The sequence below is a fragment of the Ambystoma mexicanum genome, chromosome 3p (genome assembly GCF_040938575.1).
Source record: "Ambystoma mexicanum isolate Mex_15411 chromosome 3p, UKY_AmexF1_1, whole genome shotgun sequence".
In the NCBI taxonomy this organism is placed as follows: domain Eukaryota; kingdom Metazoa; phylum Chordata; class Amphibia; order Caudata; family Ambystomatidae; genus Ambystoma; species Ambystoma mexicanum.
This window is the reverse complement of record NC_090925.1, coordinates 74,242,969-74,387,147: the sequence shown is the minus strand read 5'-3', so window position 1 is coordinate 74,387,147 and position 144,179 is coordinate 74,242,969.

Here is a 144,179-nt window from a genome sequence, read left to right as displayed (position 1 = left end):
ACGGACCAGTTTAACACAGACCCAGCCTTGGGTGAGTGGAAACGCTTGAAAATACAAATTAGTAGATCAAAATTGTGGTCAATTTAAAATGCCAGCTAGGCTCCATGGTAAGAGAGGGCAGAGGAGGGCTGTCTGCTCCGAGATGAGAATCTCCTCAGTCCATCAACTCTCAAAGAACAAAAGGCTAATGGCTTTTACCTGAAACTTAAACCAACATTCAGCCCAAGAGACTGCAGCTGTTCCTAACTGCGTGTTTTCAGAGAAATTAAACCTATATGGAGAAATGAGAGTTTGAATTTGCATACATGTTTGAACATTTCCATTAACTTAAATGGAATATCGTAGTTGTCCATAGGTCGCACCAAGCTAATTCCGGTGTCATTTTAAAGCTAATTTCAGGGCAATTGTGTTGCCACAGAATTCATTCACATGTGATTTTTGGGAATCTAAAAAAGGGTTACTACCTTCCCTGCAAATGTCCTGAATCTGAAAGTTGGGCAGCTGATAAATTATGAAATCAAATATCTGATTAGGAAGTTTCATGTTCCCAACTATGTTAGTTTTCAAATAAAGGGCAAAAAACCATAGCACACCCGTCTATGGCGTGCCTTAATAAAAATAACCTTTACTGATCCGTCATGAGGAGGGGAATTTTAATATCTATGTATTATGGCATTGATCAGTAAGTTACAAAAATGTGCCATTTAGGGACATTTTGAGGGAAAAAGATGTAATATTAAAAAAATGCAGTTGATAGAAGGTAGGTACCTCGTCACTTAACTTCAATCACAGGACTCCCCTAGCCTATCCGCAGGGAGGGTTTGGCTTTTGGGAGGAGGAACAGAGAATGATTTTCCAATGGGAGAGTTAGCACCATTAAACTGGCACCTCTAATTGTAATAATTGGAGGTGGGGCTTTTACATTAAAAAGTACTTGCTCTATGCAAGAGGGGATAATACAAGGAGAAAAGCTGCCTAAAGAAACAATCTTTGAGGGCGAGCTGCCAAACATCTTCCAGGACTTGCCCTTCATCCACCTGGGGTGACTGACATCTTGGGTGGAGAGCCCTTCATTTTGAGAGGCCTTAAACCTTGCCTGGGAGAGAGAAACTGGGGAAGTCAACAGCTGACGAGGCGCTGATCCTTAATGAGAGCCTAATCAGGGAGAAAAGCTGGTGACGATCTCTGACTGAAGTGACTCGAGCCTGAGCTGTCCAAAGAAGAGCCTGAATGTCTTCCCGAGTGCCCCAAAACAGAGGTCCCATGTAAATAGAACTGATCTATTTGAAACCAAGTGTGTGGGGAATTTGTCTTTCTTAATATATTCTCTTCATAGTGGCTGGGGCGGCAAATTGTGTAGACCCTAAGAATATTTAACTGTATATTAATGTAATTAACTCCCAAATAGATTGACGCAGGGGGGAGCTTGGAAGAGTTTGAAACGTCCACCCTCTCTCCTAGCGGGAATAATATTATAGTCATATAAAGTAATTGGGGTGTCCTGGCCACAAAAGCAAATGTGTAAATGTCTCCATTCCCAAGCCTTGCCTTTAAAACAAACAAGTGCTTTTCCCTAAAACGAAATACCCAACTGAAACCCCCTTCCCAAAACTTGCTTTTAAATAAAAGTTATACTTATCCTAAAATGATAATCCCAATTGTCACCATGCCTTAAATATTGTATTTAAACAGAGGGGTTCCTTTGGCCCCAAACAAATGTCCTAAACTGTCCCAACTCCCTAGACCTGGCCTTTAAACAAAGGTGTACTGCATATCACTGATGCATGTGTTTTTGGAGTTGTGGGGAGAGGCGCTTTGCGAAGTGAAACTAGTGTATTTTCAAACAAATGACCGCTTGCACAATGTGTAGAGTGTTCTCATGGTAAAACTGTGCTTTGTTTTCACTCTAAACTTTATCAAGTACTGTTTACCTGTATTGTAATTGAAGATTTGTTGGCTGCTGCCCTAAAGAAGGTGGTGTGTGTAATCAGTTAAAGTCATTATTCATTGAGCTTATAATTGAAATAAATATATATGTTTTCAATACCCAGACCTGGTTCTTGGCTGGCTGTTGGCACCGGGGGTGGGGGAGGGATGGATTTACATGGCTCTATATGAGACTTCAATAGGGCTAGATCTAAAAATTAAACACATTATTGTGGGGCTCCTTGATTGGGGGAACTCCTGGTATAGCAGTTGCGCTCAGTTGAAATCATTAACTCAACGCTCCAGCATGGGAGCTGGGTGCTTTCCATTGCAAAACAACATTGTAGCTACAGAAGCATGGGTCTACAAGGCTGCCCCATGCTGTTGTTCCACATCAACACAAATGTAGTGCCAGCCACCCTTGGGGGGCCACCAAATATCTCTTTTCCTCATTCGCTGCCAGGGCTAATGCTGGCACAGTGTGCAGGGGTAGGTGAGGAACTGTGCATGTATCTATGCACAGCAGTATGAATGTGCATGGGAGCACATGCAACTATGTGCAGCACCCATGTGTGCCGAGAAAGGCCAGGTGCCAAAGTGGACCCCCAGCACAACCATATGTACAGGCCATCTTGGCAGCACAAGAGGCAAAGAGCACATGCCAATGGGGTGTACACCCTATGCAGACACTACTTCCTGTGGCATATGCATTGGCGTGCAATCAACCATACCCTTACGACCACTTGTGTCGGAGGTCCATCCACCATAAAGCATGTGTGACTACAAGCCCACGTACAAGTATGCATGATTACTAACAGCATGTCATTGTTCACCAGCAGGTTCACCGGAGAAGGAGGATGCAGGCCCATCTACATCCCATGGTCGGGCTTCCAGGGCAACACCAACAGCCACTACCCATGGGAAGGAAAGGCGAATGGGCAGGATTGGGACACCAGGGCTCAGCAGCGCCACACATGCCAGCGACAGTACAGCACCCAATGGCAGTGATGAAGACACACCTTCCCTCAGAAGCTCACTGTCTCCCAAGCTCTGATTCTCTCTAGGTTGTACTACTGTAACAGCCTCTTTCTAAATCTACCTGCCTCCACCCTCCGTCCTTTACAACTAATCAAGAACAGGACTGCAAGACTTGTCCTTGGCCTCAAGCCCTGGGATCGTATCTCTCCAGCTCTGAAATCCCTACATTGGGACCCAGTGGATGCAAGGATTAAATTTAAAACCCTTTGCATTGTCCACAAGGCTTTCTGGGGCCTGGGTCCAAAATACCTTCAACTATCCCTCCGTAAATACCTCCCCTCTCGAGCCCTTCGCTCCTCTACCTCCAACTCCCTCAGGGTCAGTCGCTTCTCAAAGAAACCAGTGGGGGGCAGATCTCTGTCTTCTGCTGGGGCCTCCCTTTGGAACTGCCTCCCTGCCACCCTGAAATTTGAGGAGAACCATCTAGGGTTCCGGGAGCTCCTCAAGACCTTCTTTTTCGCCTCCGCCTATGCCCCTCTTCTCCCCTGTTGATATGTTTTCTCTCTCGGCACTGCGCTCCTGGCCACCACCTGTCCTCGGGCCCAGGTACCTGCTCACCATGCCACCCTCCCACACTGCCTCTTGGCCATCTCTTGCACTGGGGCCTGTATCAGTACCAATACATTTCCCCCCCATTTTTCCTCTGCACTTATCGGATACACCCTATCTGACTAACCTTGCACTTTGCCACTCATAATCTGCACTACCACTGTTCTTGATCACCTTATTTATTTATTTATTTTATTTACTAACTTATTATTTATTCTCACTTCTGCACTTTCCACTTTCTCCCCCCTTCTATGCACTATCCCCCTTTTTCCCTTCCCCATGCACTTGCACGTTCTCAATGTCACTGGGCCTAGTAAGATCGTTTGTTTTTGTTTTCTCCCCTGTTTCCCCTTCCCTTTGCCTGGTCACGCTCTGAAACACCTGTGTATGAGCGCAATATAAATAAAATATATCATATCATATCACAGCCGCAGGTACTGCACCCCTGGCACCTGCAACCGCCCCCAACAGCCACCCACGGTGGTTGCCACCTGCTGGCAGGCACACAGGAGTCACTGAGCATGCACCCACCCAAGTGTCCTTATATACCCCCTTGTCACCTGAGCGGGAAAGCCAGACACATGGTCTGCATGGGCAGGGTGGGATGGTGGTGTGAGGAGGGGTTCGGGGTGTGTGTTTTCACCTTTTAAGATACAATAATACACGTGTTTAATTCATGGCGTGACTGTATTTACAGAGGTGCACAGCATGCGGATATCAATGTGCTCAAAAACAATTGTCGATCAGGTCTTGCCAAACCAGACATCCATCCCTGCTCTCATCCCGCCCCCTGGAGTGATTCCTCCACTTCTGGGGGTGGCATGTCTACATCAGGGGAGAAAGGGAAGTTCCTCCTGAGGCAAATGTTGTGTAGCATAGCACAGGCAAGTACAATTTGTCCAACCTTGTCTGGCTTGTACATTAAGACCCCTTGAGTCTGATGTAGGCACCGGACACAAGCCTTCAACAGGCCAAAGGTCTGCTTGATGCAGAGCCTGATCCAGACGTGTACCTCACTGTAGGCTACCTCCTGTGGCACCTCTGGATTCCACGTGGGTGTCATGAGCCATGGTAGCTGGCGGTATCCAGAGTCACCTGAAAGGGTCAGAGGTGTCAGTCACAGAGCACTGTGGATGTATTGCCTTTTACAATGGATGTTCATTGACACTCTGTGCATGCATTTTACGAGTACTGTTGCACAACATGTCTTACAATCACAGAATTTGCATGTGGAGTCATTCAGTATTTGCTTTGTCGTCTAAGACCATGCACAAAGCTCATGGCCAGCACTTGTTGCTTTCAGGGTCTGTGATTGTCATGGCAGGATGCCATGGTGCCTGCGTTGCGTCTGTGCGATGCTCTAATGCATGTGCCTTGGAGGTTTTATTTATTGTGTATTCATAATGCGCCTATACAGCAGATGGTGTTTCAAGGCTCCACAAGACAACGGGGGGGGGGCAAGGATGAAGAAAAAACACAAAAATAACGTCCTACTAGGCCTTGTGACATTCAGATTTTGCAAGTGCAATAACAAGAAGTGCAGGGGAGAGGGAGGAGGGGTGAGGGAAAGAGGGTATATGCTAAGTGCCAGGAAGAGGCTGGATCGGGCTAAGTAGGGGTGTAGGCCCCACCAGACTAGTAGAGGGGGAGCGAGCCCAGTAGGGCAAGTGCAGGTTTTGGAGGGGGCCCAGGGGAGAATGAAGTGCTGGGGTTGGCTGGGTGAGGGGGGCCTGGTGCCCTGTAAGACTCAGAAAGGACCAGGCAGCCAGTCAAAATGCAAAGGGGGACATTTGCAGAGGAGGGGGAGAGGGAAGGAAGAAGAGACAAGGGTCTTGAGAAACCCCCAGAACTTAAGGAGATCCAGCTCAAGCCTGAGAGGGGCAAGTTGGCCATTCCAGAAGGAGAGTTCTGCAGCAGAGAGAGACCCCCCCCCACCACTCTCTGCTTAGAAAAGTTGTACTTCTGCAGGTTTGCGTCATCTGCATCTATTCCATGATGGCTTCAAATACATGGTTACATGAGTACATGGCATTACTATTGCCAGTGTTGCATTCCTTTGGAGCAGTGCTGACCTTTGTCGTTCCATGAATACGGATGTATTATGTTGCACTGTGATTCCTGTAGTCATGTGTCTGTGTTTCTAGCCTGTTAGGGCAATATGCATTGACGACTTACTACAGAATTGTCCATCATGGGGTTGGAGGATGTCATGTGTGCGGTGAGAGGACAGGTCCTGCATGTATAGGGCCTTGACAGGGCATGCATTGTTCAGTTATGGCAATGCCCCGACCCCGCCCCATTCGCATAGCGTTTCAGTTGTGCTGCAAGATCACTTTGTTTGATGGCACTTGTACTCAGCCAATATCACAGGTAACCTGGACATTGAAGGAGCGATACTGCTTCCGGTTGCAGTATACCACTTTACATACCTGGGGGCCACCAACACCACATGGGTGCATTTCACAGCAGCAATCACATTGGGCATGCGGCTACTGCATAAAACCATGCCTTCATTGCATTCTCCTGTGCCGGTGTGGTGGGCAGGGAGATGTGCCTCAAAGTTATGGCGCAATAGGGCTTCCAGCACCTGAACAAGCATGTTGGAAAATGTGGGCTGCGCCATACTATGCAGCATGCCCACAGAGTGCTGGAAGGTGCCATTTGCCAGGAATTGCAGGACAGACACACTTTTTAGCAGTGGGAATAAGGCTGTTCTTATGTTGACCCTGCTCTCTATGTCATCCTGGATCAGGATGAACAACTCAGCTATAGTCTCCCTGTTCGAAATATATTGGCATTCGAAAAAATGCCATTCGAAATACTCACTATAAACCATCTCTCCAATCATTCGCAGACAGTATTGCACTGAATGTGCTATTCAGAAGTCTTCCGCTATTGTGTGGTGTTCTAGGTATTTCATTGCTGTCCCTGACTCTTTTCAATGTCTATATCATCCCTGTGTTAAAATATATGACGCCATTTTGGATTACCGTATGTAATCATGCAGTGTTGCTATGATATGACCAATGGATCTGGGTGCTTTTCTGGTTGCCAACTGGCCACTCATATCTGGATGGAAAAATATTTTACAAAGCTGAGATTCCTGGGATAGGAAAGCCTGATGGTCTCTTACCTTTTAATCTCTGGACAGTCTCTGGGAGAACCTCTGCAGTCAACTGAACTGATGAAGAAGTTGGTTATCGCTTTCGACTCTAACCTTACTTTGGCCACTGAGGTTGGCAAAGTTGTGAAATGTATTTTTCTTTTACTCTCGGCCTTCTCAAATTGTTCTTCTTGGATTCAGAATTTGATGTCCTTTGGAATTTCCTTAATTTCTCCAATAGATTGCATTTGGGATGATCAGATTATCCAATGAGGAGACTACAACTCCTTCAAAACTCTGTTGCCCATCCTCTATTTGGGCTACATATTTCTGGTCACGTCCCTCCTGCTCTTACACAGCTCCACTTCTCACTGGTAGACTGTTGCTTTAAACTTGGGACACTTTGTATCATCCACAGTTATGTTCAGGGCAGAGATCTTCTGTTTAGAACATCTACGTTTAACACATTCTCTCCTTCATGCCTTTATGATGCACAACCTCACTTACCCTCGCAATTCCTATGTTCAGACTAAAATGAACAGGTGGAAGAGCATTCTCAGCTTCCATTAAGACTGATTAAAGCCAATCTTCATTTCAGAAGATCCATTAAAACCTTGGTTTTTCACCAGACAATGGACTGATACTGTTTTCAACACGGTGTGAGTTGACTAACCTGCCCTAGTGTTGTAACTCAAACTATGTCAAAATAACTCTGTAGTAGGCCATTTGAATATACATGCAGAGTGCCACACATGTAGTACACATCACAGAGATGTGTCTTTTGGAACTCAAGTATTGCCCAACTCAAAAGGAACACCATCTTCATTCTTGCAATGATGAAAGGCTGAAGCAATCAAAATGGTTACATTGAGGTCTCTGCAGCAGGCACACTAACCCAGGGAATTACTTTCCAAAGTTAAAAAAGTGAAACAGGTTTTAAATGAAATCTGGTGGATGGACGCTAATGGGTTCTCAAAGGCAGCATACAGCATTTCTGACATTCAAGCAGCCTGGGTTTGGAACAAGACAATTTAGATAGCATCATCTTTGGCTTAAGTGTCACAGTAGAAACTTGCAAATAAATACATATCCATATGTTATAGTATGCTGTTGTCTTTTGCTCAGTGTTCCATGATCCTCTACATGTCTCTTACCTTTAAAGTATGAAACACTGCTTTGTCTCAGGAGGATAGCTCAGGGGCAACATGCTCGCCTTGGAAGCAAGACGACACGGAGCAACACAGGTTCAATCCCTAGGTCCGCGCTTAGAATCCTCTGGGTATTAAGCGCATTATAATTACCCTATCATATCATATCCTATCACTGTGATAATTGTAGATGTGTTTTGCTATTTTAGAAGCACAAGGCCATACTGCTTACTGCCTTGTAACTTCTTCCTGGAAGAGGGCAGCATAGAAGAGGAAACCTTTCATTGTAAGCTTAGGCAATACATTTTAAATGCATGTGACGCTAAATATGTCCAGGGGCTGAGCCCAGGATAACACTGGCACGACGTAGCCACTGCTACCACCCAATGTATTGCTAGAACATCAGGATGTATTGGAATGGTTTCCCTCAACAATTATACCTTTATATATCACGTTAACAAAATAATTTGAGAACCCGAGTCAATTGCCCATGAAAAGGAAATGTGTGTATATACGTGATTCAAAAATATCATGTCTTTGACTGTGTGGCAATTCACCCGTCTACTTTTTCATTTTTTTCTTTTAGTTCATCATTAACCTCAAACAAAGAAACAGCTCTTGGCCAATGGGAGAAAGGAACGCAACTTCTGCGGAGGTCTTTATTCTTCTAGGCTTCGCTGATCTTCAGGACCTGCGGGCTCCCCTTCTTGTTGGATTTCTGATGATTTACTTGATGACTGTTGGAGGAAACCTGCTCGTCATGTTAGTTATTTACTGTGACCCACATCTGCACACACCCATGTATTTCTTCCTCACCATCCTGTCTTTCATTGACATAAGTTCCATATCTGTCACATTCCCAAAAATGCTAGCCAGCTTCTATTTACGAAGCACAAGTATCACCTTCAAGGAGTGCCTGCTGCAGGTATACTTTTTTATTTGTCTGCTTACAACGGAAATGTTTCTCCTGACCATTATGGCTTATGACCGCTATGTTGCCATCTGCAGTCCCTTGCGTTATACTATGATCATTAGTAAATCTGTGTGTTTTAGAATGGCCACTGGGGCCTGGATTGCTGGCTTCCTGGGACCAATATCTCACATTGTCTTAATAGCAACATTTGATTTTTGTAAGACTCATGAAATCAATCACTTCTTCTGTGACCTCACAATCCTGCTGGAACTCTCTTGCACCAGCACAAGAAATGCTGAGATAAATATTTTTATACTGAGTTTTATAGTTGGGGTTTTCTTATGGGCATTAATCATTGTATCGTATGTCAAAATCATATCGGCCATCTTGAAAATCCGCTCTGTGACAGGGCGACACAAGGCCTTTTCCACATGTGCCTCCCACCTCACTGTGGTGATTCTGTTCTACGGAACCATTATGTTTGTCTAGTGCGCCCGGCCTCAACATACTCAGATACTCAGAGTAAAATATCCTCTTTAGTCTCCATCGCTCTAATCTCAATGTGCAACCCCATTATTTACACCCTAAAAAACAAAGAATTTAAAGATGCCTTGAAAAGAAAGAGAGGAATAACATAATAGCATTGAGAACTAGACTGAACCCTTTAGCATTAATCTAAATTAATTGCAATGAATATCTTAATCTTATTCAGTAATGTTACATATTACAATGCTTTGAAACTCTCAGCTTTTACTGCAATAAGTCAATAAATGCACCACAGCATGCACACATCGATTCTTTGGAACCAAATTCTCGAAGATACAACAAAAGAAGACAGGAAGGGGTGGGTCTCACTTAGCAGGATCATTACATTTCCGTTTGTAGCACATTGATAACAGCCTTTATGTTACCAATTATATGGTTTAAACTGGGTATTGCCAGATTACTCACAGCTAATTTGAATTACACAAGTCCTACTTTTCCATGTTCCATTCTTCGCAGAAGAGGTGAAGCACGCCCTCAACCCAGGTATTCCCCTTGCTTTAAAACAAATATATATTTGGCTGCTCTTGTGGCTCCTTAAGAGAGATGAAAGGTCCCTAACTTCATCACCACCTGCACATGTCCCGGGAGATGTAACCAATCCAACCTCACGCATTCGTATTCAATCTTCCATTGCTTCCTGGCACTACAGAGTAAGGTGTAGATGTGCGAGCTCCAGCTGACTTAAGGAAAGAACCAGGTCTTTGCCAAGTAAAACATTGGATTAAGTTTCGAGGGTGGAAGAAGAGTAGATCTCAGTTTGAGGAAGATACTAGTTAAGGGATCTTGGCATTTCCACATTGTCCCACTTTATTGTCTGAGACCTCCCTGAAGAGGAAATAGCAAGCAAGGTTTATTGCAGCAGACCAACCAGAAAATGTCACTAGAATGGTATAACACAAACCGGTGCTCTTTGATTTATTTCAGATCAAGCCAACACGTTTTGGTCCAGCCTTCCTATCAACTCTGTCAAATTCAGATGCACCACTTGAAAACACAACAGTTGGTAGTTTTAAATGAATGTGTTGTTATGATGCAGATAAAGGCAGCACCATTTTTGGTCCTGCCCTGAGATGATCACAGAGGGGAACGAAGGTACAAATTGACAATTGACTTGTAAACAGCTAGTATCAACATCAGTGGTAATGCAATCGCCATATAGGGTACAAAAGGTTGCGCTACACAAGTAGGGTAAAAAGAGGTCGAGTGCAATTACCAGAGTTGGAGGTTGCAGAATACATAGATAGGGTTACACAAGCAGTATAGACATGAGCATGGTTAGAGGTAGAATACATGTGTAGGTTATAATGTAGAGCAGTATGCAATGCACTAGAGACGCAGAACACTGCACTAGACACGAAGAGCACTAACGTGGCGGAGAAAGAACCAGAGTGCCATCATCGTTTAGACAGAACACTGAACGGCCTTCATTCAGAAAAATGGAATCTTGACACTAAGACTGCCTAGCACATAATTTCATGCTTCATGATGTTTACACAGAAGCCCAGCCATCTAAGTCAATGCAGTTGAACATCACACTAGATAACATTCCCCGGCAGAGCACAAGATGCAACTATAAAATGAACAATGCACAGATAGCCTTGATCGCCAGGTGCCAACAGCTACCATGCCAAATGATCTCATAATAAATAAACGCATAGTGTTCTCAGTGGTTCCTGGACAATAGCACACACACAGTAGGATAACATGAAATTCAATAAATAGATGAAAATGAGTTCTGAACAGAGGTTGCCTAACGTGTGATTGGGACAGTGGGCGTTGATTTAGACATACCAAGGACACAAACAAATTGACAGATACGCTCTCGGACCTGGGAACTAGTAGGGAGTGACTTCTTCAAATTGGTTTACAGTAGCCTGTTCCTCTCTCCTTCATCACCATGCACCCTGGTACTACATTAAAGGGCCATGGTCAAATGAGCAATTGCTGACCAATCAGGACCCTGTCCGCTATGTTGGCTAGTGTATTATACTGCCACCAAATTACACGCTAGAACGAAATGCACATTTTTGAAGTAGGAGCCCTCAGTTGTGTAATACTCAACAGTAGTAACGTTTGCTTTTGGAATGTATAAGGATTATATCTCACTAATCAATAGGATGAGTTAATAAAAGTGTGTTTTTTATTACAAACCATGATGTCATTTGTGACACGTTTTTGCCATAAAAGCTGGTGTATTGAATTACATCATTGAGAGAATGCTAAATTGCATGCACTCCTGACTGTTTATGTTTGAATAAAGCTTGGTGTTCTCGTGAATGCGTAGTTACTCAATTTTCTTGAATTTGTCTTGTTATTGATTATTGATTGGGACCACCTTAACTGTGTCCAGAGAGGGCCATATGATGGCTCTGTGGTTATCGGACATGTTGCCAGGAAGAAGCCACCCCCGTATAGATGTATCCTGAAAGTCCTATGAAAGAGGTTCATTAGCCAACTTCATAGCCAAAGTGAAAGTCAGCTTGTTTCATCTTTACCAAATCGTGGAGGACAATTTAGTCACAACATGCTTTTGTCCAACTTTCACTAATAGAACCTCACACGACAGAATGATAGTCACCCAGATTAGGTACTTGAGGGTACTTACTCATTCACCCTCATTCACCCTCCAGCCAACCTGTTACATTGTGGTTGTAGGGTATCTGATCATTGCATCTAATCCCATTCCATCTAATGCCATTCCATTACTTTTTTTCCATCTAAAAAATGTGCATCGAATGCATGTTTTTGGGGGGTAAAGGGTTAATTTTTGTTCAGGAGGATTTTAAAGAATTCGATGCAATGACCATAAACCGTGGTGTAGGGAATTTATGCAAAGAAAAGTATGTAGAGAAAGAAAAGCACCAGTTTAGAAACAGAAATGCAAGCTGTGGCCTATGCACAGAATCTGAACATCTACACATTCAACGGAATGTACAATGTTTGCAGTCCATCTACAAGAGTATATGTTCAAAGCAACTGAGAAAGCCAAGAAAAAAAGCCCTTCCTTTTACCAGAATGTATCCATCAACCTTCATTAAAATGAAAAACAGTCAAATCTGATATAAAAATCACAGCATTTAAAATGACAGAAAAATATTGGTCCTGCATTTTCTGCTGATGTTTGTTTTTATTTCCTAACAAGATTAAGAATCAGCACTGTTAAACCAACAGATACTTACAAATAGTAGGTCTTTATACAATGTTATAATGTTGTTCTGTTGAAATCACAATTGCAATACAGAGAATAAAATGAATTTGCAAGGCTGCATTAGGGAAATAGCAGCTTTGGGACAAGAAATCAAATGGTATTTTCCAGACTTCCCCCAAAACCACAAGCAGCAAGATGCAGGTTGCTATGAAGCTCACCATGAACAAAAAAAAAACCAAAAAGAATGTATGACTCTCAGGAAGCCAGGCCCGGCAATAAAAAACAATGGTACCCATTTTCAACGTGCATCTGTATGTGTGCTTGGGCTTAAATCCTTAAATATACATTGAATTCATATTGACCAGTGGTCCCTTCTAAACTACACTGATATTTCAATTAGCCAGGCCTCACCTGGAGGAAATACCTGACACACGCCAAGACTAAAGGATGCCTTGAGTGATAGGATGTGGTTTGAATCACTGAAAGAGGTGGAACTATAGGCAATATAAAAACCTGCCATCTTAACTACAAAGAATATTTGGCGAGGACCAAGCATTCACAGGGGTCAGGAAAGGCCCAGCGCTGAACTAACAGGCTGTAACACCAGATGTTCTGTTGCTGGGCAGATTAACTGCCATATACTATATGTACATAGGAAAAGAAAATGCACCATTGAAATTGCATTTGATTCATATTTCTATTAATACCTTTCATACGAAAGGTCGTAGAGAATTACATTTTTATAAATCTTTGGCTTGAAAAGATATAAACTTCCAAAGTTAGCTTCATTATGCACACTAGGCAAATATACTATGTACTTAAGAGGGTGCCCACCTGTTCAAATATACCAGTACTTAAGAGGTTGCCCACCTGTTCAAATATACCAGTACTTAAGAGGGTGCCCACTTGTTGGTGTGATAGCCAAAAGAAACTCCTATGTAAGTGTAATACCAAGGGGAAAAATAATTCTGAGAGCGAAAATACTCTAAAGGGGAATATAATAAACACTGGCCCCTATGATTTGTAAGTACTGATGGGTGAAGTATATACATTTACTTTACTATTGTAGAATGTAAAGAATATTTCAGAAATCTATGTGCTTCTGGAATTATATATTTGATCGAATAGGTCCCATAGTGTATATACAATGAGATCTGCCTACTTCTTCTCTGTGTGAAGATGTCTAGCACAGAACTATTTTGGGAGTTAAAAGGACAATTAAAAAAATATATGAGATGGGTGTAGGGGTGGATCTGGTATCTGATGTCTCAATGCTGGCCCCGGTCACTTCGCATAAGCTGGGGAGACGTGTGAGAATGTCTTTGGATTTTAAATCGAACCAATGGGTAATCCCTGAATTGCCTGTGCCCTCCCATTCTCATACGGAAAAACTCCTACATCAACCCAAACATTTTCAATCAGGAGGCGCCGAAGTATCAAACTCGCCATGGGTAAATGGACCGCAAGTTCATCATGAACTACGGACACAGGGGTGTCAGACGGTGTGGGAGTCAATGGATGATGTCTTATCAAATGGGTCAGGGAAATTACTCTACCAATTTATGTTCAACAAGGATTGAAGGTGGAGAATTCCTGTGAACCCGGCATTGGTGGATGAGTCGTCATTTCCAGTACTGTCCAGGTTGCTGGATACAATGGATAGGGGTTATGAGTTCTTGAATTTTGAACTACGGAAGGTGAAACATGTTTTGAAGGACCTTTCAGGAAAGGTTAGCTTCCTTGAGGGGTTTGTTACTGCCTGCTTGGGCCCGCACTATGAGCAATTATCTTGTCCAAAACCTCATGTAGCACGAACTATCTCGGATCCTATAAGTGTGGGGCTGGTCAAGTATGGGAGATGGTGGGGCCCTGAGTAGACTCATGGCAGGAAGAGCCTCTACCATCAGTATCTGTTTTGGGTGATCTGGGTCTCGTGACACATACTATATTATCTATACATCTATATTACTATACATACACATACTATCTTAAGTAGTAGTCATATTGAAATGTCTTCTCAGCCCAGCAAGGGTTTGCTAGTAAAGAAACCTAAACATTCTAAAATGGCAGGTAAAAATACAAATTGTGGTTATAGGAAATTTTTAAGAAAATTGAAAGTACCACCCCAAATACGAAGAGCATTTTGTGGTGCTGGATAGTAAAGCTTGCCCAAATAAAAACAATAATAGGGGTGGGGCTAAAAACCAGCTCCAGGGTAATGACGTGGTAAAGCACACAAAGAAAGGTGGTGCAGAGGTGAAGCAGTCAAGCGGATTCGGGGGAGACACGAGTAGTGGTGAGAGTGCCGCTTTGGGTTTGAGTAATATTTCGGTGTATTCATGTGATGAGTTAATGGAGGTTAACATTCAGGAGGCCATAATTCAAAGGCCCAATGTGTCAAGGGGATTGAAAATAGGGCAGGGTAATGGAACATGTGCTATAATAAGGGACTCAAATGTAATAACTTTAAACGGAAACAAGGTGAGTGCCCTACCGTCTAGTGATGCGAAATTAGAAACAGCTCACTCTGCTACAAAACAACTTAAGGCTTTTCTTATATTTGCTAAAAGTAAGGGTATTATTAACTTGGTGAAGGCGCCGAAGCCTCAACAGATAATGATAGAGAAGGCTGTCCCCGTGGCTAGCACTATTGAAGAAATTGGTACTAGACCGGCTAAAAATACAAAACTACCAGAGGGACCCCTTTTGAAGTTGCCTCCCAAAGGAGGGATGAAAAAGTTGTCTCGAGTCATTTGGAATCAGTGGGAAAACCTGGAAGGAATATGACATTAACTGTACACTCTTGAGTCGCATGTTTGACGGTTCAAATACAGTCCCCTTGAATCCAAAATACATTTTGTCCTTTTTGTTTGAGATTCCCAGCCTTAGGTTTGTTACATCGGATGACATTGAAATTGTGCAGTTCTCGAGATTGTTTTGATATTGTGAAAGTGTACTTACGTTCTAGCATAATTTAAAATGCAATCTTAATGGAGGATGTTGGGTTTCTCTCATTAGGATTTGAAGTGGTGGAATGGGTGAGGGCAACCGCTTGAACCCAATTGCGCAAAGGGACATTCAGCCCTGTATGGGTGATTTAGGGAGAGAGGACCAGAGGGAGGTGCCAGGGCCCAGACATTTTAGGGACCAGCTGTTTGAATATGGTCCAGTACTAAGGGATTGGACTCAAGTTAACCCAGTTCTTGAGGCCGATAGAGGCGGGAAGGGCTTGGGAGAGTGAAGTACAGTGGGAAGAGTTGTATCATGGAATTCCAGGGGGTTCACAAGCATTCGAAATAGCCAGGTTGAGCTTGTGCGGTTCGACATTATGTGTATTCAGAAAACTTTAATAATGGTTATACCTGTGATGATTGCCTTTGAGTAGAATTTGGAAAGGCTCAACGTGGTGCCAAGGGGCGTCCTTTTTGAAGTCTCCTAACAGCTGTGAAGTGAAATTCTGGCCTTAAGATGTGTAAAGTAGAGCATACGAGGAAAGATATGCTTGTATCTCTCCTGGAATGTCCAGTCAATCGCTCGGATATAATGGTGAAATGTCTATTGATTAATGTATAGTTAAACCCAGATCTTGGCCGGTTGATGGAGGCTCTAGCTAATCTCTCTTTCCTACTTCTGGGGGAATACCCAGAGGAAGGGGCTTCAATTATCATATTGGCAGATTTAAACGCAGAGTGCTTAGAGGACATATGGTATCAGACTCCAATAAGAGGGAAGACCTCTATTGAAACACGTGAAAGGGGTGATTTGATTAAACAAGAACTACAGGCATGGGATCTGATAGCCCTAAATGGTAATTGTGCGTGGGATGCCCCGCCAGCTTTTACGTGGTGTAATGGTCGTTTGTTCTCAACATTGGATTTTGTTTTTGTATCCCCCGATTTATTTGTGGCTGAATCGGATTGGAGGTTACATACTCGGAGGTGAGCAACCACTCTATGGTCGTTTGCGATATCCCGGGTATAATTTGGAGATGTCTAGGTCCCCAGTTCTTAATATTGAGGTGGACCCAAGAAGCTCAGCGGTAAAATGGTCCCCTAAAATTACACATGTGTTTGAGGAACGCATTGCATCCCTATTTCCCAATAATGATATGGCCCTGGTGACGCCGGGGGGCTTTGGTAACAGAGTTGCTGCTATGCTGGGTGAGTTTATGCTGGCATATTTTCTAGAATGGGGGGTATATGCTTGGGTGAGCATAGTCATGCTTTTGATGCTATGTTTCAGGGCCACAAAAAACAAACGAGGGCCAGTATTAAAAGAATGTGTGCAGGGGACCATGGCACACAACTCTATTGTTAGTGTGAATAGGGATTATCAAAATTGGTTGAGGGGCATAGGGTATTAAGGAATCTGAGAAGATGCTGTATTGCATAAGTGGAAACTCCTCAAGTGCTGTCGGGCGAACCATTAAGCCCAGCGGCCTGGATCATTTCCTCCAGATACAAGCTATCCCAGAGAAAGTGTGGGTATGGCATTTTAATGATTTATATTTTCAAGGTGGTCTGCTGGAACAGCAGTTTCATTAATGTATGACCTGGGTAGGAGCACTGACATGGGAGGAGGAAGAGATGTGCATGTTGATTAAGGCTAGTAAGAAGTCCAATGCCCCAGGCCCAGGTGGGCTGTCAAATTCGTCATTGAATTCTAATCCTAAGGTCTGGCTAGTTTTTTTGTCTAGATTGTCTTGAAAATATGTTGGTGCCCCGGGGATTCCATGACTTATGGCATGAAGCCATGATTGTTTTAATTTTTAAAGGGGGAGACCATATGTCACCGTCTCAGTACCAACCAATATCTCTGCTGGACACATCGAATTACATTTTTGCCAAGTTAATTTTAAAGGAACTGGGCAGTGGGGTCTGACCTCCTTGACTGGTGCCAATCAGGGTTAAAAACAGGAGAGGGGGAGCATCTTCAAATAGCTTTGTGATGTCCCAGCTGGCTAAACAGGAAAAAGATTTGGGGGGGCTGGTGCTTGTGGCCTCCCTGGAGTTCACTAAGCCCTTTGATCATGTGAACAGGGCAGTTCTTTGGGAAAAGCTTAACATTGTCCACTGCCCGCATCCTTCAAGCTCTTCATTTGGGGTCAAAATAAAAAATAATTTTAGACTCTTATGGGTCGTCCTCAGTTTGGATCAATACTAATAATGGCTTACAGCAGGGGTGCGTTCTTGCTCCTTTTCTTTTTAACTACTATATAAGAGAAGGTGTGACATTTTGGGAAATGGCAAGGACTAATCCCAAGTGCTGGGGCACATAAAATTACAACATTTAAACTACAGAGAGGATATGGTTATTTGGAAATGACTCCAATTGGTCTACAGCGGGCACTCAACAGTATTCGCTCGTTTTTTGGGGGAATCTTGAACTCTCAATCAATGCAGGTAAATCAAACATATTGGTATTGAATGGAGGGAGTTTGAAATGGAAACAAATTCGGATGCTCCTTGAATGGACAGAATATTGAAATAGTCAATTGTTTTAAACATGTGGGGTCTGTGATTTATGACTCCAGAGGGAAGCTGGGACCTTTGGATTCTTTGAAACCAAAATGTGTGGCAGCAGCGGTGCGGCTGAGACAATTTGAATACAAATTTAGAGATATTCTGCATTTCGTATTGTCAGGTGTCTTGACCCACGTTTGAACCATTATGCTACAACATTTGGTGCTGTGGGCTTAGAAAATCCAAGATGGCCGAAAAGCCCACATTTTCACCCGAATCCAGAAAAACCGCACAGTTTTTGCGCACACCAAAATGGTCGCCACCCACCAGTGCGAGCGTGATGGGCCAGAAGCGCCATGAGTGAAACGTGGTGCCAAAGGAAAAACAGCAGTGCCTGTTAGCTCAAAAAGCGCTTTAAAATCACCTTTGTTCCTCTGAATGCAAGCTCAAAATGCCTATTTCAAAAATTGCAAGATATTCAAAAATCTTACTGAACACCAGCAGACGTCTGGTAGAATTAAGTCTTGTGTGCATACCAAATCTGGAAAGATGAAGAGCCTAAAATAATGTTCATAACAAAACTAGCTGAGCTGTGGATGTCAGCAGCTTAAGTGAAATTGGACTTAAAGCCACTAAAATTAGAATGTTTAAAATAAATGAGTGATTTACTTTGGAGTGTCACATAGGTTGCAACTGTTTAAATCTCATAGTTTTGAACTTAGAATCAGCGTTCTAGCTGCATGTGTCAAAATGCTAAGTTTGATTTGAATGAAGAAAAACTGGAACAAAAGTGACATTTGGCTGAAGCCTGGCTTAAAGAGATTGAATTCTGCCTGGCAACTACCCCCGACAGGAGTTGAAACTTGCCCAGCAACTGCATTCACAGGCCTGGCTGCCTTCTGCTGTTCCCACCAAAAGGAGATCACAACTCTTTGATTGAATTAGGGGAGGAGCACATGGGAGCAGGGAAACAGAACAATGAACTTCCCTTTGCTCCAAGCAAATGCTAAATCAGGGGGTCGTAAATGGCTTCCTCTTGGAAGGAAATGGGAGGGAATTGCCTCTGTGAGCCAGCTGAGCTTGGAGGCGGAGACAGACAGAAATCCCCCCATGTGCTTTGGAACCTAAACCACACCCATCTGGGCCAGAGCATAATTTTAAAAAGATGGATAATTCATAGTACGAAATTGTCAAAATTTTATATAATTAATATCATTATTCCTGTGATTTTTCTGTGCACATTTTAAGAGGTGTTAGGACTCTGTGGTATGCTCTGGGGGGGGGTAGTAGCGGAAAATTGGGTATTACTCCAAATGTCTGTATGTTAAAAATCTGACACTTCATCATCTGATGCCCATATTCCTTGCTCGCATTTGTGTAAATTTTGAGGAAAAACCAATATGGCGAACGTCACTAAAAAGCGAAAAATGTTGTCGTTTCTAAACCCAAGCTCGTAGAAACATGTGCCTTGAACCAAACGGTACCTTAAGCAATCTGTGATGTGTACATGTAATTTCAACGACGTGTGTATCTGGGAAACCTGTTAGTTATGAAAAATTCATTTTCTAAGTAAAAGCAAAGGGGCGTTTTTTTAATAGATTGTAAATTGGTAGCACTGGATGATTCACAACTCTGTTCCCCAGTCAGGCGATAAAGAATTTTCCAGCCTATCAGGATCCACAGAGGGTTGGGCATAGAAAGTTAGCCTTCCCACCCACTTTCACAAGACATAAAAAGAGCCACTGAGACCCAAGGAGAGACATTCACTTTCCACTTCAAACTGATTTCTTGCGAAGCGCTTTGCCAGAAGGCTCCAGAACCGGAACTTAGAATCCAGACTTCTGAACTTGCAGCAGAGAGGCCTAGTCCAAAAGCTGAATCCTTCAGAGGCCCCAGAATCCAGCAACCTTACCAAACTATTCAACAGCCGGGCTGTGCTGTTCGCTTCTGGCTAGAACTTTTGCCGGAACCAGAGACCCAGACCAGACCGCGGTGCCAGTGCCAGAACCCAGAAAGCAGAGCTGTATCCAGACCGCCGTGCAGTGCCGATAGAAGACCAGACCCAGACCAGACCGCTGTGCAGTGCCAAGAACTTTTGCCAGAACCAGAGATCCAGACCAGCAGAGCAGAGAGAACCGCAGCTAAACCTGACCAGATCTTGACGGACTAGTTCAAATTTATAGTGTGAGTATCCAGCCAGAACTGTGCGAAACCAATCTCTTAGTTTAAAATAATCAAATTCAAACCATTTCCACCTATTTAGAACTGCATAGAAATCGTGTGTCCATTCTGTGATTTCAAACCTGTGAAAGTGTCATTTGCCATTTGAATCTTACTTTATTTCTGAAAATCTACCTCCACAAAATCGTCCGAAACTTTTGAACCGCATGTGGGAACGAGATTTAACTTTCATTTTAAAGCTAAGAATCAAAGCTTTCCAATAAGCTCAAAACCAACTTTCTACTCCTTATAGTTTTTCTGTAATCGCGCTCGACGCATTCGGAAAAAGTGCCACGAATTGCAAACTAGCTCAATCTCACCACACGTTAAAAAAATAGCTGTCTCTTGCTTGCATTGCTGAAATTCGTTTTCAAACTGATAATCCCTCATGAATCATTGCTAGTGTTGACCTGAACTAATTCAAAGTAGCTGTCACCTACCCTGAATCTCCTATAGGCAATAAAATCATTTTTAGCATATTTTCACTTTTTTGCAAAGCACATTTTAAGTATTTTTGCCTGTGTTTTAAAATCATCCCTGTTGCTCTAAGCTTGCTAGGGGGGGCACTGAATTGGTATTGCATTTGATTGTATTCCTGAAAATGGTGTGCTCTCCTTCCATCTCCTGATATTGCATAGGGGGGGAGTGAATTGTCAAAAGAAAAAGTGATCATATTATCTCTTGTGGAAACCATATCAATTTATTTCTGTGCTGCATCCTTTTCCATCATTGCATTTCATTGAACCATAAAAGCATTCTCAGCTACTTGATCCTCTCTATACCAACTCCTAAGTAATTAAAAAAGTGTGCTAGTGTAATACTATCCATTGTTGATCACTGTCAAATATTAATTTATTTATAAAAGTGTGATATATATATATTGTTTAATTTTTCAATAAATCTTTTGATTTGCAAAACAAACCTACTTCTTGGCTCAGTGAGGTCAGGGGGATTCAAAGAGAGGGGCGTTATACAAGGGTTTATCATCCAGATATATGAACTTGTCATAAAAATATATAAATAAGGGCTTCCCTTGGGCATCGCAGACTAGGCATTGACTTAGTTGGAGTGCTGAATTGAAGTCACTTAACAGAGTGGGGGCTCCAGCCGGGACGTCTGGATTAGGTCTACCATTTGTGCAGCTTAATACAGTGTGCTAACTGACAGGATACATAAATCCTGTTGGATCACCACGCCGTGCTACACTGTAAAATCACCCCTCAAAAGAAGGACGCTCTAAGGAGACGGTCAGTTTTGCAAAATAAAATACAAACTTCTGTAAGTCAGGAAGGAAATCAATTTCCAGAATTACGACCTTGGTAGATATCAAAATAGCCAGAGAGCACCTCTTACATAAACTGTTTGTGAGAGGTGAATGGTCTGAACAGGACCAGAATGTGTGGCTGCAGGCGATCACACAACAGGTCAATGCGACTGGGTTAGACAGCTGGAAAGCTCAGGGTCCCTTGCATGTGGCCCTGAGCGAACTATACATGGCCCCTAAGGCCAAAGATGAACACAACAAGATTGTTAGGATAGCGGCATATTTATATTTGTATATGGGAGCCATACAGGACAAATGTGCTGAAGGCCAAGATCTGGCAAATAGGCAACAGATGGCATTAGAGAAAGCCCAATCTGACCTGGTCTCTTCTGAGCAGAGGCTGCACAGGAGCCATGAGTCAGAAAATGAGAGTAGACAGTATCTCATTAAAATCAAAGAGGATATGGGTATTCTGCAACAGGAAAAGTCTGACCAGGATACCAGATTTCTGGCCTTGCAGAAGGAGTACCAAGAAGGTTTGGACGCTCTACTGCAGAGCCAGCAAAAGCTGGAGCAACAACTGGACTTCAATAGGGCATGCGCAGAGCAGGTAGTCACCCTGCAAAGCCACCAAGATAGGGAGAAGGCAGAGAGCAACAAACTGATTCTGAAAGACCTGGATACCCAGACAGAATTTGAGGAAGAGCGCCAGATGCAGGCTCTTAGTCAGGAAAGGGACACCTTAGGCCAGGAAGTCTGCTAATTAAAAGGAAAAATTGAAGAAAATCACTTGGCCCTCCAGGGACTGGGTGACCTCCAAAAAGAGCATCAGAACTTGTTAGAGCACACCAGGAGGGTGGAAGATGCTCTGGCAAGAAAGGAACAGGCCAGTAGGGATGGGACCCAGGAGGTAACCCTCCTGCAGCAAAGACTTGCCCAGTACTCCAGAACCAACCAGGAGGCACAAAGAGAAAATGAGGCTCTCTGTCAGCACAATGATAGGCTCCAGCAACAGGTAGCCATGCAGGAGAGACTGATAGAGTCTAGTAAGGCCTTAACTGAGGAACTGAAAGCACAGGCTCTTGCATGGCAACAGGGAGCAGGGGCTGATAGAGATGAGGTTTGCTGGGAAAGGGAAACACCTGAGCATAACCTCAGGAGCCCTAGTACCAGAGGCCTTCATCTCTCCCAGTCCCTGGACTCTGCCACCCCCATGTCCCCTGGCGCACAGGAGCACAGGACCACAGGGATGGCAGATTACTATCCAACCAAAAGTATGGGGCTCATAGGCCAGTACCACCCAGGAATGGATGGGCGGGCATCCGGGTATGGGCACCTAAGTACAGTGCAATTTAGTGGGGAACCCCAGGAGAGTAGGCCCACTAAGGGCATCCTAAAAACCTCTGCCCAGTTAGGTCAGTGGGGGGGTGTACTCACAAATGCTGGCAGCAAGGAGGAATCTGAAGACTCCTCTGAGCGTCACAGGACACAGGAGACCAGATCCCCACATTCTGCCAGCCATTCCCAGGCTCTCAGAATCTGGGAAAACCTGGAAGATCAGACGGGCACCTCTGGGAGCAGTGCTTCTGAGTCAGAGGATAAATGGAACAGGGTTACCCGAACCAAAAAGGCCAATAAGGCAAAAAGGGCCTTGCTTAAGGACCCCTTAAAACAGATTAAGGCAATAAGGAATGTCATCACCCCTTATCACAAGAACGCCAAGTATTCTGTTTGGGAACACTTGGAGCTTTACGAGCAAATGATGGAGACTTTCCATTTGAAGGACAGCAGTAGCTGCATTCAGTATGTAAAATGGACATTCTCCCCAGAATACTCCAGTTTCTTTGCGGGGCTGGAGGACCAAAACCATTCAAGATGGTCCACATATAGGGCGGCCATCTTGAAACATTTTTCTGTTCACAGAAATCCCCAAGAGGCTCGCAAGGCAGCCTACAATTTGCAATGTGGGGAGGATCAGGCCCCACAAGAATTTGTGCAGGAATTGAAGCGTGCCTTTGCGCAGACTACCAGAAGGGTGCGCACGGACAGCAAAGAGTATGTAAATACGTTTTTCCATGCCTTACCCAAATACATAATGACCCAGCTAGTGAGAGATTTTCACGAGAAAAGGTCACTAGACTGGGTCATTGAACAGGCTACCCGGATCTATGAGGTGCAGAAGCCCATAGAAAATAAAAATAACGCCCAGAAAAGCCCCAAATCAACCAGCACCCCTGCTGCTGCTAAGGTGGCAGAGGTAAAGTTGCCGCCATTTTAGATTTGGAGAAGGGGGTGCCTAAAAACCTGCCTGCACTGAATAATTCTAAACCCAGAAGGCCCTCGGGCCAGTCACAGACAGGGAGTCAGGGAGGTAGTCCCACAAATGGGGTCACTGATTATGTAAGGCCCTGTTACAAGGGAAACCGACCCATCCTGGGTTATGTGTGGACTCCTCCAGCCCAAGGGGGGGATCCAGCCAAGCACCTAACCCAGGGAACTTCCCTCCTAACTTCCCACAGGAGGGCAGAAATTCACCAAACCCTGGGCAGAACTTTTTTCCCAGTTATCCACAAATTTCCCAGCCCCAAAATCATCCATCCTTCTTTACCCAATTCCCTGAGCCTGGACCACCTAATCCGGGAGAGGGGAGGCCAAGGGTGGAGGGGTACCCAAATCTTCCCAACCCGGGGTAGTACCAGAGAAGGGATAGCTACCCTTCCCGGGATCAGCCCAGGGGAGAAAATAGAACCCCGTATCAGCCAGAGCGGGTTTCACAGTTAGAGCGCCAGGTCCAAAACATGGCACGGGATCTGGGTCACATGCTGAGGGCTCAACAGAACCCTCAGATGAGCAAGCCGGCGCAGAATTCCCCAAACTCTGGGCCTGGTGCCCCAGAACAATGACGGGGGCAGCACCCCATAACCCACCGGTTCCCAGGGAGGGGGCACAAGGGGAAGGTGGGTGTAAAGCCTTCGAGGAAGCTTCCCCACTCGTAAACAGACCCTGGAAACCCAGGAACCGGAAACACAATCTCCTACCCCTGAAAGTCTGCCAACCAAGGAGCAGAGAGGAGGTAGGAGAAACAAAGGACCCAAACAGACCCAGTTTGTGGACTGGGGAGATGTGGGGACTGAGCTAGCGCCGCCCATCATCTCATCCCAGAACCAACCGCATCAAAATCCCCTGGTTCAAACCCATCCTGGTGACTGCCTCCAAAAGGGGGGGGGCGGCCCAGAAGCGGAACCAGGGGAACCCACAATGGCCCTGATTTCCAGTTGCCAACTTTTTCTTGCAGATTCCCATGACTCTCCACAGAATTCTGCCCAAATCTCTTCTCTCGCAATGTCCAAAACTAAAAAATTAGCCCACCAGTTGTCCAGAAATGTGCATTATCTGTGCCCCCTTGAGGAGAAGGAGGGAAGATACTATGCCCCGGTACAAGTGCAGGGGCAGGGTACAATTTTGACACTGGATCCCAAGCTACCCTTTTGTCCAAAAGGGCCTTTGATGAACTAAATGCAGGAAGGGGGGAGAATTACCGTATTCCTCTCACCTCTCTTCCTGGACAACTTCAGAACTTTGACGGGAAGGAAATTCCCGTCGAGGGGACTGCAGATCTGGACATTTGAATTGGGCGACACAAGGTGAAACACCCGGTCATAGTAGTGACTCCAGAGGGCACCCCTTGTTTACTAGGGAATGACCTCCTGAGAAGGTTGTCACCCCCAATAGATTGCGTAAACAAGGTCCTCTGGACCCAAACTAGCCGACCAATAAAATTAAAACAGAGTGTCAACTATGTTAGTTTAAACGCCACACGCCACATGGTTGAACAAAAATCTAACCAAGTAGAATTTCACTTCCAGAACAACCAAATTCCAGACGTGACAGTAATAGCAGTAGGACAACAGACTGGTGACAGGGGGTCCTCTCTATTTCTGAAAATCAACCTTCCTTCCAGTTTAAGGTGGTATTCCACACTGGAAGGAAACACTCTGAAATTCTTTACCAATCCACAATCAGAAATTCCCACTCCAATAGTCCAGAAAGATGTGAAATCAGCTCAGAGCCTGGCTGATATTCAGCAAATTGGAGAGCAGTTTTTCATCCCTGTTCAGTTAAATGATAGGAAGGACTCTGTTCTCGCCCGAGTGTGTGTGAACAACGGTAAGAGCTTGATCAGCGAAGCCATGTTCCGCCAACTCCCAAAAGATTCAGCCATTCCCACATTCCAACTGATAGACAAATGGGAAATGGATCTGGAAACACCCAATTCCAAACATCTCCTGCCAAGCAGGTGTATGCTCAAAATCTCCATTGGCAACAAGAGCATAGTCCATAATTGTTGGGTCGTGCGAGACATCACTGACGCCTTTTCCTTAGGCAGTGATATTCTCAATCATTTTGCCATTAGTTTGGACCTAATAAACTTCAAAGCTTGGTCCCGATTAGCGGATAATCCCATGGGCTTTGATGATCCAGAAAAAGCATTTAGGTCAGCTCAATTGCTGCCTTATGCAGTTGAAATTCAGATTGGAGAGGAAGTCACCATCCCAGAAAGGACCCTGCAATTCTCCCTGGAAGTGAAAGTTAAAAGAGGACAAACATTTTAAAACCCTGATGCTTATATTCATCTAAATGCTTCTCTCCAACAGCAAGGGTTGGGGGTAAACCCAAAACCATTAGTCAACATAGAACATGACACCCTTCCAATAGAGTTGGATAACAGTGACTTAAAGAGTATTACTCTAGCCGCAGGCACCATTATTGGAATGGCGGTTGATGACCGACATTTCTCCATTGATTTAGGAAATGAACTGTTAGGACCAATCCCCAAGGACTGTTTCGCCAGTGACAGTGATGACAATACAACACCAGACAGGATCTTTACCCGGCATGGGGGGAACTTCCTGGTGTACACTTCCTGCCCTTTTGGTAAGGAAGATGTGACTTGTGACATCAGAAGGGATGAGGTGATTTTCCAGGTCCATGAGGGCTGCCTTTCCCACCTGAAGCCTCCAGTCCAAATCAGCACCCTGACCAGGGACTTCTCCACCCAGCTGGAGGAGGCCGCTGAGATAGCAAAACCAGAAGTCTTTCCAGGCTTCAGGCAGATGGTGGAAGAGAGAGTCAACCTAGCTGATGCCTGTGTGACTCTGGAACAGAAGCAAAAGTTGAAACAAGTTTTCTTGGATTTCCAAGATCTCTTTGCGGTAGACTCATATGACTATGGTCGCACCGACATCCACACAACAACAATTCCCACGGACCCTGGCATGGCTCCAGTGTTTGTGAAGCAATATCGCTTCCATGGAGTCCCTTACTGAAATAATTAAGAACCTTGGGTCCAGGGGAATAATCCGTCCAGTCCACAGCACCTTCAATAATCCGGTGCTAGGAATATTGAAGCCAAACGGCCAGTGGAGACTCTGCGCCGACCTTAGGGAGCTCAACAAACGGGTCCATACTTCCTGATGGCCTCTTCCCTACATTGACCAAGGGCTGGCCCAGATCCAGGGGTCACAGTTATTCACTGCAATAGACCTGACCAATGGATACTGGACCGTGCCTGTCAGTAGGGAGGACCAATACAAACTTTCTTTTACCTTTGGGGGCCAGCAGTACACATGGACCCGGACTCCCTTCGGATACCTCAACTCCGGCAATTAATTCAACATTTTCCTACATAAGGCCATGCCCGACCTGGGTGCGAGGGGTAACCTGGCTTATGTAGATGTTGTCCTCATCAAAAGTTCATCTGTGGAGGAACACATAGCGGAGATCCGTTATGTTCTGATACAGTTGAGGGCCGCCGGAGCAATATTTTCCTTTCAGAAAGCACAGTGGTGTAGAACCCGTGTTAATTTCTTGTGGCATGAGATTACTCCTCAGGGTCTCTGTCCCCAGGAAAACAAAGTGGAAGCACTTCAGAAACTAAAAGACGCCACAACTCTGCCGGAACTAAGGAGCCTCCTTGGACTGACAAATTACAGCAGAAAGTTCATTGAGGGCTACTCAGAGATCACCAGACCCCTGATTCATCTCTTGAAGGGGGGGTCAAGTGTGAATGGGGTCCAGAACAATCCGAGGCAGTAAGACAGCTCAAAAGAAGCCTCTCACAAGCGCCTTGCCTAGCTTACCCTGTCAGAAACAAGGAGTTTTTCTTGGAGACAGGGTTCTCTAATACATGCTTGACTGCAGTATTATATCAAAATGCATGAAGAGGTCAATAAAGTAATCTCCTATGCGAGCAAAACTTTATCCTCTGTGGAGGAAACATTCAACGATTGTGAGAAGGCACTCCTGGCAACGGTGTGGGCATTGAAGAATTACCGCCCGTTTATCCAGGGGGAACACATCATAGTGGAGACTCCACACCAGCCTCTGCAATATCTCCAAAGTGACAGAATCCGGGCCGAAAATGTGAGTAATTCCCAAATTACTTCCTGGATTCTGTCAATGCAAGGCTTTCCTGTGGAGGTCAGATATGGCCAAAACAAGAAGAGTCCCCTTACGCAAGGTTTGGCTGACTTGCATGATTGTGCCAGAGAAAACTGTCTCGAGGACGAAAGTATAAAAATCAAGGACAACATGGAGGCATACCTTAATTCCCCACACAAAGTCTTTGAAGAAGACAAGTGTGAGGGAATGCCCACTGTCTATGTGGACGGATGCTCGTACCATGTTGACAACAACGGGGAGAAAGAACTGGTGGCCCGCGTAGGGAATGCATGGGTGAATGAGTCCCCAGAACCCTCTGCTGGATACAAGATAGGTCCCCGAAGTAGTCAGGTGGCAGAGTTGATGGCTGTGCATCAAGCCATCCTCACTGCTGCCCAAAATCAACTCCACGAACTGGTCATAATCCCAGATTCGGACTATGTACGGAACGGGTTTGTGGAGCACCTGGTTAATTGGAAAACCAGAGGCATGTTATGTGCTAATAACAAACCCTTGAAACATGGGAAGTTAATCCAAAACATTGATGATCTGGTCACCTCGAACGGGATGACCATCTACTGGAAAAAGATCAAGGGTCATTCCAAAGTAGAGGGACCAGACAAAACTGGAAATGACTTAGCTGATCAGCTGGCCAAAACCGGGGCCATCCAAGGGGATCTAATAGAGATTGAGTCCCTGTTGGGGGAAATCCGGGTCACTGCTATCACTAGGTCCCAGACAAATGCTCACAATGATCTTTCAACTGCACAATGGAGTAAGGAGACCCCAGATGCTGATTTGATTACGGCTCAGAAGGGGGATCCAATAATTGGTAAGTTTTACCAATACATTGAGGACCCTGAGAACTTTCCCCTGACGGATACCGATTACATTGGGAAAGAGGACCTTAGAGTGTTGATGAAATGTCCAAAAATGTTCCGAATCCAAGACGGTTTGTTGGTAAGGAAATCCCAAGCTGGCCATGATCAGTGGGTGGTTCCTACCTCATTCCGAAGCCTGATGTTAAGTCACGCCCATGATGCGGCCACAGCCGGTCATAGGGGGTTTCATACAAAACTTGAAATCTTAAGAGAGGTTGCATACTGGCCACACATGGGGCAGGACCTCGACCAATATGTTAAGACGGATTTCTGAACTCTGTCCTGGTGGCGCAGAAGTTCAGAAGGCCAACCTAATTACTTGGAACAGGGTAACCTCTGGACAAGCCAGACCAATCAGGGTAGCGATCGCGGCGGTCAAGACTAGGTCTCAAGAGGGGTGAGGGTGACTGAAAGCCCGCAATGAGCACACAAAGCAAGGACACTTGCAAACTACTCCAAACAGGTGTTATATTAAAAATATATACACATTTATTCCAAGGCCTTTAAAACAATGACCGTAGCGAGAAATCACAATACAACTCTAGTAAACCAACACATACCATACCAATACAATATATATACAAATACAAACAAGTCTCAAGCGTTAGATGCACGAAATGTGTAGTCCACCTAAAAGGGAAGGAAAACAGGCAGTGCGAAATAATGCTTAGACCCAGTCCGCCTTCAGAGGCACCTAACTAAAAGGAAGTCCGAGCCCTGCGAAGAGTGGAGCCTTGTGCTCAAAAGTACCTGCACATGCTGGTGCCAACGGGCAAAAGGGGAGTCTCTTCGAGGGAAATCAGGCAGTTCAGTTTAGTGCACAAATGAAGAAGAACAGAGTTCCGCGACTCAAGCGCAGCCTCCACTGTGGGCAGAAGCAGAGCGCGAGTACGGAAAGGCGTGCTGTTTTGACACAGCGGGGAAAAGCTATGGGCTCCTGCAGGAGGGCGACCAGTTCCTAGATATGCTACTCACCGGTCCCCGATGCAAGCAGACCCAGGCTTCTCCGCGTCAGTTTCAGTCGCTGGCAGGTTCAGAAGAGCAGGGGACGTCTCGTCGTCGTGTTGAGTCTGCAGCAGCAGAGTTGAGTAAAAGACGTCCCAAACGAAGGAACCAGCACAGTTTGTTACCACAGCAGGGCAACGGAGCAGCTGTGTGTATCTGAGCCAAATGTACACTACTCACTTCAGACCTGGGAACGCCAAGTGTACGAAGCGTGTGAGAGTGACAAGGACTCGAAATACTACACAACCTGGCGGCGGTTACAGAGCAAGACTCCTGTGTAGGCTGGTCAGTCTGCTGGATGGCCCAGAGACGCTTCCGAAGGCTTACGAGCAGGAGATGGTGAAGATGCCGAGAATAGCTGTTCCCTTATTCCAAGGGTCGAAGTACCAGTACAGGCCTTCTGGTTCGATCAAAGGTAAAAAGAGTTTCACAAGGCGACAGCAGTGCAGAGGAGCAGTCCTTCAGCGGGTCAACAGCGATTCCTCGGTTCAGCCTCTTGGTTGCAGGATACTTGGCTCCTGTATTCCTTCGTTCGTGAGAACTAAGGAGATCGACATGGTAGTGGTGTTTCCAGGCCCCCTCTTATCCACGGTTCCCTTCGCGCCAAAACGGAGGGGACCCAATGGGAGATCCGCTCATCAACACTCACACCATACGTGGACCTATCACGGACCACGGTGGTCCCAGGCATTCACACCACCCTAGACTCTCTGGCACCCAGGATGTGTATTGGGACCAGACATCCCAGCCCACATCTTGGAGGCACACACCAGGCATGTAGAAGCCCGCGAAAGCATCCGTGTTTTGCGGGAAAGTACATGCCCAAATAAGGAAGGCCCCGGGTCGGCTCGACCTGGGGAAGGTGAAGGGAGCAAGACGGTCAGCGGACAGGACAAAGGAGCCTCGTGGTCTGGCCATTTTTGGGAGCCAGGCCACCATTTTGGGTTAAGCGCGAGAAACGCGCTTAAAACGCCAAAAGGAGCTCAAAACACAAGAAACGATCGCTGCCACCATTCCCGTCCGTGAATCACTTGCACCGATCAGTTACAATCCAAAAAGAGTATCTAGGGCCCGTAGAAGGCTAGAGACCCAAGAGAGCAGTAACTTAGCTTACAGTACCCTCTTGTCTCATGTTGCACGAAAGCCGCAACACAATAAAAGAAACTCCGGAAAACAGCGTTTCCCGGTACTGACTGTCTTAAGGGAATGTCAGTTTCCCCATAAGAAAGGAGCGAAAGCCCAGAGGAGTGCGGCAGAAGGCTGCACTTCTCTGGCAAAGTCGAGAACAAGGTGAAAAACAACAGCAAAAAGTTTAGGGGTTGCCACATGGAAGGAAAATTACCTACAATTACGAAATCTTTCCTAACACTCGCCCCTCCCAGACTATGGACAGGGGGAACTAATCCACCCCTGGATGAGTCTCTTGTTCAGGTCGGTTAAACATTCTGGACAACCCATCAGCATTGCTATGTTGGACACCTGGCCTATGCTCAATAGTGAAGTCAAAGCCTTGTAGACTTATCGACCACCTAAGCAACTTTGGATTCTCCCCTTCATGTTCATTAGCCACTTTAAGGGCTTATGATCAGTTTGCACAGTGAAGTGGGTCCCATAGAGGTAGGGCCTCAGCTTCCTTAGGGCCCACACAACAGAGAAACATTCTTTCTCTACCGTGGACCATCTGAGCTCTCTGTCCTTAAGCTGGCGACTAATAAAACCAATAGGGTGTTCCTTACCCTTCTCATCTACTTGTGATAGTACAGCTCCTATCCCAGTGTCAGAGGCGTCCGTCTGCACGATAAAAGGTCTTTGATAATCAGGGGCCCTGAGGACAGGAGCCTGGCACAAGGAGTCTTTTAAGCCATTGAAGGCCTTCTCACACTCGTCGGTCCAAGTTACCTTCTTGGGTTTCTTCGGAGTTGTGAGGGCAGTCAGAGGGGCAGCTATGGTGCCATAGTCTGCCACAAAATTGCGGTAATACCCCGTGAGTCCTAAGAAGGCTCTCACTTGGGTTTGTGTAGTAGGGGTAGGCCAGTCTTGTACTGCTTGTACTTTACTGGGAAGAGGCTGTATCCTCCCTCCACCTACTTCATGTCCAAGGTAAACCACTGAGCCTTGTCCAATCTGGCATTTACTAGCCTTTATGGTCAGGTGTGCTTTCTGAAGAGCCTGGAGCACAATCACAAGGTGTTTCACATGGTCTTCCCAGGTGGCACTGAAAACTGCTCAATCGTCCAGATATGCAAGACAGAATTTGTCCAACCCATTCAAAACATGATTCACAAACCTCTGGAAAGTGGCAGGTGCATTCTTCAACCCGAACGGCATTACCCGGAATTGGTAAAGGCCGTCTGGAGTAGAAAACGCTGTCTTCTCCTTGGCATGTTCTGCTAAAGCTATTTGCCAATAGCCAGCAGTGAGGTCAAACGTGCTGAGGTACTTGGAGGCACCCAAAGTATCCACCAGCTCATCTGTTCGAGGCAAGGGGTGTGCATCTGTCTTGTTGACAGCATTCAGAGCCCTGTAGTCCACGCAGAACCTCAATTCAGAAGTGCCTGCCTTTGGAACCAAAACCACAGGGCTGGACCAAGGACTACTAGAGGGTTCAATCACCCCAAGGTCTAACATCTTGTTGACCTCGGTCTTAATATAAGACCGTACTTTGTCTGACATCCTGTATCCCCTACTTTTGGTAGGTACACTGTCTCCTGTGTCTATGTTATGTTTGCACCAAGGTGTCAAACCAGGCGACTGTGAAAACAGGGGGGAAAACTGCCTAAGCAAACTTTTCACCTCAGCCTGCTGATCAGAAGTCAGGTGAGGGGCCACTCGGACACCCTCAAAGGAGCTATCTGAAGGACCGCTTTGGAACAGGTCGAGGAGAGGTTCAGACTCCTCTTCCTCAACATCTGAAGCCAGTAGCAATGCTGCGATTTCAACTCTTGGGACGAAAGCCTTCAGCCTATTCACGTGAAACACTTTTGGAGCCTGTCCAGGCCATCCAAGGTCCACTAAATAGTTAACCTCACCCAGGGGCTCCACCACTGTGTAAGGGCCTGACCATTTGTCCTGTAAAGCTCGAGGCCTTATGGGATTCATGATCAGGACTTGCTGACCAGGTGTATAGTTGATAAGGGAAGCTTTCTGGTCGTACCATTGTTTCACCAGCACTTGTCCTGCCTTCAATTTATCACTAGCCAAGCCCATCAGAAGTACCATCCGTTTTCTGAGCCCTAGCACATAATCAACTACGTTGGTAATTACAGGGGGAGTGGGCATCTCCGATCCCTCTTTGACTATGGCTAAGGGTCCCCGTACAGGATGACCAAACAGAAGTTCGAAGGGGCTGAATCCAACACCCTCCTGTGATACCTCTCGGTAGGCAAACAGTAAGCATGGTAAAAGAAGATCCCATTTTCTTCTCTGAGGTTCTTCCAGAGCCCCAATCATGCTTTTTAACGTTCTGTTGAAACGTTCCACCAGACCATTGGTCTGGGGGTGGTATGCAGAAGAGAACTTGTAGGTGACCCCACATTCTTTCCACATAGCCTGCATATACTTCGACATAAAGTTGCTGCCACGATCCGACACAACTTCTTTAGGGAAGCCAACCCTAGTAAATATGCCAAGTAAAGCTTTTGCAACTGACTTGGCAGTTACAGTTTTCAATGGGATGGCCTCAGGATATCTGGTTGCATGGTCGACCAGCACCAGGATAAACCTATTGCCTGAGGATGTTTGCGGGTCAAGGGGACCAACGATGTCAATCCCTACCCTTTCGAATGGTACCCCCACAACTGGGAGTGGTACCAATGGAGCTTGGATTGTCGAGCCAACCTTACCAGATAACTGGCAGGAGGCACAACTCCTGCAGTGACTTTCTACTTGCACCCTCATCTTGGGCCAGTAGAAGTGCATGGATAACCTTTGCTTGGTCCTCTTAATACCAAGGTGACCAGCAAGGGGCACTTCATGCGCCAACTGCAGGAGGAAGGGTCTTACAGCAAGGGGAACCACCAACCTCCTATGGTCTCCTTCTGTAGACTCTGTGGGCTCACTATACAGGAGTCCACCTTCCAAATAAATCCTATGCGTCCCAGGAGGTTCACCCTCAAGCTGGGAGCAGGCCTGTCTCCTTAGGCCTTTCAGAGATGGGAACTCACGTTGGCCTTTACTGAATTCGTCCCTATCAGGACCTCCTTCAACTAACAACTCTTTTAGTTCAGGATGGTTGTTGGGGTCAAATACTTCAGGCATCGCCACCTCCTCGTCAGGCCCGGGCGATTGACCAACTTCCTCCACCGCAGTGGTAGGCGAGCTCGGGGGAATATTCTCTTTCCCTCGTCTTGACTTGTTTACTCCTTTCGCCTTGGGTTTCCCCTTCGGCTGGGGCGGCGTATTGGTCTTGGCCAATGCTGCCCGTGCTTGAGGCCATGTGTAGGGTCTTTCGGCAGTGTCTCCTACGAGCCCTAAAGCTCTGAGATCATTACCTAACAAGACCTTTCCTGGGACGTTTCTCTGAATGCTCACTGGAATCCTGACTGCTGTACCATTTAAAGTAAGATTTACAGGTATTACTGGGAACATACAGAGTGGGCCGTCAGCCAACTTAGTGGGCATCAGAGTAGCTCTGGAAACTTCCTCTGAGTCTACCAAGGTAGAATCCACTACAGTTCGACTGCACCCACTATCCCTAAGAGCTGGAGTATCTACTCCATTGATCAGCACACTGTCTTTAAAGTAGTGCTTGGTATTATCTGGAATCCTAGCATAAGCCTCTGCGACTTTAGGCTCCCAGGAACCCAGGGAAACTAAAACTACCTCAGCTTCTATCCCGCTGGGAAATGAGTCTGAGGAGAAGGATGCTCCTGTAATCTCTTCTTCCTCGTAGGAGGAGAAGGCCAGATTAGCGGAGTGGACCCCCAAAGGTCTAACCTTACACCGGGGATCCCCCTTCACGTGGTCAGTTTCTCCACAAGCAAAACAAGATCCATTGGGTCTATTTACATAGGGAGGCTTATTGTAACCAGAGTTCTGTTTCGGAGGCTGACCTCCACTACCCTGTGAGTTCTCTTGTGTCTTACCCTTATTTTTCTTTTTGTGGCCCTTTTGAGAAGAAGATTTATCAGATTCTCCACCCTCCTTATCCTTGGACTTTTTCCCTTCCTCCTGCTTACCAGGATGAGTTTTGTTCTTATGGGACACTCGATGCGACACCCATAAGTCTGCTGCAATGGCCAGCTTCTTAGGATCTATCTCCTTCGAATCGGCCAAATGCTGCTTAAGCTCCGGGGAAGAAGATGCAAAAATGTGTTCCAGCATGACAAGATTTATCATGCCTTCGAAGGTAGAAACCTTATAACCTTCGACCCAGCCAGTTAAGTTTTTCAAGGATTCGGTGACATAAGATACCCAAGTACCACCTTCCTTTTTCTTATACTCTCTGAATCGTTTAAAATATTGGGCCGGAGTTTTCCCAAACTTTAAAATGAGAGTTTGCTTTAAGATTGCGAAATCAGCTCGCTCAGCCTTCGACATTTCCATAATGGCACTACAGCCAGAATGGGGCAGTCTGCTGAGTAACCAGGCAATCTTATCAGCATTGTCAACTTGTTGAACTTCGCATGCATACTCAAACGCATTCAGCCAGTCCATAATGTCATTCCTTTCCTCATACACACTGAGCAGATCTTTCGGAAACCGTGGATGAGAGGAGGCCCCAGACCCATGTCCAGGACCCTTGGACCCATTTGCAACCTGAAGCTTGGCCAGTTCCAACTGGTGATCCCTGTCTTTCTGTTTTTCTGCCTGTTCGATTTTTAGTTTGGCTATGCTGAATTCAAGTTCCTTCTGCCTAAACCGCAGCTCTTGCTTCTTGAATTCAAGCATAGCCTCCCCATCAGCACTGGCAGAGGAAACATTAGACATCTCATCCTCCCTGTCCTCGTGGTCGCGGTGGATCAGTGCAGCGGCAGAACCGTTGGTTCTACCAGTGAGAGCAGCCCCACCTCCTTCCGCACCGTCCTCAGAAGTTATAGCGTCAAGCTGCGCTTCTTGCCACGCCACAATTCTTTGGATCATATCCAATTAGGTGCCTTGAAAGGAAACACCTCTCTCCGCACACATCTTTTTCAATGTTTCTGATTTGGAAGCATTTAAAGTTAACAAGGTATTTGTTTCCATACTGTTAGATAGGACTATGGCCTTTTTAAAGTTAAACTACAACAATTCACTACGTGTCCTGGTAGGAATAATTTGAAATGCCTTAGTTCGTGCGCAACACTGGATACCTTCAGTCGTTTCCACCGCTGTACACCAATTTGTTAAGACGGATTTCTGAACTCTGTCCTGGTGGCGCAGAAGTTCAGAAGGCCAACCTAATTACTTGGAACAGGGTAACCTCTGGACAAGCCAGACCAATCAGGGTAGCGATCGCGGCGGTCAAGACTAGGTCTCAAGAGGGGTGAGGGTGACTGAAAGCCCGCAATGAGCACACAAAGCAAGGACACTTACAAACTACTCCAAACAGGTGTTATATTAAAAATATATACACATTTATTCCAAGGCCTTTAAAACAATGACCGTAGCGAGAAATCACAATACAACTCTAGTAAACCAACACATACCATACCAATACAATATATATACAAATACAAACAAGTCTCAAGCATTAGATGCACGAAATGTGTAGTCCACCCAAAAGGGAAGGAAAACAGGCAGTGCGAAATAATGCTTAGACCCAGTCCGCCTTCAGAGGCACCTAACTAAAAGGAAGTCCGAGCCCTACGAAGAGTGGAGCCTTGTGCTCAAAAGTACCTGCACATGCTGGTGCCAACGGGCAAAAGGGGAGTCTCTTCGAGGGAAATCAGGCAGTTCAGTTTAGTGCACAAATGAAGAAGAACAGAGTTCCGCGACTCAAGCGCAGCCTCCACTGTGGGCAGAAGCAGAGAGCGAGTACGGAAATGAGTGCTGTTTTGACACAGCGGGGAAAAGCTATGGGCTCCTGCAGGAGGGCGACCAGTTACTAGCTATGCTACTCACCGGTCCCCGATGCAAGCAGACCCAGGCTTCTCCACGTCAGTTTCAGTCGCTGGCAGGTTCAGAAGAGCAGGGGACGTCTCGTCGTCGTGTTGAGTCTGCAGCAGCAGAGTTGAGTAAAAGACGTCCCAAACGAAGGAACCCGCACAGTTTTTACCACAGCAGGGCAACGGAGCGGCCGTGTGTATCTGAGCCAAATGTACACTACTCACTTCAGACCTGGGAACGCCAAGTGTACGAAGCGTGTGAGAGTGACAAGGACTCGAAATACTACACAACCTGGCGGCGGTTACAGAGCAAGACTCCAGTGTAGGCTGGTCAGTCTGCTGGATGGCCCAGAGACGCTTCCGAAGGCTTACGAGCAGGAGATGGTGAAGATGCCGAGAATAGCTGTTCCCGCTATTCCAAGGGTCGAAGTACCAGTACAGGCCTTCTGGTTCGATCAAAGGTAAAAAGGGTTTCACAAGGCGACAGCAGTGCAGATGAGCAGTCCTTCAGCGGGTCACCAGCGATTCCTCGGTTCAGCCTCTTGGTTGCAGGATACTTGGCTCCTGTATTCCTTCGTTCGTGAGAACTAAGGAGATCGACATGGTAGTGGTGTTTCCAGGCCCCCTCTTATCCACGGTTCCCTTCGCGCCAAAACGGAGGGGACCCAATGGGAGATCCGCTCATCAACACTCACACCATACGTGGACCTATCACGGACCACGGTGGTCCCAGGCATTCACACCACCCTAGACTCTCTGGCACCCAGGATGTGTATTGGGACCAGACATCCCAGCCCACATCCTGGAGGCACACACCAGGCATGTAGAAGCCCGCGAAAGCATCCGTGTTTTGCGGGAAAGTACATGCCCAAATAAGGAAGGCCCCGGGTCGGCTCGACCTGGGGAAGGTGAAGGGAGCAAGACGGTCAGCGGACAGGACAAAGGAGCCTCGTGGTGTGGCCATTTTTGGGAGCCAGGCCACCATTTTGGGTTAAGCGCGAGAAACGCGCTTAAAACGCCAAAAGGAGCTCAAAACACAAGAAACGATCGCTGCCACCATTCCCGTCCGTGAATCACTTGCACCGATCAGTTACAATCCAAAAAGAGTATCTAGGGCCCGTAGAAGGCTAGAGACCCAAGAGAGCAGTAACTTAGCTTACAGTACCCTCTTGTGTCATGTTGCACGAAAGCCGCAACACAATAAAAGAAACTACGGAAAACAGCATTTCCCGGTACTGACTGTCTTAAGGGCATGTCAGTTTCCCCATAAGAAAGGAGCGAAAGCCCAGAGGAGTGCGGCAGAAGGCTGCACTTCTCTGGCAAAGTCGAGAACAAGGTGAAAAACAACAGCAAAAAGTTTAGGGGTTGCCACATGGAAGGAAAATTACCTACAATTACGAAATCTTTCCTAACACTCGCCCCTCCCAGACTATGGACAGGGGGAACTAATCCACCCCTGGATGAGTCTCTTGTTCAGATTGGTTAAACATTCTGGACAACCCATCAGCATTGCTATGTTGGACACCTGGCCTATGCTCAATAGTGAAGTCAAAGCCTTGTAGACTTATGGACCACCTAAGCAACTTTGGATTCTCCCCTTCATGTTCATTAGCCACTTTAAGGGCTTATGGTCAGTTTGCACAGTGAAGTGGGTCCCATAGAGGTAGGGCCTCAGCTTCCTTAGGGCCCACACAACAGAGAAACATTCTTTCTCTACCGTGGACCATCTGAGCTCTCTGTCCTTAAGCTGGCGACTAATAAAACCAATAGGGTGTTCCTTACCCTTCTCATCTACTTGTGATAGTACAGCTCCTATCCCAGTGTCAGAGGCGTCCGTCTGCACGATAAAAGGTCTTTGATAATCAGGAGCCCTGAGGACAGGGGCCTGGCACAAGGAGTCTTTTAAGCCATTGAAGGCCTTCTCACACTCGTCGGTCCAAGTTACCTTCTTGGGTTTCTTCGGAGTTGTGAGGGCAGTCAGAGGGGCAGCTATGGTGCCATAGTCTGCCACGAAATTGCGGTAATACCCCGTGAGTCCTAAGAAGGCTCTCACTTGGGTTTGTGTAGTAGGGGTAGGCCAGTCTTGTACTGCTTGTACTTTACTGGGAAGAGGCTGTATCCTCCCTCCACCTACTTCATGTCCAAGGTAAACCACTGAGCCTTGTCCAATCTGGCATTTACTAGCCTTTATGGTCAGGTGTGCTTTCTGAAAAGCCTGGAGCACAATCCCGAGGTGTTTTTCCATGGTCTTCCCAGGTGGCACTGAAAACTGCTCAATCGTCCAGATATGCAAGACAGAATTTGTCCAACCCATTCAAAACATGATTCACAAACCTCTGGAAAGTGGCAGGTGCATTCTTCAACCCGAACGGCATTACCCGGAATTGGTAAAGGCCGTCTGGAGTAGAAAACGCTGTCTTCTCCTTGGCATGTTCTGCTAAAGCTATTTGCCAATAGCCAGCAGTGAGGTCAAACGTGCTGAGGTACTTGGAGGCACCCAAAGTATCCACCAGCTCATCTGTTCGAGGCAAGGGGTGTGCATCTGTCTTGTTGACAGCATTCAGAGCCCTGTAGTCCACGCAGAACCTCAATTCAGAAGTGCCTGCCTTTGGAACCAAAACCACAGGGCTGGACCAAGGACTACTAGAGGGTTCAATCACCCCAAGGTCTAACATCTTGTTGACCTCGGTCTTAATATAAGACCGTACTTTGTCTGACATCCTGTATCCCCTACTCCTGTGTCTATGTTATGTTTGCACCAACGTGTCAAACCAGGCGACTGTGAAAACAGGGGGGAAAACTGCCTAAGCAAACTTTTCACCTCAGCCTGCTGATCAGAAGTCAGGTGAGGGGCCACTCGGACACCCTCAAAGGAACTATCTGAAGGACCGCTTTGGAACAGGTCGAGGAGAGGTTCAGACTCCTCTTCCTCTACATCTGAAGCCAGTAGCAGTGCTGCGATTTCAACTCTTGGGACGAAAGCCTTCAGCCTATTCACGTGAAACACTTTTGGAGCCTGTCCAGGCCGTCCAAGGTCCACTAAATAGTTAACCTCACCCAGGGGCTCCACCACTGTGTAAGGGCTTGACCATTTGTCCTGTAAAGCTCGAGGCCTTATGGGATTCATGATCAGGACTTGCTGACCAGGTGTATAGTTGATAAGGGAAGCTTTCTGGTCGTACCAATGTTTCACCAGCGCTTGTCCTGCCTTCAATTTATCACTAGCCAAGCCCATCAGAAGTACCATCCGTTTTCTGAGCCCTAGCACATAATCAACTACGTTGGTAGTTACAGGGGGAGTGGGCATCTCCCATCCCTCTTTGACTATGGCTAAGGGTCCCCGTACAGGATGACCAAACAGAAGTTCGAAGGGGCTGAAGCCAACACCCTCCTGTGATACCTCTCGGTAGGCAAACAGTAAGCATGGTAAAAGAAGATCCCATTTTCTTCTCTGAGGTTCTTCCAGAGCCCCAATCATGCTTTTTAACGTTCTGTTGAAACGTTCCACCAGACCATTGGTCTGGGGGTGGTATGCAGAAGAGAACTTGTAGGTGACCCCATATTCTTTCCACATAGCCTGCATATACTTCGACATAAAGTTGCTGCCACGATCCGACACAACTTCTTTAGGGAAGCCAACCCTAGTAAATATGCCAAGTAAAGCTTTTGCAACTGACTTGGCAGTTACAGTTTTCAATGGGATGGCTCAGGATATCTGGTTGCATGGTCGACCAGCACCAGGATAAACCTATTGCCTGAGGATGTTTGCGGGTCAAGGGGACCAACGATGTCAATCCCTACCCTTTCGAATGGTACCCCCACAACTGGGAGTGGTACCAATGGAGCTTGGATTGTCGAGCCAACCTTACCAGATAACTGGCAGGAGGCACAACTCCTGCAGTGACTTTCTACTTCCACCCCCATCTTGGGCCAGTAGAAATGCATGGATAACCTTTGCTTGGTCCTCTTAATACCAAGGTGACCAGCAAGGGGCACTTCATGCGCCAACTGCAGGAGGAAGGGTATTACAGCAAGGGGAACCACCAACCTCCTATGGTCTCCTGTAGACTCTGTGGGCTCACTATACAGGAGGCAACCTTACCAATAAATCCTATGCGTCCCAGGAGGTTCACCCTCAAGCTGGGAGCAGGCCTGTCTCCTTAGGCCTTTCAGAGATGGGAACTCACGTTGGCCTTTACTGAATTCGTCCCTATCAGGACCTCCTTCAACTAACAAGTCTTTTAGTTCAGGATTGTCGTTGGGGTCAAATACTTCAGGCATCGCCACCTCCTCGTCAGGCCCGGGCGATTGACCAACTTCCTCCACCGCAGTGGTAGGCGAGCTCGGGGGAATATTCTCTTTCCCTCGTCTTGACTTGTTTACTCCTTTCGCCTTGGGTTTCCCCTTCGGCTGGGGCGGCGTATTGGTCTTGGCCAATGCTGCCCGTGCTTGAGACCATGTGTAGGGTCTTTCGGCAGTGTCTCCTACGAGCCCTAAAGCTCTGAGATCATTACCTAACAAGACCTTTCCTGGGACGTTTCTCTGAATGCTCACTGGAATCCTGACTGCTGTACCATTTAAAGTAAGATTTACAGGTATTACTGGGAACATACAGAGTGGGCCGTCAGCCAACTTAGTGGGCATCAGAGTAGCTCTGGCAACTTCCTCTGAGTCTACCAAGGTAGAATCCACTACAGTTTGACTGCACCCACTATCCCTAAGAGCTGGAGTATCTACTCCATTGATCAGCACACTGTCTTTAAAGTAGTGCTTGGTATTATCTGGAATCCTAGCATAAGCCTCTGCGACTTTAGGCTCCCAGGAACCCAGGGAAACTAAAACTACCTCAGCTTCTATCCCGCTGGGAAATGAGTCTGAGGAGAAGGATGCTCCTGTAATCTCTTCTTCCTCGTAGGAGGAGAAGGCCAGATTAGCGGAGTGGACCCCCAAAGGTCTAACCTTACACCGGGGATCCCCCTTCACGTGGTCAGTTTCTCCACAAGCAAAACAAGATCCATTGGGTCTGTTTACATAGGGAGGCTTATTGTAACCAGAGTTCTGTTTCGGAGGCTGACCTCCACTACCCTGTGAGTTCTCTTGTGTCTTACCCTTATTTTTCTTTTTGTGGCCCTTTTGAGAAGAAGATTTATCAGATTCTCCACCCTCCTTATCCTTGGACTTTTTCCCTTCCTCCTGCTTACCAGGATGAGTTTTGTCCTTATGGGACACTCAATGCGACACCCATAAGTCTGCTGCAATGGCCAGCTTCTTAGGATCTATCTCCTTCGAATCGGCCAAATGCTGCTTAAGCTCCGGGGAAGAAGATGCAAAAATGTGTTCCAGCATGACAAGATTTATCATGCCTTCGAAGGTAGAAACCTTATAACCTTCGACCCAGCCAGTTAAGTTTTTCAAGGATTCGGTGACATAAGATACCCAAGTACCACCTTCCTTTTTCTTATACTCTCTGAATCGTTTCAAATATTGGGCCAGAGTTTTCCCAAACTTTAAAATGAGAGTTTGCTTTAAGATTGCGAAATCAGCTCGCTCAGCCTTCGACATTTCCATAATGGCACTACAGCCAGAATGGGGCAGTCTGCTGAGTAACCAGGCAATCTTATCAGCATTGTCAACTTGTTGAACTTCGCATGCATACTCAAACGCATTCAGCCAGTTCATAATGTCATTCCTTTCCTCATACACACTGAGCAGATCTTTCGGAAACCGTGGATGAGAGGAGGCCCCAGACCCATGTCCAGGACCCTTGGACCCATTTGCAACCTGAAGCTTGGCCAGTTCCAACTGGTGATCCCTGTCTTTCTGTTTTTCTGCCTGTTCGATTTTTAGTTTGGCTATGCTGAATTCAAGCTCCTTCTGCCTAAACCGCAGCTCTTGCTTCTTGAATTCAAGCATAGCCTCCCCATCAGCACTGGCAGAGGAAACATTAGACATCTCATCCTCCCTGTCCTCGTGGTCGTGGCGGATCAGTGCAGCGGCAGAACCGTCGGTTCTACCAGTGAGAGCAGCCCCACCTCCTTCCGCACCGTCCTCAGAAGTTATAGCGTCAAGCTACGCTTCTTGCCACGCCACGATTCTTTGGATCATATCCAATTTCGTGCCTTGAAAGGAAACACCTCTCTCCGCACACATCTTTTTCAATGTTTCTGATTTGGAAGCATTTAAAGTTAACAAGGTATTTGTTTCCATACTGTTAGATAGGACTATGGCCTTTTTAAAGTTAAACTACAACAATTCACTACGTGTCCTGGTAGGAATAACTTGAAATGCCTTAGTTCGTGCGCAACACTGGATACCTTCAGTCGTTTCCCACCGCTGTACACCAATTTGTTAAGACAGATTTCTGAACTCTGTCCTGGTGGCGCAGAAGTTCAGAAGGCCAACCTAATTACTTGGAACAGGGTAACCTCTGGACAAGCCAGACCAATCAGGGTAGCGATCGCGGCGGTCAAGACTAGGTCTCAAGAGGGGTGAGGGTGACTGAAAGCCCGCAATGAGCACACAAAGCAAGGACACTTACAAACTACTCCAAACAGGTGTTATATTAAAAATATATACACATTTATTCCAAGGCCTTTAAAACAATGACCGTAGCGAGAAATCACAATACAACTCTAGTAAACCAACACATACCATACCAATACAATATATATACAAATACAAACAAGTCTCAAGCGTTAGATGCACGAAATGTGTAGTCCACCCAAAAGGGAAGGAAAACAGGCAGTGCGAAATAATGCTTAGACCCAGTCCGCCTTCAGAGGCACCTAACTAAAAGGAAGTCCGAGCCCTACGAAGAGTGGAGCCTTGTGCTCAAAAGTACCTGCACATGTTGGTGCCAACGGGCAAAAGGGGAGTCTCTTTGAGGGAAATCAGGCAGTTCAGTTTAGTGCACAAATGAAGAAGAACAGAGTTCCGCGACTCAAGCGCAGCCTCCACTGTGGGCAGAAGCAGAGCGCGAGTACGGAAAGGCGTGCTGTTTTGACACAGCGGGGAAAAGCTATGGGCTCCTGCAGGAGGGCGACCAGTTACTAGCTATGCTACTCACCGGTCCCCGATGCAAGCAGACCCAGGCTTATCCGCGTCAGTTTCAGTCGCTGGCAGGTTCAGAAGAGCAGGGGACGTCTCGTCGTCGTGTTGAGTCTGCAGCAGCAGAGTTGAGTAAAAGACGTCCCAAACGAAGGAACCCGCACAGTTTTTACCACAGCAGGGCAACGGAGCGGCCGTGTGTATCTGAGCCAAATGTACACTACTCACTTCAGACCTGGGAACGCCAAGTGTACGAAGCGTGTGAGAGTGACAAGGACTCGAAATACTACACAACCTGGCAGCGGTTACAGAGCAAGACTCCTGTGTAGGCTGGTCAGTCTGCTGGATGGCCCAGAGACGCTTCCGAAGGCTTACGAGCAGGAGATGGTGAAGATGCCGAGAATAGCTGTTCCCGCTATTCCAAGGGTCGAAGTACCAGTACAGGCCTTCTGGTTCGATCAAAGGTAAAAAGGGTTTCACAAGGCGACAGCAGTGCAGAGGAGCAGTCCTTCAGCGGGTCACCAGTGATTCCTCGGTTCAGCCTCTTGGTTGCAGGATACTTGGCTCCTGTATTCCTTCGTTTGTGAGAACTCAGGAGATCGACATGGTAGTGGTGTTTCCAGCCCCCTCTTATCCACGGTTCCCTTTGCGCCAAAACGGAGGGGACCCAATGGGAGATCCGCTCATCAACACTCACACCATACGTGGACCTATCACGGACCACGGTGGTCCCAGGCATTCACACCACCCTAGACTCTCAGGCACCCAGGATGTGTATTGGGACCAGACATCCCAGCTCACATCCTGGAGGCACACACCAGGCATGTAGAAGAGCGCGAAAGCATCCGTGTTTCACGGGAAAGTACATGCCCAAATAAGGAAGGCCCCGGGTCGGCTCGACCTGGGGAAGGTGAAGGGAGCAAGACGGTCAGCGGACAGGACAAAGGAGCCTCGTGGTCTGGCCATTTTTGGGAGCCAGGCCATCATTTTGGGTTAAGCGCGAGAAACGCGCTTAAAACGCCAAAAGGAGCTCAAAACACAAGAAACGATCGCTGCCACCATTCCCGTCCGTGAATCACTTGCACCGATCAGTTACAATCCAAAAAGAGTATCTAGGGCCCATAGAAGGCTAGAGACCCAAGAGAGCAATAACTTAGCTTGCAGTGCCCTCTTGTGTCATGTTGCACGAAAGTCGCAACATGATAAAAGAAACTACGGAAAACAGCATTTCCCGGTACTGACTGTCTTAAGGGCATGTCAGTTTCCCCGTAAGAAAGGAGCGAAAGCCCAGAGGAGTGCGGCAGAAGGCTGCACTTCTCTGGCAAAGTCGAGAACAAGGTGAAAAACAACAGCAAAAAGTTTAGGGGTTGCCACATGGAAGGAAAATTACCTACAATTACGAAATCTTTCCTAACACAATACTTGAAGGGGTGTCTTGTGTGTGCACAATTTCAGCCAACATCCCTCACACACCGTGTGCCTCTCCAAAAGAGGGGGATGACACTGCCATGGTCAGATTTGCAAGTCGACTTCATAGGCCCCGTGATTCGCTCCTCTAGGGGAAATAAGTACATGTTGACGGTGACATGCTTATTTACTAAATGGGTGGAATGTCTCCCGGCCCCAAACTGCAAGGCAGAAACTGCAGCTGCCCTGATGATCAACCACATCTTTTCCCGTTTTGGTCTACCCCAAAGGATTGAGTCAGACAGAGGTAGCCATTTTACCAGCGAAGTAATGACTAAGATGTGGGAGATACTGGGGGTTAAAAGGAAGCTACACATTGCTTACCAACCAGCTTCTTCTGGGGCAGTATAACATTATAACCGAACCATTGTGAGCATATTAAAAAAGTTTGTGGCAGATTCTGGGCCAAGTTGGGATATCCGATTACCTCTGGTCCTAATGGCCATCAGATCTACCCCTTCCTCTGCAACCAAAATGTCACTGTTTGAGCTGATGACTGGACGCAGCATGGTGCTTCCCCAGCATTTGCTCTACAGGAACCAAGTAAAATGCCTCCACAACGCATGAGTATGTTGAAATTTTAAGGAAACACCTCCAACATACTTTTGCCTATACTCAGCGAAACTTAGAAAGATCAGCCGATAGCATGAAGACTCACTATGATTTGAAGACTACTAGGAAAGAATACAATGTAGGGGACCGGGTTTATCTATACAATTTCCAAAGGAACCAGGCCAAACAGCGGAAATTTCTGCCTATATGGAAGGGACCTTTTGAAATTGTAGACAAGATCTCCCCAGTCGCCTACAAGGGCAGTTTGGCGGAAGGGGAAGACAAGTGGGTCCATATAAATCAGCTAAAGTGTTGCCATCCCAGGCACACTCTGCAGCAACTGGAGGAGTCCTCTGCAATCCCAGAGGGGGCCGCTCCAGAGTAATACAGTTCTAACCCTAAAATATTCCACATATAGCCTATAAAATTCTATGATTCTTGAATGCAAATGTCTCCTGATTAAATAAAATGTATGTGTTCACCCCACCATTAATAGTGGTGGGGAAATGTCTACGAATATGTTTCCGCTGCTTTTGCTTTGTCATCCTAGGTGAGAAGAGAGAGAGATAAACCATGGAGGCTGACCAAGGAGGACGACCCGGGGACCGGGAGCAAAGATCCGAGGGGCCCGGGGTACCGCCCGAAACTCCCATCAGGACCGGCGAGGAGAACTGATCGATCCACCCCGATGGAGGAAAAGATGCTGAACTGTGCCATCTGTGGAATCGGAAGAAGATGATGCGGACATCCCAGCACGTGGATCAAAACATCCTTTGCACCCGACTCCCCCTCGACTCGAAATCAAAGTGTAGTCGGGTGGGGGGGCTTGGCAGGTGTCTTGACCCACGTTTGAACCATTATGCTACAACAATTGGTGCGGTGGGCTTAGAAAATCCAAGATGGCCGAAAAGCCCACATTTGCGCCCAAATCCAGGAAAACCGCAAAGTTTTTGCGCACACCAAAATGGTCGCCACCCACCGGTGCGAGCGTGATGGGCCAGAAGCGCCATGAGTGAAACGTGGTGCCAAAGGAAAAACAGCAGTGCCTGTTAGCTCAAAAAGCGCTTTAAAATCACCTTTGTTTCTCTGAATGCAAGCTCAAAATGCCTATTTCAAACATTGCAAGATATTCAAAAATCTTACTGAACACCAGCAGACGTCTGGTAGAATGAAGTCTTGTGTGCAAACCAAATCTGGAAAGATGAAGAGCCTAAAATAATGTTCATACAAAACTGGCTGAGCTGTGGATGTCAGCAGCTTAAGTGAAATTGGACTTAAAGCCACTAAAATTGAAATGTTTAAAATAAATGAGTGATTTACTTTGGAGTGTCACATAGGTTGCAACTGTTTAAATGTCATAGTTTTGAACTTAGAATCAGCGTTCTAGCTGCATGTGTCAAAATTGTAAGTTTGATTTGAATGAAGAAAGACTGGAACAAAAGTGACATTTGGCTGAAGCCTGGCTTAAATAGAATGAATTCTGCCTGGCAATTACCCCCGACAGGAGTTGAAACTTGCCCAGCAACTGCATTCACAGGCCTGGCTGCCTTCTGCTGTTCCCACCAAAAGGAGATCACACTTCTTTGATTGAATTAGGGGAGGAGCACCTGGGAGCAGGGAAACAGAACAATGAACTTCCCTTTGCTCAAAGCAAATGCTAAATCAGGGGGTCGTAAATGGCTTCCTCTTGGAAGGAAAAGGGAGGGCATTGCCTCTGTGAGCCAGCTGAGCCTGGAGGCGGGGACAGACAGAAATCCCCCCATGTGCTTTGGAACCTAAACCACACCCATCTGGGCCAGAGCATAATTTTAAAAAGATGGATAATTCATAGTACGAAATTGTCAAAATTGTATATAATTAATATCATTATTCCTGTGATTTTTCTGTGCACATTTTAAGAGGTGTTAGGACTCTGTGGTATGCTCTGGGGGGGGGTAGTAGCGTAAAATTGGGTATTACTCCAAATGTCTGTATGTAAAAAATCTGACACTTCATCATCTGATGCCCATATTACTTGCGCACATTTGTGTAAATTTTGAGGAAAAACCAATATGGCGAACGTCACTAAAAAGTGTAAAATGTTGTCGTTTCTAAACCCAAGCTCGTGGAAACATGTGCCTTGAACCAAACGGTACCTTAAGCAATCTGTGATGTGTACATGTAATTTCAACGACGTGTGCATCTGGGAAACATGTTAGTTATGAAAAATGCATTTTCTAAGTAAAAGCAAAGGGGCATTTTTTTAATCGATTGTAAATTGGTAGCACTGGATGACTCACAACTCTGTTCCCCAGTCAGGCGACAAAGAATTTTCCAGCCTATCAGGATCCTCAGAGGGTTGGGCATAGAAAGTCAGCCTTCCCACCCACTTTCACAAGACATAAAAAGAGCCACTGAGACCCAAGGAGAGACATTCACTTTCCACTTCAAACTGATTTCTTGCGAAGCGCTTTGCCAGAAGACTCCAGAACCAGAACTGAGAATCCAGACTTCAGAACTTGCAGCAGAGAGGCCTAGTCCAAAAGCTGAATCCTTCAGAGGCCCCAGAATCCAGCAACCTAACCAAACTATTCAACAGCCGGGCTGTGCTGTTCGCTTCTGGCTAGAACTTTTGCCAGAACCAGAGACCCAGACCAGACCGCGGTGCCAGTGCCAGAACCCAGAAAGCAGAGCTGTATCCAGACCGCCGTGCAGTGCCGATAGAAGACCAGACCCAGACCGCTGTGCAGTGCCAAGAACTTTTGCCAGAACCAGAGATCCAGACCAGCAGAGCAGAGAGAACCGCAGCTAAACCTGACCAGATCTTGACGGCCTAGTTCAAATTTATAGTGTGAGTATCCAGCCAGAACTGTGCGAAACCAATCTTTTAGTTTAAAATAATCTAATTCAAACCATTTCCACCTATTTAGAACTGCATAGAAATCGTGTGTCCATTCTGTGATTTCAAACCTGTGAAAGTGTCATTTGCCATTTGAATCTTACTTTATTTCTGAAAATCTACCTCCACAAAATCGTCCGTATCTTTTGAACGGCGTGTGGGAACGAGATTTAACTTTCATTTTAAGGCTAAGAATCTAAGCTTTCCAATAAGCTCAAAACCGACTTTCCGTAATCGCGCTCGACGCATTCAGAAAAAGTGCCGCGAATTGCAAACTAGCTCAATCTCACCACACGTTAAAAAATAGCTGTCTCTTGCTTGCATTGCTGAAATTCCTTTTGAACCTGATAATCCCTCATGAATCATTGCTAGTGTTGACCTGAACTAATTCAAAGTAGCTGTCACCTACCCTGAATCTCCTATAGGGAATAAAATCATTTTTAGCATATTTTCACTTTTTTGCAAAGCACATTTAAAGTATTTTTGCCTGTGTTTTAAAATCATCCCTGTTGCTCGAAGCTTGCTAGGGAGTGAACTGAATTGGTATTGCATTTGATTGTATTCCTGAAAATGGTGTGCTCTTCTTCCATCTCCTTATATTGCATAGGGGGGGAGTGAATTGTCAAAAGAAAAAGTTATCATATTATCTCTTGTGGAAAGCATATCAATTTATTTCTGTGCTGCATTCTTTTCCATCATTGCATTTACTTGAACCATAAAAGCATTCTCAGCTACTTGATCCTCTCTATACCAACTCCTAAGTAATTAAAAAAGTGTGCTAGTGTAATACTATCCATTGTTGATCACTGTCACATTCATAAGTGCGCTATCAAATATTAATTTATTTATAAAAGTGTGATATATATATATTGTTTAATTTTTCAATAAATCTTTTGATTTGCAAAACAAACCTACTTCTTGGCTCAGTGAGGTCAGGGGGATTCAAAGAGAGGCGCGTTATACAAGGGTTTATCATCCAGATATATGAACTTGTCATAAAAATATATAAATAAGGGCTTCCCTTGGGCATCCCAGACTAGGCTTTGACTTAGTTGGAGTGCTGAATTGAAGTCACTTAACAGTATGATAACATAATTTCATCAAAAAACTCACGATTGATCTTTGGTGCAGAAGCACAGGAGGCGGGAATTCCATGGGCCAAACTGGAAGCTCTACTGTGGAGGGAAGTGTTTGCACTCGGTTATATGTCAAATGGTCGAAAACAAAAGGATCGAATGCCTTTTGATCGACACTAAAATGATCAAAAAAAAGGGTCGATTTTTTTTTTTTATTTTTTTTTTTTATTGGGGGTTCCCCCCCAACCCCCCATTTTCTTTATTAAAAACATTTTTTTACCAACCCAAACTAAAAAATATAAATAAATAAATAAATAAAAAATTCGACCTTTTTTTTCCGATCATTTGACTGTCGATCAAATGGTCATTCGATCCTTTGTTTTCGACCATTTGACTGGACACCTTTGCACTCCCTAAATGAGTGCCTCTTGTTGGAATACTCTATGAATTAGGGCAACTTCCAATGCAGACTTTTGTTGAGTGGGGTCGGCTACAACTATATGTTAATGTTAAAGGTATTTGTACTGTGCACCGTCACAAACAGAATTGTTCCCAGGCTCTCAGGCACATCTGCAAACAAGAATGTGGGTGGGGGGGGGGGTTAATCAGGTGAAGAGGGAGTAGGAAAGTGAGAAAAGTGATGTCCTGTTGGCAGCTTCAGTTCCGTTTTCACAGTGCACTGAGCTTGGGTGTGAATATCGGATCGATGTGAGTCCTCGTGTGCTGTTGGTGGGATGTGTTGTTTGTTTGTTGTTGCAGTGTGGTGAAGTGCGTGCTGTTTGCCGTGCGAGATGGTGGTTGTATAAGTAAAGTATGCAGAAATTTGAGCTTTTGGGTTAGTGGGTTATATGTCTCTTAGACCCTATAATTCTTGTTATATGCCAAAATGTTGATGCGCCCCGGCCGCATCCATTTTCCTACATTTGAACGCTATGTGGGAAAAGTGCTCATGTAGAATCCTATACCAGTGGGGAAGTAGTTGTATTAAACTTTAGTTCAAATACATTTGTCAGCTGAGGAGGTTTTGGGTAATCTGAACAAAGCGAAAATGAAACTCTACAGATATGTATGGATTGAATTAAGGTCATAGTTGGTGGTGTATTGTTGTTTTAATGATCACTTCACTTGGTCAATCAACATTTTAATGTAGTTTCGTCATTTTTAAAGAAACATCCATCTAGGTAGTTTAGAGCAAATATTCTGAGATTAAAACTGTATCTTCTCCCGACAATGGAGGCGTTGGGCAATAGGGGGAATGTACCAAGGGGGCTACGTCTGTGTCCATATTTTGTAACTGAGGATGAATCTCTAAAACATCTCTATATACTATGCCCTGTACTAGCCTAATTCCGCAGGGAAAGAAAAATGATGATTTGGCCAGGTTTTGAAAATGACCTTTGGATACGGATTTTAAATTCAAATGAAATTTCGATTTTATTGAAAGTTTTAGATTTTTTGGGAACTGTTTTGGAATTTAACAACGCATTGTGTATTGAAATTGCTGGATGTATTTATCCTTTCTGTATTAGTGATGTAATGTGTGAAAAGTACAAATGTGAACTATAACACACAATAAAATAAAAATTAAATAAAAACAAATGAAATATTATAATTGAATTCATTTATTTGGTGCGACACCAAGCAGAAAAGGGAAAGGGTTATTGTTCGCTTATCATTTTCTTGCCTTTAAATTGTCCATTAAAAATGAGAAATTAACACTTTTTTCACATTAATGCAATGAAGGAAAATGAGCAAACAGACACGTTGAACATGCATTTTACTTTATGCAAGCGACACCAAGCAGAATCCTGTTATTAGTGCTGAATTGCTCAAGCGTAAAGGGAAAGGCTGATTGTTTGTTACCCATTTAAGTTGTTCATTTAAGCCTTTAAGTTGTCCATTAAAAATTAGAAATGTACACTTTTTTCACATGAATGCATCAGAAACACCAATGTAGTACATTTAGCAAACAGACACGTTGAACATACATTTTACTTGAAGGAATGTCAAGAAGCCGGTATTTCAAATGAGTTTTCGAGAACATTTTTGAAAAGTGTCATTTCTATTGCATATGGAAAAAATATCTATTTTCAATAAAGGACACTCAGACTGATTTAGATAGGCCAGGATGTTTTTATTTAATTTGTGTTTTTGCAAATGAAATCTTTATCCAGGAAACTTATGCATTTTTCAATCCATGGTGCATGTGCCTTCAGTGTAAACAAAATGGATACATGCTGATGTGTGCGAGTGTTACACAAGTCCACATTTATGTAAATGTAGCATAGAAAAAAGTGATGGGACTAGTGTATTGATCATTGTTCACCATTGACTACAGAACTTCATAGATACAAGAATTTGTGTATATTTAAATTGATTCAATTATTTCTATTTGACTAATAATTAGACCTTCTGTGCAACCATGTGTGTGTCTTGTCCTGCAAGGGGAGGGAGGCTGTAGGGAAGAAATACTGTTAAAGTAGGGGTCCAAGTGTATTTTTATGTATTTATTTATTTAAAATTTATTAGGCGCTTATACAGCAAGACAGTGGGCCTCATTACAAGTGTGGCGGACTGGAAATAAGGATGCCGGTCACACCCTACTGGAACCCTTTCCGGACCAACACGCTACAACTCTGCGGGCAGGGGCCATTGGGCCCGACAGGTCGGACCTGCCGGGCATAACAGCACCCACCTGCAGAGATTTCACACAAGCATCGGCACCGTTAGCAACAGTGCCAGTGTTTCCGTGTCCCAATGCCCATGGGGAATGGGGATTTACACATTCCGCCACCTGATTCCCTGGGCCGCCGGGACTTGTAATGTCTCGGTGACACTGTGATCTCAGACGGTGGAAAAAGTGTTACGGGTCTGGCGGCAACCTGCTGGTCGCACCGGTGGGTTACCGCCAGACTTGTAATGAGACCCGCAGTGTTTCAACGTTCCAAAAGGGAAGGGAGCAAATAAACAAAGAAATTGACAATGAATATATAGAAATGGACAGCGGTCCTACTAGGCCTTGTGACATTCGGGGCGTGCAAATGCAGTGAAAGAAAAAGGAAAAAAGGGGGGAGGTCGGGTGGGGGTAAGTGCGTTTAGGGTCCCCTAGGGGAGGAAGTGCCAGAGGTGCCTGTTGGGCAACAGGTAAGTGAAGCCCCTGGTGGCCCCCTCCATGGTGTGGACAGATTGAATAAGGAAAATATAGTTGTGGACGTGAACCCATAGACCTAGGGCCCTTTAAGACGAGGTAGCAATACTTAGAGATAGATTGGGATGCAGAATTTACTCAAACATCAATAATCAAACCGACTCAAGAAGTTGGCAAAACTTGGTCTGTTTTATTTGCAATTATCTAAAATAGGGAGTTACAATGGACATCCACAGACGTTCGCTCGATTTCTCTCAGCGCATATTATAAAAAACACAACTCTTTTAGTCAAAACTCGTCATCAATGACGTCACACTACGTGTCAAACTACAAAAACCTACTTGGGGATGTGATAGGCTTACAGGGAACATCTAAGTATACATTCCATACTGACGGGGGTTGTGATTGGGTTCCTACTGTCAGGTGGGCAACTAAGCCCATAACAAGTGCAAGTCATCTTTTGTGTCACACTGATACTCGACACTTCTTTTGTTTACACAAACTATAGGGCTTTTTGATACGTGGCCCTCTACAATTGGTTTGGCACCGTTGTACCTGGGAGGGTTGGTGTGATCATGCCTCCCCACCCAATTAGCCCAACATCTATCATCAATCTTGCAATCTGCCAGTCAATTAAGGCTTTGAACTTGGCCTTGCAGAAGCTCTCTGTGCCTGAGAATAAAAAGGGTGTTTCTTCTTGGTTTCGGTGTAGCTCGACCCAATGTCTATTTTGATCTGACCATGGCCCTCATTACGATACTGGCGCTAAACCATGGCGCTATTAGCACCATGGTTGGTGCCGGTATCGTAACGAGTCTGCCAGTGTTCAGTGGGGAATTACCACCCCATTCCAAGGTTGGCGGGGCGGTAATTCCCCATTGAACATTGGCCCTTCCCCATTCCCATTTTTGCCCCATAGGGCTCAATGGGACTGGGGAAGGCGCTAAGTACGGTACCGCAAATTGCGGTACCATACTTAGCACCAAGGTCCCTTTGCGGGTCCCTACTTTAACGGCTGGTCTAGACCAGCCGTTCAGGTCGGGTCCCGCAAAGGGACCTCGTAGTAAGGCGCTAAGTGTTTAACGGCGCCGCAGCCTTTTACGGCGCAGTTAAACACTTAGCGCGAGGGTCCTAATGAGGGCCCATGTGACTGGAGACCACATTTTCAAGCTCTTTGCAGCATTTAATATTATTAAATGATTAACTCTTGATGCCTTCAGTGTTTTTTCATTTCACCTCAAACAGAAGTTTGTTTCTTTCTCACATTCATGTAACTACTGGATGGACAACTAGGCTCACGGTGGCCTTGACTTCTTGGTACTGGGCCAGCCAAGCCTTTCTTGTATTTCTCCATCGCCTTTAGTTATTTTCCAACTGCGCCACACTGAAAAACCCTTTCCAATCAAAGGGTTTTAAGCCTTGCTTAAAGTGCATCGTGGAATATCCAGGTTCTATGCATTCATATGTATTATACATTGGCGCATCGCGGCAACTATTCACTACGTAGCCAGGCTTAAGATCACTTTTTCTACTTGCGTTACTGCGTCTGTACCAGTGTGAGCTGATTTAGCATTTTCTTCAGCGTTTCTATAGCATGAGCATCTTCCTCTCGAGCCCGAAACGTTGCTCATCTTTACCACCTCCTTTTCAGATCTTATAAAATATCTATGTTCTTTCACCTCGTGTATCTTTTCTGGGTGCGTCAGTTCTGCTCCGCATGACGTCACCAGTCTTCTTTTTTTACTCATGTTCACACTTCCTCTGGAACTTTGTCCAAAAGGCCATTATTTCCATGCAAATGCATGTATGGTTTTCTCAATGGATACCTCGTTTCCAGATTTCTCTGCGGTGCAGGCATTCTCACTGGTTCTGCACATGTCTCAATTTCTGGTTCCCAACATATAGGCAACATGGGGGCTGAGCGTTTGGTGGGGGTACTTGACTCCTCTACAGAGTGGTTTTGAGCCTCCAGTGACATCATGTCAACCACTTGCATGGATTGAGGAGTGTTTTGCAAGCAATAGAAGGGCATTTTTATTGTTATTTTTGGAATAATATAGACTATGAATTAGTGTTGTTAAAAGGATTGGATATAGTGCAGTTTGTTACAGCTTTTATAGATGGTGCTGTTTTTTGTAGTGAGGAGCAAGACCCCGGCCATATTATAATAAGGCCTCAATGGCACATATGCAGATAGCAATGTAACGCGGGCAAGGGCTCATTTGTCCAGCCTTGTTCATCTTGGTTGAATTCTAATTTCATGCTGATGTTGAGAAAGGTTCCAGGCACCAAGGCCAAAATGAGAGGAGTACTGCTGACTTGGTAATTTTATGTTGCAAGGGAGAGCTGTTCTCAGGAGCTCGACAGAGAATTTTCACACTAGCTTGGTCTCACACAATAAGCACATCAGTATACAATGTTTGTGAAGGTCGGACCAGGATATGCAGGAAAAGTTGCCATGGTGGTGTTGTCGAAATAAGGTAAAATGTGGCTGGGGGCATAGCACCTCCTAGGGGAGTTAGGAGCAAAGGAATATTGTGACCGAGAGAATATGCGGCAGTGTGTCTTGAGATCAGGGTTGCAGCAGGTCAGTACAGAGTTTGGGCTGAAAGGGGCTCTGTTATGGGAATGTATTTCTTGGTTGAAGTAGCAATACATTTCGCTCTCCCAGGCCCTACTCGCTTCGGGACGGGGCTGGCTCAGTAAGATGCAGGGGGTAAGGTTGATTGCGTAATGCACAGCCAATCACCATGGAAAGACACAAGAACAGTCGTCAACTGGCAGGAGATGGGATCTCAACGAATCATATTGCTTTATGTTTGAACTGTTAGCAATTTAGGCTATTTTGGGTGAGATCGGTTTTGTTGTAGTGAGCGGGGAATACCTATTAATTTGTATAAGAAATGAACGTTAGGGGGTTTGCAAATTGAGAGGTTTTCATGTTATAAATATTCTGGCCGCAAGTGGGCGGGCCGAGAGCTTTTCCTTAGAGGTCTGCTTCTCTGGACCGTATTTATACAATAAAGCTGTTGTTCTTTCCTGCACTAGTTCAGGTTATTTTCTGTTCCTTTGGATTGTGGTTTTTAGATATTAGTTTGGACTACTGAGGAATTTGCACCTCTACATTTTAGTGTTTCTACCCGTTTCCAGTGTCTCCTGGGAGCTGAGAGCGCTCCCTGCCGCATGCCCTGGGCAGCGTGATGCCAGCCTACAGAGACCAGATCCTGTGCACACAACCAGGAAGGCCTGCATATGCTGAATTATTCAAAAGCCTGCCTGATGCCATGGGAGGGCCCGCATAGTGGTGCAGGCATTTGAGGGGGAGGACCAGCGGCAAGGGAGCTCAGAGACCATTTAAATTTGATGTATGTGCACCCATGCAGAAACACAGCGCAGAATTGGTGTGGTTTTTGAAGATGTTGTTATTGGTTGGATTTGTATTTTGTGGAATTATAAGGTTGTTTTTTTTGTTGTATAACGTAGTGAAGAGAAGGATCCCCAGTCCATGGGATGGGCGACGGCATTGTGTAGTTTTAGAAGGAAAGGTTATCCTCTTCAGTGGGAGGGAAGACATCACGATGTAGAATAGAGGTTATCCCTCTGTCCTGTAGAGTGTGGCGTGAGGACGGGGTAGTTATTCCTTTACTTTGAAGAAATGTTAGGAGGGGTTAAAATAAGTTGGGATGGGGTTGGTGTGGCGTTATAAGGGTAGACAATCACGGGTGTTGGCATACTCTCCCGAATTAAAAAATAAATCAGTGTTTTTCGGTATTATGGCAGCGATGAAATGTAGCACTCTGAAATGGTTGGTAAAATCCCATATAACCACTCATTGCTGTTAAAAAGCGTTGATGAATTGTTTTTAAGTTAGCTAGTTGTGGAAGTGGTTAGTGTGGTGGGGCGTGGAGAGCTTGAAGTAGTGTTGAGGGGGGTGTTGGTATGAAAGGCGCTTGATGGGGGTTTAGTGTTGTAGTTTTAGAATTAGAGAGGTTTGTAGGGATAGAAGATTAACAAATTGGAAACACTGTTGGAATGGAGTTGGCAAGTGATTTATAAAGGGTGGGGCGAATTACTGGTGACCTCACAGAAATGCCCCTGGAGCATCAGTGTAGAGCACTCCCACAATATAAGAATAAAATATTGAAATATCATATGGAGTGGGTAAAAGGGACAGCAGGGAAAATGTTTACACCATGGCCCAGGGAGGTACACATATTTAGTGTTGACATATAAAGGAAACAACTGAAGAATAGACAGAGTATATTAGAGTTATGGAAAAGGTATGACGAGGAGGAAATATCTCCTATCACGGAGGAGGGCACGAATCAGGTGGTTATAGGGCAGTCAACGTCGCCCCCCACTTAGCGCAGTAATGTTGCCTCAGTCCCGCCCCGTTATGGGGCCTTTCCTCTCAATGCTGCTGTGGGCTATATAAATCCTAGTCATATACCCACAGTAGAAGATAAGACAGAAACAAACAAACAGCCAGCAAGAACTAGTGCTATCACAGCGCGCCCAGAGAAAGAAGGGAGCACAGAAAAACGTACTGCTTGAGGAAATAAAAAAAACAGTACAGAGGCAATTAGAGGACATTGTACCGGAGCTGGCCAAGCTGACTTTAGAGAGAGAGGAACAGTTACAGAGGCGGGCATGAGAAGAAGATGTGGGGCAGTGCCCCACCATAGCAATGGATGAATGGAGATCAGGAGAAATATTGTTTAAAATTGACAGCAAAACTATATAAAATGTTCCTTCTGCAGAAGAAAGGGACAGTAAACAAATGGACAGCAACAAAAGAGAGGGGGAGACGAGGGTGAGTTGGAGATGGGGGATAGGGATGACATACTGACAAATACATTCCACATGCTACCACGTGACGACAGGGACAGGAACACTTGGCTCCTGGAACTTAAGGATCAGATTGGTAGAATAGCAGTATTAAAGGCTGAAAAGGAAGGGGTGGAATTACAGTGCTGTAAGAAGGGGATTAAGTTCCCCTTATTACAGAAAGGGCAGGACAGGCCACATTATGAGCCCTCGCCCAATATGGATAAAGAGAAACTAATACTGAGCTTGCCATCTCTCACAGTGCGAGCAGGCAAGTGGTGTTATGCTCTCAAGAAACAGACTGCAGTGATTGCCCTGGTGATAGCAGACATGGAAGGCTTGTTTACTTAGTGAAATCTGACCTACCCCACCCATTCACCCTGCACAGGTGGGGACCAGCACTGTGCTAACAGTAGGAAATTGCCAATTTTGTGATTTTTCCAAAAATAGGAAGTTATGACACAAGGTCAGCGTACCGGTCTGGGCTCTACTGGCAATAGTGAAATTTGACCAACCCCACCCATTCACCCTGCACAGGGTTGGAGCGGGGTCTGGCCCTCTACTATCAGTATATGCGATTTCGGGCAATTGACGATATTGCGATTTTTAAAAATAGAAAGTTATGAACACTAAAACATGCACAAGGCTATAGCAGACCCCCACGTGAATTTCAGCTACAGAGATGTGCAACGCCGGGTGGTACAGCTAGTTTATGTTAATTCATTGGTGTTTTGACCAGGAGAAAATTGACGGTCTTGAGGTGTGCTGAATTGTGCCTATGAGTTGTGGGGGCCTCTAACCAGCTAGTCGGTATACATCTCCAACACGCACACAAGAGACCTCCCCATATCCACCTCCCTAAAACTTTCTCAAACTACAAACCCTATACCAACGCATGTAGTATAGGACATTATTTGCTGACACACACACTCCTGCAAACGCGGGCCCACACACACACACACACACACTGCTTCTTCAAATAGGGCTTGAACAGAGAACAAATCTGACCCTCATGTACAAACTCCTCCTACATGGGATATGATCCAAAAACACACATTTCCACCAATGCAATCAGAACATGGTCTGCAAGAACCCCATAACAATGAGACAATGTACATCCTGACTAGCGTACATTGTTACTAGGCCACGCTAATAGAAGATGAATGCGATACAACTTCTAATTAACATAACAATGTTATAATGTGTCTTATGTATATATTAGAATTATTGTAGGTGAGAGTAGTGTGATGTAGGTAACAATCTAAATGAAGTGTTGTGAGTCAAAATTATTCCAGTGATAGTCGTGACTCTCTGAGTAAAGAGCGAGGCTGTGCTGGGGGTCTGTTCAACAGTACTACTAAGAAACCATAAGAAAAGCTGTTCCAGTGTTGGCCTTCGATCCTTACATTTGGCAACGAGGATTCAAGGAGAGAAGACAGACTCCCAGAACCCCATGGTAGTGATTTATTATGGCCGGAACTGTTTTCGGCAGTTCTAGTCATGTCTGCATAGAGGGTGCTCATACGTTCAGAAACAAGAGACTGGCATTAAGCATGGCGTTTGCAGTATACGACGCGTGGGCGTATTCAAACCCCATTGGGAGCAATCTTTGTAAAACGCGCATGCGCACAAGAGTGCCTGACTTAGAAGTCCTAGGAGATTGTGAAAGCCCGCAATAAAAAGAAAATATATATATTAAAAAATAAGAAGGTGCAGTTTTGCTAAGGAGAGCCAAAGAGCAACATGGGACATTGCATCAATATACCCAGATCACAAATGTATAAGCAATCACACTAAAGCACCGCAGAGGAAGACTGAGGAAGGCCAGAGGAAGTTCCCCAGAGGAAGGTATGGAAAAGCAAATTATTTCTGAATCAGCCCTCAACCTATTCCAAAATACTGTGCAAATCACAAAAATCGCCATGACAGGGTTACCTGGGCCACCAGTCTTTATGGCATTTTCAGGCCCAGCTAAAGTAAAGTGGGCACAATGGAAAAAAGGTTTTGTCCATTAGAGCAGCTTGTGGAAATTCATATTCCATGGATAGGAAGGTATCATTATTAATGCACTTCCTAGGCTACGAGGGACAACAAATTTATGACACGTTACCTACCCTGCAAAATGAAGATGACAGCGATAACATGAGTGATCTGAACAAAGCTCTAAGAAAATCAGATTTACACTTTAATCCCAAAACTAGCACAAGTTTGGAAAGGTATAACTTTGGCGTTCGTGTCCAAGAACAAGGACAAAGTGTTGAGGAATATGTGACTGCTCAGAGACATTTGGCCCTATCTTTTAAGTTTAGGGAGTCATTCGACGGATATATATTCAGGATCAGTTCATGATTCATTGTAGTAGCAACAAGATAAGGGAAGAACCATGGTTGAAGGATGAAGCCACATTGGAGGAAGTGTTGGATATAGCGAAAAGAGTTGAATACTCGTTGGCCTACCTGGCAAAGATTACAGAGAAAGAATACACTGACGTTAAAGTTGAGGTTTTGAACATAGCAGTGACTAAACAAAAGAGGAAAGGGAAGGAAAAACATGCAGTGAAGGAGTAAAATGACGTTAAGAACAATAAGTGGAAAAGAGAAAGGAAGGATGATCGTGAACGATTATGTTTTAGATGTGCGAGCAGTACACATTTTGCCAGATCTCTGTCAGGGAGAAGAGTCATATGTGCTAAGTGCAAGAGACATGGCCATTTCGCAATTGTTGCAAGAATTTTCAATTTAGTCAAAGAAGGGTATTGTATGTGATTGGTCATAGATCGTCTGATGAGGAGGATGGTTGTAATGTAGAAAACATTACCGTCAACGTGATTCAGGATGCGGATGAGCGTGATTCAGGATGCGGATGAGGATGAGTGCGAAAACCCTTATTCAGATGTACAAATGTACATTTCAATGATGGTGGATTCAAGTTCAAAGATATTGTTTATGTCTCTGGCCATTTTTGATCGTGATATGTATGGGGATATCCAAAGTTTAGTAGAGCCAGACATTAATCCTGGGGGCTACAACCAGGACAGAATCGATTTGCTGTGCTATTTTGAGGCAAAAGTGTTCGTTACCAAGAAGGGAATGACTCTACTTGGGTGGCACAATCAGAAGAGATTGAGTGTTAGATTGGATCCCAATAGGGAGGACCAAGTACTACAAGTCTGTTCAACGGTTGGGGATAGATACAGAAATGTGATTAAAAAAGGAGTTGGAAAAGTGAAGGGTATGCATCACCAAATAATTTTAAAAGGGGGAAACATTCCTGTGGCTGCAAAACTGCAGCTGGTGCCACTAGTTCTGAGAGAGGGTCTGAAGAAGGAACTGAATGATCTGTTATGAATGGGGATCATTGAGAGAGCGGGTGGTGTAGAGTGGACATCCCCATTGGTGGTGGTGAGGACGCCATCTGGTGAATTACAGCTGTGTGTGGAATTACGCGAGCATTTCTTACACACAAAGGAATGTTCCAATTTTGCAGGATGCCTTTTGGCCTTGTTTCAGCGTTGTCTGTTTTCCAAAAGATAATGCACAAGGTTTTTCATGGAATGAAAGGGGGGTTCTGTTTCCAGGATGATATATTGGTGTGTGGGGAAAATGAGATTGAGCACGGTATAGTGTTGGATTTGGTGTTTAGGATTCTAGGGTCAAAGAATATAACACTGAGAGAAGAGAAGTATGTGCTCCCAGTCAATAGAGTTGAGTATTTGGTGCATGAAATATCTGTGCTGGTAATAAAGCCCAAAAGCGCTTTGGTTAGTGCCATAAAGGTGGTGGAAAGACCAAAGTCTAAGGGAGAACTACGTTCATTTTTAGGGATATTACAATTTTACCAAAAGTTTGTAAAGAACTACTCTGATAAGGTTGGTGAGATGAGAAGATTATTAAAGAAAGGAGAAGAATTTACGTGGAGCGAGAAGTGTGATTGGGAATTTAACATGATGTGGGATATTTTGACCCATTCAGCTGTGCTATGCTACATCACTTTCCTGCATTGGTGCAAGAAAGAGCAAAATGGCCACGCTGACTCCTGGGCGCACAAGGATCTTAAAACGGCGTTTTTGCAACAACCAGAAAATGGCTGCACCACCCTGCCACACACATTTCAGGTGGGGTGGAACAGAGTACTGACTGCAGGAATGTGCCAGTGTGCTCTGCAACATTTAACATGGAGTGACGTGAAAGAGGCAGCATTACTTTGCTGAAAACCCAAAATGCCTCTTTAAAATGACACTTTTTCAACCTTAAAAGTGCTGCTTGGCGCTAAATTCATCAATTTCTCGTGAACCACTGTTGGTAAAAAGGCCCTGCAATGCCCAGGATCATTCCTTGTGTCTCAGAGGAACTGGGCCTCATTTGAATGACAGCTCCTGTCAAAAGTATCTTTGAAAAATCAACCAGGGGCTTTGTTTTCATTTTAAACGGGAAACGTGTCTATTTTCTTTGCAAAAGTATCAAGAATCAACTGTTCAGAGAAATACTCTAAATAGATGCCTGTTAAATGTATCCATGCTGCAAACAACTCCAGCACTCAAGAAAAGAACTACAGCTGCAGAAAGTGTGTATTTGCTAGAGATGAAAACCTAATTTAAAGAAATAGTAAAATGTGCTTTTTCCTGTCTGAAGAGGGAAAATCACCTATTTAAAAGTACATTGTTGTGTGAAGGCCTGATTACTTAGAAATGTAAAAGGATTTGGTGCTGGTAAAAGTGCACCTATAAACTGTTTTGATTCCATAGGTTTAACTCAAGATTTAAAAGGAGAAAATAAAAGCTAAAAGCCAGGCTAAGTTGGCAAACTATATAAAAAAACATGCTCTGCCAGTTGCTAGCCCTGAGAAAGGGTGACAACTCATAAACTTCTGGAACAGGAAGGCTCTAATTGCTAGCTTGGAGGACTTTGAATGCACCAGGACAAAGGGACTTCCCAAGCTCATCAGACATTCGTCTTTGCTCCAGGCTGGGACAATAGCAGACTAAGACTCTCACCTGTCAAGTGTGAGGGGCAGTAAACCCTTCAGTCAAGAGCGAGGCCCCTCATCCTGCTTGAAAGGAATTGGCATTTGCTTGCAGTTGGGGGAAAGAAAAAAAAAACTAATCAAGTGACAATAGACTTCCTTTTGGTGTGAAAAGCCTATTTTGTAACTGAACTTTAAAGACATTTAATTTTGCAGCAAGAATGAGGAAAAATATGAAAAGTTTGTAGTTCTAAATCTAATGTTATGCTCTTTCTTTGAAAACTTGGTAGAACTCATTACTGCATAAGCAACAGAAGTTATAAAGAATACTGATTACGGGGAAAGTATTGATGTTGCAAACATAACATTTTGTACACACATCCCAGGGGTAAATGTGCATCTGTGTACACAATTGGGACATTTTAGGCCAAATCTTTCATGGTTAAAATTGCCAAAATGTAGCAGAAAGGCAAAACCAGGTCCCACAGACTTGGGGTTTGGATTGAAATATGACGCACAAAATATGTAACCTGTGTATCTGATTTTCTCAGAGGTTATAACTGCATAAATATGTATTTGTGGTAAAATTAGATTTTGGTTGCAGTAGCTAGGGGAGGTTTCTAGACTGTGTAAAAATCACCCCCATAAACATGACATCCTTTTTCTGTGATCCAAAAATCTGTTGGCAAGGTGGAAACTATGTTCTGGCCGAATACTAGCATTATGGGTGTAGGTAATAAGTCTGCCCCTGCCATATACTGTAGTGATGTAATTTGGCATGATAAATAAGGGAACCTGACAGCACACACACACTGATTCCTGACTTTCTTCCTGATTTCCTATGTGGCATCCTGTTCCTGATTTCTTCATCCTGTTTGATCCTGATTCCTGATTTTCCTTACAAAGCCAAGGCCTATGCATTGCTGAACCCCTTTTCAGCTAGGCCTCAAATTCTAAAAAATCCCAAAAATCCAAGGGAAGCACCCTGATCCAGTCTGGCTTGCTACTAATAGATGCATGCCTGCAAACTCGCCATCCCACTCATCTCCAGTAACCAGAAGTGCCAGTCCAGTGCAGTTCGGTGACCAGAATGGCCCAGCTGATCCTGTCCCGCCAGATTTGCACAGCTGTCCTTGGTTAGACTCGATCCGTGTGATGACCAGAAACCTTGACTGTCCGAAATCCTAAATTAAAGTGGACTGTAAGTATTAATAGGAATCATAGAAAACCATAACATACCTTGCCTTGCATTGTCCTATCCCCATCTCTAAACCATCCTATCCTTACCTTAATAACTTGTAACATTGTCCGAATCCTTATTGCAATCCTGTTCTTGATTTATCTTGCTAAGCGCCTTTCTTTAGTAATTTTATCTTATGTAAATCCTAAACTACCAATCCTATTTTGAGTGATCCGACTGGTTCCGCCAGGGCGGGCGCTGGGGATTTGGGGTTGAAGTCATGAATCAACTCCTGAGCTTACTGTGTCCCTTTTTGGTATTCTAGCCTGAATGCTCTAATCTAGAGTAAATCTATAGTAAATATTTTCTTGTCCAAACTGAGTTTCTTTTCTGTTTTCACTACCCGATTTCTACATTGCATATCCCCCTCAGTTTTTCTTAAAAACTGTTTGGTTAATTTTAGGCGGGAATCAACATTTTTGCATGTGTTATTTTCATTCTAAATGATTTTCAACCTTCCATTCAGAGTCAAGGGGCCTCATCACGAGTTGGGCTGTAGCCCTTAAATGCGGTGGTAACGGTATTACAGCCGCATTTAAGTGCTGGCCCTATCACGAGTTGGGTGCTAAATGGGCTGTTTTACCTCCAGCCTTTCTCTGGAGGTGAAAATCCCCTGTTTTCTGCTGTATTACCGCCGGCTGTATTAGCCTGCATAATTAGCGCTGAAAATACCCCATTGAATCCAATGGACCCAATGGGGAATGGGGATTTACCGTTAACACCCAACTCGTGATCCGGCGGTAATACAGCCGGACCGGTCGGTGCTAGGGCTATTACAGTCGGCGGTATTACAGCCGGGAATACAGCCCAACTCGTGATGAGGCCCAAAGTGTTTACTTTTGCTCAAACTATGGGCCTCATCACGACTTGGGCGGGAACGGTAACGCAATTAGCGCGGGCGGTATTAGCCCTACCGCCGAACTCCCCGGCGCTAATAGCGCCTGATCACAAGTTTGCGGTAATGTAAGTCCCCATTCCCCACTGAGCCCATTCGGGAATGCCCCAGATTTCACCCCAGCTCAGAGCTGGGGCGAAATCCGCCGAAGCCCTGATTCGGCGGACCCTTAAATCCGACGGTTATAGCGCTACCGCCGGATTTAAGGGTAACCGCCGAAGTCGTGATGAGGTCCTATAGCTCATAATTGTTAGTATCTTTCCAATGTTGCTCCCATAGAAATTTGTACTGATCTAAGGATTTTTGCACATTTTCAGTGTTTTATTTAGCCATTTCCGAATGTCATTGTAAACAGTGTAAGTTTTCAAATCCGTTTTTCTCTCTTGTTTGGGGAGGGAAGGTTGGATTCAAATTCTGTTTCTTGTTCCTTATTCCTGATTATGTGCTGCTTCCTTATATCTATTTAGAATTGCTTATTTGTGGGTTGAGGAATATTGCAGGGGAAAATCCTAACTTAAGCGCTATCTTTCCAAACAAGCCAAAAGTGTTCTTTTCTCTGGTGTATTCTATTTGTGTTGCTAAAGAGTGAATTTCAGTGCATTACATACCTTCCTACCTGTTATTGTCACCACATTGGTGATTGCTGCTCCCTATTAAAAAGTATATGTTTGTTTTGAATTTTAAATAAATAAATAAATATTACCTTTACCAACCAGCCTGATTCCTGGTCCATCGCGACCCGGGGTATTTGAAATGAGGTGTGATATGTATATGTATGTGTATCACTCAAAATATTGAACCTAGATTTATAATAAAATAAGCCTTTCGGTTGTGCGCTGCATACTAGGCTGGGACCAGGGTGTATCGCCTGAGTTAAATACTTAACAATGATAAAGGAGGAGATTGATCTTGCAGGTCCATTGGGTACATTTTATACCAGAACGAGAAATGTGATTAAGGTAGATGCAGGTGATGTGGGCATAGGAGCAGTGTTATCCCAGGTGAATGAAGAAGATCGGGAGGAGATAATTGTCCATGCGTCGAGAGTACTGAGAGGTGCAGAGAAAAGGTATTTGATATTCGAGAAGGAGGCATTCAGATGTTTTTGGGCTGTTGAAAGTTCAGGAATTCGGTGTGGGGCATGGATTTTGTTATAAGAACAGATCATAAGCCATTGAAGACCATTTCTGAGTGTAAGGGTCTGGATAAAGTATTGAGACGAGTAGCAGGTTCCGTTACGCGGTTGCAGTGTCACAGGTTTGAGATGCGCGTGATGGCTGGGAAAGACAATACATTGGCAGACTGTTTGTCGAGGTTGAGTTGAAGTCAGGAGGAAAACAGGGAGGTTGAACCATCGGAATTGGTTTTTGTGCACTATGAGGGCATCATAAGCAAGGAAGAGTGGATGGATGCCATGGGAAAGGATGAGATATTATCGAAGGTAAAGGTATATGTGGGATCAGGATGACCCAAGAAGGGGGAGATTTTGCAACGTGAAAAAGCGTTCTGGGAGGCGCAAGATTAATTAAGTGTTGTTTAGCATCCAGGATGCCATGGTCAAGAAACTGCAGGGCATCAAGGCGAATATATCCTTCAAGAGAGATGCCGCCCTAACAGAGGCGAGCAAAATGAGCTGGGAGGACTTCAAAAGATGTCCTACTATCCCTCCATTCAACTTCTCCCCTATTTCCCTTGAGGAACTGACAGAGGTAGTAGTCCACCTTAAAACTTCTAGCTGCAAGGGAGACCCGTGCTCAGCTGTCATCATAAAACCCTGCCCTCCGTCTCTGCTTACAGCTATCTGTAAATTTGTGAACACCTCGCTCGTGGAGGGTCTGGTGCCGGAAGACTTAAAACATACATGAGTGACCCCCTTACTGAAAAAAATAGGTCTTCCCACGAGACATCACTTGAACTATAGGCCCATTACAAATACTGCATTCTTTTTGAAGATCCTGGACCGGTTAGTTTATAGGCAAGTGACCCAATGTCTTAATGATGTTCCTGGCCTGAACAGCCGACAATCGGGAGTTAGAGCTGGCCACAGCACAGAAATGGCGCTTTTGGAAATTAAATCTAGGCTTCTTGCGCGCATGGATAAGGGTCTCTCTTCCCTGCTCATGCTCCTTGATCTCTCGGCCGCTTTTGACCTGGCAGACCATCCCTTATTGGTCTCCAGGCCTGAAGAAGTGGCCAACCTTTCCCCAGTCATGTCTCGTTGGGTTTCATCCTTTCTCAACCATAGAGAAAGTAGTGTTTGCTCCGAGACAGCTAAGACTGATGCTGTACCGATCGAATTCGGCGTCCCTCAGGGGGCGAGTCTCTCTCCATGTCTATACAATATTTTCATGGCCCCCTTTTTTGCATTATTGGAGCAGGAAGGGATTTGGTTTACCAATTTGCCGACGACATGCAGTGCATTATCCCGCTGTCAGGTTCTCACAACCAAGGCGAAGTTAACTTGAATAAAGGTTATGCCAGCATTGAAAACTGGATGGTTTTGAATGGCCTGGCACTTAACAGGTCCAAGACTGAACTCCTGATTGCTGGCACGCAGTTCTCATTATCTAAGTTGGACCCGGCCTATGAGGGTTTCCAATTAGGTGATGTGAAGATCACCCCACTCAAGAAAGTTAAATCTCTAGAGGTTACTTTCAATCAGAATTTGACCATGAAGGCTCACGTGGGGAGCTTGGTTTCGGCGGCTGCGTATTATCTTAAATTACTTGCTCGCCTGCGTCCCCTCATAATCCAGACCAATGCTGAGACTCTAGCCAGAGCCATCGTGGGTTCCAAACTGGATTACTGCTGTAGCCTATTGACAGGTATCAGCAAAGCAGAATCCAACAGACTTTAAGTAATCCAAATGGGGCAGTGAGGGTTTTAATGGGCCTCTCTAGACACAATCACGTGCCTAAGGCCAAAAAAGCCTTGCATTGGCTGCCAGTTGAGGCGCAAATTTGTTACCGCCTCCTCATGATCACATTCAAGTGGACACTGGGTATCATTCCATGCTATTTGAAGGAACTTATCATGAGTAAGGTTGCTAGTAGAGCCCTCAGATCTAATAACCACAACCTACTAGTGATCCCAAGATGTAGATCCAAGAAGACTGAAAGGGGGGCTTTCTCTGTGGCTGACCCCACGGCTTGGAATGATCTGCAGCTCGATCTTAGGCTCCAGACCAAGCTCGAGCCATTCAAGAAGAAATTGAAAACTTGGCTGTTTGCCTAAATCCTCCTCCTGGCTTATCTTTCAGAATCTCCCCTTGGCACTTTCAGGCCTTTTGATCTCTATGTCCCTCTGCTTTCATGTTTGTCAGCGTCCCCATGCCCCCGCATGTATAGCGTATTGTTGCGCTATACAAATGAATTAAAGTAAAGTAAAGTTTGTGAAATTATTTCCCGGTGGGAACGTGCAGTTGTTCCTGTGTCACTTTGGGTAAGGGTAATTTGACCTAGCACACAAGGGACACATTGGTGTGAGCAAAAGAAAAGCGATATTAAGGAATGAGTACTGGTGGTGAGGTTCTGATAGGGAAGTCGAGAGGAGACTGGCTGATTGTGTTCAATGTACAAAGAGTTTTAAGGGAGTTATGGCAAGAAGACAACCCATGATTGAGTCGGCTTTGTGCCGCGTTGGTCCAGTTGAAATGGGTTTTGGCCGGGGAAAATATGTTTTGGTGTTGGTAGAGTTATTGTCGCGGTAGTGTGAGTTCAAGATAGTCAAGGAGATAGGTGGTGAGAACATCGTTGAATTTGTACAAGATATTTTCACGAGGCAAGGAAATCCCAGCAGTATATTGACAGACAATGGTTTGCAATTTACAGGTGGGTGTTTCAAGGAATATGTGAAGAAGTGTAGAATGAAACACAAGTGATTGCCATTGTATCATCCGGAAGGAAATGGCATGGTTGAGAGAAGAAATAAGTGTATCATGGAAGAGATTCGAATGGCTGGTGCCATGGAGTGGACAGAAAGGTGCCAATTCAGGAAAGAATATATGCTTTGAGGTTGTCCCCACATGCCACAACGGAGGCATTTGAACTTATGAAGGGGCGTAAGGCTAATTGTGAGGTGAGCCCGCCCTGGTTGGTAAGGGAAAGAGAGTCAGACTGTGTGGTCGATGAGTTAAGAATTAAGTTGAAAGAGAAGAAAGGGAAGTGTGTGATGAGAGAAAATATGAGGAGAGGTAAGAAGAAACTCAGGGTGGAACATGGTGATTGGGTGAGAATAAAAAAAAGTTTGGTTTAGCAGAAAGGAGATGTGTTTTATTCTGATCATGTTCTGGTGATTGCTGTTATGAAATGTGCAGTGAAAGTAAGTGGTGGTCAAGTTTGGAACAAGAACAGGATTGCAATTGTGAAGAGGGGTTGTGTTGTATAAAGAAATAAAGAAGGGAGATATATTATAATTATTCTAGGTGAGGGTAGTGTGATGTAGGTAACAATCTAAATGGAGTGTTGTGAGTCAAAAAGATTCCGGTGACAGCCGTTACACTGTGCTGGGGGTCTGTTTATATACAGAGAGGTAAACAAGCGGTGAGGTGCAAAAATAATGCACACCCTCAGGTGTTCTATGAAGAGAATATTGCACTTTGTATGTATGCGATTTATAAAGTCCTAATCTAGCTGGGAAGCAACAGAGTGCTGTAAAAAGGGAATAAACCCAGGGGTTAGAAGTAGGGGACAGTGGTAGCCAATGAGCTGGGATGAGTGGCGGAGCAGAGGATGGGCTCCAGAGGTAGAAAAAGAGTTGAGTGCAGCAATCAGTGATTGGTGAGATGTTCTCTGAAGAGTATGGTCTTCGGGTCCTTCCTGAAGTGTATAATGAAGAGTGCCCATGGTATCAGCACTGGTAACTTGCTCCAGAGACAGGGTGCATTTCTTGTTTTTTTACCTCATACAGGTAATGGGTTTTCTTTCATCTTAAGGCATGTACATGGCCTAACCTGGCCTAACCTGGATAAACTAGCTGCTAATTAATATCAAACACTCCTTGGCTGATGGCACCCAATGTTTAACTTATAAAATATCAAGTGCCAGGGCACAAAATGTTTCTTAGGTGACTATCTGGTATCACACAACATGGACACCTGTGTTGGTTCTGACGCTTGGAGGAAGGAACTATACATTTATGTCTGACCAGGAGTCATGGGGGTATGACCTAAACTGGCCCTGGACTGCCTCTCCGTCTTCCTCGTGTCTTTCTGAAGCCCCTGCATTTTGCTTACTCATCCTCCTTTTTCCTAAGTGCTTTGACCTACAACATTCTTTCACTTTGTCTCCTCCAGAGCATCTAACCCTGAGCTTCTTTTCAATCTCATTAACTCTCTTTCTCCTCCTCGGCCTAATTCTACTTCTTAGATCTTCTGATCCTCAGAGTCACAACTATTTTAACTCCAGTGAAGCATTTCTTCAGTGGGATCATTGGCAAAATGACTTTCTTTTCCAAAGATATACATTTCCGGTCATTCCATTTCTATTAGCGACAGAGAAAAATAAATACATCTGAAATGTTTAAAAGAACTTTAGTTCAATAGCAATTGTGAGATAAATAAGTTTATAAATGTGCCGATATGTGTACCACCCAAATTATTGTGGAATAAGGTGGAATATAGGACATTTAGTTTCTTCATAAAGTTACAAATGCTAGAGGTATTGTGTGTAATGTTTGATTGAGCGCATATGTTAAGCCAATGGTAAATTCACTATGATAAAGACCTTTTTATGACTTTCATTTCCTTCAAGGTTACTTTTTAGTATCATTAGCAGTTTATGTCTAAAGAGGAATATTTTAAAATGCGTTCATCTGCAAATAGTGGCAGTGTTTCCTCTTGTTATAGCTGCTCGTGCACACCAAGGGATCCCAGGGAAAATGTGGGAAAGATATGGACTTATCAGGTACATCACTAGAGTGTCTGAGAATCACATGCATGCTCATCGGACCCTCTTGGGGCAAATGACATAGGGAGATATATAGCTAGCACATGACGGGGAACAGCTCATCGAGCTGGGAGACAGGATCCAAAATTTGAGCCAGGACTTCAGAATTTCACATCTGCAAATATTTATCTCAAAATTATTTGTTCAAAAACGCATTGATTTTAGAAGAGCAACACTGGTGGGACCACTTGATGTGGGGTAAAACAACAAAAGGGGTCATTGCAGTGGTAAAATTCTTCGACAGCCTACAGCTTGATACATTAATTCGAGAACTCACGAGAATAAGAACAAACCTTAAAAATAAGGACCACGACCGACGAGGTTTTAAAGAAAAGAAATAAGGACAGTTACCTAAGATGATACAAATCTTGTAAAAACTACAAAGAACAGTTAAACCAAGAAGAAATAATTAAAAAAAAAGAAATCAAACAAAATTTTCACAATTAGAAAACAGAAAAAAATACTCCAATTTAAGAAACTGTAAATTCAAAACAGCAAACCACCAGACTCCCTAAGAGAAGCCTGTCTTTTTAGTATCTTCAAAACTGTATTTAATACATAATAATGCAAGACTTCTTCTTGAAATCCTGAACAAATCTCTAAATGTTGCAATATTTCATGAAAGCCTGTAGTGACTCCTGACCTGAAAAAATAAACAGCAGGTCTGGGATTTAGCCAAGTATTGGTCAATTTCTAACTTGCTGTACAGGGCCACATAAACTGAAAAAGAGGTAAAACTTCAACTGCAGACATTCGTAGCTGGTAATAGCCTTGATCAACATCATACAGGATTCAGCCCCTCCCATGGCATTGTGGCAGTGATAATGTCTATTTTAGATAATCTTAAAATACAATCAGATTCCAGCAGCACGGCCTTAAGTTGTTTTGTCAGCTGTCTTTGTTAGCATCTGCTTACTCAACAGACTCAATGCTCATTATGAGTACAGCGGTAATATGGCAGTAATTCCACCTCAGCAGAATTACTGTTACCGCCATGGTGTTTGGTGGAATTTCCGTCGTATTACAACTTGGCAGGAGCACGGACTCACCTTTTTGGCAGTAATGGTAATTACGTCGAGCAGAATTGTGGCAGAAACTGAGTTCACAATGGAAATTCTGCCTGTATTCCGCAGAATTACTGTTAGCGTCGTACCTCCGGTACTAATTCTGCTGGTGGAATTACCACCGGTATAAATAGCGGTATAAATAGCGGGAACCACGGTGGTCATTTGGAAAAACTCAATCCGATCTGAATCCACCCCTTCCCGTAGTCATCCAGATCCACAGCAATGTGAAATCATGTCCCAAGCTCAATCAAAGGGGAAGGTGCCTCACCACAGGCTGAGGAACCAAAGGTTCAGTGAGGCTGAGCTACATGTCCTCACTGACAAGGTAGTGGTCCATGTCAAGGAGCTTTATGGCTCCCGGGACCGGAAAAACGTGAGTGCAATGAAAGGCAGTCATCGGGTCGGGCATCAGTGAGAAGGTAACAGCTGTGGGCACAGTCCCACGGGATGGGGAGGACTGCAGAAAGCGCTGGAAGTGCCTCAAAGCCAGGGTCCGCAGGCTCCTGTCCAAACTGTCCTAAGTGAAAACATAGTTTCACTGGATCGAAAATAAAAGAACAATTTAGAATGACCGCCCTGTGACCGCACAGAGCGGTCATTCTAAATCGAGCTGTCAGCCCCTGCTGCACACAAGTGCGTGCAGGGGCTGACAGGCTGTCAGGTGCGTTTCTGTGTGCGTATGTCTGTGTGAGTGTTTTTGTGATCGTATGTGTGCGGATTTGGTGTGTTTTGTGCTGGGAAGGGGGGGTGGATGGGTAAATGAGGGTTTTGGGGGAGAAACCCCCCCATTTAACATAAAAACTGTCGGGAGAGCATGGGGGTGTACAGAAGGGGTCATCTTGAGAGGGAAGGATGTCATATAGCCGCATTTCAAAGGCAACACAAAACGGCCCGAAAAAATTGGTCTTTTTTGTGTTTGGTCTTTTAAATGCGGTAATATCACATAGAACTATCCAAACACCGGTGGGAGTCAGCGGCCACAGGAGACGGCACCAAGGACCCGATTGTCCTGACCCCATGGGAGGAGAAGGCCAGCTCCATCCTCCTCATGGAAGGGGTTGAGGAAGTTGGGAGTGCTGAGGCCGGAGCCAGCAGCCAAGTTCCATCTGTTGAGTTTCAGTGTCCCCCCCCTTCCCCTGACAATGCACTGGGCAAATGACCATCCCAGGCATGTGTCCCTTAGCATACATCGGCCCAATGGATAGGGTAAATTGGCCACCGCTCCCAAAGGAAAAACCACCCAATGCGTACCCAAGCAGAGCCGGGTTCAGGCATGGGTGATCCAGTCAGTCACCCTGCACGCCACATCAGCCCCTGTGACACACCAGCTTGGAGTACACTAACAAGGGCTCCTCCTTGCTGGCACAGTGAAGGCTTCCCATCTCAATGGAAAGTGCCCAGATGCCATGCTGGAGCGGGCAGTCAATCATTTCAACAGAGCACCGCTGCCATACCGGCATGTTGCAGTCTTCAGAAGGATACCCCACTGCTGGTGTAGCAGCTGCGCTCAGTTGAAATCATTAACTCCCAACTCCAGCATGGGATCTGGGCGCTTTCCATTGCAATACAGCAGTAGTACAAATGTGGGGGCACCAAATATCTTTTTTCCTTGTGCGCTGCCAGGGCTAATGCCAGCACTGTATGCAGGGGTAGGTGGGCAACTGTACACGTATCTATGCACAGCAGTATGAATGTGCCTGGGAGCACATGCAACTGTGTGCAGCACCCAGGCGTGCCAAGAAAGGTCAAGTGCCAAAGTGGACCCCCAGCACAACCTGGGCGCTTTGAAACACAATTTACTTGTTGTATAAATGCCAAACAAATGCACAATAAATAAATAAATACAATAAAATTAAGACCGTATGTGCAGGCCACATTTGCAGCACAAGCCAATGGGGTGTACACCCTCTGCAGACACTACCCCCACCTTGCTGTGGCCATATGCATTGGCCTGCAATCGACCATACCCTTCCGACCACATCAGTAGTATGTCCCTCCACCATGTAGCATGTGTGACTAGCAAGCCCACATCAAAGTATGCATGATGACTAACAACATGTCATTGTTCACCTAACAGGTTCACAGGTGACTCAGGAGGAGGAGGATGCAGGCCCATCTACATCCCATGGTTTGGCTTCGAGGGCAACACCAACAGCCACTACCTATGCACCGCCCAGCGATGGGAGGGGAAGGCAAATAGGCAGGATTAAGACCCCACGACCCAGCAGCGCCACCCATGCCAGTGCAGGCATAGCACCCAATGGCAGTGATGAAGACACAGCAGCAGGTACTGCACCCCTGGCACCTGCAACCACCCACCAACAACCAGCCACTATGGTCATGCCAGGGGAGCCAGCTGCTGGCAGGAATCACTGTGCACGCACCCACCCAAGTGGCCCAAGAGACCCCCTCATCACCTGAGTGGGACAGCCAGCCACATGTTCTGCGTGGCCAGGAGGGGATGGTTTTGTGGGGAGGGGATTGGCAGGGTGTGTGTGTTGGGGATGCTGTTTTGGGTAGGAGGGGGTAGGGTTTTTGCACATTTGAAGATTAAATAATAGTTCACTTGAAGCAATTCCCGGACATTCCTCATTGTGTACATGTGTTTAATTCATGACATGTGACTGTATTTACAGAGATGTGTAGCATGTGGATATCAATGTGCTCAAAAACAATTGTCGATCAGGTGTTTCCGAACCAGACATCCATCGCTTCTCTCTTCCCCCCACTGCAGTGAGTCCTCCATTTTGGGGGGTGGCATGTCTACATCTGGTGGTAGGGGGACATTTCGCCTGAGGTGTAGTGTAGCATGGCACAGGCAAGAACAATTTGTCCAACCTTTAGTGGCCTGTACATCAAGGCCCCTCCAGTCTGGTGTAGGCACCTGAAATAAGCCTTCAACAGGCCAAAGGTCAGCTCGATGCATAGCCTGGTCTGTACATATGTCTCATTGAGGCCACATCCTCTGACATTTATGGATTCTGCATTGGTTTCATGAGCTATGGTAGGTCATAGGTGTCAATAACAGAGCATTGTGGATGTGTTGCCTTTTACAATGACATTTTCATTGGCACTCTGTGCATGCATTTTTTGAGTATTGTTACACAACATGTCCTACAATGACAGAACTTGCATGTGGAGTCATTCACTATTTCCTTTGTCGTGTAACACCATGCACACAGCTCATCGTGGTACCTGTGTTGGGCCTGTTCACTGCTCTCATGCATGTGCCCTGATGGTTGGTTAGTTTTACTTCTGCAGGTTTGTGTTGTCTGCATGTATTCCATGATGGTGTATTGCGGGTTGCCTCCAAATTAACCAGTAAAAACTACAAAAGTAGTCTAAAAAGGAGTGTACACAAGGCAAGAAGTAACGCAATTTATTCTGGGCCCTGGAACAACTGGAAAAGCAACATTCAAACAGAATGCGGAACAGAACTGCATGAAGAGCGCTGTCAAAAGTAAGCCACAAAAGCTTTTAAAATGTCATAAACTAATTAGCATCAAAACACATTGCAACATTAGGACATTCCTCCACGGGATGCTGAACGGCAGGATTTTGTCATTCCCCTATACAGGCACATACATTATCTTAAAATGATTGGGTCTGGCAAACCTTACCGCACCACCTTTGTCCACCCTTGTGACGTCACAGTCCAACCCACAATTGACACATCACATTGCCAATTCATTGAAACATTTGAGATGTCTAGAAGATCTTTATTCTTCTGCCGCCTGTCATCTCTATCTGCTTCTCATGGGAACACATTTGATCATGACACTGCCAGGGCATTGAACCACAAACAAGCATTTTGAAACCGTCAGTAGACCAACTTCATAAACTGATATGCCGAATTATAAAATGGTTGGACATTCACTGTTTTTCCACGGGACCCATGAGCTCTGCTTCCTGACCTCAAAAGTAACAAAGGCTGTTTGCTTCCTACCGTACGATCCTGGGAATGTGTCATTTGTAAAGGGCTGCCAGCCTCTGTGGCCACTAAGCAAGTTAAGGAAATGTGAACATGTTTCGAAAAAGAATGCTTTGAGGCCTGTTCACAGCGCCTTAGCCTAACGATAAACTGTGTATACTTACCTGTGACTCAACTTTATTGCCTATATGTTGTTAGTTTACAACACAATTATTAAGGGCATTCTCCAGCCTAGTGCACATAACAGTGTGTCTATTAATGAAGCCCCCTCCCCTTTTAATGGGCTAGTCCCGCAGCTGGTAAATTTGCATCTTTTTAACACGCTGAACTTGCATTGTTATCACAATGGCTTCATATACATGGTTACCTGAGTACATGGCATTGCTATTGCCAGTGTTGCATTCCTTTGGAGCAGTGTTGACCTTTTTCGTTCTATGAATAGGGATGCATTATGTTGCATTGTGGTTCCTTTAATCATGTGTCTGTGTTGCTAGCCTGTCAGAGCAATATGCATTGGAGACTTACTACAACTTTGTCCATCATGGGGTTGGAGGCTGTCATGTGTGCAGTGAGAGGACAGGTCCTGCATGTACAGGTCCTTGACATGGCATGCATTGTTCAGTTGTGGCAATGCCACCCCCTTTCACATAGCATTTCAGTAGTGCTGCAAGATCACTTAATTTGATGGCCCTTGTACTCACCCAATATCCACGTCTGTTGCCTTCTGTGCCTCTCCATGTATGCAGGCAGTGTGCTATTCTGCAGCATCATGGCATTGTGCATGGAACCAGGGAAGCAGGCACAGCAGTGAGTGAGGAAGATGTCAGGATTGCATGGAAGGAGTGATACTGCTTCCGGTTGCGGTTTACCTCTTCATATGCCTGCGGGGCCACCAATGCCACATGGGTGTCGTCCACAGCAGCAATCACATTGGGCATGCAGGCTACTGCATAAAAACATGCCTTCATGGCATTCTCCTGTGCCGGTGGTGGTGGGCAGGGAGATGTGCCTCGAGACATGGTGCAGGAGGGCTTCCAGCACCTGCATGAGGACGTTGGAAAATGTGGGCTGGGACATGCCATGCAGCATGACCACATTGTGCTGGAAGGTGCCAGTTGCCAGGAATTGAAGGACAGACACAAGCTTCAGAAGCGGGGGTAAAGCTGTTCTTATGCTGATCCTGCTCTATATGTCATCCTGGATCAGGGTGAGCAGCTCAGCTATGGTCTCTCTGTTCAGCCATTACAGAGTGATTAGATGCATGTCTGTCAAGGTCCAGCGTGAGGGCCTGAACCTAGTTATGGGTGCTCGCCTTATATGGTGTCTCCTCTGCTTCCTCTCTGCACCCTGTGATGCTCTTCCTGCCTCTGCAGCTGAATGTGGAGCAGGAGCAGCTGCATTTCCACATCCGCAAGGGCTCGTTGGAAAATGTGGGCTGGGACAATGCCATGCAGCATGCCCACGGTGTGCTGGAAGGTTCCAGTTGCCAGGAATTGCAGGACAGCGACAAGCTTCAGCAGCGGGAATAAGGCTGTTCTTATGTTGATTCTGCTCTCTATGTCATCCTGGATCAGGGTGAGCAGCTCAGCTATGTACAGGGTGATTAGATACGTGTCTATCAACTGTAAGGAAGGCATGATATCAACAGTAAGACAGACACAAGTGACCACATTTCAAGGGTGCTTCTCCAGCTTGGGGTCTGGCATGGATTCACATGTTCATGAATATGACTATTCCCCGCCGTCAGGCCGGGAATCCTCGGTAAAACAAAAAACAGTTTCACTTTCACTGACAAACTGTCTTTCTCCTATAAACCAATCACTGAGCTCTGGGTCATACTGCCCCCAGCCAATGACTGCCCTCTCCCTAAGCCCCTCCTCTGGCAGCCACATGTCTAAGTGTTGTGAGTTCTCGTTTTTCGCTCTTAGAGCTTTTCTGTGTTTTTGCACTTTTTTGCTAGGAAATTCCTATTTTTGTTCGATTGAGCCTGTGTGCTCTATCGTTTCTTCATCCGACTAATGGGGATCCGTTTGTCTGCACCTTTCATCGCCCCTCAAGGGCAGAATGGTCATGTGTTTTCTCTTCGAAGATTCCAGAAGGCCTTCGGGCATACACTGCACCGCACCCGGACCATGTCTGAGGAGAAGAAGGATGGGGGTTCCCTCTTCAAGCTCTGCACCGGCGGCGGTTTAAGGAATGTGTTCGTGGAGCACAAGCATTGCCAGTGCCTTTATTGCCTTCACCCGATGCACAAGGAGGAAGATTGCGAGATCTGTCGTGGCTTTTTCAAGCGCACCATCAAGGATCGGCACAGCAGATTTGCGGCGTGGCTCAGCGCCAAGGCCTCTACCATGTGTGATTCACAGGGGCATGCCTCATCCAGTTCTGGCCAGTCAGAGCAGGCTTCTAAGTCCTTTGAGGGTGCCCCATCTGTGGGGGTCCAAGGCAAGGCCAAGCTCAGCGAGTCCGTTTCCGACGGGGTCACCGCGCAAGTGCGTCCCGCGACAATCAGGGCGCGTTCATCTTCTCCATCGGCCTCTGTCACCAGCCATCTCTCAAGTTCTCCATCGAAGAGGAAGTCAGCTACCCCTGGTAAGCTGCGGGGGACTCCAGAATAGGCTAAGCCGCAGTGTAAGGTGTCCGACCTGCCCGTGAAGGCCCAAGTGGCCCAGGCTGAATCATCCTCAACTATCGAGTTGGTGGTGACCGCCCTTGCAAAGGCAAAAGGGGCTGACCCGGTCCAGGGTACCCTGACGACGGCCAGAGTGACTCTTTCCCGCAGCCGGGATGCTTTGGCCAAGTCAGTGGAAAAGACCCCGGAAAAGAAGATGCCGTCCCTATGCCCGAGACCGACCCCTTAGGACACAAAAAAGGGGGGGTGGAAGTGCTCCAGGGCACAATGTTTCTTCTTCGGACAAAGAGGACATGGTTTCCATCCAGGAGGACGTTGGGGATGACGATGATGACGATGACGGGAACATCGGGGAGGAAGTCCGCAGAGGGGGTGACGACGGCGAGTACTGGGACATAGGCGCTGGGCACAGCAAGCCTGCTCCCCCGACGCCGCCAACAGATTTGTCTCAGGACATTCTTCCGACTCTCCACACGCTGGTGTCGGAGATACACAAGAGGATGCCGACGACACCAACGGCGCCGCCCCCCGTTGTCACCGTGCCCATCACCGCTGAAGAAAAGGAAGAGGCACCCTACGCCACCTCATCAACCGCTGCACAGGCCCTCCCCCTAGGGATACAGGGACGGACACAGCAACAACGGACTCCGACAGCGACATCACTCCGCCTCCAAGGGCTTCCCCGCCAGACGAAGTGGCTTCATTCCACTCCATGGTCACCTCGCGCATCTGAACTCTTCCAGCTCACGCCGGAGGAGACGAAGAAGGAGGGTTTTCTGTATCAATGCCGGGAGGCGAAAAGGAAGACCATTCTGGCGGTGCACCTTCTGGACGACGTCTGGGAGGAGGGACTGGTGCTGCTGAAAAACCCTGCTTCAGCCCCATCGAAAAGAGACCAGCTGGAGAAGAAATCCTGGGTGCCGGAGTCTGCGCCCTAGTGTCTGCAGTCACAGCCATCACAAGACTCAGTGGTCTCGGCGGCTGCATAGAAGAATTCATCCAACCCGTCATCCTCTGCCTCCGTTCCCCCGGACAGCGAGGTGAAGAAGTTGGACGCTGTGGGTAGAAAAGTCATCTACTCGGCGGCTACGACGGTCGAGGTGGCTAACGCTTTAGCGATCCTGGCTGGATACGACCGGGAGTTATGGTACAAGATGACCCGCTCCTGGAATTCCTCCCTGAGGACAAACGGGTCGAGGCACTGGAGATCCTACAGGAGGGCGAGGTGGCATCGGACCACGTCATCACCGTGGCCCTGGACATTGGGGACACAGGGTTCTGCCAAATGGGGAACGGGGTCTGCCGCCGTCGTTGTTAGGGAGAATTCTCACTTATGGCTAATTTCCCTTACCTATAGAGTCCCCCAGCAGCTTTGCTGGATTTGAAGGGTTTATTTCTTTTTTACCTAATAAGAGTGAGACTCTTTTTCCCACTCTTAGGCATTTTTGCTATGTGTGTTCTAGGCTATTTTTGTGTTTAATGCCTATGGGACCTTTTCTCTCACCCATAGGAACCATCTTTATGCACATGTGTTACACAGCACCCTCCGTGCAGTGACACAGGGGTGTCGTAGCGACCCCCCAAACATAGACTCCATACCCTGGGACTGACTACTGTCTCCCAGGGCATGTAAAGTCCCCATTGACTTTACTAGTCAAATCTCATGAACATAACCAGTACAAACCATCTTAATATGGACGGACTGGAAGGGGTTAATAGTTTTTCCCCTATGTTCCTTTTCGAGAGGGTACCTTAAAGTCCCCCTCTGCAAAGTTTCTGGCTGGTGGCAGTGGTTACTACCTTTTATATTCGACCGTGAATATTTTCCTATGGGATTTTCCCATTGTTCGAGGCTACCACTTTTACTGACAGCCTCTAATATACCGCCGGTTTATTTTATTATTAACTTTACTCTGGTAGGTTTTATTTGCCAGAACTTTGATATCAATTCTTTCTCGTGTCTTACTCTAAACTCCTAACCCAGGTCGGGGATCCTTTGTTCGCTCTTTTGGCAGGCTTCTGCCAAGAAGCCCTCCTTTCGGCGCCTCTGAGTCTGGGGTGGGTCAGTTGTTTGGGAGGGGGAGTAGAACCCCTGGACAGAGTTGCCGCAGCAACTCAGGTCGCACTCTAACCTGATAGGCTCGAGGGTTTCCCGCCAAGAAGACCACTCCACTGTATGAGTGACAGCTAGGCTGTATGAATGGGTCTCTTTCTGCATAAAAGCAGGGTCCTGAGGACTGGAAGAGCAAGACGTCGCCACTGGAACTACGAAACCGAAGGGGAGAGAAGCCACAGACATCTTCAGCATCTACACTACTGGTGAAGCCCTGCCGGATCGTCTCACCACTTTTCTTCCACATGACGAGAGGAGATCTTCAGCGAAAGAGCCTCCTTCCCTTGAGCTGGTGGGCACAACCATCTCACCCGCCGCATCCTCGGACCTGCCTTGGTCGCATCGACAGTACTTAGCACTTGGATCCCGGATAGCCAGGCAGCTATCGACCCGGACCACGATTAAAAGGAGCATACCTTTTAAACTTCGTTTGGCAGCACTGCGGCTGGTTTCATCCCTGGGTAGTGCAGCGACTCGAACCTTCCTCCACGACGAGAGCCCCTCTTCCTCTGTTGGACCCTTCGACCTGCAGGAACTACCAGTAACAACCGCCACCACAGGAGCCACTTCTTCACGTTTAAGGTACATTGTTCAGCCTGGCCGCCGTTTCTCCGTGGTAGCCCTAAAGGTGTTTTAAATCCTTTATCTACTTGTGGGGTCGGCCGCCCTCTCTCTTAACATTGTCTTGCGCCTCACATCTACCTCTTCAATATTTTTCTACTAAAGACTTGACTGCAGCTACAAGAACATTTTTGCTCCTAAGCTCTTGGTCCTGTACCACTGACTCTGGCTCAGGCCTATTGACTCTGGCTGATTTGTTAGATCTGCTCTCACTAGATTGGTTTTCAATGAGAAATGTGTTGATGCAACTAAATCTTCGAACCCCTCTTCCTTCCTACTGTTTTAACCTGTGGAGTGCCATTTTGCTCAGTTTTCATTCACTTATCATTCTGCTAAGGTGTTACTGTGCATTACTTGTTCACAAAACTTCAGGGAAGTGTTGCTAGGGGGTGTCTGAAGATATTTCGGTTTAACTTGCGCTTTCCCTCCCTTTCGTTAAATTGTTAGAGTGCCATTTCTAGTTGGTTTTCACTGTGCCGTTTTGCTCAGTTTTCACTCTACCGCAAACTTGTCTACAATTGAATAGGGAGTTGTATTTATTTTTCCGTGACTGATGTGTTGACTTAGATGTGTATAAAATAAAAATATATTCTCTTTTTAATACAAAGCTTTGGTCAGTGTTTCCGTGTACCATAGTACTGTACTACCTATTGTGTAAACCCTGAATACTGCTCATCTACCTCTTGAGATAAGTCTGACTGCTTAGCCACAGCTACCAACTAAATCTTTGTGGTACAGACTAATACCAAAGGGGATTTATTGCTCTCACCTGTAGTCTTAATCTTGTGTAGTGGTCCCAGAGGGAACTGCACGGGATTCTGCCTAACAGTCGTAGTGGCTGGTTGAAGGCCACAAACTTTAGGCAGGAAGTTCAGACAAAGGTCCTGGACATGCCGTTCGACAGGGACAATCTTTTTGGAAAGGCCGTCGATGAATCTCTGCAGGCCATCAAGACCGAAACTGAGACGACCCATTCCCTAGTCACTCTGCAACAGCACCATCCGTCCTTTTGTTCCTCAGGAGGGAGGTCGGGCAGATCATCAAAAGGTTTCGGCAGAGGATCAGCCTTGTACCGCCAACTCTCCCGTTCCACGACCAAGGAGGCTTACAAGGCCATTCCAAGGCCTTCGGAGGTGGCCGCCGTCGTCGCCATGTCTCCCAAGGTGGTGCCAGACCTCCAAGCAGGATTGAACCGGCCAAGACGTCGGCCCCGACCCCTGCACGACGGTGGGAGTCCGGCTGGCGAGCTTTGTCGGCGTGTGGGAAAACATCTCCACCGACCAATGGGTGCTGGACGCTCTCGCCCACGTGCACACTTTGGAGTTTCAGCAAAAGTGTCAGCGGATACCACCGGTGGCTGGCAAGAGCAACACATCCCTCAGCTGCGGCTGGAGGTGCGGGCCATGTTAAAAAAGGGGGCGATAGAGCAGGTTCCAAAGCAGCACCAGTGCTTCAGAGTTTACTCCAGATACTTCTTAGTAAGAAAGAAGACCGGGGGCTGGGGGCCCATTCTTGATCTACAATGACTCAACAAGTCGCAAATGGATGGTCACGTTGCAGCACCTGCTCAGCCAACTGGAGGAGGGGGACTTCATGTCATCGCTGGATCTAGAGGATGCATACTTCCACGTCCCCATTCACGAAAAACATCGCAGGTTCCTGCGCTTTGTCGTACAAGGAAATCACTATCAGTTCAAGGCCCTGCCCTTCAGACTGAAGTCAGCGCCCAAAGTCTTTACGAAGTGCCTGGCACCAGTGGCGGCCCATCTGCGCTTGCAAGGAATACATGTGTACCCATACCTCGACGACTGGCTCATCCGTGCCAAGTCAAGGGAGATCGCTTTCGATCACACAGAGAGGACCGCCTGGCTGCTGATGGATTTGGGGTTCTCAGTAAGCTGTACGAAATCCTGCTTGATTCCATCGCAAGACGCTCTGTTCCTGGGATGCAGGCTCAACACAGTCTCCTGCCTGGCGGCTCCCATGGAAGACAGGATAGCCTCCATTCTGGACAAGGTGCGACGACTGCTGGCACTGAAGATCGCAACGGTGAGGTCCATCAAGTCGCTGCTCGGCATGATGTCATCGGGCATTTGCCTGATCAGACTCTGCAGGTTGCGGATGCAGCCCCTTCAGGAGTTCCTGGACGCTCATTGGATCCAGGTGTTTGGAAGCTTCGCTGACAAGATTGTCCTCAACGGGAGTTCCGTCGAGCGATAAGGTGGTGGGGCGTATGCACCCATATCGCCAGGGGGAATGGATTTCCAGAGCCCCCCTTACCAGGAGACGGTCACCACGGATGTTACCCTGGAGGGCTGGGGAGCCCACACCGGACGTCTGCATGCCAGGGGCCTGTGGCTACCGGAGAAGAGGGATCTCCACATCAATGTCCCGGAGCTGCGAGCAGTGTTCTGGGCCCTCAAGTCATTCCTTTGGTCCCTCAAGAGCAGGGTGCTGAGGGTCTTCACGGACAATAACACCATGATGTTCTACATCAGGAAGCAGGGGGGCACCAGATCCCCAGTGCTTTCCAGAGAGGTGCAGGACTTGTAGCACGGGGCAATTGCCCAGGGGATGTTTCTCATTCCTTTTCACCTGGCAGGAGTCAAGAACACCATCGCCGACTCCCTCAGCAGGGAGCTGTGCTCTTGCCACGAGTGGGAGCTTCAGCAGGATCAAGTGGACAGCCTCTTCCTCAGGTGGGGCAGACCCCAGATCGATCTGTTTGCAACGGCGACAAACTCCAAATGCCAGAGATTCGTCAACAGGTTTCCCCAGCTGGGGAGGATGGGGGACGTGGTTTCCTTCCTGTGGGAAGGCCTGTTCCTGTACGCGTTCCCACCGTTACCTCTACTACTACGAGTCATCGACCAACTCAAAAAGTGCTGGTGCAGGATGATCCTCGTCGCTCTGGCGTGGCCGAGGCAGATTTGGTACCCGGACCTTCTCAGCCTGTCGACATCGCCTCCAGTCAAGCTGCCAGTGGTCGTGGATCTGCTCGCCAGAGAAGGAGGCACAATTCTGCACCACAACCCAGGATCGCTGAACCTGAAGGCCTGGCTCCTGCAGCCTTAGAGTTAGGTGGGGACGAGCTGCCGGAGGACTGCAGGGAGGTCCTTGCCAGGGATAGAGCATCGCTGACACTGAAGTGCTAGGGGCACAAGTGTAAGTGTTTCGCGACTTGGTGTCGGTCACAGAAGATCAACCCTCTGAGGGTCACAGTCCCCAGATCCTTCTGTACTTGTCGTAGCCTAAGGCGGGGGCTGGCGCACGACTCCATCAAGGTGCATCTGGTGGCTATCTCCCGCTACACCAGGTCTCCGGGACGGTCTTCTCTCTGGTCACACCGTCTAGTCAAGGAGTTCCTCAAAGGACTGTTTCAATCGTTCCCACCGGTGAAGACTCCTGTCCCGGCGTGGGAGCTCAACGTGGTACTGACAAGGCTCATGGGGGCCCCCTTCGAGCCTATGCATCAAGCTCCTCTCAAGTTCCTTTCGTAGAAGACAGTTTTTCTCATGCCCATCACCTCTGCCAAGTGGGTAGGTGAGATCCAGGCCCTGTCCTGCAAGCAGCCTTATCTGACTTTCCACGAAACGAGGGTGGTGCTGCGGATGCACCCCTCCTTCATGCCAAAGGTTCCGTCAGAATTCCATCTCAACTAACCTTTGGTATTACCTGTGTTTTTTTCCGGCGCCGTCATCACAGGCTGAAAGGACTTCGCACTTGCTGGATGTGGCGCATGCTCTGAAGTTCTATGTGGCAGGCACAAAGAGTTTCAGGAAGACGTCTGAACCTTGGTTCAGTGAACCATGGGAAAGCTTTGTCCAAGGCTTCCATTTCCAGGTGGCTCTCCGGCTGTATCACACACTGTCACCGGTTGGCAAACCGACCTCTGCCTGGCCGTCCGAGAGCCCATTCCACCAGATCGGTCTCTGCTACGACAGCGTTCCTGTCTGTTGTGCCCCTGCTGGACATCTGCAGGGCTGCTATGTGGAGGTCTACGTACATGTTAACAAGATTCTACTGCATTGACAGGGATTCCAGAGAGGAGTCAAGGGTCAGCCAAGCAGTGCTACGCAACCTGTTCGCTTGAAAGTGAGCCTGGTCCGGAGGTAAGAGTAATTGCTTCTGTTGAGCCTTGCCAACTCCCGTGGTTGTGTACGTATGTACTGCTATGTATTCTTTTTTCATGAGCTTGTGAATCCATGCCAGACCCCATGCTGGAGAAGGAACAAGTTACTTACCTTTAACTGTTGTTCTCCAGCATGGGTCTGGCATGGATTCACATCCGTCCTGGCCCTCTACGGCTCTTCTGGGTCATACTGCTACTTTACGTGCTACCAATCTGAAGATGGCTGCCAGAAGAGGGGCTTAGGGGGAGGGCAGACATTGGCTGGGGGCAGTATGACCCACAGTTCAGTGATTGGTTTATAGGAGAATGACAGTTTGTAAGTGAAAGTGAAAAGGTTTTTCTTTTCCTGAGGATTCCCGGCCTGACAACAGGAAATATTCATGAGCATGTGAATCCATGCCAGACCCATGCTGGAGAACAACAGTTACAGGTAAGTAAATTGTTCCTTATTGAACTTCAAAAAGGGTTTGAAAAATGCCTATCTAATCCGAAATCTACAGATGGGAGCAAGCTACGACCATCAAATAATAATAACGCAGTCCTAGTGGTGTCTTGACAAAATAAAAGGGCATATACTAATAAACCTATTGCCAATCCTTACTTCTAAATAAAAATAGTGTGGGAAACAGTGTTATGAAAAAAAAAAAGAAGTGTTCACAAAAATGATATGTCAGGATGTTCAAGCCGTTGGCCTCCCTTACCCACGTTTTCAGCATGGCACAAGGCGGTACACTCAAGCTTAGCACAGTCTCTGGCTTCTCTAGCACGAGGATACAGTTCAATCATTAACATCAGGGCCTTAGTCTCTTTGTCTTTCAAAGTCTCTTCTTTCAGAGGGCCTGATGCGATAAACAAACACTAGGTTCTTTTTCTCTTTCAGATTTTCACAAGTACTCAATTTCTCAGGCGATTCACTATTCAGCCCGGATCCACCTCAGCCGGGCTCAGATCATTTTAACACAATGTTCGTAGATTATTCATGCATCCAATTTCTCGCTGACCCGTTGCAGGACCACTTTGATTTCACAATCCTTTATCACTTTTCACATGTGTCACCTTTCAGTTGGATACCTAACAGAGACTTTCGAATGAGCATACACCTGGTGCAGGACCACTCTGTCTAAGGTATCGTATCTTGGCTTCAAAGTCAATCACTCATCTGTTGTTTAACTTTGTTTGCGCTGCTTGCCACATACGCTTTATACACTGTTCTCTTCAGCTTTCACTATAGAATGTTGCTGCTTGCAACCTTGTCTTCAACACAGACCGGTCTGGTATCAGTCTCCCCAACTCAACGGCGTGCTGACTATCACAGTGGCAAACAGTTCTCCCTGCCTTGACTATCGACGCGGGAGAGCCCCGCTGTACCTCCGACACACAATGCAGGATTCTTCCGCCTTGATTCCTGCTCTTACGTTTTCTATTCTCGAAGGTTCATGAAAGTAACAGTCTTTCGTTGAAAAGGTCAAGGGCACTTCCCTCATTGCGATCCTCTTCGGTATTGCCTTCTTTCACCTTGTTTTAAACTGCCGTCTTGGAACTGCTGATTTCTCGTGTGCTTTGCTTTGCTGAGAGTGTGCTATTTTGTTCCGCCTTTTATCGGTGTCGGGAAGTGTAATGGAAGTCAGGTGTGTGTAGTGGTCCATAATTGCCTGACCCTGCCTGACCATTGTATTGGGACATGTCAGGTATACGGCTCAGGTGTCAGTCCATTTTCTCTCATAATGAGCTGTCCATGAGGAAGTGTTCTGTTGGGAAATGGGGTGGGGTTGTGTTCCTAAGTATCCTACTTGGTGGGATGGGGTAAAGGTGTTGCAGGGAAGGGGATACCGTGTCTCATCATCTGGTGTCCCACTCCCACTCCCCGAAGACCCCTCACCCAGGTGATCCTCCCACACTGGTCCACCCCCAGGAACTGGATTCAAAAGTGATGGCCTTGTCTTGGCCACCTGGATGACAGATCCACGGGGACTAGCAGGTGAGACACATTCAGGTTTCTCACACAACGTCCAGAGTGAGGGCCAGACCCTGATTATTGGAGCTCGCCTTATATGGCGTCTCCTCCGCCTCCTCTCTGCACCCAATGATGCTCTTCCTGCCTCTTCAGCTCAATGTGGAGCAGGAGCAGCTGAATGTCCACATCCACTCGGGCTAGTTGCAACATGGTGTTGGAAAGTGTGTTTGGGGAAGGAGTGTACCGTATGTACCTTTCTTGAGTGTATTGTGTGCACCTGTGGCTTAATTCCTAGCAGCTGTATGCATTTTCCGCCACCTAAAAGGTAGAGGTAACTGCACTGTGTTTTTGGTGGGATTACCGCCCATTTTCAGCAGTATTTCAGCTGTATTTCTACTTGTAATACAGCAGAAATAACGTTAGGATCTGGGCGGTAATTCCTCTGGTGGAATTAGCACCAGGGCTGGTTCAGCCAAGTGCTGTTGGTAATTCCGCTGGGGCTAATTCCGCCGCAGGAATTACTGCTGACTCATAATGATGTGGTACAGTAAAAGAGGCATTAATTCTGTTACTGCCACTTTTAACGTATACCGCTGCACGTATAATTCCCCACAAGATGGTGGGTTGCAGTGGAATGGCACATAATTGCTTTGATTCCTATCTCTGCAATCATTCGCAGACAGTATTGCACTCAATGTGCTATTTAGCAGTCGGTCAGCTATTATGTGGTGTTCTAGGAATCTCAGTGTTGTCCCTGACTCTGTTCAATGTCTATATCAGCCCTATGTTAAAATATATGTAGTCATTTTCTATCACTGTATGTAATCATGTAGTGGTACAGAACTGATGTTTGGTATGTGTGATGCTATGATAAAATCAAATAATCTGGGTGCTTTTCTGGTTGCCTACTGGCCACTCATATCTGGATGAGGCAAAATAGTTTACAAAGCTGAGATTCTTGTGATAGGAAAGCCTGATGGTCTCTTACCTTTTAATCTGTGGATAGTGTTACATAGTCAAACTTAGTCTGTACAATTGTTAATAAAACAATTGCACATATCTGTAAATTAGAAAACTGTATGTGAAACCATATAAGGTCATGTAGGAAACCAACAGTAAGTAACAAACATGTTTTGCCAACTATAATATGCAAAGAAAGCTCATCACTTGTAGTAAATAAACATGTTATCAGACAGTTAGAACAACACCCATTTATGTCGCTATGGCCCTGCATGTTTTGTTTAACCTGTTGCCAACTTATTGATACATGCAAGGCAAATTGTTATGTAGTTTCCAGGGTTACATGGAATGTGATAAGATTTCAAGGCATTGTGTATATATATATGTAGCTGTTTGTCTGTACAGTGTGAGATTCATCTCAGACAGGAGGGCCTTCATTATTGGGAATACATACTTAAGAACATTTTCCCTGGATTCCTGGATGTCCTTTACCTCAGAATGACAACGAGCTGAACCCCTGGAGGCCCTCTAGCTCGCCTCCTGCTCTTCTCCTGCTTCATACTTGCTGTCAGCTGCTGCTTCTTCTGCTCCCTGGGTTGGACTCCTTCTGCCTTCTTCTTCTGCTCAGCATTCCTGAAATCCTTCTTCTGCAGCCCCTTAATACTGTGGGCTGAGGGGAAGTAAGACTTTTTCCTGCACTCTGCCTTTTCACCATTTTTTGTTCAGGCCTCTGGAGCGTCCTTTGAGGAGAGAACCCCTTCTTCTTCCAGTGGCTGGTCACATGATTTACTTTGCATTGCTTGCCTCATACAAAGCCTTCACACTCCTGTCAGTTTCTGCCTCACTGTAATCTGTGCTGTTTTGTGCCAACCATTACGTTTGCGCCAACCACCCCAGCAAGTTTTACAGGATTATGGCGGCCTTCCCAATCCTGTCAGGCTTTTTTCTCTGAGCCGCCGGAAGTCTGCGCAGCCACCTCCCGAAAAGGTGCCGCCTCCCTTGCCTACCTTCTTGAGTGCTGCTTCAAGCTGCAGCTCCGGTCAGCTGTTCGGAAGACCTCTCGACTTGCCGTTAAGACTAGCAGCGCTGTGGAGGCTCTGACACTTCTACAAACAGCCCCACTACTCTGATTTCCTGACACCCTTACACAGCATGCCTCTGACTTTTACTGCAGCAACGCTGTTTATGTAAACACCACTGTGTTTGACTTTCGGGATCTCCGTGTTCACATGCCAGGCAGCCTGACAAATCTGCTTTGTGTTTGCATAGTTTACATTGTTCAGTGACATTTTCTCCCCTCCCTCCCTCTCATAACTCACATCTGTGGGTGTGCACATTATATGTCGTAAGAGAGTAGGGGTGCACATTATTTGTCTTAAGTCTGCTCTCATAACTGCTTACCTTATATCTTACTTTATTGCTGCATGTTTTCCCTTAACAGCTGTTTAATTGTCAAAGGTCTCCATTGCACACTGCTCACTCAATCCCTGCATTTCCGCTGCCCTTCTGCATGTAGTGTGATTTTGACATGTTTAACTTGCCTCCTCACTTGCTCCAAAATCCTGGTGACCCAATTGTCCCGTGGGAGACATGGAGGGATGATTTTATTGATTATGTTATGGCCATACTTCAATTTGGAGAGGCGCAGAGCTCTCTTGATGCATTGTTTGGGTTATGAAGGTAGGTGCATACTAAAAGGCCTTCCTGACCTTGCTATAACGTCTCAGGCCACTGGTGAGGGGATGGACCCCCCTTCTTCCTATGATATTATTCTTAAAAAGTTAGACAAACATTATGAAAAGAAATTTAGCATCATTCTTCAAGGGTATCATTTCTCTACCAGGGAACATGCAAAAGATGAATCTGTTGAATATTGTATCACTGCCTTGTGTGAAGTTGCCAACACATGTCATGTTGGTTCTTCCCATTGTAAGGTAGGATTGGTCCAAAAGACCCCCCTCGCCTACATCCCCTCCCCCGGTGAGGGCCATGGCTCGTCAGGCGTCCCCTCCTTACCACGAGGGCCCAGGTGGTGGATGGCTCACCTGCTGAAGACATTGCGCAAACCTATTGAATTTAGCTAGGCCTCAGAAACCATTTTTGTCTAATAAAGGTGTGAGCCCGGCGCACTGCAGCGCGGCCCCCACCTTTGGAGAGTTTCAATTACCCCTGTGGCCGCAGCTCTCTGGCAGATCCGCTGTGAGCCCGTTCCCACGAACAAGACAGACATGAGCTAGTGTAAGATACCAACACTGTAACATTTCGCCTTCCGCAGTGTATCGCTGCTCCCAGCATGACCCGGCCAGCAGTGCCTGGGGGGAAGAGAACTGTAAAACGGCCCTCGGATAAAATCAAAAGTTCCCAAATACTAATGACAAAACTACCTGCAATGGGCGCATTTTCTCCACAAACCTCTTTGACTAAAAAACCTATAAAACGTACAGATATGGCAGAATACATGTTCACATGGCATTAGCAATGAAGCACCCACACCACTGCAGTTATGTACAAATAGTAAAAGCGTCCCTGGGGGGTTATTTGCTATGCGTATCATTGAAAAGTTTACACCCCACGGTCCCGCGCCATAACCAAACTAATGCTGCTAGAGTGCAAAGAAAGACAAATGCAACCATATTGAGGGATCATGTGAAGGACGCGCGAGAATGCACCCCTCGTGTGTGTATGTCCAAGCCCCTTATGTGCCACTACTGTCACGTACAGTGGCGAGTCATTTCTATGCGCTCCATCAACCTCACTACTACCTCACTTACTGCAAATGTATATGCATATAACAAAATGTTGTAGTTGTTAAAACATAGTGTAGAAATAATGTGCTCAGACTGTCTATATGAGAGAGGCATTAGCAATGTTAGAATGTGAGCTTCGGAATGACTCAATTAGTATTGTATATTATTTGAATGTTTATGATACTTTCACCTAAAATCGGCAACACACGAGGAAGGTACCTTTGTGAGTATATGCAAGGCCATTCCCCCTCCCTCCCAGCGAAGCCTGCCAGACGAGAGAGCAGAGTCCCGCCCCGCACGGCTCCACCTCCCCCAACTCGCCTGGAGCCACTTCAAAGATTTGTAGTTCCCTCTGCAGCACCCAAGGCCACGGCCTGCCACCTGTATTATTTACAGCCCAGCAGTAAACCTCCGCCTGAAAACACAAATCCAGAGATGCCCTCTCTTAAGCCCCACGACCCACCGGATCACCTTAGGTTAATGGCCCCTGTAAAATTAGGACACCCAATATTATGGCAACATTACAGCAACACATTCATAATGACTTCTAACAAGACAGGACGACATGTACCGCCTGTCCCATGCCCTGAGACCCAGCCCCACGACCTATGGTACCCGGTCAACAGGACACTGGTAACCATGTACTGATGAATCGCCATCAACCCCCTCTCGAGGTGCATTCCTCCTGTGTTGCATTAACCTGTAGAATAACCTATTGGAAGATTTACTAAAGAAGATAATATTACAAATGACTGAATGACTGCGGTGTGCATGGCCTAGGGCAAAGAAGTCAGGAAAAGACATTCATCTCTGACACTGGCCACAGTGGCACAACGACACCGCCCGGATGAACCCAGCTGACCCGCCAGGCCCAGCCCAACCCACGAGGCTGACCAGTGACGTCCTCCAGCCAAGGCCAACCACATCATAGCTAGTCGTCGCCACCCAATCCCATTGAACTTGTGCCCCCTATAGTATGTAGGTTCTGATGACGTTTTTTGTAAATATATACGCCTGTCTTTGCTATTGTCAGACAGAGCGCTCTCGGAGTTTGCAGAGTTCTTTGCATGCCCTATTCTGATTGATAAACTCCCATTTACGCTCACCCGCACTTTGTCTTGGCCTTATTCCCATCCTGGGAGAGTCCATCATTGTCTCTCATTGCGGGGAGGATCGTGCTGGTTGGGGACGCTTGCCTTCACCATGATGAGCGATATTCACGAGCAGTTCATGCTGAAGGTAAGGGAATCCAGAACCAGGGAAGAAATCTGGACAGTTTGGAAGAGGTGTTAGACATAGCAAAAAGGGTCACACACATGTTGGCTTGGTTAAATGAATTGGATGCTAAAGAGAATAAAGAATCTGTCAGTATCAACACTGTTACAACACAGAATCATAAAAAATCAACAAAAAACGAAAATGAGTGTACATTCTCAAAAAATCACCTTAAGGGAGATGACGGCTTTGTTAAGACAGATCAGACGAGGTCTGCTAGTGGATTAACACCTTCCACATCCCACAGGAAGTGTTTTAGATGTGGGAGTTCATCACATCATGCCAACAATCCCATGTGCCCTGGTCATAAAGCGCAATGTCAAAACTGTGGGAGAAAGGGACATTTTAACAAATGTTGTCAGAACATTTCTCCAAAAAGTGTTAGAGAAATTCATGATGACTCTGATTATGAATGCCCTGAGGATAGCACGTCTGATAAGGGTGCCTCAGGTGCAGCATGGTCTGTGTGTGAGGTGGGTCCCTCTAAGAGGATGTATGGAAAACCACAATGCTTGGTGCTTATTGATGGTGTTGGGGCTAAAATGCGGATTGGTTCAGGTTCTGATTACACTATTATTAACAGGGACATTTGTCAATGCAGATTTTCAAAATCTGCTTGAGGCCCTAACATAATAATGCCAGTCCATACGGTGGTTCCAGAATTGAAATCATAGGGTGTTTTCTGGCTACACTAGTTTATAAGGGCAAATTCACGATAGCCAGAGTATACGTGGCTGACACAGGAGGTTGTCTTCTTGGGTGATACCAACAGAGAGATATGCGTTAAAAACGAATCCAAGAATCCCGGAAAAAATGTTGCCTCCATTCCATGTGCCCCCGAGACTAACACCTCTGATGATTTTCAGGGAGGTGTCACAAAATTAAACTTAGAAAAGATGCCATTCCTGTGAATGCCAAATTAAGATGCGTCCCACTTGCCCTGAGGGCTGAGGTATCACAAGATATTAACAGGTTGATTAAAGAAGATATTGCTGAGAATGTTGAGGCTGCTGAATGATGTTCCCTGTGGTGGTAGTCCGAAAACCAAATGGCAGTGCTTGCTTGTGTGTGGACGTGAGAGCATTAAGCAGTTGTGTGGTGGTTGATCATTTCCCATTGCCCAACATAGGGAAATTGATTAGCCTCCCATCTGGTGCTAAAGTGTTCTCTACACTTGATTTAGCATCTGCACTTCACCAAATGAAGCTTCACCCTGAATCCAGAGATCTCACCACATTTATCACTCATGAAGGTACTTTCAGATTCAAGGGGATGCCGTTTGTCGTCATATCAGCAGTGGCTTTTTTCAGAGAGTGATGAGTGATACTCTTGGTGACATCAATGGGTAATTTTATTACCAGAATGACATAATGGTTATGGGATCCTCCGTGGAGGACCATGACTTCAAATTGAGAAAAGTAATGCACAGGATACACGAGGCAGGATTAACTTTACAAAAATCCAAATGCTGCTTAAGAACTTCTGAGATTGATTATTTGGGACCCTGCTTGTCATCTGAAGGTATATCACCAAGAAATGGCTTAGTCAAAGCAATATTGCAAGCCATGCCTCCCAAAGACAAACATCAGGTGATGTTGTTTCTAGGGGTGATAGAATACTAGTCCAACTTTATAAAGATTTTTTCTGACAAGTGTGTCAACATTTGGTCATTCTGTAAGAAGGGAACTACATTTGCATGGTCGGATGAGTGTCAACATGAATTTCAAGACATCAAGCAGGCAATCTGCAATGCTCCAATACCAGAGCCATTTGACACTTGAAAAGAAACTATGGTAATGACAGACACCGGTGGCACTGGACTGGGTGCAGTTCTTATGCAAAAAGATAAGAGGGGTAATCACATTGTGGCATTTGCCACCAGATCCCTCAAAGATGCTGAGTGCAGATAATCTCTCATTGAAAAAGAAGCATTGTGAAGAGAGGGTCCTGAAGATGCACCCTCCTCACCCCCAGGTTAATTTCGAGACGAAAGGCCAGAAATGCTCCCAGCCACCCATCTTATTTCGGACGAAACCCGAGTGCACCGTGAATGACAAGTACACTGAAAGGTATCTTCTCAGGCAGCCATACAGATCGAATAAAATGCAACTCTCCCCATGTATTGGAGAGGAGCTAGAGATTGTGGAGAGCGACACCTATATGGACAGCCTCGACCAAGCACCACGAAGCCACAGTGCTGATGTCATTAGTGACACCATGATGTAGCAGTGTTAGACATGAAGCGCACTAGCAGTCCTGCACTGCACCACACAAACACACACTTGTATAAATGAAGAACATGCGTGCACAGTTCTATAGTTACAGGACAGATACATATACATACTGTCAATGCTTTTATTATTTTGTCCATTAGCCAAATGCAGTAATGCAGAATCGCAAGGCACAAGAGATCATGAGCAAGCTTGCTGATGCTTAACGCAAGTAACCCTATGGGACTACAGGGATATATATGGAACCTGGTAGGACCATGTGTGACTAACATATAGAGAACCTAGCATAACATGGACAATGTAGAAACCGCATTATAAAGGTTAGGGAAATTACAGCAGGCCTCAGGCTACTGAGCATGAGACGAGCAAAGCTGATTCAGGCTACATGGAGCAAGAAGCAGGCTCACAGCCAAGATCAGAGATACGCGGACACATTCCAATCTCAGACGACAAGGAGACCAGCTGCAGAGAAACGGAATAAATCCTCATAATTACAAGCTGATAAACTCGATTTCGTGGTCTCTTAACATGGGGGACAGCCGAACGAGACAATGGACAGTCATCCGTGGTGGGAAAGGGGACCCTATCCAAGCAAGCCATACTCAGACTGCAACAAGTGTTGTGACGTGAGGAGCACATTCTCATAGGCAAAAGTGGTACATACAAGTTACAATGCAGACACATAGGGGCTGATTCATGGAATTTGTGCGCCGAAAAAAAAAACGGGGATTTGTGCGCCATTCTGCCCGCAAATCCCCATTTGTTAAACAGGGATTTGCGGCCAGAATGGCGCACAAATCCCCATTTTTCGGCGCACACATTCATGAATCAGCCCCATAATCATTTCACATCACCAGGCCTGGGGAGATCAGCTCTAACCAATCACAGTTTAGAAACCCAGCGGTGGATGGCAAGGGGCATGCAACACTGTAATAGATAGTTTCTTGGGGATAGGACAGGCCAGCCACCTCACATGCAAGGAACAGAAAAAAACACCTATAAGTAGTAAGGCTCTCAATACCCAATCCCTCATGCTGATAGGTTTTTTGGGGAAGGGCCCAAGTGGCAGGACCCCTCACGTCTTTCGAGAAGACGGTGAATGCATGCCCCGTGGAAAGGCCATCAGGAGTCAGCCTGGGAAACATCCTGCCCGAAATCCATGAGGCTTCCAGCAGACCAGGAAGGGGCAGCTTTGGGGGACACAGCAGCCAAGCAGCATCAGTAGACCACAGCGTGTAAGTATTGACCCAGTCACACCGCAAAGTATTGTGTAGCATAGTGTGTTGCATTGTCAGTAGTTTGGGCAATTAAAATGTTTAAAATGTTCTTGTGGGGCAGACAAATATCTGTCTTGACTGCCCACAAGCCTCTTGTTGCAGTCTTCACCTCCAAAGGTCTAGAGGGGGTATCCAGAAGAATCATCAATTGGGTAACCTCAGTAGAGGGTCACAAATCAAACATATTGCTGGCAAAGAAAATATGATTGCAGACTATTTATCTAGATATTCTGTTGGTGTAATTGATGAAGACGCTGATTTACCCATTCTTTATTTGTAAGCATACCATTGCACACAATGAATAGAACACAGCTCTTGATGAAGACCAAGAAATGTCCAAGGTTAAAGAATTGTTATTGAACTTTATAAGTATTTGGTTGTTTATTAAACATATATAGGCTGTGCGAGGGACGTGAGCGTTCCACAAGACTGTGGACATCTGCTGTGTTTTACTGTTGTATGCCACCTAGTGTCAGGGTTGGTTTTTCTCCCTTGCACCCCCCTAACGTTCTGAAACACTTTCATAAATACTATACCAATAAAGGTGTGCTCCCGGTTACAAGGGTATTTGGTCTCAGGAGAAGGAAGGCAGCAACCTCAGTCCCCCTTGGCTAGGGAGATTGAGGTATTTAGAATGAGATGAGATAGAATTACGAGAAAGGGTAAGAGCTAAGAATGAGGTTGTCAAAAGGTTCCATGATGGTAACTTTAAGGCTAGACTCACCAGATTTGATATAGGCGATAAGGTCTGGGTACGCAGACCAAGAGGAGTTTTGAAAGGTGAGAGCAAATGCATATGCCCTCTAAGAGTCAATAAAGTGTTGGGTGATGCTGTGATTGCTGCACTTAGAAGAACTAGCTTTGAGGCCTGCAGTGAGATAAGGTTGACTGATGTTCTTCCCCACAGAGGGTGAGGTGTGTTAAATAGTCAAACAACCTGTACAAATGTTCGTAAAACAATTGCACATAATATCTGTAAATTAGATAAGCATATAGAAAACCGTAAAACCATATAAGGTCATGTAGGAAACCAACTGTAAGTAACACAAAAGTTTTGCCAACTGTAATAAATAAACAAAGCTCATCAACTGTAGTAAATAAACATGTCATCAGACACTTAGAACACAATCCATAAACATGTTATTTATGTTGCCATGGCCCTGCATGTTTTGTTAAACCTGTTGCCAACGTGTTTGTGAAATCAAGCCAACTTGTCATGTAGTTTCCAGGGATGCATGGAATGTGATAAGATTTCAATGCATTGTGTATATATTTAGCTGTTCACATGCGCAGAGTGAGATTCATCTGAGAAAGCAGTGTTATAAAGACTTACACTGCAAGCGGAAGGCGTATTGAAGATGAATACCTTTATTGGGAGGTCCCCCAGTATGCAGTGTCATCCACAGAGGTCTTCTTCTCAATAACCGTCCCCGGCGTCGCTCTCAAACTCCCAGCGGTTTCGAGAACCACGCCAGGATGATGGTAGGATTATATCAAAACAAGCAGGGCCTTCATTATTGGAAATACATACTTAAGAAAATCTTAGCTGGATTCCTGAATGTCTATTACCCCAGACAGTCTCTGGGAGAACATCCGAAATGATGCAGTTTGGACTTTAACCTTACCTTGGCCACTGAGGTTGGCACAGTTGTGAAATTAGTTTTTCTTTTACTCTCTGCATTCTGAGAAGGATCTGCCATTCTCAAATTTCTCTTCTTGGATTCAGACGTGTATTTCCTTGGGGATTTCTATCCTTGATTTCACCAACAGCTTATACTTGGAATGACCAGATTATCAAATGAGGAGACTACAGCTCCTTCAAAATGCCAGAGCACATCCTTTTTGGGCTATATATATTTGATCATGTCACTCATGAAGTACACAACTCCACTGCTTACTGGTAGACTGTTGCATTAAATTTGAGACACTTTGTATCATCCACAGTTACATTCAGGGCAGAGGTCTTCTGTTTATAACGTCTAAGTTTAACACATTCTCTCTGTCATACCTTTATGATCCACAACCTCACTTGCCCTCACTTCCATTATTCAGACTTAAATGAATCGGTGGAAGAGCATTTTCAGTTTCCATTAAGAGTGATTAACAGTACAAAGCACAACGATTATGGCTTTCCCGCCCGGCTGTGGGGCAGACATGGATTTTAACAGCCCGTCAGCCCAAGCTTTGCTCGGGCGTGAAAGCTATTCGCACCCTGGTATTTCCCAGGGTGTAGATAGTTTTTTTTTTCTACAGCAGACTGGAGGGGAGCTCTGCACAAGCCTGTCTCGCGTCGTAGAAAAAAAATGCAATAAAATTTATGAAATCGAAGAGGGACTAGGTCAACATGTTTCATAATGGCAGCCGTCATCTGAAAAAGGGACCTAGTCCCTTTTCTATTTTGATGACGGTGACCAGACGGGGAGCGCAAGTCTCCAGTGCTGCAGGTCAGTTGGGTTGGGGGACGGGGAATTTAGGGTTTCTGCTACCACCCAATGTATTGCTAGTACATCAGGATGCATTGGGATGGGTTCCTTCAACAATTATACCTTTATTTATCACGTTAACGAAATAGTTTGAGACCCCCAGTCGGTTGACCATGAAAAGGAAGTGTGTATATACGTGATTACATGATTAAAATATCATGTCTTTGACTGTGTGGCAATTCACCCGTCTACTTTTTCGTTTTTTCTTTTAGTTCATCATTAACCTCAAACAAAGAAACAGCTCTTGGCCAATGGGAGAAAGGAACGCAACTCCTGCGGAGGTCTTTATTCTTCTAGGCTTCGCTGATCTTCAGGACCTGCGGGCTCCCCTTCTTGTTGGATTTCTTATGATTTACTTGTTAACCGTTGGAGGAAACCTGCTCGTCATGTTAGTTATTTACTGTGACCCACACCTGCACACACCCATGTATTTCTTCCTCACCATCCTGTCTTTTGTTGACATCAGTACCATTTCTGTTACAATCCCAAAAATGCTAGCCAGCTTCTATTTACGAAGCACAAGTATCACTTTCAAGGAGTGCCTGCTGCAGGTATACTTTTTTATTTGTCTGCTTACAACGGAAATGTTTCTCCTGACCATTATGGCTTATGACCGCTATGTTGCCATCTGCAGTCCCTTGCGTTATACTATGATCATTAGTAAATCTGTGTGTTTTAGAATGGCCACTGGGGCCTGGATTGCTGGCTTCATGTGACCAGTATCTTACATTGTCTTAATAGCAACATTTGAATTGTGTAAGACTCATGAAATCAATCACTTCTTCTGTGACATCACAATCCTGCTGGAACTCTCTTGCACCAGCACACGCAATGCTGAGATAAATATTTTTATATTGGGTTTTATAGTGGGGGTTTTCTTATGGGCATTAATCATTGTATCGTATGTCAAAATCTTATCGTCCATCTTGAAAATCTGCTCTGTGAGAGGGCGACACAAGGCCTTTTCCACATGTGCCTCCCACCTCACCGTGGTAATTCTGTTCTACGGAACCATTATGTTTGTCTATGTGCGCTCGGCCTCAACATACTCAGATACTCCGAGTAAAATATCCTCTTTAGTCTATATTGCTTTAATCCTAATCTGCAACCCCATTATTTACACCCTAAAAAACAAAGAATTTAAAGATGCCCTGAAAAGAAAGGGAGGAATAACATGTTAGCATGAGAACTAGATGGAACCATTTTGCATTCATTCGTGTTTAAATTAATTGGAATGAAGAATGTAATAATGTAAATTAACACAATGCTTTGAAACTCTCAGCTTGTACTGCAATGAGGCAATACATGCACCGCAGCATGCACACAGCGATTCTCTGGAACCAAAGCATCAAAGACACAGGAAAGGAGGCAGGAAGGAGTGGGTCTCACTTAGCAGTAGCATTATTTTTGTTGTTGTAGAGCATTGATAACAGCCGGTATATTACTGATGAAATGGTGAAACCTGGGTATTGCCGGATTACTTAAAGTTAATTTGAAATAACATCAAGTCCTAACTTTCCTTGTTCCACTCACCATAGAAAAAAGAACCACAATCTCAAGACAGGTAACTTTCTTGCTTAAAAAACAATGTGGCTACTTTTGTGGCTCCTTAGGAAAGTTGAAGGGTGCCTAACATCAACACCACCTGCACATATACCGACCATTGTACCCAATCTAACCGTACCCATGTTCATTCAATTTTCAATTGTTTAATTCCACTAGGATTAAAGTGCAACAGTGAGACGTCCAGATGGCTCAGGGAAACAGACTGATCTTTGCCAAATAAGAGATCGGATTACGTTTCCAGGGTCCGAGGGATGCAATGCATGGACTTGGATGAAGAAGACTAGGGGCCTCATTACGAGGCAGGCGCTCCCGTAATGAAGGGTGCCGGTATGGGACCGGCACCATTCATTACGGAACGCCCTATTATGAGGTTCCCTTGCGGGACCCGGTAAGGATGCCTGGTAAAACCAGGCGTCCTTAGCGGGTCCCTGCAAGGGGACCAGGGAGCTAATAAGGGGCCTGTTATTAACATGCCCATTATTTGCTCCCTCCCCATTCTGATTGAGCCCTATTGGGGCTCAAATGGGAATGGGGATTGGTTTTGTGAATGAGGAAATACTGGGTCTTCCAAGGTTGGAATGACCCGGTAATTCCTCATTCACAGAACTCGGAGCTGGAACCCAGTATGGAGGCAGGCCACACTTCATGACCTCGGTTACACATACCAGGGTACCAATCTCCTGGCAGGTCTTCCCCCTCTTAGCCACGACACTACATTTCTCGCCCAACAGCAACACACATTGTTGGTTGGAACCCACTGCATGCACTCACCGCAGTCCTTGGGAACTGGGTACACCCTGACTTTCACTTGTATACCGCTCTGTGAGTCGATTCACTGTGATTCTCACAGAAGCTTGAGGCCACACCCCATAGACCCCATAGCCGGCAAACACACTCCAGGGGTATCCCGGCAACCGAGCCACGCTCCTGGGCAGCATGACGAGGCATCGCGAACGTTCGCCTGCCGATCTGTTGACGCCGCAGGTGTGGCGCCAGCAGCCAATGGCTGACTGACACGTTCTCCACTCCAGCCCACCACTGTGCTTACAGTCTCAGTCCGGCGTCTACCTCCACAGACAGGCTTCGACCTGCACGACACAGAGTCAACGGATTACTCTGCCCCGGCACCCAAGCGAGGACAACTAAGGTGAGCCTTCACTCTCACCACTCCGGGCCCCCTTCATCCACACCCGGCCCCCCTAATCCCCCTCCAACTTTTTGTTCCTTCATGCCCCCTTCCTCCTTTCTCCAGGTCCACCCTTGCTGACAGTCACCCGTACTGCAACCGGACAACGGAATCGTGCACCGTAGCCGTGCATGACTGCAACCCCACCATATGGGGTTTGTTTGGACACACATCATCCATTTGCCCCGGCACGCTCTCTAGATTCCAGCGACTCCTACAACTCAACCTAGCTGGTTCGTCTCCGGAATCCTCCGTCACTGAGAGGTCCCCGTTACCCCCATGTCTCACGGATCTGCTCTTCAAGCAGACACCCAGGTACCAATTTCAGACCGTCTCATCTCGGTAGGATGCAGGGAGCACTCGGACTGCCGGGCACCATTCTTGGGGAGCATGCTGGATTAGAATTAGTCCACCTCTTTTCCACCACTTCCCTGTTCACTAGGCAGACACAGGAGAAAGTGCTGCATGACCCAACAATTTCAATAACAATTGTTTTCCATAGTGGAGAGTCCACCTGTTATCTTTCTGCCTCAAGCACATCCTTTTACCACAATACTCTATTCTAACCCTGACTCATCTAGTAGGATACTAACTGTAGGGACTACACACCCCACTTCTATACAGTCTCTTTTTCTCACATAAATTCCTTTTCTCTTCATTTCCTTGCAGAGCTAACCAGCCCTGATGAAGGCGGAATATTAAAACTGGTCCTTAGCTCACAAGAGACCGGCCTCCGCCGAAACGCAAGAATGTGAGGGGAGTGTGGGGGTCATATCACCTACCCACGCATCCATACAAATCTACTGGAACAGATTCCCCCACTGCGTTGGCAAACTTGGCAAACTTTGGAAACGGACGACATACCTGAGCAGCAATATCAGGATTCTTTCTGTTTGCATTCACCTCTCCAGACTTTTATACTGGGAACATTGAGGACATACTTCCTGAACATAGCAGCACAACTAAATGTTGACTGTCTTTGATTTATTCCTGATATTGTGGTAGGACAGGCAGATGCACCTAGGTCCTACTGTTTTGCTGCAAACGTTAACTGTACCTTTCCTGGTTATATACTTTCAGCCTATCACCCTTTACCTTTTTCTTTTCTGCATTTCTGTCACTTCCTGGACACCACCGCTTTGACTTAAATGCATTTTGTTCTGTGATGAAATAACAGATCAAGTCCAGGAGTGTGCCACACTACACCTAGTTGTTTTATGTGATTTGAGACCTATATGTTATTGTTGTTTTTCATTGTTTTACTCCTTGTGTTGATTCATCTCTTGTTGATTGTTTTACATATATAAAAAATACTTGTTTTGTGATACTTGCCTCCTTTTGGTATCTTACATGTCCTGTCAAGAGGATTAGATTTAAAAATAATATACTGTAGCATTTATTGCTTCAACATTGGGTTAACCAGGGGAGTTTCTGGAACCAAACGACCCCCATCTCTGTTTTAAACCCCCGGCATAGCGACACCCCCTTTTTCCCTATGATTTACATGCCCTTATTAAGGGCATGGCTGGCTCCATACTCGTAATGAGGCCCTAGGACTCAGTGTAGGGAAGATTAACAGTAAGACATATTGGCAAAACCTCTTTGTACTTCTTCATCGTCCCTGTCCTCACAGAAATGTACTACCAAGCAGAGTTTATACAGCAGACCAAACATAAAATAGCACCAGAACGGTTTAATGGACACTAGTGTTGTTTTATTCATTTCAGATCATGGCAAAAGGTTTTGGTCCAGTCTTCCCATCGACTGTACCAAATTGAGATGCAGCACTAGAAAAAAAAACACTTGATAGTTGTAATGAATGTGTCAGGAGAGGGCCATTGGATGTTTCTGGGGTTTCCGGACATGGAAGTCCCTGAAATGTTGTCAGGAAGAAGTCATCACTGATCCCCAGCCTAAAATCTCCTCCCATGAGGCCAGGGGACGGCAGTCTCTACATAATCCTAACGTTGGGGGTGGTATTATCGGGGAGGATCACATGGGAGGAGATGGCTGTCAGGGAGATGTGGTTACCCAATTAGGGAAACCCTGTATTCTGAATGTATGTGATCTGCCCATGAACGTTTTGTTCGCAGGCAGGCTGCCCGCAGTAAAACTGCTCAGGCCCCCGTTTTGACTGTTCATTGAAAACAGAGGCCTGAGCAAATTGTGTCCCCCGCCTCCATTGTTAGGGATGCAGGGGAAACCCCTGCAACCCCTGAGGCTGCAGATACTGAACATGGGGAGCGGGGGACAATCCCACAGCCCCCGCTCCTCATGTTAAGGTAAGAAGGTAAAAAATGCAAAAGGTAAAAAGGTACATCAAAAAGTATGTAAAAAAGGCAAAACGACCAAAAGAAAATGACCAAATTTGGTCATTCCTGAATTCTTCCTGTATAAATGAGGAGGAATGTATATTTCCTAAATCCTTGATTGCATAGTGTCACTATACAAATCCCTCCAGTTACAAAACTCAAAACTTTCTTGACCATTCTGTACTAAATGCCATTCATACCTCATATGTACATAACACACAAAGCACATCTCCTGTTCCTGATGATTGTGTACTAGGTAAAAATCTCAAACAAAATCTCATTAGAAGTCCTGTTAATCCTATGGACTCCAACTCCCACTCCAACTCGCAGGTACCGAGACGAGGAAGAGGGAGAAGGTGTTAATGTGGATTGAAGAAAACCCTAGGTAAAACGTACTCACTAGCTGTTGCATAGTGATTCAGCTGCATGGGACATGTAAAGATGGTTTCCACTGGCAATCAGAAGTTAAAGAGAGGGTGTGCGGCTTGGGCGAAGCAAGAGGCAGAACCGCAGGTGAAGGCAGATGCAAGAGAGCAGACCGCGTTGAAGCAGGCAGGTGCTCCCAAGCTGCCGCTTATCATCAATTCTCACCGGAGTGTCGATAGACTGAGAGGAACGTGGCAGGCGCCAAGGAAAAGCCGCAAGGGGACCGGCAGCAGAGGAGAAACTGTGCAGGACGCATTCAAACCGAAAAGCAGCCACTTTACTGCCGAGTGAATACGAGACCTTGGGAAGAGCTGAAAGCGGGTCTGCCATTCAGGGTACACCATTCCTGCATTGAGACTTTGTCGCAGTGATGTGCAGGAGGTCAGAAACACCATGAGACATCAGTGAGTTGACCCAGAGATAGTGGGAAACCCAGGGCGTACCAACAAGCACATGGACCATTGAAAGTGCATTTTGAATACCGACCAAGTAAATTTAAAAGACTGCATTTGCACAATTCTTCATGCCTGAAATGGGGAAAGCTGGAGCAAATGTGATTATAAGCAGATGAATGTTAAAGAAGAAGCTGAAAGACTCAATTTGCACAATTCTCCATATATGAGAACTTCATATGCGGAAAGTTGGAGCAAGAATTGCCATAATCAAATAAGTATTGCTAAAGAAGTTACAGTACTTGAACAAGTTGTCATATGTGAGATGACCATATGGGGAAGCTTGATATGATATGGCATTTATAATGCACCTGTACAAAAGTGTTTCTAGGCGCGAGGACAAGTTTAACTTGGGACAAGTTAAATCCAGAGTCAATGAAGCATAGACAGTACAGGAGTACAACTGTGCGTTACTAGGAAATAAAGAGAACATTGAAAGAATACCTGATAAATGGGATAGATCAGGCAGTGAACCCAAAAGGGGATACCTGGCAGGAGAGTATACCAGGTAGTCCACTCAAAGTGTATTAAAGGAAGAGACATTGTACAAAGATACATGACAAGAAAGTACACCAGGGGACCTGAGGAAACTATTGAAGAATTCCTGGTAAGGGAGTATGCCAGGACGCCATATTTGAAGCAATTGGGTAAAAGAGACACTTTGTCATCCTTAAAGCAATTGTTATAGATTAACAATCTTCGTGGTTGGTACTCACGTTGCCTTGAGGTGGTTTGTCCTGAAGTTGCTGCACTTGAGGAAATTGGTATGTCTCCCTTAGACCACTAAGAGACCAAATAATTGGGCTCTCAGTAACCCGGGGGTGACACCCACGGGAAACCTTCTGGGGTAAAAAACCCATTGTCCAGATTCCGGTAAGAGTTGGTGCTAAGATGTATTCCTCCTTGCAAGGTGTTCTGTAGGTGGACGGTGATGCAGCTGGAACCTCCAGGGAAAGGCTTCGAGCTCGGAAGGAGCGCGGAAGCTGTTTGAATGCAAGAAGGTTGTAAGGCGGAATAACCGCAAGAGAGGAGAGAAAAGAAGGATATAACAGAGATAAGAATAGAGCGGAATGAGTCCGGAGAAATGGAATGATAAAGAATAGTTAGCAAAGCTGAGCGAAGCGAATATCACACGAGTGAGCCGAGTAGCCATTTTGGAAAACACTAGACCGCTGCCTCAGTTTAGCAAAGACAGAACCAAAGAGCCGCCATCTTGGTTTTTGCTGCAAGCATCTGGGATGGTGTCTTTTCCATTTTAGCCATAAAGACCTTTGGGAAATCCTGACAGCAATTGTAGAAAATAGACACTTCTGCTAAACTAGAGAAACTGTGACATGGAAGAGACATTCTTGCCCACCTTAAAGAAACATTATTTGGGAAAAGACAATTTTGCCATCCTTCCTGAAATAATCCAGGGGAAGGGAAATACCCTCTGGATCCAAGGACTTCTCTTTTGGATTTATTTATATGCTTCACCAGAGACACTTTTTCCTTACATTTCTTAATGGTTCATTTTAACTTGAGGGTCAGATATGTTTTGGACACAAGGAGAGTTTATATAATTTTGACGGTGCGGTACAGACTGATCTTTAGTTTTAGTTTCCTAGGCAGGGAAACTTTCCTTAGTATAGGGACAGAGAGGCCTTATCCAACTCTTTTCTTTTAATAAAGATGTCTGATATTGAAAACACCAACACTTTGTGTCTGTCTCTCATTTCTGAACCCTCACAGAAGGCACCCCACATAGTTGTATACTGAACAGCCTGGGGAAGGGGCGCATTAGCCAGCTCATGAGCCAATGCGAAGGTCATCTTGTTCCATCTGTACAGAATCGTGGAAGAACATTTAGAGCCTGCACACCAAATTTAGCTAAAAGGGCTCTCTCCAGACAAGGTACTCTCTCATTCACCCTCCAGCCACCCTCCAGAGTGATACATGGTGAGCAAAGAAAAATCCATAGTCAAAAGTAAAGAGAAAACCACCTTTGGAGGAAATTCTGAAGAGGGGGGTGTAGTGATCGAGTGAAAAGCAAGCTAAAAAATGGCGCAGGTAAAAGGCCATTTTGGACATTTGCTTCCGACTACAGTGAAAGTCTGCATTTTGTGATGAACCCTTTTAGAAGGCAAACATGATTCAGCAGCGCTAGCAGTATTCTTGTGAGAAGCTCATGGGTTCATTGCATAGGATAGTTTTGCATTGCTCGTTTAAGGATGAGCTACGAGAAGATGCTGAGATGAGCAGGTGCACTGATAAAGGTGCTGGGAATTGGAGCACAGTAGCCTGAGATGGGTTTTTCCACTGTCTGGATTTTTCCAATCTAAGAGTGCCTCCGATGCTTGCTCTCTGTCACTCCGGCTGGAGACATTCAGTAACCTGTGGAAGGCAGAGACTCTGACCAAAATAAGAAATAAGAAAAGGATGCTCCATTCCTGACCCGTTAGCTGAGTTGTTCTCTCTACCTAACTGCTTTGGGGCTTTGCAGTGTTGTGCCAGGCGAGATGAAGGTGTTCTCTACAGCTGCGCTAACAGTGATATATTAGATTATATTCTCGTAATTGTATGTATCTATGTGTGAATTGTAATTGTAATTGGCTATTTATAACGCGTTTAATACCCAGAGGTTTCTAAGCGCAGACCCGGGGATCGAACCTGTGTTACACTGCGTCGTCTTTCTTCCAAGGTGAGTGCGTTGCCCCTGAGCTATCCTCCCGTGATAAGTAGCATTTATTCATTGGTAGGTGGTTTGTTAGTAAATGTGAATAAAGGGCCTGTAAAGAGCCAATTATATTCTAAATATTGGTCTAAGTTTGTGTTATTGCCTCCCTATGTCCAGGAACTTTCACTTTGTGTAGTGGGGTATGCATTACTAATCTGAGGTCTCTACACTTTCTGGGAAGCAAACCAGGGGGACAAAGAACCAGACCATCTGGTAGAAAGTGTAGAATGGGAGAGGAGCAAAGGAGAGTCACCAGTTCACCAATACGCCTGTCCAAAGTCATGGTTTATAGAAAGAACATCTTGTAGGTTGGCATCTTCAAAGGCCTTTCTCCAGTGGACCCAAATGGAGAATTGATTAAGCATCAAATGACAAATGGGTGATCCGAAATATGGATTTGAGGTTGTATAGATGGTTTGAGGCTCTGAAATCCCTTAACATCCTAATGAACTCAAGCTGAAACATGAGAGAGGACACTCTAAGGTCTAGATTGAACCCCTACCTGAGAAACTCCATCATTAAAAAACGGTGCAGAAAAGGGGAACAATGTTGCTCCCATTACCACAGGAGCACAAGGACCCCCAGTGCTTGGCATACATCTTAATGATGGACCAATTCATGGTGCATTGAGCTAAAGGTGGCAAATGTCCCAACATCCCTTTCAAGAACTCGCCATCTACATTCAATTGCTATGGTTTAGACTTAACCACCACCTGAATGTTTCAATGTCTGCCCTGCCCTGATGGATGGAGGGGCATTCATTCACCATTCATTTAGGAAAGGTTGTAGGTGGATCCTTACTCAATGAGCAGACCCACCAGCGGGATGAACACCTTCAAGAAGACATGTGAAGCCAATATGAGGCTCAAGGGAAGATCCCTGAATTGATAATGTGCTACCTGCATAGTGAATCAGAGGAACTGCCTGTGAGATTTCCAAATTGGGTTGTTATGGTTGGCATCCTCTTGGTCCATTGAGCAGAATAATGTCCCCAGTGTTATCATCAGCCTAATAGATGGACTTGATTAATCTGTTGACCATCTTCAAATCGATTATTGAGGGGGTTGTGGCTCCTGATGTTTTTGGTACCAGGAAGAGTACACATCCAAACCTCACAGATCCTTGCACTGGCAATCCCCTTCTTTACCACCATTCTCTTTCTTGAATCCTTAGGTCATGCTGTAATTTTGAGCCTCGAGATGGGATGAGTTGAATAGAACTCTATCAAATGCTCATCTCCCACTACATCCAGAACAAAGCCATCAGAAATGTCCTACACCTGTGTCTTCAGAAAAAAAGCACAGCCTCTTCCAACTGGAATCCCTGAGTGAAGGCATGGTTATTGGGGCCAGCTCCCATAGTCAAAACTGTCGTGGAAGAGTTGAGGATGTCAGGCAGAGCTTGGATGTGAGTCCTACATCCCTGTTTGAAAATGTGTTCCTGGCCCACTGGGAGATGGATGCTGGCCTGGACAGATCAGAGTAGCAGTGACTTTAGCATGGGGCAGGAGGAATGTGCTAAATGGGAAGAGAGGGGATAGATTATTGGATTGCCTGTTTTTACCATCTAACCTATTCTGAGATCAAAGATATTCTCATCCTTACACATCATCAGCCAGACCCTGCATGCACCATGAGAATGTGGAAAGCTCAGAAAGCATCCCATGTAATAGCTGACACAAACATTTGTTTTTTCCCTTGCAACACAAACAGGTGTGTAGAGTCAGACCCATCCTTCTGGGTGGCATAAATCCCAATCCTCATTAAAAAAAAGTGGAAGCCACGTAGGTCTTTTGAGCCCACTACCCTCCTATCCTAACCACATGGTCTATGGTATAGGGCCCTTTGAAGGCCACAGATGTCTTGTTTGAGAAACAGGCATTCAGAGAAATCAACCATGTGATAGTGTAGAACTTCAGCATCAAACGCATGCAGTGGGTACATTTTGGGCCAGTATTTGGATCTGGTGGCCTTCTCTGGATCTTTACATTGCTTCATAATGATGATGCAAATGCTCTGAAGGATGGGTAGAAGACCTGCATCCCTACTGCAAGCATCTCCTGAATCAGAATGGGTGTGGTGTATGTTAATCCAAGGTTGGAGCGGAGATGTGAAGTAATCCCATTATAACCTCACTTCTTTGGCATTTACCATTGGAATACCAGTCCCCCTCTGGGCCATCCAGTATTTGCTCAGCTGGCTGAAGGGACTCTGCCTGCGGTTCAGCAGGTGTGCCCACTGGCATAATCAATGCAAACTTCAAGAGGAATAGGGTGGCAGGTGTTGATGCAAGGCTTTGTTAAGTGTGCCCTCAGGGAGTTTCTTGAGGTTTTCTATGGCAATGGCCACATCTGGATTGGCAGGAGCAGCCCCAGGATTCCTAGGGTAAGAGTTGCATCTATGGCATCTTTCCTTCTGCCTGGGTTGCTGCCGATCATGAGAACATGATCTCTATCCCTTGCTCTCCATTCAACCCATGTGCCCCATGCTGCTCTCAATGCTTTTTTATAAACCCCTACATGCTTCAAACATTGTAGAATAATGTGATCAACTGAGAGGAAGTGCCTCCCTCAACTCCTCCAAACATTCTGCCTGTGGCGTCTGCAGCCAAAACAGGGGTGACCAATGCTGCTTTCTGCAGAAATGGTAATTTCAAAAGGCTCTCTTACTGGAAATCAGAAAAAAGAGATCTTTTGATCACCATACTTACCTGAAGGACCTACAACAATGCATGGTGCCAAGTCTGAGATGGGAATGAATAGTGGTATAAAGGGAACCATCCGTTTTTATCCATTCTGAAGGTCAGGGAAGAACTGCTAGAAAAGTAAGTTTGTTATTTTTATATTTTATTTTTATTTTAAAGCAACAGGATTGCTGTCTCAAGGGTGTGGTTCACATCTTCTGAAAAGACTTGGACTAGGAAGAGGGATGAAGGGCGAATAATGGCTTTGTGATCTGTTCTGTGTCTATGTGGAAACAGGGAATAGCACTGTCAGTCAATTAAATAACGGAGGATTGATGGCTTCTGATGGCTTCTGGCTAAGGTGTTGGTTGACTAGGTTGCCAGGTACTTGTAAGCCCTCTCTGTGGATTCCTGTGTGTTTGATTATTTTCCAAACACCTCAACAGTGGCAATAATCTTTGCTAATGGATCAAACAGAGTACTGATAATAAACCTTAGGAACAAACCCTGCCTGTAACACAAAGCATTTTCTCTAAAGACACTTTGAAGTACCTAGTCATGTTGTGTGAGTATTTGACGGTGCATAGTTGTGTGATAGGCTCAAGGTGTGCTCAAGCGTACCCTTGAAGAGTGGATGCTTCTTCAACAGATAACATTTAAAATTCCCCCATGACCACGAAGGGGGCAATCTGGGAGTGCCAAACTGACTGACAGAAGTGCCAGAACAAACAGCTGACCCTCTACAGGTGAATGCGGGAAACACAAAAAGGGAAAAGGAAGAATGGAAAAGCCATAGCTATTTGGCCACTTGGTGAAAGAGGTGATACAATTATCCCCTATTAGGTGTTATGGGACAATGACTGAAGCGACTGGGAAGACGCGGTCAGATCATGGTCAGGTGTACTCCTCCATAATATGGAAATAAAGCCCTGAAATCCCTTTCCTTAATGTGTCTGACGACATAGGGCATCATACAGCATAAGACATGATATTGCTAGAGTTGCTCTCTAGTGTTCATAATGCCAAATGAAAACTACACGCAGACTAATAGAATGAAATCTAATTTCAGCCAAGAGATTCTTCATACAGCGCCAAATCACCACTACCGTTGTGGTATGAAATGTACCCTGGGCATCTACAACAGAGTTTATGGGAAGGGGTGAAGTGGTGTGATAATTTTATTTATTTATTTATTTGTACATTTATATAGCGCCAAAGCCCATGGGCATCAAGGCACATTACATAAAACATAAGAACACAGAACAAACGTAGTAGTCACAGTGAGTGTAGAGGTAAGACTGACTGGGTGGTTCACAGAGAGATGGCTTAGGATAAAGGAAGAAAGATAGAGTGTGTGATAGCTTGGGTGCAGGACAATCCAGCCAAAGAAGGTCTTATATCCAAGTAAGAGGATACATTCTTAGGTTTTTGACAAATCCCGTGATGTTGTCGCTTCTTCCGTAGAGGGAGCCCCTTCCTATGAGACCAGGGAGTTGATGCAACTACCCGACACTCCACCTGGGGGTGGTGCTCAGCAGGAGGATCTCATGGGGGAGACTCCCCCCCTGGGGACCAGGGAGAATATCTCGGGAGAATGCAGCATTCCAGACGTCCACCAAACTCCTTCACACCCCCTTGTCCCATGACACACACCTCCATATTGCACTCTCCCATGTATGTTTGTAAAGTTGATGAGACAGCAGTCACTGAGACGAGGAAGAGTAGGGATGACTGGACCATGAATTCAGTAAGAAGTAATGAGATGAGGAGGAGGTGCAGAGTCATAACGAATCTCCTTTGAATCCTGAATGAGTGGTCTAGATGTCATCACCCATTCCGAATAAAGAGAGAGGAAGGACTTACCTTGCTGTCAGACCCTCCCAGGAGGAACCGCAAGTTGGGAGAATATCTAGCATGGAGACGAGAGGTTGCTGTCCGGGAACCGAGGCGTCCCTACCAAGTCTGCTGCATGCAGGTAGGATGGAGAGATGGGGAAACGGGAGGCCTGATGCAGGAAGCTGCCAAACAGCGCAGTCATGCAGAAACATGCAGCCCGCGAAGAACGAACCACTGCTGAGCTGCTGCAAGTAATGCAGAAGCCAAAGGGGAGCGAGAGAAGCAAACAAAGGCGTCTGAAGGGCCTGAGACTGCCGAATGAGGCACGACAGAGACCCAGAAGGTATTTAGACTGACGGGATACATGAAAGGGGGCTAGAGACACCTTAAACCAAGGGTCTGGGACCTATATACAACACAAAGGAATGCTTTTATAATAATACCTGGCAGGAGAGTAAACCAGCTCTATCAGGAGGGAAAAGCAAAGTAGAGAACATAGTCTGGGGCCCACACCTTAAGAAGGAGAGCATCAGTAGTCATCTTCTTCATGGCAGTACCTGGCAGGGTAGTGAAGCAGGTCTGCCCAAACAAATCATTAAAGGAACTGTGATACGGGTGTGGGACCCACATCAACCAGAGTGTATTAGAAAGTCGAGGGGAAGGGAAACATTCCCCCGGGCATTGTGAACTGTAGGGTATTTTGTGTAGATTTGGGGCCTAGCGGTATTTTCTTGCCACCAAAAATAAAAGTAATTTAGCAATAATCACTCCTTGCATTCACATTGGGTTTGGTATTATAGTGGTATCGTGGCTATGCATTATTTGAATACACAGATACATTTAGTTGGTATGCATTTTGTTGTGGTATAGTGGTGAGCATAATTTCTTTGTTTTATTTGTGGCCCCAACATACAAAACCCCTTTATTTTGTTTAGACTGTTCTTGTGATCTCTAGAGGCCTCAGGCTTCTACATTATTCAATAACACCACATTTTCATATGGAGTGCCACTTATGGCTGTTATCACTGATTTATCTACACCAGTGAGTTATGCTTCCATAAAGTATTCACAATAACATGTGGTATAATCACTAATTTATTTACATTAGTGAAACTATTTCCAGAGGCCTCTCTCTCTGCTGACTCATGTACGTCCAGCAGACTATCAGATTGTGTTCCACTCAGAAGTCACACACACATATACACTGAGTGGAACCACGCACACAGCTATTCATAATTACTCATAACATAACTTTTTCCACATGGGATTCTTGGCATATATTACCTAATAACCTCCCCTTTTATCAGGTGATATGGGCTAAATGCACCAGAGAAAAACAGAAGCAAATAGAAGCCTTTCCACAGATTGTGATTTACATCAGTTTCATTTAAAAAATCATACATTACCAGTTTTCCGAGGCAGTCTTTTCTAGAATAAACATAAGCGAAACAATTGCAAAATACATGGCATTTCATTAGATTCTTTGCAACAATAAAAAGAACAGTGCATCAGTTGACTTGCATCTCTGAATGGCAACATTAGAATGCAGCTATCGCTACGCTGCCAGACTGAAATAGGTTTCATTCACACACCGCACTCTCACTTTGTATAAGATAATTACCAGCAAATTGTAGCTGTTCAGCACGCAAACTCTCTGGGCTGGTCGCTTTCTTTAAATGGCTCAGGGCTTCCTTTTAGAGCACCCAGCGAGGACATGCAGTTCTAATCTGCACTCGTTTGTCCTAAAGCCGGTGCTTATTGACTGGAATCTCCAGCCTGTGAAGGTCAGCAGTGCACTGGGACGACGCCCCACAATCAGGCAACCCCACAGCAACTCCCGCCAAGTCCTCACCGAAGCTGTGCAAAATGTCCACTGCCTTTCTTTCTCCCCGGGCTGCTTCAAGAGACCTCTGTTACAGCCCCTAACGTGATGCCTGCCCAATAAGAATCCACTGCGTCATACTCTCCTTCTTCAAACAATAGCTCACTTTTCTGTAAGAAACTGTATCCACTAATTTCCTGCTTATTCGAGTTTTGTTTCCTGAGCAAGGACCGTGAAAAGCACAAAGAAAGAGAAAGAAAAAAACATTTTGAATGTCCATTTAAAATGAGTTTCAGCCTGCCTCATTTTGCACTTGGAGAACACATTATAATATTAAGAAGTTAGAATCATGTTAGTACTGTTAATTATATTAGTTCATTAATCCTCTAATGTGTCTCCTGCAACAGAGGCATTTCAGGTGAGAAAAAAAATAGTGCGTTTTTAAATGTGAAAAAAACGGATGTGTTTTTTACTGAGTAGCCTGTCTTCATTTACATATCCATATGTTACACCGGCAACACATGGCTTGCTGTACCGCATTATAGCAATACATTGATCTCATGTAGTGGCGCTGCACTCCAAAAACACGCTAAATAATCCTACATATCCCCTCCTTTTTCTGAGAATTTTGGCCATGGTCCAAGCCACAATTGGAAGAAATCCAACTTGCTCCCTTTCTTCTTTTAAAATGTATGCGTGTTGGGATATCTTTCTCTCCCCGTTGTATCCACTAACATGAGCAACATCTTCATTTTTACTGATAAAACAATCAACCATCCTCCCATTATTAGCACCAGGACAGCTAAACCCACTATAGAGCGTTCCCCCAAGGTTCCCCAATTAAATCTTTCCACTTCTATTATACCCAGGTTACTAACCGTAATATTGTTCTTTCTTAGATTCATTTTCACTACGTGTTTCTCTTTATGATTCAATAAGAATTCTAGGTCCGGGTCTATTGGAAATGCATCCCTTTGAAAAAATTCAATATTTTCTACTTGGCTTTCCCAAATGTCATTCGTAACATGAAATAATGTTAACCCTCCAATCGACACAATTGGATCCTTTGGAACCTGTAAGTAAAAGACATTATATTTCACCTGTTTAACCACATATGTTCCATGATTTAAGTGTACTACTGTCAGGTTCTTTAAACAGGTGCTGATCAACCATTTACCTTTGACCATTTTAGCCTGTGCTAATTCGTCACTCCCCATATTGCTAATAATCACTTCACATCCTTCTGATATACTTGGGTCAGATTTCAAACCACAAATAGCATCTGTGGCATCAGGAACAAACGGTTTACCTGGACAAATATAATTTTGTTCTTTAAATTTTACACATGTTTCCAGGTTTGGTATTAAATAAACTTCAGGTTCCCATGACTGAAATGCCACCACTTCTGGAGTCTTAATCTTAATAAATGTGTCCTCTTGCCAAAATCCCACATTGTGTACCCACTTGGTTTGATAAATAAGTTCAGGAGCTACATATGGGATGCATAGTAAGAACCCAATTTCCAACCTTTCCAAGTCCACATATAATGGCATTGCATTACCCATTTAAAATGCAATTTTTACCTGTACCACATCAATCTCCCTCCTAGTCAACCTTTCTATCATTTGATGAATAATATCCTGTGAAACAAAGTAGAATGGTATATGTCCTTGAATCAATTGTGAAATTGCAGTTTGAACTTCTCTCATATAATTCGTTAATAGTCTATCAACAGGACTCATTATATTCAAAATCTCACTAAGTGTTCTGTCATGCTTAATAATCAGCTTAGTTGCCAGTTGCATCACATCCGCTTGTTCATTCAATATGATCGCAGTTTCATTTATGAACCTTACTTGTTCATCCAATCCCATTCTAATCCCATCTAATGTTTTTTGTATTATTTCTAGGTCAACACTCAGTTGTTGTGCTTTAGTACTCAGCGTCCCTACTGAAATGGCATTGGCTGTTGATATCGTGGTACCTATTATGGCTCCAACTATAGACATTACCAATGAGATCGCAAGCATCACTGCTCCTCTTTTTCCTCTCCTCTTAATGTCTGCTGAATTCACAAATGTTTTCTCTAATTGCATCAATATATCTCTTATTGACTGCTTAGCGTCCTCTTTTCTTATTTCCAGCCACTCTTTAGTCTGCTCAGCTTTAATTCCAGTGTTGTTAAAATGTTTTTCTATCAAAATATCAGGATTCAATGGTATATAAATGTTCTGGAAAATCATCCTTCTATCACTCATGATGAATCCTGGTGCTTCTTCTACCGCAATACCAGATGCTGGTCCAGGTTCAATGACAACCTGTGCTTCTGAATTTTTGAAGTTCCCTCCGAATATCAACATAATTATCCATATTGTCGGCGTCATCTTCAATGCTGATCGCTTTGCAGCCTTGGTCTTCGCCCCCTTCCGGGGCTTCTCCGGAATCCGTCCACGTGGGCTCCAGGACTCCATCGTCTCCCGTGGCCTCCGATCCCAAAACCAGCAATTAAATGTACGTTAATATTCTAAATCAAATAGAAAATAAACAAATTAAGTACATAGCACCATACTAACTTCACCAGTTTGTCAAAAATAAAACATGCTTTGTAAAACATTTCACCCTTTTTCCTCTTGCTTTCTGAAATTAAACATAGGTTAAAGAGAAAACAAACATACATAAAACAGCATTCAATATTTCATACATTTTCATTTTGCACACCAATTCCATAAATCTTAGCTTCCATGTTTTAATATATATAGTCACATATATTACAGTGTTTATGTGCCATTATCATAATCAACCATCTTTATTTAACTTCTCTGCCACTGCTATTGACTGACCCATTCACTTTACCTTTTTATGTTCATGGGACTTTATCTGCTTCTACACGCTCAAGTTGTTTAATCTCATGTCTGGGGTGACATGGTTTAATTTGATTCACATGAACAAACTGTTCTGTTGCTGTTTCACCTTCAGTCTTCAAACTTTTATAGACCACAGGAGAGACCTTATCTATAATTCGATATGGCCCCTGCCAGGCTGCTAGAAATTTGGAATTTTTCTGTTTACCTTTTCCAAAATGAAACTTATACACCTGATCGCCCACACAATATTCCTTTACTGACGTCTTTTTATCATAATATGGCTTTGCACTGTCAGCAGCTCTTTCTAAATTTTTCTGTACAAAAGCAAATGCATGTTGTAAATGCTTCCTCAGTTCATCAATGTATTCATGAACTGTGAATGCACTCACAAGTGTTTGCTCATGTGTCCTGTATAGCAGGTGTTGTGGTAACACCATTTTCCTACCTGTTAAAACTTCATGAGGGCTAATACCTGTTGCTTTGGCAGGAGTTGATCTGATTGCCATCAAAACCAAAGCTAAATGTAAATCCCAGCTGGAACCTGTTTCTGCCACAAATTTCTTTAAAATGTCCACAACAGACCTATTGCTGTGTTCAACTCCACCCGAAGAAGCCGCCCGATATGCAATATGTAGCTTTCTCTTCACACCCAGTATTTGCCATACCTTACTCATTAGACCACTTGTAAAATGACTTCCTCTGTCTGATTCTATTCTTTGTGGCAACACAAATCTTGAAAACACATGATTCACCAGCAACGTGGCTGCTGTTTGCGCACTACAATCTGGTGCAGGAATACACTCAATCCACTTCGACATCAAACACACCACACTTAAAATATAACGGTTCCCCCTGCTCGACCTCTTTACAGGCCCTACATAGTCTATTTGCAAATCTGACCATGGAAGAGTAAGGCCTCTTTTAATTGATGGAGCTCTATGCATTGGTGAAGCAGGTTTAAATTGGGCACATACTAGACATCCTCTAGTATATAATTCTACATCTTGGGTCATATGTGGCCAATAAGCATAATCTTTTAGTATTTCCATTGTTTTCTGTGAGCCTCTCTGGCCTGCAGTTATTGCATCATGCATGGTGTAGCATTAACCCTCTGAATGAAAGGGGTACCACCCACTGTATTTCACCCAGTAAATGTTCAATAGGTAGCAATTCTCCCATCACAGCCCCAATTTTAGCCAGGTGATCTGCCTTATTATTTCCCTCCTTATCCTCTTCTGGAGTTTTTAAATGCCCACAAATTTTCCTCCAGTATATTGATAAATCATTTTCTGACACCAATTTGTCTATGGCTTGTATCATTTTTCCATGTTTAAGTGGCTTTTTGTTGTATGTAATCATGCCTCTCGCTTTCCAGCCAGGTAAATATTCCACAAAGCTATTTTGTGCGTAATCAGAATCAGTCACCAGGACAATTTCACAGAATTTATTATCTTTTTCATAAGAAGTGGGTCTATTTACAAAGGTCCACTATCTGGAGTCACGTTTTGTTTCCCCGGAAGGGGTTGACACCTTCTTTGGACACTAGCACCCCGCCATTTTGAAATGTCATTTTCAAAAATTAACACTCTAACAGATAAATCGGCCACTACCTTAGCATTTACAGATGAGGAGCCGAGAGGATCCTAGGATTAATTAAGTATACTACTGCGGAAGCATCTAATAGAGAAAGCCCGGATATTCTCATACAAAAACTGGAACGTCTCATACGGAGAGAAATTTCGCAAAAACTTCATGCGACGACCCTTACTCAATATTATAAGGCTAAACGAATACCCAGAGGACTTAGAGTATATCTTCAACCGACATTGTGTAAAGACAATAAAGAATTCGTAAAAAGGTGGGAACATATATTAAACAAGTGTTCCCTGGACTTCATACTATTGACCATAGAGGAATTGGCAAAATCATTACACTTGATTAATCAAGAGATTGAAGAGGTCTCCACACAACTTACAAAACTTAAATCAGCTGCAGAATTACATCAAATCCTAGAGGACACCAACTCTAAACTAGATAACTACAAACGAGAGATTGAGCAAAGAGAAATTCGTAAATTCCGAAGGGACACACTTGATTACGCCAAAGAAATTGTATACACGTGGCAGGAATATTACAGGAACTATAAACCTAAACCCTACACACCTGCTGGACCTGGAAAACCATCTTCAAACAACAATACTGACAGCAGTGAAGTTACTAGTGGAGAACAGGAGGGGCAACCCAGTACTAGTTCCATAAACACTGTACAAGATCTAGTACCAACGGACCCATTAACACTAGCTCCAAGAGCATCGGACATATCAATTCCGTCTACTCTTCCACCTCCTTTTTTAGGAGACGTCAGACCCGAAGAGGGAAAAAGAAATCTAAGGCAAAAGAACAAGTGAATTCACCATTGATCATAAACATTTCTTCAAAACAATTATCCAAAGAACATATAGACATATTGAGTCTGGGCACCTCCTTCATACCAACTAATTCCACCACCTTGTTTGAAGAAGAGATTAATCTATTTAAATTAATTCGGAAAATGGAGTTAAAAATCTTTTTTGACAATCTCGGACAAACCTCAACACCAAAAGACCACAAATATCTAGAAATGAAAAACAAGAGTTCTTTTCATCCTCAGATCAACAATCCTCTAGTGAATCTATTTAAGATAAAAACCACAAAAGATCTAAAGAAAATTAAATATGAAGCACTAAGAAAACAAAATATTCGCAGACATCAGCTAAAGATAATTAAAGACCTAGCAGAGGACAATTCTCTAACAATCAAGCAGGCAGATAAAGGGGGAGCCCTTGTTCTAATGGACACCAGCCTATACAACACAGGCTGTTTAAAACTTCTTAAAGATAGAGATACATATCTGCCTTTGGATACTGACCCAACAAATAATATCCGTCTGATCATTTAACAAGTGGTGGAGGAAGCCAGTTCTTAGGACTGGATATCGGATAAAACTGAAGTTTTTTTGATTAATAAGAATCCAATAATTCCATTTTTTTATGGATTACCAAAGATTCATAAAGATTCCAGAGACCCTCCATTTAGACCAATTGTCGCAGGAACCGACAGCCTCTTTCAACCCCTAACGGTATATCTTGATACTGCCCTTCAGCCTCTAGTACGGGAAGATCCCCACGTATCTAAAAGACACAACACATTTTTTACAGACAATCAGAGCATTGGACATCAATTTCCCTAACCCTCTGTTGTTTTCTATGGATGTCAGCAGTTTATATACCTCGATCCCTCACAATGAGGGAATTGCTGCTTTGGAATGGTTCCTTTTAAATAACGATGAGATCTCGATTCACAAGACCTTTGCAATTGAACTTATAAACCTGATTCTATATAACAACTATTTTAGGTTTAATGATCAGTATTACATGCAAGTCTCAGGTACGTCTATGGGTTCAGCTGTGGCCCCCTCATACGCAAATATCTTTATGTTCAACTTTGAAAAAACACATGTGCTTGACCACCCACAATGGACAGAATAACATACATTGTTGGACAAGATATATAGACGACATTTTTGGAGTCTGGAATGGTTCTGAACAAGAATTCTGGAATTCTGGCAATATATCAACCTTTGTAATCCGAGGATTAAATTTACCATTGAGATTGGGAAACCACAAGTGAACTTCTTGGATGTCTCTGTTGAATGGAAGGACATGGAGTTAATCACATCTATCTTCAGAAAACCGACTGATGTCAACAACTCTCTGCACTATAATAGTTTTCACCCAAGACATTTGAAGGAGAATCTCCCGTACAGTCAACTTCTACGAGCAAAACAAATCACTTCAAATACAGAAAGACTACAGACTGAATTTGAAATCATGAGAGCCAAATTCCAAGAAAGAGGTTTTCCAGAAGAAATTGTGACTCAAGCGATTCAGAGGACAGAAGCAAATCCCCACGAGGCACTGCTGACAAATCAACCCACTCAAACTAAATCTAACCTCATTTACACATTGAAGTATTCGGGACAAAGTTTTCAAATTAAGAAAATTATAAATAAAAACTGGGACTTTATTAAATCAGATCCCAACCTCCAGCGTCTTTTTCCATCACCCCCAATGTTGGCCTACAAAAGAGGTAGAAATTTGCGTGACACTTTAATCAAAGCAGAGAGACCAAAAAAATCGACACAAAGACTTCTTACCAAACAAAAGCAAGGGACCTTCCCTTGTCTAAACTGCCAGCACTGTTCAAATATCATAAAAGGAGACCACATTAGGCATCCCAACAATGGGAAAAAGATTCCATTAAAATGTTATGCAACTTGCGAATCAAAAAATGTTATTTATACCATCAGATGCCCGTGTGGGAAATACTATGTTGGCAAGACTAGCCGACGTGCAAAGGAAAGATGGACTGAACACAAGTCCCAAATCAGGACAAAAAATCTAAAATCACCAGTATTTCGTCACTTCAGAGATAATAACCACAACATCTCACAGATGAGATTTTCCATTCTGGAAGTTATACATCCCCTATCAAGGGGAGGAGACTTACCAAAATTATTAACACAAAGAGAGCTTTTTTGGATACATAAACTTGATGCCATGTACCCATTTGGCCTCAATGAAGACTATTATCTAGGTCCATTAATCTAAAACACACACCCACGACCCCCTCCCTTTGATTAGGGATGCTGAAATCAAGTGTGGTTGACAGTATTTGATTAATAGCAATGGTAAAGAATGTGAACCTTATTGAGGACAGGATAATTATCATCCAGGATAATCACCATTCAGAACATGGTATACGTGTTGAATTGTGCTGTCTTTAAAACGTTTGGGTAAATCACAGGTTAAGAGGCGACTGGGGTTAGAGTTTGTTATGATTTACATGATGAGACCATACCCTGCTTGAGGGATTCTTATCAAGAGAATAATGTGAACCTAGCCATGGGCAGTAATGATAAGTTCCTTAGTCATTGTTAAACATTTAAACTTTTTACTATCACGTCTAGCGACCACATAATGTTGTTGCACTCTATTCCAGAACCCCTGCCTCTACGTAGCCATCATCAATCTTTACATAGGCAATGCATTCAGTAACCAAGAACATAGAACTACTTTGAGCTTTCCCTTTCCTTCGTTTTTGGACGATAAGATGAATAGCCTCCATTAGCAACTCAAATTACCTGTTTTGGCGGCTGTTGTTTACATGTGACGTCACGCACGTTATGCGCGTGATGACGTCACTATGTAAACATCAAGCCCGTCCTGTGTACAACACAAATACCGAATGCACATTTAACACATGTGTTGTGTTCTTTTTTTAAATCCTCTTACACTTAGAGACCTTAGCATCGACTAAACACCAAATCAGCAAATAACGGCAGCCTTTGCTTTTTTGATGAGCAACGTCACACGCGTATCAGCGTGATGACGTCATCACTAGGTACCTCATAAATGATGCTATAGGTAACCACACAGAGACTGACAATCGCGAGGGTTCCTGACTCCATTGGACAGAACAACACGCTACAGGTGAGACAATGGCTCTTATGTAGAGGAAGGTTAGCTTAGTTGTTGAATCCTTCCCTGAAAGGACCTTAATAGACTACCTTTAGCCCTTATCTTTTTACTCTGTATTCCTAAGAAATCGTTTTGACATCGCAGTGACCGTTTCTTGGTACCCTGGTGCTTAGGCAGGTTAGCAACTTTGATTCTCTTTCTCTTTAGCCTAATATTTTGCACATTAGGATTCATATAGACTCCAGATAGTGGACCTTTGTAAATAGACCCACTTCTTATGAAAATGTTTTGGCAAATAAAACACTGGCTTAAATGTATTGAAGCAAAACTGTCACCATCTAGACTAATCTTTCACATTAGGAATGCACTATAAAGATTATGCTAAATGTCTAAATCAGAGGACAGTGCCTCTTGTAATGGAAAAATTAGGTAATTATGGATGTCTGTTAAAAATGCACTTTGTTTAAACTTCTGTTGACTTAATACTAATGTAAATGTAAATATAATTTTTTCTTAGTAATCACCTATTGCCCCTGATGAAGAGTGTGAAGCACTCGAAACGCGTTGGGCCCCTCTTGACTACCACATCATGAATATGAATAAAAAGAAGATGGTTTCTTGTGACCTAAATTTGTTTGAATGAACATTTTTTCAAGATTATTCATTTTCTAAAGCATATGTAATTAATTTACCGACAATTTATACACTATTATTTATTGGTCTGGTTTTCTAGACAAAGGATAGTGTGCAGGGGACGTGAGTTCCCGACTAGCGAACTTATTTTGTATTTGTTGCACATAACGCAACCTAGGTGTCAAGGTTGCATCCTTCTCCCCTGCACCTTAAATACATCCTCAATACCACTAAGGCATTTTCTCTACATCATTATATTGAATAATCAACCAAGTGTGTGCTTTTGGTGTCTGCTGCTCTTTTCTCTTTGTGAAGCTGCCACTTTTAAATGTTTTGGCATATCAGCTTCCACTTCAATGGGCTGATTTTCTATTTCATTTTCATTTAAGTTAAATGTTATTCAATCCTCTTGATGACAGCACACTGTCTCGCTTGAATCATAAGGGTACACATAATGAATTTTAAATATCCCTTTGGGCTGAGAGTCCAGGTATTCTGGCAATTCACCCTTAGCATCTACATACCTTTCAGGGATATTTCCAATCACCATGTTATTTAGATCTGCTGTGTAATGTGATTTTTGTATGGCCATTCCTACTGGGGAGTTTTCCTCTAAATGAATATTCTGACAACCTTTATTATTCACCATAATTTTTACAGACCATTCACCCACATCTACCAATGGAATGTATTCATAATCCAGGCCTTGTTGTTTTATGGATTCATTCAGACACACAAATGCATCGGAATCTTTCATCTGCTGTCCATTCTCCTTTACTGTGATCTGATTCTGCGGGGATCTCCCTTCATTGATACTCTTTACCAGCTCCTTAGACATAATTGTGGCCTGTGCGCCAGTGTCAATCATTTCAACTGTTTGGCATTTTTCTTCTACAGTGATGGGAGCATAATACCTGTCTTCAACTTCCTCTAACACACATAAGAAGTGTGAATTCTTACTGATTTCGGGGCTCACCTTTCTCAGGCCTTCTTCACTTTTGGCTAAGCACATTGGTAAATGGAAAGACATTTTTCCCTCCTTTTTGCTCATTCCTGTGTGAGAGACTGTATGCATTTCCCCAAGTTCAGAGGTTTTTTGGAGTGTGGCCACCGTTCGCCCATCCATCCAGGTATCATCAGAGGTCACACTACAACCCTCCAACTGAACATGTGTAACAACATCACTTGGCAATTTGTCATTGTCTAATTCTGTGCATTTGTGATTATTCAGTTTGATACCAGCCCTTTTAACCTCTTCAAAAATATGTGGTTCAAAGAATTCTTCAGGTGATTGACCTGTACCCTCCTTTTGAGCATTTCTTTTTCCTGCCTGTGTTTGGTCATTGTTTTGATTGCCCAGGGAATGAGTTATAGCATCGCCACTTACTCCCGGTTCACTGGTATTCCACATGCATGAGTAATTTTTCTTAAACCTGTCTCTTTGTTCTTTTGGATTTTCAGGTTTTCCTATTTCATTTGTACATATCGCCAATGTTTAATTTAGAACTAGGTTAAACCGTACCTCTCTTTTAGAAGTATTTGCATTTTCTGTTACATGTTCATGTACTGGTATTTTCACTTTTAAATCATTAGGCATCTCAGAGTCATTATGCAAAATTACATCAGAGCAAACTGTCTTTTTGGCGCTGCAGGTATCATAAGTACTTAGTCACTTTTCAGAAGCCCCCCGATCATTGCTATGGCCTTCTGCCCCCTCCTTTGATGACTGTTTTTGTGTTGTGCAGAGCTTTCCTATTTGTTCAGCCAACATTTTCACTTGGGCCTCGAGGCACTGGAATCTTTCCATCTCTCTAGAATCCTCTCTCTGTGGCCTAGATCGATATTGGTTGTTTTCTCCCTGATTGGATCTATTCTGATACCTCTCAGGAGAATGATTTCTATTGGGATGGTTCCTGAACTCTTGATTCATTTGCAGAGGGGAGCGGGGTGCACCCATCCTTTGCTTGTAGTCCCCTGGTGGGGAATCATTGTACTGACGTGAAGTGTAGTTCATGTTCTGCCTCATGTCTTGTCTCTCAGGTTGTGGGTACTGGCCCCTATGTTGATTCCCATTATCAGCAAATCTATCCACATATCAGGGTCTATCCTGATTACCATATATCATGGTATTGGGATCAAATCTGCTTTGTGTCCCCAATGTCTGATAAGGACCATCATTTCTTTGATCCTGATTTTGTCTCTGGTTATTGTTCATACCTGACATATCAGGTTGATAGCCTGCCCGGGGCCTATCTCCTAAGTACCTGGGGCTGATGTAGCTCTCCCTATAACTAGGATCATGTGATTGGAACATTGGTCCAGTGTGTGATGACCTTTGTTGATTACCCCAATGTTCAGGTGCCAAATTATTTTTACTTGGACTTTGAGCAGACTCAAGGGACATTTTGGCTGACCTGATTTCCATCACTGTGGCTGAGGGTTCTTTATATGTAGGTCTAGTATCTTTCATTGTATCACTTTCTCTACCCTGACAATAGAGTACCTCATATAGTTCTGTGCTTTGGTGTACAATCCATTCCAGGGACTTGTCACGGTCAAATTCACGGACCAATTGGGATATGATGTCTTTCTGCAGCCCATAGAAGCAGGCAGTTTTAAACTCATTGGAATTGGGGTCAAAAGATACATCAAAGCAAGAAAATGCTGTTTTAAGTCTTGTAAAAACTGGCGAGGGGATGTATTAGGCCCAGCAATGATTGTGTAAGCGACTTTCTTTGCGACCTGCAATGACTGGAAAGGAGAAAAATGAAGCCTAATCTCTTTTTCGAACTCCGCCCATGTCATATTCTGCTGTTCATTCAATCCTCTAATAATACTGGCCGTCGGGGCATCAAATGTTAAATAAAAATATTGCCTGTACTGTTCCTTAGGTATCTGGAGGGCTTTAAAAATGTCATGAACCGCTTCTAAGTGATCCTCTATGCAGCATTCCCCTCCTTTTTTAAATGGTTTGATCAGGGCTTCAATGGATTTCATAATCTTTATGGGGCTACTTGTTGCAATGCATGGAATTGCACTACTTGGTGACTCAACCCTGGTTCCAGGTGTATGGGATTGGTGGCGGCCCCCAATGGGAGTATCAAATCCCCCAAGGGCGCTGCAACCAAGTTCAGTCACCGGCCCAGTCACTGGGGCACTAGCCCTTTGGGTAGAAATAGAATTCACCTCAACTCCATTGAATGTGGAACCCTGCCACCTCTCCTGGGACATGGGAATGCACATTTGCTGTTCTAAGTCCTTACATTTTTTAAGGAGCCTGTTTGCTTCATTTTGCAAATAGTTGTTTTCATCCCTCATGTTATTAATTACCTCCAGCATGTCGCACATTTGCATTTGGCACTCATTAAATTCTGTATTCCTCTTGTCTCTTTCTTGAAGCATTTTAACCATTTCTTGTTCTGCATTTTGGAGGTCACTTTCCTTCTCATAATGTTCTTTTTGTAAAATCTGCATCTCTGACACAACCTCATCTTTATCTTGTCTAATGTGGTCCACCAATGCTTTTGAGTGTACCAATTCTTGTTCACTGTCCTCAAACTGTTTCTTGCTTTTGGACAATTGAACATCAAAATCTCTGCATTTTAACTGCATGTCTTTTTGGCATACCTCCAATTCTGCTCTTAACATTTCCTCTTTTTTACTTGCCCCATCTAAGTCAGTCTTTAACCTGTTAATTAGCTGGGTGTCATTTTCTTGCATTCGCAGGGACCTATTCAAAATAAGCCAGATTTTGGCGCATAGCCGTATCAAACAGTCTTTCTCTGCATTTTTATCGGCATACATTTAATAACCTTAGAAGGCAGACCTGAATTATGCTGCCTTCTGCAAAAATATTGTCTAGTTTTTCTTTCTGCACCTCACTATGAATGCGGTCATGCCATTCTGAGGTACTATTCGATGACCACGTCCCATGTGCAAATAACTTTGCCTCTAAATATTGCACTAGGTCTGAGAATGTGGTTTCCCTTTGAGACATTCTGAAATTCGTTGTTAGTGACACATTGCTATTATGAAATGGGTTCCCTTTAATGTACAGATGGCGGTGTGAGACACACTTGCCACGCCCAGTAGGTGCTCTATGATCACTTTCCCGGCCTGCAATGCACCATAAATATATAGGGTATTTTGTGTAGATTTGGGGCCTAGGGGTATTTTCTTACCACCAAAAATAAAAGTAATTTAGCAATAATCACTCCTTGAATTCAGATTGGGTTTGGTATTATAGTGGTATCGTGGCTATGCATTATTTCAGTACACAGATACATTTAGTTGGTATGCATTTTGTTGTGGTATAGTGGTGAGCATAATTTCTCTGTTTTATTTGTGGCCCCAACATACAAAACTCCTTTCTTTTGTTTAGGCTGTTCTTGTGATCTCTAGAGGCCTCAGGCTTCTACATTATTCAATAACACCACATTTTCATATGGAGTGCCACTTATGGCTGTTATCACTGATTTATCTACACCAGTGAGTTATGCTTCCATAAAGTATTCACAATAACATGTGGTATAATCACTAATTTATTTACATTAGTGAAACTATTTCCAGAGGCCTCTCTCTCTGCTGACTCATGTACGTCCAGCAGACTATCAGATTGTGTTCCACTCAGAAGTCACACACACATATACACTGAGTGGAACCACGCACACAGCTATTTATAATTACTCATAACATAACTTTTTCCACATGGGATGCTTGGCATATATTACCTAATAACCTCCCCTTTTATCAGGTGATATGGGCTAAATGCACCAGAGGGACAGACAGAAGCAAATAGAAGCCTTTACACAGATTGTGATTTACATCAGTTTCATTTCAAAAATCATACATTACCAGTTTTGCGAGGCAGTCTTTTCTAGAATAAACATAAGAGAAACAATTGCAAAATACATGGCATTTCATTAGATTCTTTGCAACAATAAAAAGAACAGTGCATCAGTTGACTTGCATCTCTGAATGGCAACATTAGAATGCAGCTATCGCTACGCTGCCTGACTGAAATAGGTTTCATTCACACACCGCACTCTCACTTTGTATAAGATAATTACCAGAAAATTGTAGCTGTTCAGCACGCGAACTCTCTGGGCTGGTCGCTTTCTTTAAATGGCTCAGGGCTTCCTTTTAGAGCACCCGGCGAGGACATGCAGTTCCAATCTGCACTCTTTTGTCCTCAAGCCGGTGCTAATTGACTGGAATCTCCAGCCTGTGAAGGTCAGCAGTGCACTGGAACGACGCCCCTCAATCAGGCAACCCCACAGCAACTCCCGCCAAGTCCTCACCGAAGCTGTGCAAAATGTCCACTGCCTTTCTTTCTCCCCGGGCTGCTTCAAGAGACCTCTGTTACAGCCCCTAACGTGATGCCTGCCCAATAAGAATCCACTATGTCATACCCTCCTTCTTCAAACAATAGCTCACTTTTCAGTAAGAAACTGTATCCACTCATTTCCTGCTTATTCGAGTCTTGTTTCCTGAGCAAGGACCGTGAAAAGCACAGAGAAAGAGAAAGAAAAAAACATTCTGAATGTCCATTTAAAATGAGTTTCAGCCTGCCTCATTTTGCACTTGGATAACACATTATAATATTAAGAAGTTAGAATCATGTTAGTACTGTTAATTATATTAGTTTATTAATCCTCTAATGTGTCTCCTGCAACAGAGGCATTTCAGGTGAGAAAAAAAAAATGGTGCGTTTTTAAATGTGAAAAAAACTGATGTGTTTTTGACTGAGTAGCCTGTCTTCATTTACATATCCATATGTTACACCGGCAACACATGGCTTTCTGTACCACATTATAGCAATACATTGATCCCATGTAGTGGTGCTGCACTCCAAAAACAGGCTAAATAATCCTACATATCTGTTTAAAAAAAGCCTGAGACTGGCCTGGGGAAGGGAGACATTCCCCCGGGCATTGTGAACTGTGGTAAAGAGCCTGAGAGCAGCCACGGGAAGGGAGACATTCCCCCCGGCATTGTGAACTGTGGTAAAGAGCCTGAGAGCAGCCACAGGAAGAGAGACCTTCCCCCGGGCATTGTGAACTGTGGTTAAGACCCTGAGAGCAGCCACGGGACGGGAGACATTCCCCTGGCATTGGGAACTGTGGTAAAGAGCCTGAGAGCAGCCACAGGAAGAGAGACATTCCCCTGGCATTAGGAACTGTGGTAAAGAGCCTGAGAGCAGCCACGGGAAGGGAGACATTCCCCCAGGAATTGTGAACTGTTTAAAAAAAGTCTGAGAACGGACTGTGGAAGGGAGACATTCCCCCGGGCATTGTGAACTATGGTAAAGAGCCTGAGAGCAGCCACGGGAAGAAAGACATTCCCATGGCATTGTGAACTGTGTTTAAGACCCTGAGAGCAGCCACGGGACGGGAGACATTCCCCTGGCATTGGGAACTGTGGTAAAGAGCCTGACAGCAGCCACGGGAAGAGAGACATTCCCCTGGCATTGGGAACTGTGGTAAAGACCCTGAAAGCAGCCACGGGAGGGGAGTTATTCACCAGGCATTGCGAACTGTGGTAAAGAGCCTGAGAAAGGTCAGGGGAGAGGAGACATGCCCCTGGCATTGGGAACTGTGGTAAAGAGCCTGAGAAAGATCAGGGGAGAGGAGACATGCCCCTGGCATTGGGAACTGTGGTAAAGAGCCTGAGAAAGGTCAGGGGAGGGGAGACATGCCCCTGGCATGGTAACTGTGAAACTAATGCCAATAAGTGTGAAAACAAAGCCAGGAAATGCTAGCGGGAGGGAGTCCTTCCCCTGACATTTTGAAATTGTAAAAGCACAATGAAAAGCGAATCCAGGGGAAGGGAGTCATTCCCCCTGGCTTTGAGTGAGGAAAAACACTAAGAGCCTGACACTTGGAGAAAGGAGGCATTCTCCAGGAACCTAATAGTGACGAAGCAACAATGGGCAATGAAGAATGTTGATATTTAAACTGAAAGTTTATCTTTTGAGTTTGAATTGAGAACTTTGCCGCTTTTTTGACATTTTCAACTTGGAACTTTGTCTTTTTGCCTTGGAAAGGAATTGAGACCTGGGGAAGGGAGTCATTCCATCAGGTAAAGATCCCACCTAAGAACTGGTCCTGTTATCCGCTGTCCAGAAGAAGGGAGCCATTCCTTCAGGTAACGATCCCACCAAAGAACTGGACCTGTGATCCGCTGTCCTGAAGAAGGGAGCAATTCCTTCAGGTAAAGGTCCCACCTAAGAAATGGACCTGTGATCCGCTGTCCAGAAGAAGGGAGCCGTTCCTTCGGGTAAAGGTCCCACCTAAGAACTGGACCTGTGATTCGCTGTCCAGAAGAAGGGAGCCGTTCCTTCGGGTAAAGGTCCCACCTAAGAACTGGACCTGTGATCCGTTGTCCAGAAGAAGGGAGCCGTTCCTTTGGGTAAATACCCCCCCTAAGAACTGGACCTGTGATCCACTGTCCAGAAGAAGGGAGCCGTTCCTTCAGGTAACGATCCCACCTAAGAACTGGACCTGTGATCCGCTGTCCTGAAGAAGGGAGCCGTTCCTTCAGGTAAAGGTCCCACCTAAGAAATGGACCTGTGATCCACTGTCCAGAAGAAGGGAGCCGTTCCTTCGGGTAAAGGTCCCACCTAAGAACTGGACGTGTGATCCGCGGTCCAGAAGAAGGGAGCCGTTCCTTCGGGTAAATATCCCCCCTAAGAACTGGACCTGTGATCCGCTGTCCAGAAGAAGGGAGCCGTTCCTTCGGGTAAATATCCCCCCTAAGAACTGGACCTGTGATCCGCTGTCCAGAAGAAGGGAGCCGTGCCTTCGGGTAAAGATCCCCCCTAAGAACTGGACCTGTGATCCGCTGTCCAGAAGAAGGGAGCCGTGCCTTCGTGTAAAGATCCCCCCTAAGAACTGGACCTGTGATCCGCTGTCCAGAAGAAGGGAGCCGTGCCTTCGGGTAAAGATCCCCCCTAAGAACTGGACTTGTGATCCGCTGTCCAGAAGAAGGGAGCCGTGCCTTCGGGTAAAGATCCCACCTGAGAACTGGACCTGTGATCCGCTGTCCAGAAGAAGGGAGCCGTGCCTTCGGGTAAAGATCCGACCTGAGAACTGGACCTGTGATCCGCTGTCCAGAAGAAGGGAGCCGTGACTTCGGGTAAAGATCCCACCTGAGAACTGGACCTGTGATCCTCTGTCCAGAAGATGGGAGTCGCTCCTTCGGGTAAAGGTCCCACCTGAGAACTGGACCTGTGATCCGCTGTCCAGAAGAAGGGAGTCGTTCCTTCGGGCAAAGGTCCCACCTGAGAACTGGACCTGTGATTCGCTGTCCAGAAGAAGGGAGTCGCTCCTTCGGGCAAAGGTCCCACCTGAGAACTGGACCTGTGATCCGCTGTCCAGAAGAAGGGAGCCGTTCCTTCGGGCAAAGGTCCCACCTGAGAACTGGACCTGTGATCCGCTGTCCAGAAGAAGGGAGCCGTTCCTTCGGGCAAAGGTCCCACCTGAGACCTGGACCTGTGATCCGCTGTCCAGAAGAAGGGAACCGTTCCTTCGGGTAAAGGTCCCACCTGAGAACTGGACCTGTGATCCGCTGTCCAGAAGAAGGGAGCCGTTCCTTCGGGTAAAGGTCCCACCTGAGAACTGGACCTGTGATCCGCTGTCCAGAAGAAGGGAGCCGTTCCTTCGGGTAAAGGTCCCACCTGAGAACTGGACCTGTGATCCGCTGCCAGAAGAAGGGAGCCGTTCCTTCGGGTAAAGGTCCCACCTGAGAACTGGACCTGTGATCCGCTGTCCAGAAGAAGGGAGCCGTTCCTTCGGGTAAAGGTCCCACCTGAGAACTGGACCTGTGATCCGCTGTCCAGAAGAAGGGAGCCGTGCCTTCAGGTAAAGATCCCACCTGAGAACTGGACCTGCGATCCGCTGTCCAGAAGAAGGGAGCCGTGCCTTCAGGTAAAGATCCCACCTGAGAACTGGACCTGCGATCCGCTGTCCAGAAGAAGGGAGCCGTGCCTTCAGGTAAAGATCCCACCTGAGAACTGGACCTGCGATCCGCTGTCCAGAAGAAGGGAGCCGTGCCTTCAGGTAAAGATCCCACCTGAGAACTGGACCTGCGATCCGCTGTCCAGAAGAAGGGAGCCATGCCTTCGGGTAAAGATCCCACCGAGGACTGGACCTGCGATCCGCTGTCCAGAGGAAGGGAGCCATTCCTCTGGACCTAGAAGATCCACCACCTCTTTAGTTATAAGTGTGAGGGTCAGAAATAAGTTTTTGACACAGGAAAGTGGACTATTCATTTACACAGACATCTTGATAATTCCCTTAGCATTTTCAGTTGAGGTAGGGAAACCCCTCTTAGTGTTATGAAAGTTCAGTTTTTTTCTCTATATTTTCTTTTTAATAAACATTTATACCAACAACCATGCCACCTGTGTGCCAGTGCCCTCTGTCTGCACCCTTACAGTTGTCTGAAGGAGAAGCAGAAGCAAATGTGTGCGAGGCAACTTTGAGAGAGAACAACAGCTGTGACTGTGGCTGTGTAATGGGCTTGAGATCGGGGTTGTCATTTGGGAGTTGACAGAGGTATCAGCTGCGACCCCTGCATCCCCTTGCGCTAACCCTAGGAATGTCCTTGCAATCCCATGGCCACTGGACGAAGGGGCAGTGCCAAGAGTAGAGATCTGTATTAGATGTGTTATTCATAAAAAAGGTTTGCTTCCACACTGTGCACAAAACAAAAGAAGATCAGTGCAAAAGCTGCATATATTTAATTGATTCCAAAACAGCCTAACACGTGTTTGGAGCTTCAAGCTCTTCCTCTGAGGCTGCAAATTACATTAACATCCATTTTTGTGCATTAGCACATTACATCACAAGCCATCCAGAAGGTACTGGTGAGTTAATACTAGTTAAGCATTAATTATATCAACCATTATAACATCATTGAGTTGTGGCACGTAAGTATTAAAAACCATCCATATTATCATTTAAAGTAACACAAGAAAAAGGATATTCATCATCCATTGGGTTGAAAGTAGAGTCGTAGCAAAGGATGGAATTTTCAAAGAACCATAAAATAAAGAAAAAAGAGACAAAACAAAAACCCCTGTTAGGAAATGGCAAGGGTAGTTCAACATGTCAGCTCACTCAGATACACACGAAAGCCAATTGTAAAATATAATGGTAAGTGTACCTTTTGGGTCGGTGATTGCCACTGGCACTGAGAGGGAAGAAAAAGACATTTGTACCCCCGTGATTATAGGTGACTCAATGTCATTATGTTGATTGGTTTGTAAATTGAGATAACTGTGAGTAGTAAGATTACTGCTTACCAATTTAGTAGGGGTAATGTACCCCAATTACCGATTTGCAAAAGTTCTTCTCCACTGTAAATAAATGATTTTAATGTCAGCGCCAAGTTAATTCATATAACCTAATGAGTATTAGTTGATTTGCACATACCTATAATACTCGCAGTTGTGTGATCCAGACAATTTTCATATATAGGTGGCTGCAAAAATAAGTGTGCTCCATTAGTTCACAATTCCTGCATTAGGCCGTCCTATTGCACACGTGTAACGGTTCAGGTCCCAATTGAACCTCTATTGGACCATAAGGGTCTCTCGCCAAAGACCCTCACTCCCCCGCGTTTCCGCTTGATCTGAGTTGTAAGCGCCAGCCGCGGCATCTGCTCGCTAGCATTATGTCTCTTCTTCAGAGGCTAGCACGTCGCGGCTGTGCTTGTAGTGCGTATGCACGGGTCCGCCATATTGGATGTGTCGGCCTCGTGCTTAATGCATTCCGGAGCCATTCTACATGAGCTATTCCACACTTAAAGCATACGAGATTTGGAATATTCTACTTATGATTACAATTTGTATGGAAGAAGAAATAATTAAAACAATATATATGTGCCTTTAACAAGGTCGAAATTATAATGTAGCATTGATATTTAGACTGAATGGGGTAATTTGCTTGCAAAACTTGGAAGGCATATCTGTAGCCCAAAAAGGGACAGTCTTCTTAATTTCACTGTAGTGAAAGAAAATAAATATATATATATATATATATATATATATATATATATATATATATATATATATATATATATATATATATATTACATGGCCACAGTAGTGGCCATGTAGTTATGGTTAAGTTGCTGTTTCCATAGGAAGAGCACTTTTTGGGTGGCTTATAACTTCGCTCTCCCTGGACGGATCCTCACCAAACCTTGCAAAAAAAGTAGTTGGGTCACTCTGAATTTTTTTGCAAAGTTTGGTGAGGATTCGTCCAGGGCGGGGCAAAGTTATAGGGGGAGTCCCAAAACTTTTTTTTTCCCGTAGACATAATGGGAAAAAACTTTGCTCATGCCTACAGCCCAAACCGCTGGACGGATTTACACCAAATTAGGGGCAGGAGCGGCGGCTTGGTCCCGAAAGCGTGCTTTGCTTTATTTGGTGTAAATCCATCCAGTAGTTTTTAAAAAAATGCCAAAAATGTAAGTGAAAAAAATTAGTGATATCTGTGTTCACTTCGCGGACCCACTTCCCTGTTCGCTCCGCGGACAGGACGGTGATTGGGCCAGCAGCTTGCGTGATGTCCGCAGACATCTGACGTGCTCTCTCATTGGATGCGTGAAAGCGTGCAGTGCGTCTGGCTTCAGAGACGCCCGCCATCTTTGTTCCTCGCATGAGAGGCTTTGTATCCCACCTGCACAGTAAGTCCCCCCACCCCCGCTCATGCCTGTGTCTGTCTCCTGTTCCTCCCACCCCCGCTCATGCCCGTGTCTGTCTCCTGTTCCTCCCACCCCCCGCTCATGCCCGTGTCAGTCTCCTGTACCTCCCACCCCCCGCTCATGCCCGTGTCTGTCTCCTGTTGCCCCCACCCCCCGCTCATGCCCGTGTCTGTCTCCTGTTGCCCCCACACCCCGCTCATGCCCTGTGTGTCTCTCCCCACCCGCCCACCCTGCTCATGTCCGTATGTCTCTCCCCACCCGCCGCCCACCCCCCGCTCATGTCCGTGTGTCTCTCCCCACCCGCCGCCCACCCCCCACTCATGTCCCGTGTGTCTCTCCCCCTCCCCCCCACCCCCGCTCATGTCCGTATGTCTCTCTCCCTCCCCCCACCCCCGCTCATGCCCCGTGTGTCTCTCCCCACCCGCCGCCCACCCCCCGCTCATGTCCGTGTGTCTCTCCCCACCCGCCGCCCACCCCCCACTCATGCCCCGTGTGTCTTTCCCCCTCCCTCCCACCCCCGCACTTGCCCCATGTCTCTTTCCCCCTCCCTCCCACCCCCGCTCTTGCCCCGTGTCTCTTTCCCCCTCCCTCCCACCCCCGCTCTTGCCCTGTGTCTTTCCCACTCCCGCTCACCCCCGCTCTTGCCCAACGTGTCTTTCCCCCTCCCGCCCACCCCCGCTCTTGCGCGGTGTGCCCCCGCTCTTGCCCCGCGTGTCTTTCCCCCTCCCGCCCACCCCCGCTCTTGCCCCGCGTGCCCCCGCTCTTGCCCCGCGTGTCTATCAGCCTCCCGCCCACCCCCCGCTCTTGCCCCATGTGTCTTTCTCCCTCCCGCCCACCCCCCGCTCTTGCCCCACGTGTCTTTCCCCCTCCCGCCCACCCCCGCTCTTGCCCCGCGTGCCCCCGCTCTTGCCCCGCGTGTATTTCCCCCACCCGCCCACCCCCGCTCTTGCCCCGCGTGTCTTTCCCCCTCCTGCCCACCCCCGCTCTTGCCCCGCGTGCCCCCGCTCTTGCCCCATGTGTCTTTCCCCCTCCCACCCACCCCCGCTCTTGCCCCGCGTGTCTTTCCCCCTCCCGCCCACCCCCACTCTTGCCCCGCGTGTCTTTCCCCCTCCCGCCCACCCCCGCGTGTCTTTCCCCTTCCCGCCCACCCCCGCTCTTGCCCCGCGTGTCTTGCCCCCTCCCACCCACCCCCGCTCTTGCCCCGCGTGTCTTTCCCCCTCCCGCCCACCCCCGCTCTTGCCCCGCGTGTCTTGCCCACCCCCCGCTCTTGCCCCGCGTGTCTATCATCCTCCCGCCCACCCCCCGCTCTTGCCCCACGTGTCTTTCTCCCCCCCGCTCTTGCCCCGCGTGTCTTTCTCCCTCCCGCCCACCCCCCGCTCTTGCCCCTCGTCTCTTTCTCCCTCCCGACCACCCCCGCTCTTGCCCCTTGCCCCTCTCCCTCCCGCCCACCCCCCGCACTTGCCCCTCTCCCTCCCGCCCAACGCTCTTGCCCCTCTCCCTCCCGCCCACCCCCCGCTCTTGCCCTTCTCCCTCCCGCCCACCCCCCGCTCTTGCGCCTTGTGTCTTTCTCCCTCCTGCCCACCCCCCGCTCTTGCCCCTTGTGTCTTTCCCCCTCCCGCCCATCCCCCGCTCTTGCCCCTTGTGTCTTTCTCCCTCCCGCCCACCCCCCGCTCTTGCCCCTTGTGTCTTTCTCCCTCCCGCCCACCCCCGCTCTTGCCCCGCGTGCCCCCGCGCTTGCCCCTTGTGTCTATCGCCCTCCCGCCCACCCCCTGCTCTTGCCCCATGTGTCTATCACCCTCCCGCCCACCCCCCGCTCTTGCCCCATGTGTCTTTCTCCCTCCCGCCTACCCCCCGCTCTTGCCCCACGTGTCTTTCCCCCTCCCGCCCACCCCTGCTCTTGCCCCGCGTGTCTTTCTAACCTCCCGCCCACCCCCGCTCTTGCCCCGCGTGTCTTTCCCCCTCCCGCCCACCCCCGCTCTTGCCCCGTGTGTCTTTCCCCTTCCCGCCCACCCCAGGTCTTGCCCCGCGTGTCTTGCCCCCTCCCGCCCACCCCCGCTCTTGCCCCGCGTGTCTTTCCCCCTCCCGCCCACCCCCGCTCTTGCCCTGCGTGTCTTGCCCACCCCCCGCTCTTGCCCCGCGTGTCTTTCATCCTCCCGCCCACCCCCCGCTCTTGCCCCACGTGTCTTTCTCCCCCCCGCTCTTGCCCCGTGTGTCTTTCTCCCTCCCACCCACCCCCGCTCTTGCCCCGCATCTCTTTCTCCCTCCCGCCCAACCCCCGCTCTTGCCCCTTGCCCCTCTCCCTCCCGCCCACCCCCCCGCTCTTGCCCCTCTCCCTCCCGCCCACCGCTCTTGCCCCTCTCCCTACCGCCCACCCCCCGCTTTTGCCCCTCTCCCTCCCGCCCACCCCCCGCTCTTGCCCCTTGTGTCTTTCTCCCTCCCACCCAACCCACGCTCTTGCCCCTTGTGTCTTTCTCCCTCCCGCCCACCCCCCGCTCTTGCCCCTTGTGTCTTTCTCCCTCCCGCCCACCCCCCGCTCTTGCCCCTTCTGTCTTTCTCCCTCCCACCCACCCCCCGCTCTTGCCCCCCACCGCCCCGCTCATGCCCCTTGTCTGTCTCCTGTTGCCCCCCACCCCCCGCTCCTGCCCTGTGTCTGTCTCCTGTTGCCCCCACCCCCCGCTCCTGCCCCGTGTCTGTCTCCTGTTGCCCCCCACCCCCCGCTCCTGCCCCTTGTCTGTCTCTTTTGTTCCCCCCGACCCCCCGCTCATGCCCCGTGTCTGTCTCCTGTTGCCCCCCCTGCCCATGTCCCGTGTCTCTCTCCTGTTGCCCCCCACCCCCCGTTCATGCCCCGTGTCTGTCTCCTGTACCCCCCTCCCCCGCTCATGCCCTGTGTCTCTCTTCTGTTGCCCCCCACCCCCTGCTCATGCCCCGTGTCTGTCTCCTGTACCCCCCCACCCCCGCTCATGCCCCGTGTCTCTCTCCTGTTGCCCCCCCACTACCCCGCTCATGCCCCGTGTCTGTCTCCTGTACCCCCCCACCCCCCGCTCATGCCCCGTGTCTCTCTCCTGTTGCCCCCCACTACCCCGCTCATGCCCCGTGTCTGTCTTCTGTTCCCCCACCCCCGCTCATGCCCCATGTCTGTCTCCTCTTGCTCCCACCCATGCCCTGTGTCTGTCTCCTGTTGTACCCCCCCACTCCACGCTCATGCCCGTGTCTCTCTCCTGTTGCCCCCCACACCCCAGCTCATGCCCCTTGTCTGTCTCCTGTTGCCCCCCACCCCCTCGCTCATGCCCCGTGTCTGTCTCCTGTTCTCCCCACCCCCCGCACATGCCCCGTGTCTGTCTCCTGTTCCTCCCACCCCTGCTCATGCCCCGTGTCTGTCTCCTGTTGCCCCCCGCTCATGCTCCGTGTCTGTCTCCTGTTCTCCCCACCCCCCGCTCATGCTCCGTGTCTGTCTCCTGTTCCCCCCCACCCCCCGCTCATGCCCCGTGTCTGTCTCCTGTTGCCCCCCACCCCCGCTCATGCCCCGTGTCTGTCTCCTGTTGCCCCCCGCTTATGCCCCGTGTCTGTCTCCTGTTGCCCCCCACCCCCGGCTCATGCCCCGTGTCTGTCTCTACTGTTCCCCCACCCCCGCTCATGCCCCGTGTCTGTCTCCGGTTCCCCCCACCCCCCATGTCTCTCTCCTGTTGCCCCCCACCCCCACTCTTGCCCCGTGTGTCTGTCTCCCTTCCCCCCACCCCTGCTCTTGGCCCGTGTCTCTTTCCCCCTTCCCCCCACCCCCGCTCTTGGCCCGTGTCTCTTCCCCCTCCCGCCCACCCCCGCTCTTGGCCCGTGTCTCTTTCCCCCTCCCGCCCACCCCCGCTCTTGCCCCGTGTCTCTTTCCCCCTACCGCCCACCTCCGCTCTTGGCCCGTGTCTCTTTCCCACTCCCGCCCACCCCCGCTCTTGGCCCGTGTCTCTTTCCCCCTACCGCCCACCCCCGCTCTTGGCCCGTGTCTCTTTCCCCCTTCCGCCCACCCCCGCTCTTGCCCCGTGTCTCTTTCACCCTCCCGCCCACGCCCGCCCTTGCCCCGTGTCACCCTCCCGCCCACCCCCGCTCTTGCCCCACGTGTCTATCACCCTCCCGCCCACCCCCGCTCTTGCTCCGTGGCTTTCTCCCTCCCGCCCACCCCCGCTCTTGCCCCTTGTGTCTTTCTCCCTCACGCCCACCCCCGCTCTTGCCCCTTGTGTCTTTCTCCTTCCCGCCCACCCCCGCTCTTGCCCCTTGTGTCTTTCTCCCTCCCGCCCACCCCTTCTCATGCCCCGTGTGTTTCTCTCCCTCCCACCCGCCCCGGCTCATGCCCCGTGTCTGTCTCCTGTTCTCCCCTTCCCCCGGCTCATGCCCCGTGTCAATCTCCTGTTGCCCCCTCCCGCTCATGCCCCGTGTCTCTCTCTTGTTGCCCCCCGCTCATGCCCCGTGTTTGTCTCCTGTTCTCCCCTTCCCCCGGCTCATGCCCCGTGCCTATCTCCTGTTGCCCCCCTCCCGCTCATGCCCCGTGTCTGTCTCCTGTTCCCCCCACACGCTCATGCCCCGTGTCTCTCTCTTGTTGCCCCCCGCTCATGCCCCGTGTTTGTCTGCTGTTCTCCCCACCCCCTGCTCATGCCCCGTGTCTTTTTCCTGTTCCTCCCACCCTCCGCTCATGCCCCGTGTCTGTCTCCTGTTGCCCCCCACCGCCCCGCTCATGCCCCGTGTCTGTTCTCCCCACCCCCTGCTCATGCCCGTGTCTGTTGTTCCCCCCACCCCCCGCTCATGCCCCATGTCTGTCTCCTGTTCCCCCACCCCTCGCTCATGCCCCGTGTCTGTCTCCTGTTCCCCCCGCTCATGCCCCGTGTCTGTCTCCTGTTGCCCCTCATCCCCCGCTCATGCCCCGTGTCTCTCCTGTTGCCCCCCACCCCCCGCTCATGCCCCATGTCTGTCTCCTGTTGCCCCCCCCGCTCATGCCCCGTGTCTGTCTCCTGTTGCCCCCACCACCCGCTCATGCCCCGTGTCTGTCTCCTGTTGCCCCCGCTCATGCCCCGTGTCTGTCTCCTGTTGCCCTCCACCCCCTGCTCATGCCCCGTGTCCGTCTCCTGTTGCCCTCCACCCCCCGCTCCTGCCCCGTGCCTGTCTCTGTTGTTCCCCCACCCCCCGCTCATGCCCCGTGTCTCTCTCCTGTTCCGCCCACCCCCCGCTCATACCCCGTGTCTCTCTCATGTTGCCCCTCGCTCATGCCCCGTGTCTGTCTCCTGTACCCCCCACCGCCCGCTCATGCCCCGTGTCTGTCTCCTGTTGCCCCCCACCCCCTCTCATGCCCCGTGTCTGTCTCCTGTTCTCCCCACCCCTGCTCATGCTCCGTGTCTGTCTACTGTTCCCCCCCACTCCCTGCTCATGCCCCGTGTCTGTCTCTTGTTGCCCTCACCCCCGCTCATGCCCTGTGTCTGTCTCCTGTTGCCCCCCACCTCCCGTTCCTGCCCTGTGTCTCTCTCCTGTTGCCCCCCACCCCCCGCTCATGCCCCGTGTCTGTCTCTTTTGTTCCCCCCACCCCCCGCTCATGCCCTGTGTCTGTCTCCTGTTCCCCCCACCCCCCGCTCATGCCCCGCGTCTCTCTCCTGTACCCCCCCACCCCCCGCTCATGCTCGTGTCTGTCTCCTGTACCCCCCACCCCTCTGCGCATGCCCCGTGTCTGTCTCCTGTTCCCCCCACCCGCTCATGTCGCGTGTCTCTCTCCTGTTGCCCCCCACCCCCGCTCATGCCCCGTGTCTGTCTCCTGTACCCCCCCACCCCCCCGCTCATGCCCTGTGTCTCTCTTCTGTTGCCCCCCACCCCCTGCTCATGCCCCGTGTCTGTCTCCTGTACCCCCCTCCCCCCGCTCATGCCCCATGTCTCTCTCCTGTTGCCCCCCACTACCCCGCTCATGTCCCGTGTCTGTCTTCTGTACCCCCCACCCCCCGCTCATGCCCCGTGTCTGTCTCCTGTTCCCCCCACCCACCGCTCATGCCCCATGTCTGTCTCCTCTTGCTCCCACCCATGCCCGTTTACCCCCCCACTCCGCACTCATGCCCGTGTCTCTCTCCTGTTGCCCCCAAACCCCCGCTCATGCCCCGTGTCTGTCTCCTGTTGCCCCCTACCCCCTCGCTCATGCCCCGTGTCTGTCTCCTGTTCTCCCCACCCCCCGCTCATGCCCCGTGTCTGTCTCCGGTTCCTCCCACCCCCGCTCATGCCCTGTCTGTCTCCTGTTGCCCCCCACCCCCGCTCATGCCCTGTCTGTCTCCTGTTCCCCCCACCCCCCGCTCATGCCCCACGTCTCTCTCCTGTACCCCCCCACCCCCCGCTCATGCTCGTGTCTGTCTCCTGTACCCCCCACCCCTCTGCGCATGCCCCGTGTCTGTCTCCTGTTCCCCCCACCCGCTCATGTCCCGTGTCTCTCTCCTGTTGCCCCCCACCCCCGCTCATGCCCCGTGTCTGTCTCCTGTACCCCCCCACCCCCCCGCTCATGCCCTGTGTCTCTCTTCTGTTGCCCCCCACCCCCTGCTCATGCCCCGTGTCTGTCTCCTGTACCCCCCTCCCCCCGCTCATGCCCCATGTCTCTCTCCTGTTGCCCCCCACTACCCCGCTCATGTCCCGTGTCTGTCTTCTGTACCCCCCACCCCCCGCTCATGCCCCGTGTCTGTCTCCTGTTCCCCCCACCCCCCGCTCATGCCCCATGTCTGTCTCCTCTTGCTCCCACCCATGCCCGTTTACCCCCCCACTCCGCGCTCATGCCCGTGTCTCTCTCCTGTTGCCCCCAAACCCCCGCTCATGCCCCGTGTCTGTCTCCTGTTGCCCCCTACCCCCTCGCTCATGCCCCGTGTCTGTCTCCTGTTCTCCCCACCCCCCGCTCATGCCCCGTGTCTGTCTCCGGTTCCTCCCACCCCCGCTCATGCCCTGTCTGTCTCCTGTTGCCCCCCACCCCCCGCTCATGCCCCGTGTCTGTCTCCTGTTCTCCCCACCCCCTGCTCATGCCCCGTGTCTGTCTCCTGTTGCCCCCCACACCCAGCTCATGCACCAGGTCTGTCTCCAGTTGCCCCCACCCCCTGCTCATGCCCCGTGTCTGTCTCCTGTTGCCCCCCACCCCCCGCTCATGCCCTGTGTCTGTCTCCTGTTGCCCCCCACCCCCCGCTCATGCCCTGTGTCTGTCTCCTGTTGTTCCCCCACCCCCGCTCATGCCCCGTGTCTGTCTCCTGTTCCCCCCACCCCCCGCTCATGCCCCGTGTCTCTCTCCTGTTGCCCCTCACCCCCCGCTCATTCCCCGTGTCTGTCTCCTGTACCACCCGCTCTTGCCCCGTGTCTCTTTTCCCCTCCCGCCCACCCCCGCTCTTGCCCCCTCCCGCCCACCCCCGCTCTTGCCCCGTTTCTCTTTCCCCCTCCCGCCCACCCCCGCTCTTGCCCCGTGTCTCTTTCCCCCTCCCGCCCACCCCCGCTCTTGCCCCGTGTCTCTTTCCCCCTCCCGCCCACCCCCGATCTTGGCCCGTGTCTTTCCCCCTCCCGCCCACCCCCGCTCTTGGCCCGTGTCTCTTTCCCCCTCCCGCCCACCCCCACTCTTGCCCCGTGTCTCTTTCCCCCTCCCGCCCACCCCCGATCTTGGCCCGTGTCTTTCCCCCTCCCGCCCACCACCGCTCTTGCCCAGTGTCTCTTTCCCCCTCCCGCCCACCCCCACTCTTGCCCCGCGTCTCTTTCCCACTCCCGCCCACCCCCAATCTTGGCCCATGTCTTTCCCCCTCCCGCCCACCCCCGCTCTTGCCCCGTGTCTCTTTCCCCCTCCCGCCCACCCCTGCTCTTGCCCCGTGTCTTTCCCCCTCCCTCCCACCCCCGCTCTTGCCCCGCGTGTCTTTCCCCCTCCCGCCCACCCCCGCTCTTGCCCCGCGTGTCTTTCCCCCTCCCGCCCACCCCAGCTCTTGCCCCGCGTGTCTTGCCCCCTCCCGCCCACCCCCGCATGTCTTTCCCCCTCCCGCCAACCCCCGCTCTTGCCCCGCGTGTCTTGCCCACCCCCACTCTTGCCCCGCGTGTCTATCATCCTCCCGCCCACCCCCGCTTTTGCCCCGCGTGTCTTGCCCACCCCCCGCTCTTGCCCCGCGTGTCTATCATCCTCCCGCCCACCCCCCGCTCTTGCCCCACGTGTCTTTCTCCCCCCCGCTCTTGCCCCTTCTGTCTTTCTCCCTCCCACCCACCCCCCGCTCTTGCCCCCCACCGCCCCGCTCATGCCCCGTGTCTGTCTCCTGTTGCCCCCCACCCCCCGCTCCTGCCCCGTGTCTGTCTCCTGTTGCCCCCACCCCCCGCTCCTGCCCCGTGTCTGTCTCCTGTTGCCCCCCACCCCCCGCTCCTGCCCCTTGTCTGTCTCTTTTGTTCCCCCCGACCCCCCGCTCATGCCCCGTGTCTGTCTCCTGTTGCCCCCCCTGCCCATGTCCCGTGTCTCTCTCCTGTTGCCCCCCACCCCCCGCTCATGCCCCGTGTCTGTCTCCTGTACCCCCCTCCCCCGCTCATGCCCTGTGTCTCTCTTCTGTTGCCCCCCACCCCCTGCTCATGCCCCGTGTCTGTCTCCTGTACCCCCCCACCCCCGCTCATGCCCCGTGTCTCTCTCCTGTTGCCCCCCCACTACCCCGCTCATGCCCCGTGTCTGTCTCCTGTACCCCCCCACCCCCCGCTCATGCCCCGTGTCTCTCTCCTGTTGCCCCCCACTACCCCGCTCATGCCCCGTGTCTGTCTTCTGTTCCCCCACCCTCCGCTCATGCCCCATGTCTGTCTCCTCTTGCTCCCACCCATGCCCTGTGTCTGTCTCCTGTTGTACCCCCCCACTCCACGCTCATGCCCGTGTCTCTCTCCTGTTGCCCCCCACACCCCAGCTCATGCCCCTTGTCTGTCTCCTGTTGCCCCCCACCCCCTCGCTCATGCCCCGTGTCTGTCTCCTGTTCTCCCCACCCCCCGCACATGCCCCGTGTCTTTCTCCTGTTCCTCCCACCCCTGCTCATGCCCCGTGTCTGTCTCCTGTTGCCCCCCGCTCATGCTCCGTGTCTGTCTCCTGTTCTCCCCACCCCCCGCTCATGCTCCGTGTCTGTCTCCTGTTCCCCCCCACCCCCCGCTCATGCCCCGTGTCTGTCTCCTGTTGCCCCCCACCCCCGCTCATGCCCCGTGTCTGTCTCCTGTTGCCCCCCGCTTGTGCCCCGTGTCTGTCTCCTGTTGCCCCCCACCCCCGGCTCATGCCCCGTGTCTGTCTCTACTGTTCCCCCACCCCCGCTCATGCCCCGTGTCTGTCTCCGGTTCCCCCCACCCCCCGTGTCTCTCTCCTGTTGCCCCCCACCCCCACTCTTGCCCCGTGTGTCTGTCTCCCTTCCCCCCACCCCTGCTCTTGGCCCGTGTCTCTTTCCCCCTTCCCCCCACCCCCGCTCTTGGCCCGTGTCTCTTCCCCCTCCCGCCCACCCCCGCTCTTGGCCCGTGTCTCTTTCCCCCTCCCGCCCACCCCCGCTCTTGCCCCGTGTCTCTTTCCCCCTACCGCCCACCTCCGCTCTTGGCCCGTGTCTCTTTCCCACTCCCGCCCACCCCCGCTCTTGGCCCGTGTCTCTTTCCCCCTACCGCCCACCCCCGCTCTTGGCCCGTGTCTCTTTCCCCCTTCCGCCCACCCCCGCTCTTGCCCCGTGTCTCTTTCACCCTCCCGCCCACACCCGCCCTTGCCCCGTGTCACCCTCCCGCCCACCCCCGCTCTTGCCCCACGTGTCTATCACCCTCCCGCCCACCCCCGCTCTTGCTCCGTGGCTTTCTCCCTCCCGCCCACCCCCGCTCTTGCCCCTTGTGTCTTTCTCCCTCACGCCCACCCCCGCTCTTGCCCCTTGTGTCTTTCTCCTTCCCGCCCACCCCCGCTCTTGCCCCTTGTGTCTTTCTCCCTCCCGCCCACCCCTTCTCATGCCCCGTGTGTTTCTCTCCCTCCCACCCGCCCCGGCTCATGCCCCGTGTCTGTCTCCTGTTCTCCCCTTCCCCCGGCTCATGCCCCGTGTCAATCTCCTGTTGCCCCCTCCCGCTCATGCCCCGTGTCTCTCTCTTGTTGCCCCCCGCTCATGCCCCGTGTTTGTCTCCTGTTCTCCCCTTCCCCCGGCTCATGCCCCGTGCCTATCTCCTGTTGCCCCCCTCCCGCTCATGCCCCGTGTCTGTCTCCTGTTCCCCCCACACGCTCATGCCCCGTGTCTCTCTCTTGTTGCCCCCCGCTCATGCCCCGTGTTTGTCTGCTGTTCTCCCCACCCCCTGCTCATGCCCCGTGTCTTTTTCCTGTTCCTCCCACCCT